This window comes from Hydra vulgaris, chromosome 01 (genome assembly GCF_038396675.1).
Source record: "Hydra vulgaris chromosome 01, alternate assembly HydraT2T_AEP".
Classification (NCBI taxonomy): Eukaryota; Metazoa; Cnidaria; class Hydrozoa; order Anthoathecata; family Hydridae; genus Hydra; species Hydra vulgaris.
In genome coordinates, this window is record NC_088920.1 from 17,415,486 (window position 1) to 17,559,664 (window position 144,179).

At 27.6% G+C, this 144,179-nt stretch overlaps 3 protein-coding genes across 3 annotated transcripts; 1 reads left to right on the plus strand and 2 right to left on the minus strand.

Annotated features, from left to right (window-relative positions):
• Positions 1-7,946: 7,946 nt before the first annotated feature.
• Positions 7,947-8,687, minus strand: LOC136074167 (uncharacterized). The gene has a single exon (XM_065786472.1). It carries the CDS (start codon positions 8,685-8,687, stop codon positions 7,947-7,949), a length of 741 nt encoding a protein of 246 aa, XP_065642544.1.
• Positions 8,688-21,561: 12,874 nt separating this feature from the next.
• LOC136075149 (uncharacterized) lies at positions 21,562-87,249 on the plus strand. The gene is made up of 10 exons (XM_065787500.1): positions 21,562-21,592; positions 32,385-32,479; positions 33,337-33,621; positions 33,776-33,803; positions 40,002-40,276; positions 51,102-53,616; positions 55,804-55,847; positions 61,447-61,471; positions 61,857-61,912; positions 86,658-87,249. Coding segments are annotated over exons 2-10 (3,510 nt in total). The 5' UTR covers positions 21,562-21,592; positions 32,385-32,478; the 3' UTR covers positions 86,939-87,249.
• Positions 87,250-125,824: 38,575 nt separating this feature from the next.
• LOC136074168 (histone-lysine N-methyltransferase SETMAR-like) lies at positions 125,825-126,853 on the minus strand. Its single transcript, XM_065786473.1, has one exon. It carries the CDS (start codon positions 126,851-126,853, stop codon positions 125,825-125,827), a length of 1,029 nt encoding a protein of 342 aa, XP_065642545.1.
• Between the last annotated feature and the right edge of the window lie 17,326 nt (positions 126,854-144,179).

A 144,179-nucleotide genomic window follows, 5' to 3' on the forward strand; every position in this document is an offset into this window, starting at 1 on the left:
ATAAACTGTTTATAATTAAAAAAAATTAAAAAAATTTGGTTTTAGAGGTTTTGGCTTGAAAATGTCACTTTTGACCCACTGTGCACAATATAAAACAATTTGTTCATTTTGACCAATCATCACGATCTCAATTATTAGATATAACTTGCGGAGTTCGTCAAGGATCCAATTTGATGACAATTATGTATGCTGATGACACAAATTTTTTTTTATCTCAGCGACATAACGACACTATTTTCTTGTATGGACAATGAATTAATGAAAGTTTCTCAATGGTTTAAATCAAACAAACTTTCTCTGAATATTGAAAAAAAAACTTTTTCATTCTAACTCTAAAAAACGTCTCCTTCCAATCGAACTTCCTCCTCTTCTTATTGATGGCGTTCTAATTGAGAGAGCAACATGTACAAACTTTTTAGGAGTTTCAATTGATGAAAATCTCACATGGAAAAAATAAACATATTTTAACTCAACTATACCACTCATTCATTCATTGTCACATAAACTATGTGAATGCGGCTAGAGGTAGTGTTAATAAAAGTAAATTAGAACCTCTTCATTGCCAACAGAAACATGCTGCACGTCTTATTAATTTTACAGACCGTTTTTCAAATGCTAACGCTCTTTTTATTGAAATGAATATTTTAAACATATTTCAACTAAATATTTTTAATGTACTGTGTTTTATGTTTAGGTGTAAAACTCGTACAGCTCCGGTTTCTTTTCACAATTTGTAGTCCTTAAAAGAAAAAAATAAATATAATATAAGAAATTTCCTTCTTCAACCAGTTCTCAAAACCAATTTAGGCAAGTTTTGTATTTCTTTTCGAGCTCACCAAAAAAACAAAAGGTAGGAATTTCTATCTTTGAAGGTATTTCACATATCCTACCCTTTTAGGTAGAAAAATATACCCTATCTAATAAGGTATTTTAGTCTAATTTGTTTAAGGTAGAAAAAAACACCTCAAGGTATAACTAACTACCTTAAGCAAGGTAGACAATTTTACCCTTAAAAGGTATATTTATCTACCATTTCGCTTACCTTCAAAGGTATATCATCTATCCTACCCTTTAAGGTAGAATATTACTAAGATATTATATTAAAGCTCTATATATGAAGGATTTTTTTCCACCCTTAAAGGCAGGCTTAGTTTTTTTTATATTTTTGCTTTTTTCATATTTTTTTTTGCTTTTGTTAAGATTTAAAAGTTTGCAACGACAGCGAAAGCACCACATTTAAAAGAAAAACTATTTTGATTATTATGATAAGTTTACAACAATTTGTTCAGCAATCGCTGAACCGGTGGACTGACACGGAACTCACTAAGTCCTCAAATATAGTTGGCTAGAAGTGTCAATGTTTTTTGCAGTCGCGGATCGAAGGCTATTTCAAAAATCCAATAAGATGCTATCAAGACTTTTAATGCTTTATCGATGGATTGAACGTTACAAATAACTAAACCATCAAGGTAAATTGCTATATGCACATCTTCAAAATGCAGAATATTGGCTTGATTTGAACAAATGATTCTTATTGTTGCTGTGCTTAGAGTTGATTCCTAAAAAAATCAGAATTGTGACTTTAAATATTACATTTATATTGACAAAAGTAGAAAAAAAAACCTTAAAAATCGAAAAATCATAAGCCTTCCTTAGAATGGTAGCTTCAAAACACTATTGAGATCTTATTTATCACAACCCATCTTTCAATTTTTTCACCAAGCTAAGCGGGAAAGCACAACATCAATGCTCTTATCTGTTGTGCTATAAATATCGATAACTTTTTTACATAAATAAATGCAAAATAAATTAAAGATAAACAGATATATTATAAAGCTTCAATATTGACATTCGACTCAGATTCTTTGGCAACCACAATGTCACTAAGTCATTATTTTTGGCATTTTTTTTCCATGACTTGGCCATCTCCAGTATTTTTGAAGATGTTTCAGCTGTGAAGAACTGATTTATTTTACTGGTTCCTTCATTTCCAGTTATGAGAAATTTGCCTCTTCTAACAGCTACAAAATACAATTAAACATATTAAAATTTATCAACTATGAGTTATTCTTACTCCATTGATTTATAAATTCAAGTTAAACACACCTCTGTAGCAATCTTTATTGCTGGATACTTTTCTAGTATTTGTGTTGTACTGGAATTAAGTGTTATGAAAAATTAATTTCATAATAGTTAGTTAAATTTATATTTTTTCGGATTAATTCTAAACAACAATACTTAAATTAATAATGTACTTTTAATGTAATTGTATTATAAAATTTCTTACCCTTCACTGTCAGCAAATCAAAATCTTTAGCAATAACTGCTTTTTTTACTAAGCGATCACCAGGCCATATCTTGAAAAGAGGCATTTTAAATTTGATCACTTTGTTGAATTATGAAAAACTTTAACTATTAAATAATAAAACATTTATAATATTTTTTTTTCCACAAGATCTTCGTAAAACTAGATTAAACTAGTAAATTATAAATAGTACAGTAAATTAAAAAACAGAAAATACTAAAAGAGCTATATTATCAAACTAATTAAATACAAGTTTAAGTTCAAAACTGCAAATAAGTTTACAAGGGTGTCTGCCAATATTTTAAGGTAAATTACCCTGATTTTTTTTAATTCTTCAATTTCCCAGATTGCTGCATGATTTTTTTTTTTATTGCAGAAATCTGAATTACCAGACTTTTCACTATCTGGCAGACACCCACCCAAGTAACATATATAAAACTAAAAGTACATATATTTGTGAAAACTAAATTTTTATAAGTTATAAATGTTTTAATTTTCTTATTCATCCTTTATGCAAAAACGATGACAAAATTAAATGCCTTCCTGATTATTAACAAAATAGGAACCCATAAACGGATGATTGGCATGTTCACCAGGTATCACCACAACCCAATTGTTGGACTGCTCTATATTGTAAAAATCCGCAAATTCTAAATATTGTTTTACTATTTGCAACACACAGCCAATAATCCAAGTTCCTTGAAACAATAATATATATTCAACTTTTCCGAATAAAGGCATGTCATCGCAACCTTTTATTTGACAAATAGTATTTGTACTTGTATAAAAGATCTGTCCATTAATTCTAAATTTTGCGATAGATATAAACTGGTCATGTTGATTTACTTGATGGGTATTAATAAATTTTTTTTTTATGGCATCAATAAGTTTAAATGGAAGTGAATCTATAGATAATATTTTTTGACAACTTAAAATTTCTAGACCCTTATAGTATGGGCTTCGTGCAAAATTCATAACGCACTTGAGCATTTAATGTCGTTGTGCCAAAGTAAATGTTATATTTTTAAAATTTTTTACACGACGTGCATTTTGTTTAAAATATTGATGTTTAGCTTTAAATCTCATTACCCAGAGGTGTCGCAAAGGTCCAAAATGCAATAGTAATCTAGGATAATGTACTAAAAAATGTATTTTAGGCTTAAATGATACTGGGCTAATTTGCTCAAGTAGAGAATGATGTCTTTGAATCAGATGCCTTTTCTGCAAAACCCAACTTGACAATAATACTCCTTCCGAAATGTGAAATCTTTAACTGCGGCAATGCCGCATGTATCATTAAAACCGGATGCAGCTATAAATCTGGTAATAATATATATAATTTGATTTTTTTTTTTATTGCCCAAGTTGTTTAATTCTAAGTTTCTTTTTCGTTAATATAAAAACCAACTAAATAGTCTTAAAATACTTTTATTTCTTCTCAGCTTTGTCTATTTTTAAGGTAACAGCCTTTCATAATAATAAAGAAACAGGTTCAATCCCCTTCATTAATCGACCTACTAGAGTAACAAAAATCACACCGAATCTAATTGATAACATTATTTAAACAGATATTTTTAATAATGATTTGCAAAAAGGTATTTTAAAAACTGATATAACAGACCATTTCCTCATTTTCGTTACAATTAACACCTATACAGAAAAAAAATTGAAAAAAAGAAAGTAATAAAGAAACGAATTTTTAATCAGAATAACTTTAACTCAGTTAAAGACCAGCTATCTTTACTAAATTGGAGTAATATAAACATTAATGATAATGCAAATGACATATATAAAACTTTTTTCAAAACCTTTTATTTGGTATATGACACTAACTTTCCATTGTCGAAATAATTGCAAAGCCTAAGAGTTCGAACTCTCCTTGAATTACCAAGGGATTAAAAAAATCATCGAAAATCAAACAAAAGATGTATATAACTTTTCTTAAAACAAAAATAACTGCAAGCGAAAAAATTTACAAAAATTATAAATATTTGTTTGAGAAAATTCGTAAAAACTTAAAAAAAAATTATTATTAAGAATTAATTAACAAATTTAAAAATAGCACGAAGCGCATTTGGGAAATAATGAAGGAAATTACTAGAAAAAAAAATCATGCTTAGGTTTTCTACCACAAATGATTAAAATTGATAACACTGTACCAAACGCAATATCACATGAATTTAATAAATTTTTTACTGAAATAGGTCCTATACTATCAAATAAGATCCCTAATACCAAAGCCTTATTTAGTGACTTCTTATTTTTTTTTTTTTTTTTTTTTTTTTTTAAAACAATAATTATTATATATTTCAAAAACAAATAATATTTACATGTCTCCAGTTTATATAAATGTCCACCACAAATATTTACAATATCTAAAGAGCGTTAACAATACTGTTTAACGCATGCGCGTTTGACATTTTAACTCATGCGAATTAAAATAATAAATTCGTGGTTTATAATATAATCTGCTGGCTATTAACCTATGCATTTAAAAAATATACGCAAGTCCGTCGCACCACAGGGCTACTAGGGACTTGCTTGTCGTTGTCGTTGAAAATATATTTTATTTGTTGAAAATATATATCAACATATATTAGTAGTACTATGTAGTTGTAAGGAAACTCGCAGAAGACTAAGAAAAGTCTTTTCATCGAGAACCTTTAAAATACAAAATAAACTAAAAATTTTAAGAGTAAAGACACACATTAATTTTTTGAGGTCTACTGTTCAGAAAAAATTTAAATATGTATAGTTGCTAACATTTTTTATTTTTTTATTTTTTTATATTTTATGTTTTATTTCTTTTTTATTTATTTTTATAGCTTAAATTGTTCTTTTTACATTTTATTATATTAATTGTTCTTTTATATTTAATACATATCGATAAAATTGGTTTTGTTAATTATGAGATCTTTTAGTTTTTTCTTCAGGGCAATAAGATTATCCAATTTAGTAAGTTCTATATTTTGAGGTATTGTTTTGTTGTATAAATAGGGGCCACGGTATACAATTGAAAATCTCGAAAATTTTGTTTTTTTTATGGGCAATGTAAAGTTTCCAGTTCCTCGTGTGGTATATCTGTTGGCGTTGGTTTGAAAAAAGTTATTAGTAAAATGAGTTGGGACAAGTCCGAGCTTATATTTGAGCATAAATAAAACGTTTTGGTAGATGTTAATTTGATAGATATTTAAAGCATTCAAGTTTTTAAGTAAAGGATCGGCATGAGTGAATTTATTTTTATTATAAATCAATCTTGATGCGTGTTTTTGGTGTGTATATAGAGAACTTAATTTAGATTTATTTGTACTTCCCCAGGCAATATTAGCATATGTTAGATAGCTTTGTATATAAGAAAAGTAGAGAACTTTCAGATTCTCCTGGGAAAGTAGAGTTTTGACTTTGTAAAGTATGCCGATACTTTTTGATATTTTTGTATTTAATGTTTTTTATGGGGTTTCCAAGAAATCGTTTCGTCAATAATTATCCCAAGAAATTTAATAGTTTCAGTTCTTTCGATATTTATGTTATCAATTTTTAGTAATGGTAGCATGCTTGGTATTTTGTTTTTTTGTTGGTTGGAATGAAACAAGATGTATTTTGTTTTTTCTTGATTTAAAGATAATTTATTTACTTTAAACCAAATGTTTAGACTCTCAAGGTCATCATTTGCAGATTCAAAGAGATTTTCAATTGATGCTGATGAATAAATTTGTGTCATCAGCAAACATTATTGCATCAAGTTTTTTTAGTGATTGTGGAAGATCGTTAATATAAATTAAAAATAAAAGAGGACTAAGAATGGAACCTTGGGGAACTCCGCATTTTATTTTTAGTAAATTAGAATACTTATTATCGTTCGAAATAACACATTGTTGTCTGTTGCACAGATAACTTTTAAACCAATCTAGGCTAGTATTTTTTATTCCGTATTTTTCCATTTTTTTTAGTAAGATATCATGATTAATTGTGTCAAATGCTTTGGATAGGTCTATAAAAGTTCCTAATACAAATTGCTTTTTATTAAAAGAATCACTTATGCTATTAACTAAATCTAAAATTGCATGTTCTGTTGAGTGCTGTGCTTGAAAGACGAATTGTTTTTTATTTAAGAACTTGTTTTGAATTAGGTATTCATATAATCTATTATAGATTATTCTTTCAAGTATTTTAGAAAAGGTTGGAAGTATTGAGATTGGTCTGTAATTGTTTATTAGAAATGTTTCACCGGTTTTAAAAATAGGTACAATTTTAGCTACTTTTAATTTATCTGGTACAGTTCCTGTTATAATTGATGATTTAAATATTTCGAAAATAGGTTTGCGTATCTCCGAAAAGACATTGACGACGGTATTACTGCAAATGTCATCTATACCTGGGGACTTGTTTGTTTTAAGAGAGTTTATTGCATTTTCGAGTTCATCAATTTTTAGTTCTTTAAATATTAACTAAATATTTGTTTTTTTTTTGAGGATTTTTTAATACCTTTGGTGATCCATGGACATTTTAAATGTTTTTCTTTTATTAATTTTACTTTAATTGGGAAGTGCATATTATAGCTTTTTAGGAAAATTTTTTCGAAGTTATTATAAGCAGAGTTAGTGTGCCCAAGATTGCATTCATGGTATACCTTATCCCACTCTTCTGCCGACAGTGAGTCTTTAAATTGTTGAATAGCAAATTTGTTGATTTTTCTTTTATAAGTTTTAATTTTACAACTATTATTAGATTTTATATCTTGCGTCTAGGAGAAGAAAATAGGAAAATGATCAGATATATCTGCCTTTATTATTCCTGCCTTTAGAGAAGTATCAAACAATGAATTAGTTAATATATTGTCTATTGCAGTGATTGAAGTTGGAGTTACTCGAGTTGGCTTGTTAATAATTGGGAAGATGTAATGTTGAAGCATTTCGTCAAAAAAAAGTTTAGTATTGGCATGTTTATCATATTGTAAACAATCTATGTTTATGTCTCCAATACAGAATATTTTTTTTTGCTCATTGTTGTTTTTTATAAAAATTTGTTTTAAATGATTGGAAAATTTAAATAAATCACCTTCAGGTGGCCGGTAACATGTGGAGACCAGTATGTTTTTTGATTTGTTGCTAGTTATTTCAATTGTAAAAACCTCACTATCGGCATCTGAGATCGAAAGGTCATCTCTAATTTTGGTATCTTGATCATTCCTAATATAAGTTATAATTCCACCTCCCCTTTTGTTAGTTTTTCTTTCAGATGATAATAATTTGTAGTTAGGAATTTCTAAACTTGAATTTATTCTGCATGATTCGTCAGAACACCACGTTTCTGTTAGGCATATCATACTGAATAGATAATCGCATTCGATAAGAAAATGTTTTAGCTTATCCATGTTGCTATTTATACTTCTTATGTTAATGTGTATTCCAGTAAAATTACTCTTTAACGTTTTTAGTTAACTTTTAAAAGTTTTTATTTCAAAAAAGGACGAACTAAAATTGTTTTCGTTGAAAAAATGCAAATCAGCGTCAGAAATATCATTAAGTAAAACATTTGCTGAATTGAAAACATTAAAGTGTAATTTTTCAAAATCTATTGTTAAGTTAGTCATTAATTAAAATCGTTAAAATAGCGCTTCGCTTAATAAAACTTCGCGCGTTTACTTTCTAAAATCTCTACAATAAATTTTATCAAATTTAATAACTGCAAATTTACCTTCGTTTCGTAATCGTTTAACTTCTTCCCAAAGCTTCTTTCTTTCTAACATCGTTTCTTTTGGATAATCTTCTTTAATATAAATACCGGTTCCTTTAAGTTTATTTACTGAGCTTAATATTTTATTTTTATCATGATAATTCAAAAGCTTTAAAACGATTGATCTTGGTGTTTTATTATCTTTAACTGCACCGACTCGGTGCGCTCGTTCCACAACTACTTCACTTAATATATTTAGCTTTGTTTTAAAGATGTCTTTTACAGCCTTCTCACAATCACTCCAGTTTTCTTCAGGGTTTTCTTTTATGCCATCGATACGTAAGTTATTACGTCTCGAGCGATTCTCTAAGTCAATAGATTTTTTTTTTAACATCAAAATTTCATTATCATATTTTGTTTTTATATGAATAAGTTCATCCTTAGCTTTTTCTTCTTGGAAATTTAAGCTGACTTTTATTTCTTCAACTTCATTTTCAACTCTTCTGATATTTAACTTGTTATTGTTTATTTCAGCGTCCATTTTGTCTAACCTTGCTGTTATTATTTTGAAATTCGAACTTATTATTGTAGTGAAGTTTTTTTCATGATCTTTGAGTAATCTCTCCGTTTCTGCTAGTATACTTCTTTTTTGTTCTTCTAGTTTGCTTGTGATAATTTTTTCTATATTTTTAATATTTATTTCCATTTTTATTGTAAATAAAGTTATGCTCAAAAAAAGAATACGTCTTACTCGTCTTGTGCCGCAAACGCAAACGCAAACGCAAACGCAAACGCAAACGCAAAAAAAAAAAAAAAAAAAAATTTTCTGAAGTTTAAGGTTTTTGATAAAAAATCTCACTTTAAATAAATGCGCTATTTTAAATAAAAAATATACTTAAAGATAATAAGCTGATAATTAAATTTTAGAGAGCTGTTTTAACCACCTATAACGCACGGCGTTAATTTTTGTTCAAAAATCTCCCGATATTACCATTGGATAAGTGCGTATGCTCTGATGAGTTGTTCTCTGATTTAACAACTGAAGAACTTGAAAGGGATTTCAAATCTATTAAAAAGAATAAATCATGTGGATCAGATGAAATAAACGGAAACATGATTAGAGATTGTTTCGAGCAATTAAAAGATGTTCTCTTTAAGAGAACATCTTTTAATTGAGCAATTAAAAGATGTTCTCTTTTTAAGAGCAATTAAAAATTGCTAAAGTGACTCATATTTATAAAGAGGGCGATCAATCTAAAATAACAAACTATCGCCTCATCTCTGTGCTTTCTATATTTTCGAAAGTTTTAGAAAGAATTATGTGTAACAGAGTATACAAACATATCAACAAAAATAACTTACTATACGCTAATCAGTTTGGTTTTAAAAAGGATAACTCAACGGAGCATGCCATCATCCAATTTGTAAATGAAATCTCAAAATCTTTTGAACAATCAACATATACTTTAGGTATTTTTATTGACCTATCGAAAGCCTTAAATACGGTCAACCATCACATTTTACTTGAAAAGCTGAAATACTATGGAATAAATAAACAAGTGTTAAGGTGGTTCAAAAGTTACCTATCGAATAGAAAACAATTTGTTATAGGTAATGACAGCTATCAAAACAATTGTCTAGATATAACATGCGGGGTTCCACAAGGTTCAATCCTCGGACCACTCCTTTTTTTAATCTATATAAACGATCTAAATAAAGCAACTAATCTGATAAGCATCATGTTCGCAGATGATACTAATTTATTTGTCTCTAAGAGTGATATTTACGAACTTTTTGCTACACCAAATAAAGAACTTGAACATTTATCCCACTGGTTCAAATCTAATAAACTAACACTAAACACCGAAAAAACTAAATTGACACTTTTTCATTCGCTTAAGAAAAAAAATTCCTTACCCTCAAACTTGCCTCAAATCTTTATTGACAATATCAAAATTAAAAGAGATCCCATCACCAAATTTCTAGGTGTTTATCTCGATGAGAACATTACTTGAAATCAACACATTAATTAAATATGCTCTAAAGTCACATTAATTATATATGCTCATTAAAGTTTTATACAAAGCTCGAAATTATCTCAAGATAAATTTAAGACAATTCTATTTCTCATTTATTCATTGTTACTTAAACTATGCAAATATTGCCTGGGGAAGTACTGAAAAAAGTAAACTACAACGTCTTTATCGCTGTCAGAAACGGGCAATTCGCATAATTAACTTTGCTGATCGTTTTTCTTATTGTACACCTTACTTTATTGAAATGAGTATTTTAAAAATATATGAACTCAACGTCTTCAAAACTTTATGTTTTGTTTATATGTGGAAAAACAATCTCCTCCAGTCTTTAAAGATCTCTTCAATTTAAAAACAACCAAGAAATACGAACTTAGAAATATAAATTTTTTAAAAAAACCTTTTTGTCAAACAAATTTTAATCAATTCTTTTTAAAAACAAAGCAAAAAATTTTATTCTTTCTCAAGATAACATTTTACAATATTACTAATCACTTGAAAAAATTTAATTTCTTGTTATTTTAACTTAACTTGTGAACTTTTTTTTAATTTTTTCTCACGTTTTGTATTTTATATTGTTTACAATATTTTTCTAGTTTATATTATTTATAGTTTAACTCGTGTAAAAGATTAATTTATATGTGTTCTTCATAATACCTTGCACTTCACAATTATTGTAAATAAAAAAATATTAAAAAAGATGTAAAAAACTATACATTTTATTATATTTTATAAGGTCCCGATGACCAGATCCTTGTGATATTCTTTCGGAAACCTAGTTTATATTGTTAGTCTGCTATATTTATACATTTGTAAAAGTATTTTAATAGTTTATTTTATTGTATAACGACTGACTTTGTAAACTGAAATTAAAAAAAAAAAAAAATGTATTTACGACCTTGAAGTGTATTTAGATGACAGTTTTAAATATAAAACGTAATTTAATAATAAACTAATAATAAATCATTACGAATTTTATCTTTAAAAAAAATAGCGAAATATGTATAAACCTCAGAGTTATCAATATTACTTTACCTTTCTAAATCTGATTTCGTTAATAGAGAAAGGTCGATACAATTTGCATCGGCAGAGTTTTTTCGTTTTTCCGGATAGCGATGAGGAGCAGCACATAGTCTTCTTATTTTATCTTTATACCATGCATCCAAAGCAGGAGTTGGGTCAAATTTCTCGATGCTGCATCCTTCTTTGCCTGTTCGTAAAAGAGATTCAAGAGGATCACGTGATAGTTTGTTTCTTCAATCCGATTTACTCTGGTAATACTGGAAATCATACGTTATACTTGAGCATTTGTAAATGGACAAAGTAAAAGCAACTCAAATACGTCAAATAACACATTTCTACATTCAGCAATAACTATGTCTGATGTAAATATTTTTTTCCACGTTTTCAATTAGTCTTGACCTAACGAATTTTTTAACATTGGAAATATATAACTTTTTAAAACAATCCACTCAATAAAAATTTCATCAGTTTTACACCCCCTCCCCCCGTTCTTTAAAAGGTCTATAAATGTAAAACCACATCTGCTATTTATTTATCACCAAATGTAATTACAGTGTTCATTGGCCAAAAAGAAATGTCAAAAAGAAAAATTAAGTAACAGAATAAACGAGATACCTTAATATCTTTGAAACGTAAATCCATACTAGTTGTTAAACTACTCATTATATCAGTATAAATGCTTTGCACCGATGCATTAGTTTTATTAAAATTTTCTCAAGGAAAGTTTTGGTAAATAAAATTGCCACCTTTTTAGACAATACTTTCAATTAATTTTTTGTAGTTTGTTAAAATAGTTTGCTCTGTTGAAGTAATGCCTAACGAATTATTAATAAGATCTTTAAGTTTTTCCATTGTCCAATTAAATTGCTGCACCCTGCGGACAGTTTTTACAGGATCATGTATATCTTGCTGGAAGTCAACACTCAAGCGCTTCAACGGTGCAAGAACATCTAGATAAACAGATAAATGTACTACAAGAGATGAATTTTTAAAAATCCCTTTAGTTCGGCTTTTTTCGACGGCTGAGAATCTGTTTAGCTAAGAGACTTTATATAAGAAATATATGCACAATAATTATGTAAAGCTATTTTCATTGCATTCCACTTATGATCCTGCCAACTAGTACCGTATGATTTTGCTGGTTTAGAAATTTTTCCTAAGCTTCTGATAAAATTTTCTATTCTCGTAAACGTTTTGGCGATTGTTCATAAAGACAATGTAACTTTAGTAAGAAGTTTTCAAAATTTGTAAATACAGTACATATTTCAAAAGCGTCTTTTAATGCAAGCTAGAGACGATGATTAAAACAATGTTTTACTTGAAGCCATGGAAATTTTTTAGCTCCTTTTACGTTTAACCCAAAGATTTATTTAGATATATCATTTATTTCAATTCTAGCATATGCTTGCTTTAGACAGATTTGTAAACCACAGGCATTACCATTGTCATTGCTTTCAACCGACAAAAGTTTAACGCATGGAGATCCCTCAAACAAATACAAAACATATATACTATTTCCTGTTCGAGTGTAACAATAGCACACCTGCCATCACTAAATATTTAATAATATCTTGACTTTAAAAAATCCTCTATGAAAGAATCTTTAGCAACTTTACCGATGTAATCTGTAAAAACACCAGCAGCTCGATTAGTTGATTAACTATTACCAAGATCAACGCCGTTTTTTTTAATTAGCTCTAGCAAATCAGGGAAATCAGAAAATGGACGTTCTTTGTTTGCCAAGTAGTAAACTGCATTGAATTTCTTCTTAAGTGAGTCACAATCTTTTTTACCCATTTCTTGTAGCCCTTTTTTAATTTCAGTATTTTTATTCATATATTCTTTAAAACCTTCCGAAGCCGATTTACTCAGATAATCGGTGAGATGCGCATCCTTATGTTGTTTAATTCTTTTTGTCATTTCAAAACAGTCTCTAATTTAAAATGGTTATCTTTAGTTTTTGGTAAGATGATGCCGTAGTTTTAAATATTTAGTTCACTTGATCTACTACGCTTTCAAATTAATACATTTTAGATCTTTAATTTTCAAAGTTTTTAAACTTTTTTGATTTGCTCAAAATGATTGTAAATGAGAACGTCATTTTGCAAATTAAACCCAATAAAGTCTAAAAGCCATAGTTATGAAATAATGATTTACTTTTATTCTTCAACCCTCTACTACCATCATAAAATTTTTGCAGATTTATAATAACTAACCACCACTGACAATAACAAATAATACCACGCTGGAATATTCTGGCAGTGTTTTGTATTACAAGCGTTATAAAATATTATACATATATTTTTTTAATATATCTTTTTTGGTGTCGATTTTTTCATTCCAATAAATTTTTATTATTAATATTTTTTATTATATGGTACTTATTGGTGTAAGTATACAACATGGACGTAGAGAGTGGGGGGAGGGGGTCGTCAGGGGTATATTGTCCCGAGACCCTGCTATGTTTTAGGGCCCGTGAAAAAAAAGAGGTAGAAAAAAAAATTTGAGCCGATTCAGCATTACATGGCGCGTATTTTCAGCCAAGGTAGAGTTCGCAAAAAAATGCCCATGCCCCTTTTTTGAGCCATTATGGCCCCCCGTCACCCATGTGTAACATTCGTAGAATAACCATTTGGAAACTAAAGTGAGTTGTTGCTGAAAGAGTTGGATTCTAAAAGTGAGAAAAACGAGTGACGCATTTAAAAATAATTACCTGAAGACGTTATTTAGTCTATAACATTTATAAAAATAATTACCTGAAAAAGTTGGAATGTTTTAATTGAAGAAATTTTTTAGATACAGCTACCCTAACGGCTCTCTTAATCCGGTAAGGGGAGGTCCTTTTTCTATATTTCTGTTCCATTACTTATGGATATAAGTCCATAAAAAACCAAAATATAAAATCTTGGAATAACCTTTCCTATGACCTAAAAGCTCCCCATTTAATCTATGTTTTTAAGAGTAACTTATTTGATTCCTTCCTAATCAAATTCAGTTTATAAATCCAAAGAATATGTGTATCTATGTATAAGTGTTTGTGATAAGCACATGCGAATAAGTGTGAATGTATATGTATACATAGATGTGTATGTGTGTATCTGTATGTTTGTATATATTTATATGTGTATATACATTTGTGGGTGTGTATGTAACTTAATATATATATATATATATATTTATATATATATATATATATATATATATACATATATATATATATATATATATATATATATATATATATATATATATATATATATATATATGTATATATATATATATATATATATATATATATATATATATATATATATATATATATATATATATATATATGTATATATATATATATACATACATATATATATATATATATATGTGTGTGTATGTGTATGTGTTTATATATGTGTCTATATATGTGTGTATGTAACATAATGTGTGTATGAACATAATTTTATATTCTGATATTTTCATAATTACTGTCGTGTAAAGTTTTTAGATTACCAACGTTATTAATATATTTGATTATCTATTTGAGTTTATAAATCACAGTATAGTATAAATCATATTAATAAAATATGATAATAAAATAAATCACATTAATAAAGGTGTATGTGGGAGACTAATACTAAAATACTATTATTCTTTTTATGATTATAGAAATTATTTTTATCGTTGTCATTTTATTTTTATTATTTTCATTATACTCGTATCATTGTATTGTTACTTTTGTTACTACTACCACTCTTATAATTATCATTATTAGTATTTTACTCCTTTAACTTTTAATATTCGCTTTGTTACAGCTGTTGACGATTATTACTATTAGCATTAACAATATATTTAGAAGCTTTTATTTACAAGGTTTTTACTTAAGATTAGTACATGTATTATTTGCAAACTTCCGTGAATGTAACAACAATTTCAGAATATATGAATTGATTGATTGATTGCTTTACGCTGTAAAAGAATAATAAAGAATGGTTAAAGAAATGATAATGAAACTTTGCAAAACTATTCTAAATGTGTAAACTGTGATATGAATGAAGTCGATTTTTTAATAAGTTTTTTTTTTTTTTAAAAATTATACTACACTCATATCATTACTTAAGTAATGATATGATATGATGATTCATACCATTACTTAGGTAATTATATGATATACAAAACGTATTCTTTTACATATATTTATACATATACAAAAAGTATACTTTTTTTTTTTTCAAAATTGTTTGAACGCGTAATTTATAATTGTTAAATATTTCACTAACAAATTATTGTACCCAAAACACAGGGGCGCCCAAAGCTTTTTTTCTCTTTGAGAAGCTAACTTCCAGACATGGAGCAAACTCCAAACATTTATATGTTTATACTTATGTCAAAACAGGATGCTTTGCAAAAAATTGCGATGATTTGGAGTTTGGGAATAAAAAAGCCCTAAAAATTTAGCCCCACCTGTTCCAAACGTGAGAGTAACAAGTTGAAGAAATATTTTTTGTACTATTCTCAACTAGACTTATATTCATAAATAAATTTTATGATTCATAATATTATCTTTCAGAGTTCAAATATTATGACAATATAAAATTTGCACCCCCCTCAAATATAGGGGGGTTTAAACTTTATATGGTCATAGTTTTTGAACGCTAAAATATTTTAGTTAAACAGATAAATGTACTACAAGAGAGGAATTTTTCCAAATTTTTAAAAATCCCTTTAGTTCGGCTTTTTTCGACGACTGAGATTTTGTTTGGCTAAGAGACTTTATATGAGAAATTTATACACCATAATTTGTTAAGCTATTTTCATTGCATTTCACTTGTGGTTTAGCCAACGAGTATCTATGATTTTGCTGGTTTAGGAACGAATTTTTCCCAAGCTTCTGATATAAGTTTCAATTCTCGTAAACGTTTTTGCGATTGTTCATAAAGACAATGTAACTTTAGTAAGAAGTTTTCACAACTTGTAAACACAGTACATTTTTCAAAAGCATCTTTTAATTCAAGCTCAAGACGATGAATAAAACAATGTATTACTTGTAGCCATGTAGATTTTTTAGCTTCTATTGCATTTAACCGTAAGCGTTTTTTTGCCCTGCCATTTATTCCAAATCTTGCAAATGCTTGTTCTAGACAGATTTGTAAACCACAGGCATTACCATTGTCAGGACATTCAATCGACAAAAGTTTAACGCCTTGTCTGCCCTAAAACAAATACAACACATATAATAATTCCTATTCAAGTGTAGCAATAGCACAACTGCCATCACATCAACTGCCATCAAATTGAATAATATCTTAACTTTATAAAATCGTCTCTGAATCAATATTTAGCAATTTTACCGATGTAATTTGTAAAAATACCAACAGCTTGATTAGTTAAGAAACTATTGCCAAAATCAACGCCGTTTTTTTATTTAGCTCTTGCAAATCAGGGAAATCGGAAAGAGGACGTTCTTTTTTTTGCCAAGTAGTAAACTGGATTGAATTTCTTTTTGAGTGAGTCACAATGTTTTTCACCCATTTCTTGTAGCCATTTTTCAATATCAGTATTTTTATTTATATATTCTTTAAAACCTTCCGCATCCGATATACTCCGATAATCGGTGAAATGTGCTTCCTTATGTTGTTTACTGTTGTAATGGGTTCTTTTTTAATTGACGGAGTTCAAGGGCGAGTCCACGAAATAGAAAATTTTTTAATGTTTTTAATACGAGATTAATATTGCTTGCAAAGCAAGCAACATAATCTTACAACTTCATTTCTCTCGATATCATTCTAAAACTTTAAAATAAATTCTTTTTGCCATTTTAAAACAGTGTCTAATTTACAATGGTTATCTTTAGTTTTTGGTAAGATGATGCCGTAGTTTTAAATATTTAGTTCGCTTGATCTACTACGTTTTCAAACAAATATATTTTAAATCTTTAATTTTCAAAGTTTTTAAACCTTTTCAATTGTCTCAAAATAATTGTAAAATAAAACGTCATTTTGCAAATTAAACCCATTAAATTCTCAAAGCCATAGTTATGAAATAGTGAGATTCTTTTATTCCTTAACCCTTTACTGCCATCATAAAATTTTTGCAGACTTATAATAACTAATCGCCCCTGACAATAAGAATTAATACCACGCTGGAATATTCTGACAGTGTTATGCATTATAAGCGTTATAAACAATATTATATATATATTTTTTAATATATCTTGTTTTTTGGTTTCGAATTTTTAATTCCAATTATTTTTTTTTTTAATATATATATTTTTAATTAAAATTATTAATATTTTTAATTATATTACTAATATTATTAATTACCATTTTTAATTATTATTCTTACTGGTATAAGTATACAACATGGCCCCGATGCCCATGGCCGTAGAGAGAAGGAGGGGGGCAGGCTACATTGTCCCAGAACCCGGCTATGTTAATAGACCCATGAAAAAAAGGAGGGAGAAATAAAAAAATTGAGGCGGTTCGGCATTGCACGGTGCGTTTTATCAGCCAAGGTAGGGCCCGCAAAAAAATACCCATGTCCCTTCACTTTTTGAGCCTCCATGGCCCTCCGTCGCCTATGTGTAATATTCTTCGTAGAATAATCATTTAGTAGAACTATTTGTAGAATAACTACTTCTTTTTTAGGGTATTTGTTCTTTATTCTTAGCTGATTATGGAAGCTAAAGCTTAATGTTGCTAAATGAGTCGGACTCTAATAGTTGGAAAAACAAGTGACGCATTTAAAAATAATTACCTGAAGACGTTATTAAGTCTATATTATTTATAAAAATATTTACCTGAAGACGTCTGAATGTTTTAAATAAAGAAATTTCTAAAATACAGAGCCATTACCAGGCTGCCCGCACGGCTCGATTAATCCGGTTGTTAATCTACCTAGATTAACGGCTGTTTTATAAAAGTATTATTTTAAACATGTAAGTTATGAGAATCTTAATGAAATTAGTTGTAGTTACTTTTTTAAGATCCATAAAAACTGAGTTCACGGTATTTTAAGAAACAAAAAATTTAAAGACCAGAATTTTTTACGGAATTTTCGATTAGTGATAACTTAATTCGCTCCTTGAACAGTCTTGATAAAATCATTGTATTGTTATTTTTACCATCGTCATCATCATCTTTTTATTTCAACACTTTCTTTTTTATCGCCATTACCTGTTTTTAAATAAAAGCCACTTACTATGTTTCTATCTAACTACCAGACCAGAAGTGTTTTAATACCTCATTAAAATGAATTGAGGTATTGAGGAATTGAGGCTTGATGTATTAAAAAATTGACAAAGTAGTTTAATTAGTTAAAGATTTTCACTTTTTTATTTTATTTCAATAATAAAATAAAAAACTTTGTTTTATTTCAATAATATTTTTTTAAAAGCTTTTTTATATTTGAACTTTTTTTTATTTGAAAAACATTATTTTTTAGACTATTTTTAAAAATTTATTTTTTTAAATAGATAAATTGGTTTCAATTCTATTTTCAAAATACATTACCAAAGGTTTTTGTTTTAAAAATTTTCTTATTTTTTTACTTCTTCATTTTTGAATTAGAATCTTTTTTTGCATTGTTAGCAGAAAATATTAATAAAACTGTTAAAGCTGAGTTTGTGTTTCCAAGATCTCGGTAAACATTGTCCTAATTCAATATCAAGTCCTTTTTTTATAAAATAAAGACTTAATTATAATTACAAATTAAGAATTTTGGAGCAGTTTTAGACAAAGAAAAAAATAAAAATGGTCTGAAATATCTGATTTAACTCTTTCTGACTTTAAAGCAGCATTAAGTTGCTTGTTAAGCATTAACTGTACCTTGTGAGCCTCTTCTGCGTATACTTGGTATATTAAATATATATAAAATCAACTTACACCAAGTTTCAATGATTATATATAAAACAAGTATAGGATTATCTCCTAAAATATTTCAATCCTACTTTGACAAAATAGTTCATAAACTTCCAACAAAATTTTTAAAGGACAACTTTGTTGTCCCAAAATGTAATTCAAAACTAACTTCATATTCAGTTCTTTATCGAGGACCTTACTTGTGGAATTGTTTCCCAAGTCTGTAAATACACATAACTCTAGTATAGAGCAGTTTAAAAATGAATCAAAAGAGGCATTTTTATTTATGGATTTTAATATATCCAAGTTTTTTAATTAAAACTCAAATACAAAAAAACAATTAATACAAAAATTATGTCACTGAATGTATTAACATTTTTTTTCATTACCTTAATTATGGTATTATCTCTCTGGCGTTTGCTAATTTATTTACGTTATTTCTATGAAGTATACTAATTTATTTTTGTTATTTTTTTGGTGTATATTAATATATTTACTTTTTTATTTTTAAATCTTAGTTTAATTTTTTAAGTTTTAAGCAAATGATAATATCTTATTTATTTTTTCTTAATTACTAGATTTTACTCTTTCCTTAAACTTTGATTCTTTAAATTTTTCTTTAAATGAATGCGAATTGTTTTCAATTTTACTTTTATATTTTTTTTAATAAATAGTTTTTGTACATTTCTGTAAGTTTGTAAGTTTTTGTAAACTCAATAAAAAAATTTGTTAACTATAGATATTTAAATATTACGGTTTTTGTAAATACGTGAGAATGGGACTCGGTAATAAGGCTAAATAAGTCTTCTTGCCCCGCCGATATTTATTTTTATTTATATACTTAAAATAAAAAACTAAACAGCTCAATGAAGGTGAAGATTACTATACGTCATTGCAATCATTTCATAGATACCCCATTTATATTTTCCATAGAATATAGATATTATATTAATAATTATAATAGGCATAAAACTGCTGCACTGATCAGTAAATTAAATAAAGATAAAAAATTGAAAAAAACTTTTATATAATAACATGTTTTATGTTATTTGGAAGTTAAACAATATTATGCTTTATAGCATGCGAAAACTAAAAAGTTTTATTATCATCATTTATTTCCATAGCGAGCATCTTCCATCAGAGTTAAATAGATTATTTTTAAACTAAAAGTTAAAACAAAATTAAACAATATTTTGCTTTTTTGCATGCGAAAACAAAAAAGTTTTTTATCATCATTTATTTCTCTAGCAAGCATTATACATCAGAGTTTAATGGATCATTTTTGAACTTAATCTTGGTTTCCATTTTTCTGCGTGATTCTTTTTTTCATCCTTTTTACAATTAGAACTGAGACTTGAAACAATACTATTACGATAGTCGTGAAGAAAAATTATAACAGAAATATTTTATCACTTTTAAAGCTAAATGTTTAAATAATTTTACTAATATATCTTTGATTTTTGTCAATGTTTCAATAGTTTGAAAAATATGCAACGGTTTCCTAAACCTATACTCTAAATAGAAAAGACTGCAATTTCTCGTTGAAAGTAGGGGAAAGGCGCCTATGATGTCATACTTAACTTTGAAGCTTTATTATTCAGTATCCTGAGTCCAATAATAAAAGTTTTAAACGGGTTTTTTTTAAAAGTTATTCTTTTTTTTAAAAAAAAGCACAAGTATGCCGTCATAGGTAACCACTTCTCCTATGATGACATAGGGTAGGATGGGGCTAGTTAGGATCAAGAGAAACTTGATGATTTCATTTAACCTTAGAGTCTTCCCTCAGAAAAGCCAGAATTTACTCAAAACCATCCAAATTTACCATTACACGCAACATTTTAATGTTTTGCACAGCAACATTGTAAAGTTATGCGCATGCGCATAGTATATATTGCGTTTTATGTATATTTTGGACCAAAAAAAAAAAAAAAACTAAAAGCATTAACGGAAAACTAAAAAAAGGCTTTCTTTAAAATACTGTTGAAAAATTCAATATGTGCACTAATACAATCAGTAACCTTTGACGTTGTGGATAAAGAATCTTACCACATACCGACATCAGACAAAGGCAAGAATGTTATGCACACACCGAAGCCAAAGACTTCGTTATGTGCATATATTCTTGCTGCATATGCTGCTTTAAAAAAACCCGTACTAATAAATAAAGTACCGAAAATAACGTAATTTGCAAAAAAAAAAAAAAAAAAGATCAATTTGCAAAAATTAAGAGGAGACGCATGACCCCCTCGGTACTTCCGTCTTTTCTGCCCTTGATTAACAATTTCAAATAACTTTTTATTTTCCAAAAAAGTCATTTTATTAAAGATATTTGATATTTTTCTGATCAAAATTAGCAATAAAATCAAATCGGAATAGGATTTTGGAACAAAAAAAACGTAAAATAGGAACAGTATTTTGGATCTGAGGGAGTATTTATTCGACGATCGTAAATTTGCGAATGGACAATCGTAAATAAGAATAATATTCGTATTTAAATTTTTTATTCGTACGAATACTATTTATAAATACGAATTTCGTAAACTGCTCTTAACAATCAAAAAATTTAAATCAACGCCGATCGCACTCAAAATGTCAACATTGCAAAATGAAAAGTAAACATTTGTTAATGCCATCTCAAATTTTGACATTTAGACTCTTGGCTCTAAGAATATATGAGTTTTTTGTTCTAGCAACTGAGCACAGTGGTTAGTATTGTTCTTTAAAGTCAATTAACATTTAAAAAATAACTAATGTTAAAGTCTAAATGGAATAGAGTATTCGGTTCCAAAAATGAAAAAAGTATATTATTTCTTTAAAGTTCCGATTGTTTTAGGTTCTTTTTATAATTTTTTTGTTTAAATCTTCATCACGTGTTTGTATTTATCTTTCAAACTTAATAAAATTAATGGAAAGGTTTTGCAAAATTTACTTTTCCAAAATAAAAATAATGATTTATATTGGCAATATATACAATATTATTGCAGGTGAGCTTGAGTATCAAGCCACTAGCACTGTATATCATTACTTTTTTCGTGTATTCATACTATATTTATACTGTAATCATACTGTATTTTCATACTATTATTTTGATACTGTACTGTGTATATTATTGATATGTACTGTGTATATTCCTACTGTTAATTCATGCATTCATGTATTTGCATTTAAAGAAAAGTTACATTTTTAAAATATATATATATATATATATATATATATATATATAAAATACATGGTAAAAACAAGTTTGATCTTATCACCAAGCCCACTTGCTATCATTGTTGTTTTCAATACTGAGTATGAATATATTCATATAATATTGTATCTTATTTATTTTTTGATTTAGATTTGTTATAATAAAATATTAAATTTGACACAGCTAAAAAATAAAGGGCAGTGTAATATGATATAAATGTGAATGTGTGCTTGTTTTTTTTTTTTTAATTTTTAAGAATTATATTTCCTTGAAACTGTTCAAACAGTTGACTAAGGCAGATTTAAAATAACTCAAACAGCTTTAGAAAAGGACTTCATTTTTTTTTTTTTTTGGTTTATCTAATCTAACTTGATAGCAGTACTTAATTTGTATAAAATACGACATAGTTCTTTTGCTTCAGTGTTTATGTGTGTAACATTATAATTTTTAAGTTTCAGACATATTAAAAAAAGGTACTGTAGTTATCCAATTTGTTAATTTAAAAATAGATTTGGTTATAGTGTTTTATATTCAAAAAGTTGTTTATGAGTAATCAGATTAAAGTAAAAAATACATAAATCACTAATGTTTGGATTTTTAGAAATTTTTGTAACCTAAATTTATTTAAAAACATCAATTAAACATTATTGTATGATCAATCTTTAAAGGCTGGTAAATTCGCGAGTTATACAACAAATAGTCTGATTTTTAAATAGCATTTATTCTTTTTAAAGACAAAAGTATAAAATTTGAGATATCAAGTTTTGAAGTAAAAAATTTAAGTCAACAAGTTTTGAAATGTGAAATTTGAGTTATCAAGTTCTAAAGAATGAAAATTGAGTTAAAAAATACTGAAATATGAAATTTGACTTATTCAGTTCTAAAGTATGAATTTATTGTTCATAGTTTTTAAATATGAAATTTGAGTCATCAAGTTCTGAAGAATAAAAATTAAAGTTGTTTGAAACTACTTTTGACTTTTAAATGAGAAATAAAAGAGTTTTTAAATTCACTTAAAAAAAAACGCAGATTTTTTAGGCTATGAATATTAAATCAGAACAGAATAATTTATGAAATATCTAGTATACAAATATATAAACAAATAAATATATAAACATAGTCTAGAAAAGTACTAAATAATAGTACTAATCAAGTAATACTAATCAAGATAAATGCTACAAATAAAATATTAAAGAAACGTAATTTAATAAATTACTACAGGTAGAATTATAAATTCTAATACCATTAATTTTATTTGTCAGGTCTGAGCAAAAGTTTTTAAAAAATAAAGTTTGTTGTCTTGTGAAAATAAAATGTAAAAGTAGTGAGTAATTTCAAGTCGTAAAATAAATATTTAAGTAAAAATATCAAATTAAATTCAAATTAACATAATTATAAAAAATAACAAATATAAATTTGTTTAAAGAAGTTTCAAGTTGAAATACGAAAAGTTTTTAATAGTACTTTCATTATTTTATCTTCTATTTTTTTAATTTTCATAAAATCTGTATTTTATAATTTTATATGTATTATATATGTATTTAATAATTTAAATGGTAGTATCCGCTGTAGAACGATACGATCAAAATCCATAGTGATGATCCGAAAGTAAGTTATTAGTTTCAAGAGGAGAGCTTAACTGTTTGTTAATTAAAGACACAAAAACCTTGTTTATAATTTGACCATTAGATATTTCTGCCTTCTTCAAAAATGTCAATTACATGTTACAAATTAAAATTTTTTTATTTGATAGGTGAAATCACCAGATAATATAGGTAGTTTTTTATCCAAATTGGAAACTGGGAGATTCTCTTCATTAAATTGCGTTTTATTAAGAAAATTTTTAGAACCATTTCCTAAAGGGTTGTATACAATAGAAGTTGGGGTAACAGAGCATGAAAAGTCATCATTAGCAATTTTCAAAATTAAATCAGAAGGTACAAAAGCAGTAATTTGATTGGGAACAGTTTCACTATTGTGGATAGAAGTAGGGGTAGAGCAAGCATCAGAAGGTAACCAACAAGATCAGAGAAAGCATCATTAAAAGAGAAAATAGAGCTTAAATAACCTTTTTTTTTACATCTTTATTTTAACAAGGCAACCAATGCAGGCAACCAATTTTAAAGTTGGAAGTTACTGGAAGAGCCAAGATGAAGTTTATATAGCATAACAATTAACAGACTGTTAATAAATAACAATTAACAGACGACTTAAAATATTGCAAAAAGATGGGTAAGTCCATCATGCCAGACATTATTGAAAGCCTTTGATATCCAGAGCAGTAGAATTTGTCTAACCACCTCTATCTAATGCTATGAAGTACTGTTCTGTAACAACAGTTAGCAATTCAGTTCTAAAACAAGATGATTGAAATCCATATGTTTCTTATGTCATCTGCAAGTAGAGCCACCTCTAAGCTTTTCAGGATGATCATTAGTTTGGGTTAAAAGTTAACCCCTTACTTACTGACACTAGTGTGAATTAGGAGCGTTTAGTGCCACAGGGTCTGTGTGTTTTGTATAATTATAATAAAACCCCAAATTATTGTGTAATTATAATATAACCCAAATTTTATTTTCTAAAACTTAGTAAATAAGTGAAAACCCTCAGTTTGTAAAAAAGATATTTCTGGTAAATCTCGTCAGTTGAACAAAAAAATTTTGGGTTATTTTATTTTCTAATATTTGTTGGATCACTATGGAAAATTTAAAGTCAAATGTAATAATACTTCAAAAGTTATTCTAAAGTCAATGGCACCAAAACCAAGTAAATAAGTTAAAACCTACAGTCTGTAAAATAGACGAATCTGGACAATCCCGACTGAATTAAATAAAAATATTTTGGTGTTTTTTTCTCTTATAGTTGGTGAATCGATATAAAAAATGTAAATCTGACGAGATATACCAGATATATCTAAAATAGATATATCTGGTATATCTCGTCAGTTGAACAAAAAAATTGTTGGTTATTTTATTTTCTTATATTTGTTGGATCACTATGGAAAATTTAAAGTCAATAGAAATAACAGTTCAAGAGTTATTCAAGAGTCAATATGACACCAAAACTAAGTAAATAAGCAAAAACCTTCAGTCTGTACAATAGACAATTCTGGGCAATCCTGATAATTAATACTTTTTTTTTTTTGTATTTTATTTTCTTATAGTTGTTGAATCAATATGGAAGATTTCAAGTCAAATGCAATAACGGTTCAAAAGTTATTCAAAAATCAATATGATCCAAAAATACTCTCTTTTTCGGTGCCATAACACTGCAAATTTTCCATAAACCCTATAGCTTTTGTCAAAAAACCGTCAATTATTGCACTACAAAAAATTCAATATCTTTGGATCCGCTTAACTTCAAAGGCCGAATGACACCTCATTTTTTAAGTCAAGTTAAGCTCTATACAATGATATAAATTATATATCCTTTTTTGAATTATAAAAAAAGTTGTCTGGAATGGCTAACTATTATATTCATACCGTTATATTCATACTAGTATATTCTTACTGTAATTCATTTTTTTGCATTTAAAGAAAAGTTACACTTTTAATATATATATAAAAAATACATGGTCAAAATAAGTTTGATCTCATCACCAAGCCCACTTGCTATCATAATTTTTTTCAATATTGAGTATGAATATATTCATATAATATAGTTTATATATTTATTTTTTAATTTATTTTTATTATTTTAAAATATTAAATTTGACACAGCTAAAAAATAAACGGCATTTATTCATATTCATATCATGTTACAGTGTAATATGATATAAATGTGAATGTGTGACTGTTTTTTTTTTTTTTAATTTTTAAGAATTATATTTGCTTGAAACAGTTCTACGATTTGACTAAGGCAGATTTAAATTAACTGAAACAGCGTTAGAAAAAGACTTTATATTTCTTTTTTTTTGGTTTATCTAATCTAACTTGATAGCAGTACTTAGTTTGTATAAAATATGACACAGTTCGTTTGCTTGAGTGTTTATATGAGTAACATTTTAATTGCTAAGATTCTGACATATTAAAGAAAGGTAATGTAGTTATCCAATTTATTAATTTAAAAATAGATTTGGTTATAGTATGTTATTTTCCATAAGTTGTTTATGAGTAATCAGATTAAAGTAAAAAATACGTAAATCACTAATGCTTGGATTTTCGGAGATTTTTGAAACCTAAATACATTAAAGAACATTAATTGACCATCATTGTATAATCAATCTTTATAGGCTGGTAAGTTAGAGTGTTTTATAACATATAGTCTGATTTTTAAATAGCATTTTTTCTTCTTAAATACAATTTGAGTTATTAAGTTTTGAAGTATAAAATTTAAGTCAACAAGTTCTGAAATGTGAAATTTGAATTATCAAGTTCTAAAGAATGAAATTTGAGGTAATAAATACTGAAATATGAATTTTGACTTATTCAGTTTTAAAGTATGAACTTAAGGTTTATAGTTTGAAATATGAAATTTGAGTCATCAAATTCTGAAGTATAAAATTTAAGCTGTTAGAAGCTACTTTTAAGTTAGCAAAAAAAAAAAAAACAGAATTTTTAGACGATGACTATTAAATCAGAACAGAAGAATTTATAAAATATCTAATATATAAATAAATAAACAAATTAACATTTTCTAGAAAAATACTAAATAATAATACTAATCAAATAATACTAATTAAGATAAATACTACAAATAAAATACTAGAAAAATGTAATTTAAAAAATTACAATAGGTAAAATTATAAATTCTAATACCATTACATTTGTTTGTCGGGTCTGAGCAAAAATTTAAAAAATTAAAGTGCAAAAAAATAATAAATGCAAAATAAAGGCTACAAGCAACCACTATTAGCGTTGGAAGTTACTGAAAGAGAAAAGAATATTTATGGTTTTAGAATTAAATGTTTTAAAGAAAGAAATATAACAAGATTTTAAGAATTCCTCAAGATGTGTACTGGTTTTTTAGCAAATCCAATGCACAATCAAAATGAAAAATAAATTTTCAGCATGATGTTTTGTTTGAAAAAGATCCTTTGTTTTAAAATCAGCTGGTAAAAAAGACAGTGATAAAAAGTCAGCCAAGTCAAAATATGCCAAGTTTAATTGAATTTGTCAAATATGGGCCTAAACAATTGTTTTCAAAATTGTCAATTGGATCAAAATATTTGGTTTTTGGAGCTAAATCTTATTGAATCCAGATACTTTGTCTAAATTTTTAGACCACCCCACAGTAAAAAATTTAGTTGAAAGAATGAATACATCTTTTTAAACAATTAATTGCATAAATCTGACTTAACTAAGTATGGATGATCCAAATATGAACTGGTCTCTTCTTAATCTTCTTGAAAAGCAGCGTGATCAACAAGAGCTACCTAAACTTCTTAACACTGGGAGTTGTAACCTTCATGTAATACATAGGGCTTGCAAATCAGATTTTCAATCTGCTAAATGGATTATAGGGAAGTTAATGAAAGCATCATACAACCTTTTTCTTGATTCTCCTGCTAGAAGAGCTATTTATGTAACTGTTACTGAATGTGAAAGTTTTCCTTATGCATTTTGATTAACACCCTGGTTTGAAGACAAAAAAGTTGCAGATAGACTTTGTTTAATTTAGGAGAATTTTAAAAAAATAATCAAGTATTGGGAGACTCTTCCTAAAAGTAAACAACTAAAATACTAGAGCTATGACACAGTGTTAGAGGGAACAAATGATGAGTTAACTTTGACTAAATTAAAGATTTTTGAATACATTGCTAATTTGTTGCAGAAAATCTTTAGAACTGAATAAGTCAAAATTCATATTTCAGTATTTATTACCTCAAACTTCATTCTTTAAAACTTGATAACTCAAATTTCACATTTCAGAACTTGTTGACTTAAATTTTATACATCACAACTTGATAACTCAAATTTTATACTTTTGTATTTAAGAAGATTAAATGCTATTTAAAAATCAGACTATATGTTATATAACACTCTAACATACCAGCCTATAAAGCCTTTACAATGATGATCAATTGATGTTCTTTAATGTATTTAGGTTACAAAAATTTCCAAAAATCCAAGCATTAGTGATTTACGTATTTTTTACTTTAATCTGATTACTCATAAACAACTCATGGAATATAAAAAACTATAACCAAATCAATTTTTAAATTAATAAATTGGATAATTTCATTACCTTTCTTTAATATGTCAGAAACTTAGCAATTAAAATGTTACACACATAAACACTCAAGCAAAAGAACTATGTCATATTTTATACAAACTAAGTACTGCTATCAAGTTAAATTAGATAAACCAAAAAAAAAAGAAATATAAAGTCTTTTTCTAAAGCTGTTTCAGTTAATTTAAATCTGCCTTAATCAAATCGTAGAACTGTTTCAAGCAAATATAATTCTTAAAAATTGAAAAAAAAAAAAACAGGAACACATTCACATTTATATCATATTACATTGTAACATGATATGAATATAAATAAATGCCGTTTATTTTTTAGCTTTGTCAAATTTAATATTTTAATATAATAAAAATAAATTAAAAAATAAATATATAAACTATATTATATGAATATATTCATACTCAGTATTGAAAAAAATAATGATAGCAAGTCGGCTTGGTGATGAGATCAAACTTATTTTGACCATGTATTTTTTATATATATTAAAAGCGTAATTTTTCTTTAAATGGAAATACAGTATGAATATACATATAAATTAATTACAGTATGAATATACTAGTATGAATTTAAGAGTTTGAATATAATAGTATGAATTAACAGTATGAATATACACAGTACATATCAATAACATACACAGTACAGTATCAATATAACAGTACGAAAATACAGTATGATTACAGTATAAATATAGTATAAATACACGAAAAAAGTAACGATATATAGTGCTAGCGGCTTTATATATCTGAATAATTTACTACAGCTCACCTGCAATAATATTGTATATATTGACATTATATATAATTATTTTTATTTTGGAAAAGTTAATTTTGCAAAACCTTGCCATTAAATTTATCAAATTTGATTATAAATACAAACACGTGATGAAGCTTATAACAAAAAAAAATATAAAAAGAACCTAAAACATTCGAAACGTTAAACAAACAATATATCAAACCTTGTTTTATAATTAAACCCATTAAACTTTTAACAGTTGCGAACAAATGTTTGTTCTCAACTGTTAAAAGTTTAATTGGTTTAATTATAAAACAAGATGTCCTAAGCAGCATCATTAATGGGAACTTCAAAAATTTGATTTCACTAAAAGAAAAACTTTCTGCCATTAAAATTTATGACAATTGGATTTGCTGCAGAACGTGACATATTAAGTTAAGGAGAAAGGAATCCTTTTCTCAGGATATCATCAACAAATTCATGAAAGATTGCCGTCTCATTATCATTGAAATTCTCGAAAAAATGTTTGAGAGTAGTTTGAATTGATTTTATTTATTTGAAGCAACTAGCTGAACAATAACTCTAATAGCATCAGCTTGCTGGGTATTGAGCTTCTATTAATAAGATATTAACAATAAATGTCATAAAAAGATTATTAAGTAAAAAGCAAAAAAAAAAATTTTCATTAAAAAAAAATTATACATGTTAATCTAGCCAAAACTTTAATGAAAGATTACATACTAACAAAAATTTTATTTAATCATTTGAAAATTTTCACATTATCGTTTTTAAAACATGGAAAATAGTATGTTATAAAAAATGTAGATAAAATGTCATAGTTACAGACCAGTCAAATATCTCATAAACAGTCCAGTGTCAATTTTTTCTAAACAAAAAGCTAATCTTCATCAGATGAAATTTGTACAACATCTAATTCTTTCTTGCTCACATGTTAATTCAAATAGTAATCACGCTTTCATACAATTTTCAAAGTTGTAACAGGAAAGTTCATTTACTTATTTACCCGCATTTAAAAATTGTGTAGACAAGTTTTATTTTAAAACAAATAAAGTTTTATGTAAATTAAAAGGGGTTGTTCTTAAATAACGGTGGCAACCCTGATTTATACACATACAAATACAGTATTGGACAAAACATTTGCAACCAACATCGAACAATGCTAAAAAGTATTCCTAATTTTACATGTCTTAAAAACGAAACGAACTATAATACCACAGCAAACAGTCCAGGAGTCTAGAGTCATAGCATGCCATGACATGAGCAATCAGCTGACAGGTGACAGCACACAGGCAGAATTTCGTTGACAAGTGCCATGTTGCAGCGGACAAAACAATTGCAGCTTTTTTGGTTTGTTTCATTTTCTTAAGTCTGGTCCGTGTCAACGTCACGACAGTTTTTTAATAATTAAAGGAAGTATCCAGAATTTCCAGAAGTTTCCAGAAGCATGCAGGAGCTTCCAGAAGTTTCCAGAAGAAGCATCTTGAAGCATCCAGTAGCATCCAGAAGTATTCAGAAACATTTAGAAGAATCCAGACGCATCCAGAAGTTTCCAGAAGCATCGAAAAGAAGCATCTAGAATCTTCCAGAACAAGTTCAAACAGGTTCATTTTACTATAAAAGAGACATGTAAATCGACATGTAATTCAATCAGTATATGGAAGTCAATCAGTCAGTATTATCAAGACAGTTTATCGAAGTGAGTTTTATCAAAGTGTTTTATCGAAAAACATCAATACAAAAAGTGAAATACAACAAGTGTTTCATTACATCAATACAGTCCATATCCTACCATGACGTTGTGTTCCACAGAGCATTATTGTATCATCACAAGGTAAATGTAACACGGTAAGCCTTGAGAAGCGTGATTATTTATTTTTATTATTTTTAAGACTTCAAGTGCAAAAATGGCTTCGGACAGTCTTGGATTGGAACTAAGAAAGAAAATTATTGGCAATTACGTAAGTGGAATGTCACAAAAAAAGTATTTGTGATAAATATCACGTGAAAAAAAGGACTGTATAAAGACTATGTTCCAAATATCGTTTTACGGGCAAGTTGGCAGCGTATAACAAAGGTGGAAGACCGCGTTCCACCACATCTAGAGAGGATTCTATGATCGTCAGATCCGTCAAGAAGGATCCCTGGATATCATCAGTCGAGATGCAAAAGCAATTAGAGCTGCCTGTATCGGACCGATCAATCAGATGACGTGCTGTTGAAGCCGGATTGGTTTCTCGACGCACTGCAAAGAAACCGCTAATTTCACTAAAAAACCAGAAGAAAAGACTCCTGTTTCCTACATCTCATACTGACTGGAATGTGCAGAAATGGCGAACTGTCCTGTTCAGTGATGAATCGAAGTTCAACATCATTGGGAGCGATGGCATTTGATGTGTACGTTGACCGGCCGCAAAACGCCTCAATTTACGTTACCGCCATAAGACCGTGAAGCATGGTGGAGGCAATGTAATGGTCTGAGGGTGTTTTTCTGCTAATGGTCTAGGTTCAATACATCGAAACGATAGAATAATGGACCGTTTCATGTATAAAAATATCCTGAAAGATGTTATGTTACCTCATGCTAAATGGAATATGCCAATAATATGGGTTTTTCAGCAAAACAACTATCCGAAACACACTGCAAAAGTAGTCAAGCAGTGGTTTCAAGACAAATACCGATCGGTGATGGATTGGCCGCCTCAATCTCCGGATCTCAACCCTATCGAGAATCTGTGGGAGATCGTCAACCGCAGACTTAATTGTGAAGGTGTTCGTAATAAGGATCAACTGTTTGAACAAATCCAAAAGGCCTGGGCAGCGATTCCACAAAGTTTCATTGATCACCTGATCGAATCTATACCTCGAAGATGCAAGGCTGTGATCGACAACAAAAGATTTGTCACGAAATATTGATAGCGAAATACAGCTTGGTCAACATTTTGTCGAGTTGCACTTGTTTTGTCCAGAAGAAAATCAACTTTTTTAAATACTTTTGATTAATTTATTAATTTTCGTGTACAAATAATGAACTTTGTGATGAATAAAACTTGAAGAACTTTTTCTCTAAACAGTTGCATAGTTATTTCTCTAAATTGAAAAAAATTCAGCACTTTTATATAAAGAAACTAAACTAGCATTATTTGATCGCACTCGTTTTGTCCGATACTGTATATACTTTAACATAGCTACTTAAAGAGATTTTGTATTGTACATAGCTACTTTTAACAGTTTGTATTGCATGTATTATAAAATTTTTATTTTTTATTTATTTACATGTGCATAAAACTTTAATTATTTTTATAATTTATTAGACGAATAATTTCACTATACGGTTTATAAATTTTTACTATATTTTTATTTTTTAGTTTTTTTAAAAAGTGTACAATCTGCAAAATATTTAAATAAGTGTTATTAAAGAGGATTTCGAAGCTCAAAAGTTTACATATAACTAAAAAAAGAAGTAAGTAATAATTGTAAAAAGGAAGTATAAACTTTTCATGATTATATCATAATTATTTGTGGTGTGTTGTGAACTTCAGCATTTATTTATGTTGTGATCGAGAGTTTGTTTTTAACTATTATAACAGTAATATAAAATTTTGTGTTTGTTTTTTTGTTTCTTTATCTTTTTCCATTTTTAGTAAAAGTTTTTAACCCTGTTTTCACTTACTAGAAATTTAAATAAAAAGTTTTGAGCCTGTTTTTACTTACTGAAAAAAAATTAATTTTTGACTTTTTTTTAGCCATAAAATTGTATTTTTTAAAATCCGGATGAAAGTTTTCGAAAGTCACATCGTTTTTATTAGTATAGGTACTTCTCATTATGAAAGTTACATATTTTTACAGGGCCATCCTATGATTTTGTTTTCATCTTGTGGTTAATTAGTTTAAGCAATAGTATCAACAGGCCAAAATTATAAGTCTTTAATATTTTGGCCTATTTATGACAGTTTGTTATAGTTGATGATGATTGATGACATTTGATAACTTGTTGACAATGCTTGATGGTTTGTTTCGAAATAACAACATACAGTTGATCTTTTTTTTATAAAAGTTATGTACTCTATATACTTTTTGCAATACATATACTTATTAGCCTTTCATTTAACTAATTGGAAAAGTAGATATTATTTTCAAAATTTTTAACACTTAGATTCTACAATAATTTTTATCAATTATGGCAAATATGTAAATATGTGATACTCTTAATTTATTTAAGTTTTCATCTTGTTTTTTATAGTTAATTTTTTTATCTATTTTAATTCGTTTAATTTGAATAATTTTTTTTTTCCTGAAAGTAAAATATCTTATATTTAGTGTCAAGAAGTAATTTGACTTCTGATGAACTGTTTTCAAAAATTTGTGGTAAAACAAGCTATAAAATTGGAAGTGATTGGTTGCGATGGGGAAGACATCTTGGTTTAAGTGATTCAGATCTTGATAACATTGGCACTGATAATACTAAATGTTATGAGAAAGCTGACAATGTTTTAAAAAAGTGGAAGGAAAAAAACGACATTTTTTCATGGGAGCAATTAAAAAAACAGTTAAATGCTTTTGAGCGTAATGATATAATAGTTAAAATTGAGAGAGAATTTGGAGGTAAAATTAACTAAACAGTAATAACATTATTTATTTTTAACTTTTTTCCGAGAGGATGTTTTTCTAATTAAATCAAACCAAAAATTGTATTTTTCTTTTGCTTCAGGTTTATAAATTTCTTTTGAATAAAAAATATTAGTTTTTTAAATTTTAGATGAGTTATATAGTCAAGAAAAAAAAAGGTAATTAAATATCTTTATTTATTTATATAATAATATATTTTATTTACTAAATGATAATAATTTTATATATATATATATATATATATATATATATATATATATATATATATATATATATAAAAATTTTTGAATAAGAAATATTTTTAGTGGTCCCAACTGACCCTTGAATATTTAATGGGCCCCTAATATTATCTTACAAAAATTGTTTCAAACGTATGTTAACCTGGTACTCAAATAAAGCGAAATTTTATAAAATTTTTAAAAATGGTTGTTACTTTTTATAAAATTTTAATTTAAAAAAAATTTATAAAAAAAACCTTGAAAAACTTTCCTTTTTTCAAAACTGTTATAAAACAACCATTTTTATGCTATAAAATCTAAAATAGTTATATTTATGAAAAATTACAACCATTTTTGAAAATTTTATAAAATTTCGCTTTTTTTAAGTACCAGGTTGACATACTTTTGAAACTATTTTTGTTAGATAATATTAGGGGCCCATTAAATATTTAAGGGTCAGTTGGGACCACTAAAAATATTTCTTATTCAAAAATTTTTATACTATCTTAGTCAGGAAATGGAGAAGCACCTTTTTTAGTATGTTTGATTTGTGCAGCTAAAATTTTATACTTTTTGACCCACCCTAATATATATATATATATATATATATATATATTATATATATATATATATATATATATATATATATATATATATATATATATATGATTATCTATCTATATATATATATATATATATATATATATATATATATATATATATATATATATATATATATATATATATATATATATATATATATATATATATATATATATATATATATATATATATATATATATATATGTATATTTATATATATATATATATATATATATATATATATATATATATTTAGTAAGGTTTTTCTACAATGTTTTATTATACGGATTGTGTCATCAGGAATAACTGTGTGGCTTATTGCAAATTCAATAGTCTTATCTAAAATATCTGCGGTTATTGAGGGGTAAAAATCATTAATGTCAAATTGAATAAATGTACAGTCATTTTTATTTTCGATAATGGAGAACCAATTTGTATCATCATTGGTATTTTTTCACTGTTGCAAATTTAATTTGTTTTTAAGAATATTATTAGTTTTGTCGAATTTAATTTTGCTGACACGTCCAATCTCACTTTTTGAGGGAACCAATAACCTACAAGGAAGTTTGATTTGAAAATTTAGTTTATGGTCTTTTAGTGTTACAAAGGCTTGGGCAGGGGCAGTTGATTTAATTCTATTATCAGGGTTTATTTTTTTAGCAATACTTTGCGCTTCTAAATTAATTGCGTTTTCCAAATTTCTAGAGGCTTTTTCATAAGAACTAGTATTAATGTCGCGTAAAATTTTTTCATAGTTTTCTGTTGTGAGTTAGTTAATATTATTCGTTTTATCAGCAAAAACCAAAATATTAGGGTTTGTATTTTATATATATATATATATATATATATATATATATATATATATATATATATATATATATATATATATTATATATATATATATATATATATATATATATATATATATATATATATATATATATATATATATATATATATATATGCAACCCTCGGAAATAAGAAAATGAGGTCGGCATTAATTTGCCAACCTCAATCATTTTGAGGTCGGCAAAAATTATTTTATACAAAAGTCTGACCATAAAACATAGAAATGAGGTCGGCATTTTTTTGCCGACATAATAATAAAATGTTCCTTTTGCCTTATAACAAAATGTTCCTTTTGCTTCGTTTGCTTCATAAAAGTGCCTCCTAGAGGCACTTTTATGAAGTAAACGAAGCAAAAAGAGCATTTTTATGTTTCTTTTACTTCGCAAATACACGACAAAAATTTGGAGACAATATTTAGACAATATTGGACAATATTTAGAATTATCTCATCAACTTCAAACTTACAGCATGTTTAGTAATTTTTAAGAATATTCCAAAAATTTAAAATTTTTTTATGTACATAAAAAATATGCATCAAATTTTATATCTTTACAGTAAACTAAAAGAAAGTTTTATTTTAACACTTTTCCATTATAACTGGTGAGTTTTCACGGTTTGTTCCATGTTTTTAGTTAACTGTTTAGTGACAACCAACATCTGAAAGTAACGTTGATTTCTTTGGATTGGGAAATCTTTACCGGTGATTTTTACCCCTTTAAAATAAATATTGTTTTTGCTCTTCTTGTTTTGTTATTGTGGAGTTAAATGCAGTAGCTAGAGTAAATCCTCTTTCTGCACTATTATTGACAACTTTTAGTGTTTCAACCATTTTCTTTACCGCATAAAAAGTTGGAATCACTGACCACTTCTTAACATTTTCCTTTAGTAAGGACATGTCTAACTGTAAGGCATCAAAATAGAAACGTGAGGCTGGTCCAATGAAATACTCCAGAGGTTTTGCACTCAGCTCTTCAGTTCCAGTGTGTCAGATTGATCAACATTCGAGTTCTTGATTGTCTGCAATCAGATCTTGCAATTTTGCTACCATAAGTTTTTTCGTCACAAAAGGCATCAGATCAGAAAACAGACCAAGCTGTGCTTGTTGTTCTCCAAGATACCATAAATGGCAATCCACTGCTTTCAACGTCATTGTTGAGACAACTTTTAAAGTTGAACTGTACTTTGTTAATGCTTTTATGAGATTTAAATCATTGAATGGAACATTGCATATGTATGAGCAAGTTATCTGTGCTTTCACATAGATAAAAGCAACAAAAAAACCAAACTCCAAGCACCCTGAACATTCACATTTGGTAAGCTTTAATTGAGTTTAAAATAAAAAAATCTTTAAAACAAATTATTTTAGACATCCACATCGCGTGATGAAAAGCACCAGGAACTTGAAACCATATGCCTCGAAGTGGAATACCTTCGAAAAAGATCAAAGTAAGTTCAACAAGTTCGTGATTATTTCCTGCCTTTTCAATAAATACTCTAAAAATAATATCAGCTACCTCTCTCTTTAATTCTTTATGTTCTTCATTGAAACGATGATCATTGCAAGCTGTATATGTTTTTTGGTCTATGTTTGGCCAGTATTTCTGAAATCGACGAAACAACAACATATTTGGACCAGAGGATAGACTGAAAACTGCCTTGAAGACATCGCCACACAGAGCTTTATGCACATCATGGCGACATGCCACCAGAGCAGACTTTTTTCAGTTGACCTGTTTTTGATGCCATAGTGTCAAAAGAAATTGCAACTGTTTGATTTTGCATTTTTCAATAAGAAATAGCAACCAGTGTTGCATTTCCTATAAGTTCATCAGTCCATAGTGTCACTTAAGGAATTGTCAAAAGTTTTTCTGTTTCTAATTCTGAAACTAAAATTGCCTGACAATCAACTTTTTCCGGACCACCTAAAATTGCTGGCAAAAGTTTTCCGTCAATATTGTCTACTTTGCTTGAACTATCTGATGATGAAAATAATTATTTTTTTATTTCCAGATATTCTTTGGATTTTTGCTTTCTCTTGTCTTCTTTAATACCACATTAAACTTCCTTTTGCATTCTTGATTCTTCTTTTTTTGCCAAAATACTGATCATTTTTTTTAAAAAAATAAAAATAAAAACATTGTTTATATTGTTAAAAACATTCAGAATAGTTTTAAAAAAATTCTGGTCAATTAAATTTGCATTTTTGCAGTTTTTTTAAAAAACAATTAATTTATAATTAAATTAATGGTTTAAACTTTCTGACAACACGCAAATGTAGGACAAAAGTCAAAAGTAATTAAAAGTGACGTAATTGTTGCGTAAGAATCATTTTTTTTCTTCCGAGCTTCCCAAACGTAACAATCTATAGAACTATATATATATATATATATATATATATATATATATATATACATATATATATATATATATATATATATATATATATATATACAGTATCAGACAAAACGAGTAAAACCAAATAATTATAATTTTTTCAATTTAGAGAAATAACTATGTAACTGTATAAAGACAAAGTTCTTCAAGTTTTACTCATCACAAAGTTCATTATTTGTACACGAAATTTAATAAATTAATCAAAAGTATTAAAAAAATTTGATTTGCTTCTGGACAAAACAAGTGCAACTCAACAAAATGTTGACCAAGCTGTATTTTGCCATCAATATTTCGTGGCGAATCCTATGTTGTCGATCACAGCCTTGCATCTTAGATGCATAGATTCGATCAGGTGATCAATGAAACTTTGTGAAATTGCTGCCCAGGCCTTTTGGATTTGTTCAAACAGTTGATCCTTAATACGAACAACTTCACGATTAACTCTGCGGTTGACGATTTACCACAGGTTTTCGACAGGGTTGAGATCCAGAGATTGAAACGGCCAATCCATCACCGACAGGTGGTTGTCTTGAAACCACTGCTTGACTACTTTTGCAGTGTGTTTCGGATCGTTGTCTTGCTGAAAAACCCATTTTATTGGCATATTCCATTCAGCACGAGGTACCATAACATCTTTCAGGATACTTTTATACATAAAATGGTCCATTATTCCATCGTTTCGATGAATTGGATCTAGACCGTTAGCAGAAAAACACCCTCAAACCATTACATTGCCTCCACCATGCTTCTCGGTCTTATGGCAGTAACGTAAATCGAGGCGTTTTCCTGCCGGTCGACGTACACGGCAAATGTCATCGCTCCCAAACTTCGATATACTGTCTTGATAATACTGACTGATTGACTTCCATATACTGACTGAATTCCATGTCGATTTACATGTTTCTTATGTAGTAAAATGACCCTGTGTGAACCTGTTCTAAAAGATTTCAGGCGCTTCTTTTCGATGCTTCTGGAAGTCTCTGGATGCGTCTGGATGCTTCTGAATGTTTCTGGATACTTCTGGATGCTACTGCATGCTTCCAGATGCTGGTTCTGGAAATTCTGGAAGCTTCTGCATGCTTCTGGAAACTTCTAGAAACTTTTGGATACTTCCTTTTATTATTAAAAAACTATATATATATATATATATATATATATATATATATATATATATATATATATATATATATATATATATATATATATATATATATATATATATATATATATATATATATATATATATGTATATATATATATATATATATATATATATATATATATATGTATATATATATATAAATATATTATATATATATATATATGTATATATATATATATATATATATATATATGTATTTATATATATATATATATATATATATATATTATATATATATATATATATATATATATATATATATATATATATATATATATATATATATATATATATATATATATGTATACCCATATAGTTCTATAGATTGTTGCATTTAGGAGTACAGAAGGAAAAAATGACTCTTATGCCAACAAATACGTCACTTTTAATTACTTTAGACTTTCGTCCAGTATTTTTGTCTTGTCAGAAAGTTAAAACCAATAATTTAATTACAAATTATTCGTTTTTTAAAAAAGCCGCAAAAACGCAAACTTAATTGACCATAATGCTTTTAAAAACATTCTGAATGTTTTTAATAATATAAACAATGTTTTTATTTTTATTTTTTTAATAAAATGTTTTTATTTTTGTTTTTATTAATAAAACATTTTTTTTTTTTTTTTTTTTTTACTGTATATTATGCATGGAGTGTTGCTACATTGACTATCTTATAGCTTGACTCGCAACAGAGTGCTGCTACATCGACTGACAAATAGCCTGACTCGCAACGAGTGCTGCTACATCAACTATCTTATAGCCTAACTTGCAAGGGAGTCCTGCTACATCGAGTTAGGGTTTGGTTGGGGCAGGCAGTCTATCAAGTAATGAACTCCGGTCCTGCTTTTTAATTTTTACTTTTTGTCAACAAAATACGGATAAACTTTCCGATAACCTGTTAGGTATTAAATATATATATATATATATATATATATATATATATATATATATATATATATATATAATATATATATATATATATATATATTATATATATATATATATATATATATATATATATATATCTATATATATATATCTATATATATATATATATATATATAAATTTATGTGTATGTGTTTTATATGTTTCTAATCTAATAAACTAAATCTTAAATTATACATATTTTCAGCTCACAGCCATATATTATCCTTGAACGTGGTTTTATTTTCAAATTTACACAAATAGATATGGAATGTATTAATGTGCTTTTCAGATTCAAGGGATCTAAAAATTGGACAGCTGTTGATAAAAGTTGCTTTTATGTGTCGAAACGGATTGAAAATGAAATATTTGTCAAAGTAGAAAATGTTCCCTTCAGTATCGTTCATGATTTTGAATTTAAGATATTGTTTGAAGATTCAAATAAAAAAATATTAGAGGAATTTTGTAGTGGTACTCTTAAAGGTATTTAGTGAACAGTTATTATTTTATAAAATTAAATATCAACAAGTGGTTTTAAAAAAAAATAGGTTAATATGTTATTATTTTGCTGCTTAAATAAAATTGTGCCTAACATTTTAAGGTTAATTACAAATAAAATAAACTATACTATACCTATTAAAAAGAAGAGTTGGACAAGATGAGGTTCTTACGACAAGATTACGACAAGACAAGATTAGCTGTTTTATCGATATACAGTATCAATAAAACAGCTGTTTTTATTTTTTTTTATTTTAAATTCAATTAAAAAAATATTAGAGGAATTTTGTAGTGCTACTGTTTAAGGTATTTTGTAAATAGTTGATGTTTTATAAAATTAAATATCAACAAGTGGTTTTAAAAAGAACTAGCTTATTAAAAAGAAAAGTTGAACAAGATGAGGTCATTCAAGTTTTGCATAAACATTATCAATAACAGTATCAATAAAACATCTGTTTTTATTATTTTTATATATTTTTTTAACAATTATATTAATTCTATTTAGTTTTTACAAAAAAGCGAATAATGGATAATTATACTTTTTTTGGTTTTTAAAATCATTAATTAAAGAATAATAATGTTTTTGATATTTTGTTATTGCCATTTAATAAAGGGCTCTTTTGCAAATAATTGTAATAATTGCAAACAAATGTATAACCATACCGACTAATCCCTGGGTCATTCAAGCTCAAATAAATTTTTTTCTTTTTTTCAAACATCTTCGCTTTAAACAAGGCTGAAAGCAACTACTAATTCGAGTTAGAAGTTACTGGAATAGAAAAGATAAAGATTTTAGAGCAAGATAATGATTGACAGACGACTTAAAGGATCGCAAATTATATGAATCATGAAAGCAAGATAAAGGAAATGAATTCCAAAGAACTGGAGTTGAAGGATAAAAACTATACCAATAAGCGTTTTTATAGCATTTAGAAACAGTTACAAAAAAAGAATAAAACTTAATTGAATGACGAGTTACACAAGAATGAATTTTAGTAGATGGCGCAAGAGACGCTAGCTCTTTAAAGCAGTGCCCATTAAAGTATTTGTGGAAAAAAAGAAAGAAAATCAACAATACCGCAATGTGACAATGGTTAGAGGTTGGCTGCAAGAGCAGGTCCAACTATGTTTACAATGCGTTACAATGCATCTTGTCTAAAAGAGAAGGGGCATCATTAAAATATCGACTCCAGATATGGCAACAGTTTTCCATACAAAGCCGGACTTGAGATTTATAAAGATAGAAAATAGAATCTGGAGTAAGAAAGTGTTGAGCTCGATTAAGAGATGCAACCTTTATAGATGCTAATTTTTGAACGGACTTGTTATATGGTTTTAAAGAAAAATCAGAAGTTAAAGTTAATCCTAGTAAATGAAGAGTAGGGACTCATCGAGTACATTACTGTTCATAAATATAGAGAGATCTAAATTACTGCAATAATGATTGACTGAAAAAAATTTAGTTTTATCTGAACTAGAGTTCACTCGCCACAGTGAGCCCCATGCTGCAGCAGAAGTGATATCCTTTTTAAAACTCAAATGCCCCCTCCAAGCAATCAGAGAGTGTTGGCTTCTTATCATGACAAGTATAAATGGTAGTATCATCAGCAAACAATGCAACCTTTGAAGTGAGATATCTGGAAAATCGTTAGTATAAATTAAAAAAAGTATTGGGGCAAGGATAGAATCTTGAGAAACACATGATGTTACAGAATAAGAAAAAGAGTGCTGACCTATCAAGGACAACTTTTATGTTACGATTAGAACAGAAGGATTTAATAATCTTAAAGAGATTACCAGATACACCGTAAAAAGAAAGCTTATGGAGAAGACCAGCTTGCCAAACTTTTTCTAAAGCTTTAGAAATGTCAAGAGCGATAGCCTTAACCTCTCAACCTGTAACTAATGCATGATAAAACCTATTGGTTATTACTGTTAGTAAATCACTTTCCAGCAGGATGGAAAAAAAGACTCTGTTAAGCACTTGTTGAATAGTTTTAAAAGTATTGATGATAGCTCTGGAGAACACTTCTGCAAGACTACAACAGATATAATGTCCGGGCTACAAGCTGTAGAAGAGTCTAACCAGAAAATCAGTTTATATAAAGAAGCTGAAGTGATACGAATGTCAAGCAATGGATCAACCTAATTGATGACTAAATCAATCAGAAAGCAACTGATGGAATCAAGAGAATTATCCAAGAGAGGGGGAACTACAGATTTGCTCATATTATTGATACTATAAAAGATTCTCCAGAAGTCACAAGAGCCTAATTTTTTTGACTAAATACAAGATTTCATGACATAAGAATAGCAGGTTTCGGCGTTAGACAAAACTTTTTTGCAATGGTTTCTAGCGGTTATAAACAGACGTCTATTTTCTGGAGAATTGTTTTGCTGATAGATACGGAAGAATGGTCTCGATTTGTAATTGCAGCAGCACAATATGAGGAAAACAATGGGGAATAGGAAGATTCGACCTGGAATTATCGAGGGGGATTAAAAAATTTCTGAATCTGCCAGTCTGAGTCCATGAAGTTCTGTAAGAAGCGCATTTGTCAACAGGAAGACAAAAGATTTCTACCCAAGGGCCATCAAAAAGAAAGTCACAGAAAGAGTCATAGTCAGCTTTAAGGTAGTTGTAAGAAGCACAATGATAGAGGGATTCATATGATGAAGAAGAGTGAGATAATAGTTTTAGAAAGATCATACTGTTATCAGAAGCACCTAAGGTTGAATGAGGAGAAACTTAGCACTGACTAGGATCAGAATCAAGATATTTGTAGACTAGAGAATGTAAATGATTCGGGTTGTCGGGAAAGCGAGTTGGAAAGTTGACTTTTTGAGTTAGGGATTGAGAAAGGCAAAAGATGTTGGCTTTAATGCCTGCAGAGTCACTGACACTAGACCTAAGCCCTTCAGTGTTGTGTGAGCATAAAAGTCAACAAAAACAGCATTATTAGCAGATTAATAAAGAGAGAGGCCTTGGTCAATATGATCAAAAACAACATTAAAAAGAGTGCAGTCTTGAGATGAAGGAGAAATATTTAGAACAAAGTGACAGAGTGAGGTAGTGCTAAATTAAAGCACATAAAAGAATAGTTTCTGGTTTCAAACCTAGTTTCCCGACAAATGGGTGAGTTCTTACGAATGTAAATGCCCCAACCAAACATGTGACTATTGGAGTCTTTACGAATTTTAGGAACATAACCATTAACACTAAGATCGCAAGACGATACAGCTGAACTTTATGCTTGGCACCATTACGATGGCAGATGGTTAAAAGTTAAGATTCTGAAAATTTTCTCCTTATTACAAAAAAATTTTTTAAAAAAATGTTACAAAAGATTTTCTTTTTTGAATCTGATTTATTTGCTTTAAAAGTTTTATAAAAAAATCAGAAAAAGTTGTTATTTAACAATAAAAAAAAAACTACATACATTTTTTTTTGCATTTTTTTCAAAAGATTTTAGAATCTCAAGTACAGTTCTAATTTACAAATTTGTTTGTATTTCACAATAAAGATCTTCACTTAATATAACCTTTATGTTAAATAAAAGATTTTCTACTTATGAATCTTCAAATAATTATTTTAAAATTGTTTCTTACAGAACTAAAAAATAATCTAAAAATGTTAATGATAATGAAAAATGATCAATTGGATTAATATATAAATAAAATTGTCACAAACATCTAATGATATCAAAAATGATATGAAAATTAAAAATGAAGTGAAATATATCAAGAAAACTTCAAGTTTCAATGATGCAGAAAAAGACTTGAAAAGTCTGGCATTGAAAGTAATAAAAATGCAATGATTTGCTTCCATGAATATGTTTACTTAAAACAATACTCCATAATCCACATATCTTGCTGTGATCCATTTAATTCATACAATGGAAAAAGAAGAAAAAGTATTATTACTTAACTATAAAGCTTTTTTTTAATCTTTATTGTAATTAAATAAATTAGATTTTTTGTGGGAAAATACTCACTGAAGTAGTAATTATGACTCTTGTTTTTAGGAGAATGTAAAGAAATTGAACAACTTGCTGGGAAATTGGAAAACATTGGTGCTAATGTTATTCCTGTGGAAAAAATATATCCATAGCAATCCTTGTAATGAGGAAAAATGAGGTTTGTGATAATTTGATGACCTCAATCTTTTAGAGGTCAATTTCAGGTCGGCAAAAATTATTGATACAAAGGTCTTGCCATAAAACATAAAAACGAGGTTGACAACTTTTTTCTGACCTCAATCACATTCAGCTTGGCCATTAGGTCGGAATTGCTGAATGCCGATCCTAACTACGAGGGTTGCCATATTTTATAATTAAATCGATGTCATTTAAAAATGATGGAAAACCAGGAGAACCGATTTGCAGCTTGATTTATGAAGATGAAGATAATCAACTTTTTGAGTCTCAATTTTTTTTCGACAACGTAAATCCTCTCAAAACACTTTGAATGGTCACTCAAGAGTTTCTCTCGGTAAAAAAATCATTACATATTCAAAAAACAATAAAGTTAGCTATTTTTATTTAGGGACTTTAAATACAGATTCTGATCAGAAAAGCCAAAAAGATTCCTTCAATAAATTATCTAAGGAAGTTAAATGTAAAGCAAATGATATGGATACACTTATAGGAATCAAAAAATTCAATTACTACTGGTTCCAATTAGCAACCAGACAATCTCTAATGGACTTATTATAAAAGGACAAAAATAGACTTCGACAAACCACTAATTGCAACAATTTTAATTACAACTATCAAAAATGAATTGTCTATAAAAAATATTTGTCTTTCTAGACAATCATTTTAAAAACGGACACTAAATGAACAATCTCGATTTTTTAATGAGGTATAGAAGATCTATTTAATATATAATTTGGACTTATAACGAGTAATTAAATTTTCACTGCAGCGTCGTTTTAAAAACTGAAAACGAGCACAAAATTAAAAATACAATTTTTCTAACAGAAGTTCATTTTTTAATTTTTTGTCCAGCGTGTGCTGTTGATTAAAAAGTTAATGTCTATTTAAAAACCTCAAAATGGACTATTTTGTGCTCAATTGAAGTTCATTAATTACTCAGTTCAGTTGTTTTTCAATTATCAGTGAATGTGCGTGAAAATTTATTTTTAAAATGCCCTCTCCAGTTTGGGATTACTTCAAAAAAGTTGAAGGTAAGTTTATCATTTAAAAAATTTTCCTTAGTCACTAAAATCTTTATCACCTTCAATAAAATTATTTAAAAAATATGTGATCAAGGAGTTGTCCTTTATAAAATGTGGATTAGTAGGTAGAAGATTCCAATAGGTGTTAAAATTTATTTAGGTTTGTGAATAAAACAATAGTGAAAAAGAAAAATGTTTTTTACTTTCATTTTATTGATGAATATGTACGCAAGTTTTAAACAATAATTAATCATGGGCAATGATCGTCATTTGGAGTTTTGATGTCATTTCAATATTTTTTTAATATTATAAATTTACTACATAACAATCTTCAAATAATACGGTAATGAAAGATTTCTGGTTTTATGAAATCAAGTAAATTTAGACAAAATCATAGACACCAAATAGACAAAAAATTATGCTTTGTAGACTTATGAAGTGAAAATTATTTTTTAACTGAGCAATCTTAGGACACCATCAAAATTTTGAAAGACACAACAAGGACAAAAAATTAAACATTTGTTGTGTCCATTACAACATACAGAATTGTGTATGTCTGTGTTGTAAGTCTATCCATAGACTAGTCTGGTTACTAGTTCCAATACCTTGGTGTAACATATGCATAAAAAAAATTGTTGTTATATATTTTTTGTTTTTTTTTGTTTTTTTTTGTTTTTTTTTAGGTGTCAAGAAGACCTAACGGTCTTGTCACAGAGCACCGTGGAAGTACATTTAACCAGGAAATTCACGCCTCCCTCCATACCATGACACGAAAGTATGTCTAGAGCTCATTTCGAACCTGGATCTCCTGCTCATAAAGCAAGCGCTCTAACCACTCCGCCATGGCTGCATAATATATGGTTTATATTTAATTATAAAATTAAGTGATACTTATTATATCAAGCAGGTATCACGGAAACTGCTGCTAAAAATTTTATTTATCTATTTTATCTTTCCCTAAAAAAAAAAAAAAAAAAAAGGAAATATCTTATTTGTAGGTAATTGTATTTACTGTATGTTAAGTTTGTAACCAATTATCCTGATATAAAGACTTGTTTTTCTCACTTTTGCTCAAATCGTCTAAAATGGTGCAATACAGCATGAGCATCTGGCACGCATACAGTATGTGTATAATTACACACATATTGTTTGTGCATCTACCTTCAAAATGTTAAGTTAATGATTAGTGTTGTTGAATTATCAAAGGATATTAACTTATTAATACGCTTGTTTGTAGTAGGGCTAACAAGAATTGCATAAAACATCGTTGCCCTTTGTGTCCAGAAGATTCTATTAAAGATATTATTTTGAAAATGAGTTCTACTCTCAGAAAGAGAGTATTGATGAAGATAATGGTTATTGCATGAACTACAAACAATGGAAGACAAAAGATCAATCTGAGCTACTAAGTCTAACAGAAATCACAAGTAGCTTAATTAATACTCTAATAAATAACTTACAAAAACTTACTGTTCATTCTCACATTGCAAAACATTCAAACATTGCTGAGTTTAGAATTATAAAACTTCAAATGCAAATAAATCTGACTATAAAAAGATAACCCTTGCAGTTTTTTTGTTTTATGGCATTTGTTACTTCAAGAACATTAGGAAAAAATTTCATAATCATAACTTTTAGGCATCTCAAGATAAACATTTTTTGCATGGGGCATCAAAAAGTATTTAAAATATTATAATACAAAAAGTATTATACTAATTTGAGTCTAAATTTTTTTAACTTTATTTTTTCAGTGTTTTACCCAACATTTTTAGTTTATTTTCCAAAAATAATATCGTAAATAGAAAATCCTTCTTTTAACATGAAGGTTGTATAATGTGAAGATCTTTAATGTGAAATGCAAACAAGTTTATATATTAGAACTATACCTGAGATTCTAAAATCTTTTTATAGAAATGCAAAAATAAAATATGTATAATTTTTTTTTTTTCATTATTAAATAACAATTTTTCCTTATTTTTTTAAAAAACTTTCAATCCAAATAAATCGGTTTAAAAAGAGAAAATCCTTTTGAGTTTTTTTATTATTATTAGGAGTTCGTTATACAAAAAACCCAAGGAAAAATTTTCAGAATCATATCTTTTTGTATGGGGCACAAAAAATCTTCTATAAAGTGTTACATTATTTTGAAAATGAATTTTTATAGAAAAGTTTTAATTTTTTAGTGTTTTAGGTATGATTTTTGAATTACTCTCCCTAAAAAATATTTTGGTACAAATATTCAACACTATTGAGCAAGTATTTCATAAGTTAAATTTACTTATGTAATTAGCTTAAAAATTAAATGGCGCTAAAAAAAATAATCTAAAAAGTAATTGAAACTGAGTATCGATATCCTTGAAACCATAAGGAGTCAGACATTTAAATTTGGAGTGAAGTTTTCTTTGATGACGCTCTGTTTGTAATGCAAAAGTGCGCTGAAAATTTCTTATTATTTATTAATTTAATCTAATTAAACTAATCTTTAAACTTTTATTTATTAAAGATATGTGTGTTATTTACACCTTTTTTGTACTTTCCAATAATAATAGTACTCAAACTAGGTGTTCAACTGTAAATTTTATTTTAGAGAGTATATTAAAAAATAATGTGTAGAAATTGAATTTTTTTTTTTCCTAAAAAAAACTAGTTTGTTTTAATTGCAATTTTTTATGGTTGTTTTTGCTTTTTTTTTAAAAAAAAAGTGCAACTCTATATGTTTCTGTTATAGCAAACCTAAATTTATCTTAGATTAAGGAAGATTCTTTAGCTATAGATATTGTTACTATTACTTTCAGCCTAAATTTCTGAGTCAGTTATAAAAAAAACAACATAAAAGAGTAAATAAATTTTATTGTTTTCATAAAAAAGTAAACAAAGGCATATTAAATGACTATAAAATTTATGCTTTTTTCTTTTTTGATTTATAGATTTATACTGTTATTATTATTTTATTTTTGTTTTATAGACTTATTATTTAGGCATTAGTGGAGCAGAGACTATAAACAAACTAAATCTTATTTAGCAGAGACTAATCAAAACTAAATCTTATTTAAACAAAATTTTTTTGAAAGATAAACTTCATTAGGTTATTTCCGAAAAAAAATTATTTTTTCTTAAAAGCATTTATAATTATTCATAAAGGTAATTCAACTATTCATAAAGGTAATTCAACTAAATTTAAACGGAGAAAAAAAAAAAAATCTTTCTATAAATACCAACATTGATATTGGGAAAACATGCGACAGAGTGTTTATACACAACCTTTTAAAAAAATAAAGTTTAAAAAAAGTTTGCAAGTAAAAGATTATTAATTATTTCTTTTGTTTGTTTTGTGAGCATTTTGTCGGGATTTTTACTACTTGTGTGTGTGTTTGCGTGTGTGTGAATGGTGATGCCTATCTGCATATTTCTCAACTGCTAAATACTGACACATTTGTTAACATTTGTAATACTGCCATAATATTTTAAAAACACATCATCCTCAATAAAATAAAAAAACTAGCAGATTAAATACTTTTTCTATCATCTATTATTTACAATTCACAGTAGCAATATTATAATAATATAATAAAAATTTATTATAATAAATAGCTTTGATAAATTATTTTTATTGTATTTTGGGGTGAGACCTGATAATATATGATAAGTTCAAATAATTATGGAATAAATAATAACATTTGCTTTTTGTACAAAGTAAATTGGTGCATTGTAAAAACTGAAGCAATTTTTAAGCTTATATTTTGGTTATCAATAGAGCAATATATCAAAATATTATATATGATAGCTTGTTTTGTTTTATCAAGAATAAAACAATTGACTTATTTCTTCAGCCAAACACATTAAAGCTATTTTTTTCTGGCTAAATTTATCATTAAGAAACATAATTTATTAATCAAATTATTACTATAATGATGTTCTAAATTTAGTAATGAATAAACCAGTTGCACTAAACAGTTGAGTAGCTTCCACAGATGAAGGTGGCAAAGAGAAAAGGGCTGAGTTTAACTTTTCCAAACCTTTTAATTGTTTATTAGACGCTTCAAGCATTATTAATTCTTTTTTAAAAAGTAACAACGTGTTTATAGTTGAAAAAGCCATAACAATCTTGGATTATTGTTTACTACTAATCTTTTATAAAAACTATATATATACAATCAATTGCTAAATTAGCATTAGCTAAGGTTGACTTTTTTTTTTTATCGTTTTTCCATATTCTAACTTCTGATTCTATTCTCTACCTATTACAAATCTATTAATGGAATACTGTTGTCATATTTGTGCTGGTTCTTTCAATGATGCTCTTTCATTCTTAGACAAGGTCTAAAAATGCATTGTAAACGTAGTTGGACCTGCTTTATCTGCTAAACCTGAGCCTCTATCCCATTGTCATAAAGTTGCATTACTTTCTCTTTTTTACAAATACTACTATAATCGCTGCTCCAAGGAGTTATCATCTCTAGTTCAATCATCTAAAACTTTTTCTTGCTTGAATTGTCATTCAGCAAAGCCTCATTCTTATACTGTATCTGTCCTTGCATGCTCTAAAAACTTTTATTACTCTAGTTTTTTTCCCCATACTTTAACCCTTTTGAAGTCTCTCCCATCTTCATATTTTCCTGTCTCAAATAACCTTCAACTTTTCAAGTCTTCTGTCAATCATCTCCTTACCCTATAACTTTATTCATTTTTTCTAGTAACTGACTCTGATAAAAAAAAAGTAGTTTAAATAAATATTCATAAAGTTCATCAATTTTACTCCTCTTTAGATTCTGGAGCACTCTTGTCTTTTGAATTAATTGGTGGGCTATTTTCAATTAAGATTAAATCTTTCAAAATGTCTTTTGTATAGATTTTTGGTATCATTAGAAAATCCTATTATTTTGGATAATAAAGAATAGAGTTTTCAGTAAATTTAAGTACATTATTATTCAGTAAAGTACACTAATATCAGGGTTTTTTTTCATTTAGTTTCTCCAAACACTCTTTCTAACACAACATTATAAAAATCTTTATCAACATCACTTTTCTTTCATTTAGTTTTGAACGAAAAATAATCAAAAACCTTTTCACTTGTCATGATGTCAACATCACTTTTAAAAGGAGCAGTAGCTCCAACCTGAATTATTTCTAAGCACTCAGCTGATTGCCTTTTAAGATCAACTTCTGAATTAGTGAGTATTAACTCAGGGGCAGACAGATCATTAAGAATGGGATCTAAAATGTTTTACATCTTTAGATATCTTGAAAGCATTTTGATCAAAAAGTTTCGCCTTGTCTTTTTGTCAAGAATCATTTGATATAGCTATTTCAAAACTCAAAGAAAGAAGAAACAAATATTTAACAAATTTAATGTCTCTTGGAAATAACATCGCTGATTTTTTAGAAGGAAGAAAAAAAACCTTTAATAAAAAATCTATTAAATTACCATAAAGTCAACTTTTCTAATTCAGTTAAATAGTTTTATTAGATATTGCACTAAGGTTTTTTTATAATTTCTGAATAAACGTTTTATTTAATAACTTCTTTTAACTGATTTTTTAACAAAATTTCACTTTTTTAATTTTTCTTTTGAAGTTTGGTAAAAGTTTTAAAATTCTTTAAAGATATTAATTTAAAATGAATTTTTTTTAGTTGAATGGAATAATAAGATCAAATTCAATAGTATGACTGTGTCATTGCCTAAAGGAATTACAGATGACAAGAATGAATTTTTAAAGTATATAGATAAAAAAAGTATTCTTTCTTTCTCATGGAAAGATTGTAAAGGGCGCACTGGACTAGAATACTACAACATAAACATTTCTGATGATGTAAATTATGTTCCTCTTTTCAAAAATTTTGAAGAAAACTATGTTATTTTAAAGTTTCACAGTTATTTTTCCTCAAAACAAAACAAAAACAAGGAACAACAAAAAATAGAAAAAATTGAAAAGTATCGAAAACAAGGAACAACAAAATACAGAAAAATTTGCTCTCTGCTACCAGAATATAATTTATATGCTCATGCATCTCTGTTAAAAATTGATGTTAAAAAATTTAAAAAAATACAAACATACAAAAATAGCTTTGTATTATTTCTCTCCGATCATAGTCATGTTATCATTGCTCGTATTGTTTACAAGGAGTGTGATAAATCTTTATTAGACTGCATTAAAATTGAATCTGAGAATTGTTTAACAGATATTATATTATTTATTAACATCTACAAAGATCTTATATATAATAAACAATTATTTATATCAGGAGTTTTGGTTTTACCTACAATTAAGCAAGAATCATTACCAGAAAAACTACGTTTTCTATTTTCTGACCAATTTAAATTCGAATCTAATTTTAATTTTTTATGTGAAGATGAACTTGAAGATGTAGAAAAATTCAAACTTTGGTTAAAAAAGATCACAAAATCTGAAGGTTTTATAGTTGATGATAATCAAATAACCATAGAAAAAAATGAACTTTTCAAAAAAATGACTGGCTTAGCAATGATGTTCATTTTACATATAAATTTTCCCTATTATAAAGGTAATATTCAAGAACAAGTTACGTCATTGGTTCTCAATATTGAACAAATTAATGCAATAATAGATGAGGGAAAAAATAAAAAAAAAATTATTACTGGAGGATTCGGTTCCGGAAAATCTGTGGTAGGAAAAGTGATTGTTAGAAATATTATTAAAAATGTTAGCGATAGATCTGTAACTTTGTATTACATATGCTGCAATCATTTTTCTTTGTATGAGTATGAAATGCATCAGTTTATTAAAGGTATAAAAGATAAACCTACTAACTTTACTGTCATTTGTAATAACTTATTTGGTTTATGGAATAAAGTACCTCAAGTCAAAGATGAAATTTCCATTCCAGATATACTTGAGCATTATGCAACTATAACAGATGATGATGTGTGTTTTGTTTTAGAAGAACTTTCTGATGAATACTTCAAAGAAGAAGATGTAAAAAAAATAAATGAAAAATTTTTAGAGCCTTCAAATAAGTTAAATAAATGTTTAGTGGTTTTTATTCCTGAAAGTGTTAAAAAGAATAGTGAATTAGTAAATGAAAACACAACTGATAAAATTAACATACAAAAAGGTTGTTTCACTGAAGAATATTTAGGAAAATCTATGAAGATTGTAACTCTAAAAAAATCAATGAGAGTAACACAAGGTATTAAATTGTTAATAGATAGTTTTCAAAAGGCTATTGAGGAAAAACAAACTGTTATTAGATTTTCAAGCGATAACCCAATAAATAGGCCTGGACAAAACTCAACAGTAGTACCATTTAATGATATTGGATTAACAGAAGAGCCTCGTAACAATATTAGAAGTGAATATAAATTAGATATGAAACCTAATGAAGCAACTGTTGCAGATGGTTTAAATCCAATTATAAATGAAACAACAAGAACATATTATGATTATGATTCAGATTCTTTGCATAAATATATTAAAAGTGATCCTAAAGGTTCAAATTGCATAGAAATAAGCTGTGTGTTTGATAAAACTAACTTTGGACATTCCATTAAAGGAATAAAGCCAAAGTTAATACATTTTCCTTTTTCAAACATTGCAGATTTAAATTCTGTCCATCTATTATCAGATATACTAAGAAAACATTGTATTTTTGAAAATGGGCCGAAAACAGTTGTTATTTGCAACAATATGGATGAAGTTATTTCAGTTTCATATGCAATAAAAAAAGCTAATTCAAGAAAAAAATTGTTCAAAGCAATAACATATACTCCATATTTGTGCAAGTATACACCATCAATTGAAGAAAAAGGAAAGGTTATACAAGAAACAAATATTAAATCTCATATACTTGTAACTGATTACAAAGGGTTTTCTGGAGCAGAATCAGAATCTGTTATTATATTTGTAGACCCAAATGACATTTATCTTCGACACGCTGTTATAAATGCTATGGCCAGATCAAATTCTCATTTAACATTTCTTGTTTTGGGAAAAAATGGTATAAAATCAAATCTGTTGAAAAATTCTGTTGGGTGGATAATAACTAAATGGACATCCGAATTGATTAAGAAAATTGAAATTAAAGCAAATAATTATGCTTACAGAACTATGGAATTTGAAGTTTATCGAAAGAAAGAAAAATTTAAAATTGACATGGAACATGATAATATGTATGTCTTGTTTTGTTTTGTAATTTGTGAATACACATTCATGCTTAAGTTGTTTGTTTTTTTCAGAATTATTTCTAATAATTTATTTTAATATCAACACTAAAATATGTGTTTGAAATCACTACTAAATTATTATTAAATTGAATTAATTAAAATAAAAGGTTAATGTATATAAGAAGCCAATTATAGAATTTTTTGTAAAGGGTCTGTTAAAGGAATCGAAGAAAGAAATTTTAAGATCACTTGAAAATACTGGGATAAAAAAACTATTAAAGATAAAGATAAAGAAGACTTTTTTTACTCAAAGATAGCTTTTATATCTCATATTGTTAGAAAAAGTTGTTTAATTTTGAAAACAAAATCTTTATTGATGTCATAAGCAATAACCTCTAACCTCTCTCAATTCTTTTAGTGCACAATAAAATCTATGATTTATATATGCCAAAATCTATATCTATTTCTAATAAAACTCCATGAAAAATATGCAGTTGAACAGGAGGTTTCATTCAGATCAAAATTGATTCTGGTCAAATTTGATTCAAGTTCAAAAACTTATCTTAACATATAAGATAAGAACTTGAATGTTTTTAAAAAGCTTATAACTTAAATGTCTCCTGATAGTGACTATGCAACTCTTCCTGTTATCATCTAATGAGAGTACAGTTCTAAAACTCAGTTTAATAGTTCTGAGGCTGTCTGGTAGTAAGGTTTTCCGAAATCTGTATTAGCTTTCCGAGAGGCTGATTTCATCAACAGTTGCAAAATATCAGCGAATTATAAAGCCATGTTGTGCATAGATGGTGTCCCTCTTAATGTTTATGGTGCACATTGTCGAGTCTGCATAAGGAGCTCTAGGTTACGACGGTAGGGTTAATTAACAGGACTGAAAAAATTGAATAGCTCATTGCTTTGGAGGTTGTGCCTAATCTATGACTCAGTTTCTTATGAAAATTTAAAATTATGTAATGCCAAAAGTAACACTAAACAATAAACATAAAAAAATCAGCCCCACCACTTAAATGTTTTTATATTGCTTTTCCAAATATTTGTGGTCTGCGAAGCAACCTTCTATTAGTTGAATCTTACCTCTTGCAAAATTCAACAGACTTAGTGAGACTAATCTAAATTTCACTATTTTTTCTTCAGATCTCATTGTTAATGGGTACTATCTTTTGATTAACAAATTATCTTTTGATTCACAAAGACTCCATTAGTTATATGCCTAACTTGGGGGTATACATCAATTCAACAATGTTTAAAATCAAGTTTGAATACTTTAACTATTTTTTTATGTTCTTCAATCTATTGCCTTTCTCTCTGTTCTTTATTGTGCTTCCTTTTCCCACAACTGCAATCTTTAAGATGAAATTTTTGATTAAATTAACCATGCCCTCTCTCTTTACCCTTCCGCCAATATTGTTGTTGATGGTGACTTAAATACTCATTTAATCAATGCTAATTGATTCTCTTGCTCTACGGTTTACTTGCTAACTCCTTTGTCCAAAGATTATTTTTTCATTAGATTGAGGCAAAAAGACTTTGGCTGTTGCTCTTGACATATCTAAAGCTTCTGACAAAGTTTGGCATGTTGATCATATCATAAGCTTGATTCATATGATGTATCTGGAAAAGTTTTCAAGATTATCAAATCGTTTCTTTCTAACCTTTTCATTACATAATTTCTGATATCACTGACAAATTGATCGGTCTTCTATATATATATATTATTGATAGAGAGACATTCTTATTACTCCTACTACTGTGTCTAAAGTGACTTTCAAAGTATTTACATCTTGCTGTTTTATAAACACACTCAAAACATTTGTCACAGCTTTACAGAAGTAACTACTCTTTAACAAAAGTGTAACAAATTTTAAATCAAACCACTTATATAAATTTTAAATAATTACGGTACTTAGTCTATTTTTTGTTTTATTATTTAATGTTTAAAGTAATTCATATTTTAGTAATTGATAAATATCTTTTAAACCAGAATAATATTTTTTACCTTTCAATATCTTTAGCTTTTTATATAAACTATGTTGATGAAAAGTCACTATTAAATATACACAAGGTTGATGATAATTTTATTAATACTAACTTATTTAACTGATTTAATTTTTTATTTTGGTTTTATGTATTTTTCACTAAAAATTCATTCTTACATTATTTTTAAACTTGATTTAGGTATGCAAGAAAGGCTTATCAAACTGCAGAACTTGCCAAAAAAGGTTGTTTTTATTTTTGTGTTGTTAATATTGCAACAAGGTTTCCGGATTATTTCTAATTTTATTCTAATTCTAATTAAATTTTTTTTAAAATTTTATATTTTTATACTTGCATTAAAACATTAAATACTGTTTAAGAAATATACTAATTAATATTCTTGCAGATAACTACATACTAAAGTTATAAAAACTATATCAGTAAGAATAGTGGTTCTTAAGGATTTTGAATTTTTGTGGATCTTTTTCTATCAATTTTTCCTTGAAATAAATACAACAAATCCATTGCATTCACAATCCATAAAACTTCATTTTTTATTGCGCTTGCAATTTTCTCATTCTTGATTCCAATATGTTTTATCTCTAATTTGTTTTAGTTTGTAATGTCTTTGTGTTTTAAAATGTTTCTTTGTGTTTTGTCAAATTTTGACTTGATTTGAGTAATAATAATGTCTCAGTGTTGGTTTTCTTATTTTAAACAATCGATTACAAATTACTTTATTTATTATATTGACAGCAGCCTTGTGTGACAACTGTTATATTATTAACTTATTGTTTTAGGTGGGCAAATTAATATTTTTTTGAATCTAGCCAAATAGGCGACTAACTAAAACTTGCAATACTAATTTATGATCCTTTATTATAAGAATTAAGGTCACTTTTTGAGGATTTTGAGATATGAGACAGGAATATAAATATTATAAGTTGATTATGAATTAGTATTATGAATTGACAGTTATCATGGATCTTGATAAGAGCACCATCTATGGAACATTTTTCCGAAATTGATCGGTAAGTTAACTAGGTAATTCCAAAATTGTTCGGTAAGTTAACTAGGTGTTAATTATAAACTAAAAAAATGTATCTGTCTTTCTGTACTGACAAGGCAGGACACCACAGCTTTATTTAAAAGATCAATATATACTTGATTTACCAGTAATTCAAGGATAAATAGAAATATTACTAATTTTTAATAGATTTGCAGGTCGTTGCTTTGATTAAATGTAATGCGAAAATATATTTTTTATAGTATTTATTATGCTAACTTCTGAAAAAAGTCTACTTGATATTTTGATAAAATCATTCAAACAACTTCTTCCTCTAAATTTAACAGACTGTTAAAAAAATAATTATAGCTTTGCACATTACTTTGTACTTTTTTAATTTATTATAAATTGATGACTTTGTGCTTTTAGTTTTCATATTATAGCCCATTTTTTAGAAAGTTTTGATATTTTAGAAGATCCTGAAATATAATCATTTTACTTTTAACAGATGTTGGCTAGACCCTTCTTGTCCTCTCAGAATTGAAACGTTTATTTAGAGGCTTCAAGTTACATAACTTTTAAATTAATTCCTTTTTAAACTTAAAAATTTGTAACTTGCTATTTTTAGGGGTGGCAATTCCAATGAAGTTATCAAAAATGTAAAAAATTGTTTTTTAAGTACCTGTATTTATCAATTTAAATAAATTTTGCCTTGGTGTGTCTTGATATGATAAATAAAGTGGACTTGATGATATAAAAAATATTTTACACATCATTCTATATTCATTGATCTTCCAGAAAATATAAGGATTTTGATCTCCTAGTATATGAATTTCCATATATGGATAACGTCCCACTATTTAGAATACATTATTTACTGTTTTCCAGATAAACAAGAGCTTTGAAAACTTCAGTATTAGTGTAGTCCTGATGAGTATATGTTAAAATTGTTTTCAGGGCAGATGACCAGAGGGTTCATAGGGCCAGGACACTGAGGGCCATGCCTTACTTTTTTCAAAATTTTTTTTTGGCGTTTTCAATGAAGTGAATTTTTTAAGACAATATTTTTAAAGATAACTTTATAAATATTGTTTTCAAAAATCTTTTTTGATTTATATTTGTTTCATTAGGCTTTTAATTATTCTGTGTTCAATGATCGTTCTTAAAATGTTTTAAGAAAGTACATATGTTTATAAGATTTTTAATTTGCAAGTATATGGATTACAAATAGTCACCCACTTAAAGTAATGATTTTAACAGAATTTTACATGTATAATTTAAAACTTTTTAAAATAAAAAGAAAACAGACAGAACATCATTAATCTGTCAAGCAGCAACAGTAAAAAATGCAAATTAATGTTATCACAAACATAAACAAGTTAGTTGCTTATCACTGCATTGCATTTGTCGAACAAAATACCATAGGCAAAAAAAGTGTCAAAAGGTATCAATTTTTCATTAAATTTTACTAAAATTTAAAATGCATTTTTTTTAACTTGCATAATCAAAATGCTATTGCCGTTTTAATTAATTCAAATTTTTTTAAATTTCTTTAATTATTATACTTAGAATTTAAATAAATAGTTTGTTTTGCTGTTTTTTTGTTTTTTTTTTATTTATTTGTTTATTTATATTTTAAAAAAGTTTGTTTTTCCGCTTTTTTTTTTTAATGTTTTATTTCGAGTATAAATAAAACATTGCCATTTTTATTTCAATTATTTTGTTTAGAATTTATTTTAACATTAGTTTTGCTGTATATATTTTGATAATTTGATTTAGAATATAAATAAATTATTTTACTTAAAATTATTTTATTTAAAAATGAAACTTTGTCTTTTTTTAAAATGTTCGTTTAAAATAAAAAATAAATTAGTTTTTGTTTTTGCTGTTTTTATTTTAATTATTTTATTTAGAAAAGAAATAAAATGTTTATTTTGCCAATTTTTTTTTATTTACAATTAAAACAAAACTTGCCGTTTTTTTTTAAATTATTTTATTTAGAACTTAAATAAGTTGTTTGTTATTAAATTAAGATGAATTAAATTTAAAATAACGGGTGATAACTAAAAAATTTTCATGTCGGGCTGTAATAAAAACAAATGTTTAAAAAATGAAATTTATAATTATTTTAATTGAAGGTAGATCACTTTAAGAAAAAATTAATGAACATTTAAATATGGTCCATTATCAGCAGTTCAATGTAGTTTTGTCATGATGTTGGAACAGGAGCATTGTATAGCATTTATATCGATTGGACGAATGCATCTTTTGGTTTTGGGAATCAATTGTTTGCAATTCTTAGCTCTCCAGTCGTTTTTGTATACTAGCGAACTCAAATATCGATAGGAATCTTCAATTGGGCGACACTGAGGTAAGTTTATCGGATTGCGGTTTTTTGGTACAAGGGATGTTTTAGCTTTCCAAGGAGACTTGTGTTTTTTTGCCGTTATGCGATGATGCTTTGTCCGGCCAAATCAAGTAATTGACATCTGAATGATATTTTTGAAGAAATGGAATCAATATTTTGTTCTCTAACATTGATTTTGGTATACTTCTTGCCAAACCACTTGGCTTGAAAAATGGCTCCGAAATTCCCCTCTCAGATAATGTACGGCATCACTGTCTGTTCAAACTTGTGTTTATATTTGTATTTTACTTTTGTAGGTGCTGTAGAACTTTTATCTGCATAACATCATTTCCTGGAACTTTTTTCATCTAAAACAAAATATTTTCCAGAATAATTTCGGGTCATCCAGCAGCATTGAGATTTCACGGTCGATATTTGTTGCTTAGTGTATTCAGGTGCTATTCTTTTTTTCGGCAGTCTATTCCTTGTTTTTTCAATTATTTGCAGATATAATGCTGCGTACGCTTGAACTTTTCTGCAGCATCTCATTAACTTATTAAAAGCACCTTCACGGTGCTTTCAATATTTTTGACTTTTGCGGTTTGATTTCAGAGGCTTAGAATTATTCTCATTTTTTAGTTATCACTCATTATAATTTATTTTAGTTTTATTGTTAATTTAATTTTCTAACTTTCTGTATTTGTCTATTTATTAAACACAAATGACCAGCTTAAAGAAAAGTTGTTTTGTTTCTTGTCAAAAGTTAGTGAGCATGACACTGGTTTTGTGGATTAGGTTCAGAAAAAAATAGTTTATTATTTAAAAAAAACTTATCCCAATGTTTCAAAGATTCTTTATTATTCAGATCGTGGGGCACAGTATAAAAACCACAAAAAGCTTTACAATATCTGCGCACAAAATTAAAAAAAAAACAAAAAACAAATACGACATAGCCCCAGTGTCTTGGGTCATAAAACATTTAGTTGTCCGCCCTGGAAACAACTTTAACACGCGTTCATCAGGATTATACATATGCTAAAATTTTCAGAGCTCAAGTTTGTGTGGAAGATAGTAAAAAATCTATCACAAGATTCCTCTACAAAAGGTGGGGCACTTGCCCAGTCTACCATTATGTCTTGGGGCCCTAAAAATAATTTTAAAATGCACATTTATCAGCATTACATAAATGCCAAAAGTTTTAGAGCTCCACCAATTCTGAAGGGTAGTGAAAAATCAATCGCAGTATTCCACTACAAAAAAGTGGGGACCGTTCCCTGTTATTCATACATGGTGATCCACATACTTGCAGAATAAATGTTTATATTTTCTGAAAGATCAATGAATATAGAATGATGTGAATGATTTTTATCATTAAAGCGACATGAGTTTCTTGAGAATTAAAAAAAGGTGTATAAAAACTTGCCTAAATTTATTTAAATTGATAATTACAAGTAAAAAATCATAATTTGTTACACTTTTGATCATTTGATTGGATTTTTCACCCCAAAAAATTGCAAGTTATAAATTTTTAAGTAAAAAGATTAAATATTTTCAAAGTTATGTACCTTGAAACCTCTAAATGAATGTTGCAGTTCTGAAGGGACAAGATTTGCTAAAAGTAAGTCAGTCATATTTTAGGATCTTCTTGGAGCCAGAGGCTAAAATTTTCAAGGAATTCTGATTTTAATAAGTACTCTTAAATTTATAAAAATCTGCAAAATTTTATATGTACGTCAACGTGACCTGGGTCATTTGACATGGAATTACCCAGTTGTATAAGCCAGGAAACCAGTTGTATAAGCCAGGAAACCAGTTGTATAAGCCAGGTATCCAGTTGTATAAGCCAGGATGGGAGAAAGTCGAAAGGGGTAAAGTGTTAGGAAATAAACCAGATGAAAAAGAGTTTTAGATCATGCAGGTACAGATACAATAACTGAACAGGGGCTGTTTTAGAAAATAATTTGGGCAAAGTCCAAATGTCTCCCAAATTTGTTCAAGACTGTCTCAAAACGCAAAAAGGATCTAGAATAGCTGAATGAGACTTTGCTGAATGATGAGTCCAGCAAGAATAAGTTAATGGTACTAGAGATGATAGCTAACATGATTTGCAGAAAAGAGAAAGAGTCCTGTATTGTGTAATTATATTTTGTCTCTGTATAGTTTACTCTGTATATTTTACCCTGTATAGTTCTATTTTGTCTCCCTGGATAATTATTGTTAGTGACACACATAACAGTGTGACTTGTGAGTGACGCTAATGACAAGTAACACATGAATGTTTAAAGTGCAACAGTGGATTAAAAAACTTATTTTTTAATCCACTGTTGCATTTTTACTTATATATTTCTTACTCAGTTTTATAATTAGAAACAATTAAAAATAAAAGATATAAATTTGAAAATATTCATCTTGATAAGTCAAACTTAGATGACTGAAATAATTGATTTTTTTTTTTACTTAGTTATAATATAAAAATTTTAATAATTTTTAGGGAAATCTGATACAAAGAAAATAGAGTAAGTACTTTGTAAATATTTGTTTGTAATAATATTAGCAATAGCTTCACATTATTTATTTACATTTGTTGTTTTGTTAAGTGTGTTTTTAAGAAATTATTTAAAAAAACTTCTTTTTTTGCATAAATTTTGAGTCTATGAACTTGATACTTTGACATTTTTATGTATTTTTTAATGCTAGGAGAATAGTTTACTTTTATTTATTATAGGAGAAAAGTATTTTTTATTTATCAGAAAGAGTTTTTACGATGATTATTATTATTTTTCTCTATTATTATTATTATTATTGTTATTATTATTATTATTATTATTATTATTATTATTATTATTATTATATAGAGTCTATTGTTATGCCATTGCGCCAAAGTTTGTTTTAATTCTTTAGCTATAAAAGTACAGCTTTTGAGTTGACCAAATCAGAAAAAGCAGAACTTGAGAAAGGTAAGTTTTTTTAAAAGATAACTTTAGTATTAATAATATTTATATACTCTATCAACAATAATTGATTGTTCTTGATAAAGTCTCCTACGCAAAAACTTAGGGGGTGATTAGAATAATTGCGTTGATTAGCTTTGCACCCTTTTTTCATCTATTACGCTAGCAAAGATGTAAAGCTAATTTACATTGTTTCCTGTCTAGGATAATGAATGCTGGATCTTCTTGACTCAACTATAGATGTTTGCTTCTGTCTTCTTCATAATGGTCATGCACTTCTTCCTGTTATCTCCTAGTGAGGATAAGAGCTGGCTGTAAAATATCTGAAAAATACAGGGCCATGTTGCATATGCATGATGTCCCTGTTAGAGTTTTTGGTTTGCTTTATCAGGGCCATATGAGGAGTCCTAAATAATGACATTTGGTTATTTAGCAAGACTGAATCAACTGTCTAGCTCATTGCTTGAAATGCCATGCTCTATCTATAAATAAGTCAAGTTTTCTTTAACCTAAACCATACCTAAAGTAATCAAAAATATTAAAAAACCATCACAACCATCTAGCTGTTTCGAATTATTTTTCACAAATATTCATGTTCTTTGAAGTAAATTTCCATTAGTTGAATCTTTCCTTATGCTAAATTTACCAGACTTGGCTATCCGGTATGAGATTTTAATACTTATGGCTACTATCCTTTGCTTTGCAAAGACTCAAAAAAAATATATATTAGGGCATATATTTACACATCAAATTCATTCACCTATTTGTTAGGAAATCATGCTTGATACCTCAGGTCATTATTTTGTATGCTATCGCTTCACACCTCTTCTCTTTATTTTGTTCTTTCTTTTTTTATTTGTTTGCACCTTCTTCTTAAGTCTGCTCTTTTTTAGTTCTCATTTCGGAAAAAAAAGTTCTCCCTATTTCTGGCCCTATCTTTTACACCTCTGCAAATATTGTTAGTGACTTTAATTCCCATCATACAAATTAAATAAAGTCAAGTCAACTTTTTCAACAAGTCAACAATTCTATCATGGATCAGGTCTAATTAACTCACCCATATATAAAGCAGAACAACTTTCCAAATTTGTATCTCTAAATTTCTAAAATATTATCTTAAATTTAACAACTTCTTCTAATCTTCTCATTCTAGAGCTGACTTGCTAATTGCTGTGACTGAAAAATACTATTATGCTATAAAAGTTGAACTTTAATTTGACTCTTTTTTAAATACTCTATCATGCGTCTGGTCTGATTAACTCTTCCATGGATAATCACAACTATTTGCAGAGAACTTTTCTTATAATTCAACTATTAAATTTAATGGCGATACTCGTCTTGCCATTTTAGTTAAGCAGGTTAACCAGTTGTTAGACATGCAAATCACTAAGGCTTTCATTGCTAAAGTTATTATTGCTAAAATTATTTCTCAAATAAACTCTTTTACTACTTGAATCAATGTATACAAAAACGTTCTAAGTCATTTTTTTTTAATATTTGACTTTTTGATGGAAATTTGTTCTTTGAAGACAGTTCCAACATTGTATTGGAAAACATTCTGTCAGACCTCTCCGTACACGTTGAATAGAGAGCTGAAATATTGTATGTAAACTAAAAGGTTCTAGGTCAGTGACTTAGAAGGTTTTTGTTGGCAGCACTGAGGAAACCAGCTGTGTTCTGCTGGTAACTTTCAGATGTTTTTAATTCAATTTTTGTTTTGTTTTGGTTACGAGTTTGAGGTTATTTGGGCTTATTTTATTATTCATGTAGTTTTCTCGCAGTGAACACAATGTTTCAATTTCAGATCTTTTTTATTCATTAAAAAAACTGCCTCTACAAAAGTTCCTCGTTCAACTTATACTTTAAAAAACAACTCAAATATGCTCATGAAAAACCGTTTAGGCTTTATTTATATTTCCACAAGGAAACTACGTCAGTTAAATCCGCCGTACAGGGTTTCTCCCACGCAATTTAATAATTAAAATGCGTTATGAATTGTAATTATTACAATTCATCTCGTTGTTTTAATGAAAAAGACTTATAATGGATGAAGAACCTAGTACTAGCAGTGGAAGAATAGGAAAAGGAATGTTGTTAAAGAAATTAGAGTGAAAGGTAAAGAGTACATTGACTACAAAGGAAGAACTGTACCTGCTACTACTGTTGGAACTGATTGCAGGTGAGATTTGTATTTCAATTTCGATACCCAATTGGCGTTTTAAAAATTTGTTTGTTACATACCATGCAACATGTTTTCATAAAAACGACTTAGATAAAGCTAATCCAACACTTTCCATATCGTTCCATTTAGGCTAGTGAATTGACCTTAAACAGTAGCCAAATGTATGTAAAATTATAGCCGAATTACTGAAACATCATTTTTTAGAGTATGGCTATGGTATTTAGGCCTACCTCGAACATTTATATCAGCATAATCTAATGAGATATTTTGCTTTCAGATGCTCGAAGAAATGTACGGAACGTCTCAAAAACCAGAGCAACGAGATCTTTGCACGCATGAGATCGTTAGAGACAAAGAACGAGCAAGATATGTTTCTACAATTGTTGATTACAAGCATGAAGGTGAAAACTCACCGACCCAGAAATGAACGTGCAGAAGGAAGAGTAGCTCATGACTTTTCATTTACTTACGAGGTTTTGGTGGAGGATGCCAAAGAAAAGGTATGTGTGGATGCCTTTAAAAGCCTTTATGGTATTAAAATTAGTCGTATTCGACGATTGCGCTCCCTGTTGGTATTAGGAAAATCACCAAAGGACCTTAGAGGGAAAAAATTAGGAACGAATGCAATCAGGGGCATTGTAAGACTTCTCATAAGAGAACATATCGAAAGTTATCCGGTGAAACAGAGCAAATATGCTGGTAAAACTATCAATTATCTAGATGCTAGACTAAATGTCAAAATTTTGTACTCTATCTTTAAAGGAAAACATCTTGAAGCAAAATGTAGCTACAAATTTTTTTTAGACTACTTTAAGGACAACTTTACATTAAGATTTGGCCGTCCCCAGATAGACTCTTGTTGCACGTGTGAGGAGCTTAATTTAAAATTACAAAGCCCTCATCTCGGTGATGCAGCAAAGAGAAATGCTGCTGCTGAACTGATGCTGCACAAATGTCGATCAAAAAATTTTTACAACAAACTCCAAACTGAAAGCAACCCAGAAACAAAACAAAATGAACCGCCCAGAAAAAGCCCTGATGAGGTGTGCCCTTTTGTGTGTACAATTACCTAATGTCTGCTCCTCCACAGTTTACTGAAGTCCATGTCTACTCAGATAACTGTGGAGGCCAAAATAAAAACCATGCACTAAACAGAGTCTTTTTGGCTCTCACAGATACTGGCCGATTTGATCGAGATGAGCAGTACTACCCGATAAGAGGTCACTCGTACCTACCTTGTGACCGGGACTTCGCTGTAATAAAGAGAAAACTGAAAAAGTATGACAGGGTGTACACTATTCTCCAAATAACTGAACTTATCATTACTTCTAGTATTACTGGTAAGTTTACTGTTGAAGAAGTCGCAACAGAAGATATTATCGATTTTCAAAAGTGGTGGCCAACATTCTACAAAAAAACTTGCATTTCGGAAGAAACACGGGAAAAGAAAGTTCTTGCTAAGGATAAGATAAGTTTTGGAATAAGTTCTCTAATGCACTTCACTTACGGGACTTCTCCAGGTGCAATTGTCTGTATGCCACTCATTGATGGGCTGATGGTTCAAACTTACAAGATGTCTCAAGTCGTCGATCGCATCGTCGAGTTTCCGCAAAATGTATGCTACCCATTGGGTAATGTTCAGATAAAAAGAGTGAAACTGCAGGATATTAGGAAGCAAATGCAATATGTTCCGGATGAGTTCAGTGGTTTTTATGATGAACTCATGAGCTGGCCAACAACCGACGAGACGAATGGCGGGGAAGAGGAACACGATATCCAGTGAGGTGTCTAACAAAGGCTTTGTAATCGGTCCTTTTATACATTGTGTGATTTAACATGTGTAATAGTTTGAACTTTGATTTTTACTGGTTTTTTGTACTAAAAATGAATAAATATATAAAAGACAAGTTTTTTGTTATTATCCTTAACAAATGTAAACAAAAAGGTTCTAAGTCAGACAACTTTAACTATGTATAACACACACACATATATATATACATATATATATATATATATATATCTATATATATATATATTTATATATATATATATATATATATATATATATATATATATATATATATATATTATATATATATATATATATATATATATATATATATATATATATCACACATTTTGATATGTATTTTTACAAATGTAATATTTAAAGATATTAAAAAGCACCCAGATTTTTTTTGAATTTATTAAAGTAATAATTTTGGGTTTAATAAGTTTTTTCTCTTTCCCCGAAAAAATAGTTTTTATGACTTAGAACGTTTTTGAATACATCAATTCACTTATAGTCCAGACAAGATTCCTGTCATAGTCTTACAAAAGTGTTATCTAGAACTCTCTTCAATTCTCTTTTAACTATCTCGTTTTCCTTCCTGCTGGAAAACGCCATCTGTGGTTCTAATTTTTTAGATCTAAGTTAGATTGGGATCATACTGCTCACTTGGGAGAGCTGTATGATCCCAATCTATTTATTTTCTAATCATTCTCTCTATTATCACCAAATTAACTAAATTTTTGTATCAAAGACTCTTTGAGTCTTTTATAAAATACTTGTTAATGTGTTATTTTAAATCTAATAACAAACTCTCTGACAGTCAATATAATTCTCAATCTTCTCATTCTTAAAAAAACCAATGCATTCATGGTTAAAAATGCATACTCCACCTACCCTATTAATTGGTCTCTTTTCTCTGTACTAGGAATAACTCTGAATATTTGCTCTTGGTTATTCATACTGCCATGTTTTACATATCATTACAATACATGGTTGCTTAACATCAGTTTTAATTAATAATTAAACTCAATTTAATTTAAATTATATTCAATATTAATTAATAATCAAACTCGTTGTTTAGCAACAATGCATTAGTACCAGCAAGACAAATAACTGTAATTTCTCAGCTTTTTCTTACTCTTTTTACTTAACTTTTACTTAATGTAGATTTCTTAGTTTTGTTTTTAGCTCAGTTTTCACTTTTTTTGGTTAAATGGTTTGGCACATGCTATAATCTCACACTTCTTACTATATCTTAAAGATTGACTATGATTCTTTTATGATTTTTCTTCTTAATTGTCTTTGGACTTTTGTCTCCCACTGATAATTGTGCCTCTTACTTAATCTCCTTAAATCAAGCAAGCAATGTTAGTTTTATTTCTTCTTGTCAGTGTCAACTTTAACTCAGCTTTGATATTTACTTCGTTAAAAGTTAAATTGCTTCATTTTGTATTTTAAATTACTGCTTTTTAATTAAATTTAATTTTTAACCGCATTAAAAATCATTTAAACAAATATAACAAAAATTACTGATGGCATCTAAATATCTTGGTATTTGAAAAAAGACAACTAGAAAGCGGCATCTGTTGTTCCTATTTTCAAAAATTCTAGAGAGCAATCTGATTTGTCTAACTACCGTCCCATAAGTCTTTTTCCTACCATAAGCAAGGTTTTTGAATCTTTTATTAACAAACACTTAATATCTCATCTTGAATCTAATAACTTACTTTCTGATTATCAATATGGATTTTGATCCTATCATTCTACAGCTGATTTGGTAACAGTAACAACCGATAGGTTTTATTGTGCATTAGATAAAGGTGGAGAGGTTAAGGCCAATTGTTATGACATTTCTAAAGCTTTTAATGAAGTTCAGCATGCTGTCTAAGTAAAAAAAAAAATTAAATCCACTTTTGAAATGAATTCTCTTAAACAAAAACACTTCTTTCTTTCTAAAAGAAAGAAATTTTTTTGTTTAAGGGAATTCTTACATTTGATGTTTTACAAAAAAATTATATTCCTTACTATTTTTAAATGACTACTTTTAGTTTATTAAAAACAAATTTAAAATTTAAAATTTTTAAAACACATATTTATTTTATAGCCTTTTATTTAAAAAAAACTATTTTAATCAGTTTTCTTAACAAAAATATTCACAGTTGTGGTTAAATTAAACAGATTTTATCTGTTAACTAGCCTCGCACTCCTTCTTCATCTATTAGGCGGGCGCGGATGCATTTATAATATATTTTTTCCAGCTTAGAATGTTGAATGCTAAATCTTCTTGAATCAGTGCATGGTTTTTGCTTGTGTCTCAGAAGCGGCCTCAGAATCATAAAACTCAGTTTTAAGATTCTGAGACTAGTTTACCACCTTCTAATGCTAGTATATTTATACAATTATAAATAGTTTAAATATTTAGAAAGATTTATAAAAATTTATATTAGCATTTGAAAAAATGGCTGTTAAGAGTATAAACATACTTTGTTGTAGATTGCTAAGAATTTGTTAGATAAAGCTTTTAAAGCAATTGAATTTTATTAATCATTACAACTTGGTGATGGTGTTTTTGAAAAGATTACTACTCCTATTAGATTAATTCAAGTTTTAGAACAGCGTATGCTGTTAGGGATTGATAACTATGATAATTTTGTTGAGGTACTTTCAAAAATTGGAAGAAATGATTTGGTCAAATATTTTATTTGTGAGTTCAATGGTATTATTTTATTTATTCTTTAAATGCATTATTTTGCTATTAACATCTATTCTCTTAAAATGCTTCTCTTAAAATGTCACTTGATGCGTCATACTAAAACAGCTTATATATGCGTTTGTATATATTTAATTTTGTAGATTTAGGTGCTGTTCTTTTTGAAAATTTAATTTATCTTTGAAATTAATATTTATAATTTTTATTATTTATTTTTATCTTATTTTGCAAGTTATTTAGATTTTTCTGCGCGCTTATTATAGCTAAAATAATAAGTTTTTAAAATCTAGTTTTTCTCCATTTTGTTATCATTGTAAACTGTTTATTTATTATTATAATAATATAAGTTCTTTTTAATGTTTATCTTTTTTATAATTATAATTTTTATCTTTTTTATAACTATAAAATATAAAAAAAATTATTGCAAAGTCTTATTGGAAATTAGTCTTTCTTTTCCTATAATTCTCCACAAACAAAAGATAAAGTATAATTATGAAGATGTTTTGGTGTGTGCTGACTATAAGAAATTAGAAATAAAAGAATGAAGGGATAGGGGGCAGCGGTTATGATGAATTTTATTTTAGCCAGTTATATAATCAGAAAGATTTATTCTTTGTTGTTGTGGTTGTTTTTGTTATTTTTTTTTTGTCTTTTTTTTGTTTTTTGTTTTAGTTATTGTGATACAATTAAAATTTCCAAAATTGTTAAAACACTTAGTAAATTTTATTCTTGGCTAATGCCCGGAAACGGTGTATATACATAGGTTTTGGCCCAATTTATGTGAGGTTTACACATAAATTGCGCCAAAATGGGTGACAAATTGCTCAGGTTGAAGGCTGCTCATTGAAGCAAAATAAAAAACAAACAACAGCAGCCTTATATAATAAGATTATTTTTTTTTGATGTTGATTTTATTTTCATTTTTTTGTTTTAATTGTTGTAATAGTAATATAAAAAAAGTCTCTGTGGTCTCTGGTTCAGACAACATTTCTGTCATAGTCTTACAAAAGCCTTCTCCCCAAATCTTTTTAATTCTCCCTAAATAATAGATTTAACTGAAACACAGTATAGTCATTAGAATCATATTTTGGATAAACCTCTTATTAGAGTGTAATAAAAGGTATGTTTTCTGCTAATAATTTATCAAGTAAATATTATTTATAAAAGTTATTAAGATCAAATCTAATAATAATAATCAGAGGTAGAATTTGACTCTCCTTTGTTAATGAAAATGTTGAAGGTTATTTTAAAGTCTCTAGGACTTATGATATTAAAAGATCTGAGATTTGATCTTAAAACTTAAAGTTTTATTAATGTAGTTCTTTAATTGATTTATGTTTGTTGACTCAATTATGTTAGTACATTGCAGTTCTTGTGTTAGTACATTGCAGTCATTTTCAACTCTATTAGTAAAAAAATATTTTGTGATTGTGTTAAACTTGTAGTTTTTTTGTGTTTTAATTGACTCTTTTTGCATTTTTAATTTATGACCTGTTGCTTGACCATTAGTATTAAAATATTAAACTCGATTATGCAAGTTTACTTTTCAAAGCCAATTTGTTTTACTAATTTGAACATTTGGATTAAATCACCCCGCCTTCTTCTGTTTTTTAATGAAGGCAACTATAGTTTTAAATTTCTTTCTTCATGACCATAACTAACTATTCTCGTTGTTTTGGTCACTCTATTTTGAAAGTTTCTCCTTTCCAATGGGGGGTTCCAAATAACTGCTCTAGACTCGAGATGGGACTCGAGAACTAATGATTTTTATAATAAGCTAATAATACTTTTATCTATATATTCAAACGCATGTGTAATTCTTCATGTTTGTTTATTTATATATATAAAGACTCCGATTGAAATCATTTAAGATAAAAATACCAAGATCTTTTTTATCTTTTAGTTCCTCTAGTACAGCTTTATCAATTTTATTTTTATATTAAAGGTTAGTATATCCGAAATGCATTACTTTACATTTTTGTGTATTAAGTTTTACTTGCCAGTCCCTAGTCCATTCTTTTAAAACATTAAGATTGTTTTGTAAACTGATGTTTTCTGATTCCAATTTAATGACTGCTTATAGTTTAGTATAATCAGCAAATATTTTGTCTTCATTTTTTACTTTAATTAATAAATCGTTAATAAATTCGATCCCTACCACGACCCTGGTAGTACCGCGCTCAACTTGTTTCTCCGTGCAACAGCCTTGTTCGTCAAGAATCGTGTTTCGGAGCTATATAGTTGAGAGAGGGTTATAACCAATAATAAGTAGCCTCCTCATCTGTAGTGGCCTTCTCAACCTTGAGGAGGTGAATAACAAAAGAAAAAAAAAATACCATAAAGAATAGTGGCCTTGAGGGACTCTACTATCTATTTTCTCCCATTCTGACACATTCTGAAATTCTCCAACTATTACTCTTTGCAACCTTTGGCTTAAAAAACTATTAAACCACAATAATAAATTCTTTCTAATCTCAAGCCAATCAAGCTTTACTAATTACCTTAACAATAAAACAGAGTCAAATGCTATTGCAAAATCTTATAATAATTCATCAACATTGTATCCATCTGCAAGGGCTTTTTTGATCAAATCAATTGGTTCAAGCAAAATGGTTGTGCAAATATTTTTATTAACAAAGCAATGTAGTTGCTTTATTATAAAATTGTGCACAACTAAGTGTTTCATCAACTCATCACTATAATATGCTCCATTAATTTGCATACAACCGAAGTTTGTGAAATTGGACAATTTAAATTGTTCAAGTTTGTTTCCCTTTTTAATCAACTGTATAGTTTTTTGCTTTTTTCCAAAGGTCCGGAACAACACTTAATTCGTAAGACTTGTGAAATATTATTGATAATGATAATGGCTTGCAAAGTGGTTTAGAACACATTTTGAGAACTTTCGGGTTAACGTTGGAAGATGAATGACTAAAAATACTCTGTTTTCACATTCGATTATTATGAGTTTTAACACTTTACTAGTTAAACCAAATTTTACTTGGTATGTTTGATAAGTAACATTTTGGAACAAAAAACAATCACTTAGACAATCTATGAACTCTTTTGCTTGAATATTCTGATAATACTGAAGTAAATTGTAACTTTCATACCAACTTATTGACAGATATTTAAAATCTCCACATGGCAGGATACCAAAGCATTTATTCTTTTGATACCGATTGCTAATTTGTTTAGTTGTGCGGATTATAGCAAAGTTTTCCATTTTACTACATGAACCTCGACGATTGATACAGCCACAAATAATCTTTTCTGATCCGACTTCGTAAGACACTAAGTTTGCTCAATTATTTTAGAGTTAAGTATATCATCTTTTATAATGTAGGATTTGATGTTGTTTTTAATATAAATACGTACTTCTCCTCTACTATATTTATCTTTTCTAAATAAATTAAAACCAATAATATTTGTAGATGATGTATCTGATCACCAAGTTTTACTTATAAATACAACCAAAGAATCATGTTGGATAATTTCAATTGTTAGCTAGTTTAACTTTTTGTTTAGAGACATTACATTTGTATATATGCATTTTATATAAGTTTGTTTTCTCAAGTCGGCAGAATGGTCTTTTTTTAAACATCTGTCTGATTTGTCATGATTACTAATTTAGTTGATTTTAGATTTTTTGTATTGTGTTGCTCGTAATACCATATCGAAAGGAAGATTCTTCTGATAGATTGGCATTTAGTTTGTTTTTTTTCTTACGCAAATCATAATTTAATTTTAGTTGTGCTTGTGTCATATCCGGAATAATGAATACATTAGAAAAAACATTATTTCTTTATAATTTTTTTGCTGCAAATAGTACCGGAATTCTTAGTTCTGGTGATGATAACTCAACAAGTATCGCCTCTTTAGTATTTTAATTGGTTCAAGTCTTTTTATGTGTATAATTCTTTATTTGTATCCGTAAAAATATGCTTAACATTTACTAAGTCGGCTTTTTTTTGCTTTTTCAGTTTCGGTTGTTTCAAAAACACCAGAAATAATAATATTCTTTTCCTTTTTTTGAGTTATTCTTTAACAGAAATCTCATTTATGATACCTAATTGCTGAGGCATTAACTTCCTTCTTACGCCAGCAGTTACAATGTTACTCCATGTTTTATAATTATAGTTTTTTTCATTTTTTAAATTATTAATTTCTTCACTTTGTTTTCTTACAATCTCTTTCAAAGTTGCAACTTGGATTTGTAATTCTAACAAAACTTTTTCTCATATTGCTGTTGTTAACTTTCCATTCATTTCAGGAAGTTTAGTGTGAAAATGTATATTTAGAGCAATAATTCGATTATATATAAAATGCAAGGTTTAGTAAACTAGAATGATTTAGCTCAGTATCAGACAGTACCTTTTAAGGTTGGTTTCTTGCAATAAAAAAATTTTGTACTCTATAGAGTTTGTGAAAAAGATTGATTAGATGTAGTAGTTGCAAAAGAAACCATAAAGTAGAAAGAAAAACTTGACTTAAACCGATAAGAAGGAATAAAATCTTTTATACCTGCCTAAATCCATAAGGTTATATTAGAGACACAATTATCAGCAGAGAGACAAATGACATCGGTCCAAGGACTGTCACAAAAAAAAATAACAAAAAATTTTTTGTCAGCTTTAGATTAGTAGTAAGTAGTGTGACAATATCCATAAAAAAGATACAAGATAAATGATTTAAAGAAAGGATTGCATGGTTGGAACCACTTAAAAGAGAACAAGGAAATTCTTAATACAAGGAGTGAAGGTAAGTAATGAAGATGTCAGGAAAATAGGTTTCAAGGTTAATTATATATGTTAGAGATTAAGATATAAGGAAGTTATGAGATTTAATACCAGCAGAGTTAGTGATGTTCGATCCAAGCTATTCAGCGTTATAAGCATTAAAGTCATCAATAACAGCAGTATTGGCTGAGGGATTGGCTTGTTTTTATATATTCATGTTTATAAGCTGAGATCAGAAGTTCCATCTAAAAGTGTGCAGTCTTGAGAAGAATGATAATGATAAAGCACAAAGAGAGAGGTGATTGATTATAGAGGTACTAAGTGAAAGCACATAAAAGTTTAAATGTAAGCACATAAAAGTATACTCTTAAGGCACAAGCTAAAATCTCTGTGTTCTTTTTGGAAAACTATTAAGTATAACTTTTATTGAAAAATGTTTTAAACTTGTTAAACATATCTAGTATGGCTTAAACTTTGTTTCTGATTTTTGCATTAAATATGTCCAATAATTATAATTTTAAGTTTCTCCAGCCAACCTTTGTGCTTTGTTAATAATATTTGGTGCCTAGATTTAGTTTGATAATTAACCCAAACATCCTTATTCTTTTTTGCCTTTCAAAAGTGTTCTTATCAACAAACCATTAATTAAGTGAAACTAACTTAAAGGTTCCGGTTAGAGTGGTATTACTTAGACTATTAGAAAATGATTAATTACATGTAATATATAATTGCAGATATATATAGTATACATCTGCCAACAAAAGCAAAGTAAAACCAGAAGCTGAGAGGAAGTAAAAAATAGTGTTTGGAATAATAAATTTCATGCATAATTTCAACTTGTTTTTCAAGGTTTCATTTCTCTACTGTGTTTACTTAAGGTAGTTGTTTTTATTTTATGTTATTGTGTTTTTTACTTCAAATTAGGTTAGTTCGATGCAAATATTGAAAAATACTAAATTATTCAAAAAAGCTTCTTGAAGAAAAGCTTTTTTGTGATGTCCCTCTACTATATGAAGTATTAGTTGAGGCTGCGTGGCGTCTTTGATTTTAGTTTTTAAGTCTTGTATATGTTTTATATCTCTCTCGGCGCAGTCACAACTTGACAGGACTTAACAACATTTTTTACATAGTTGTAATCTCTCATCTTCATCCAGTGCTTGACAGGCTATTGCATTCAATCTACCTGGTTTGCAGTCATCTTGATTAAATTAAATAGTAGCTAGAAACAAGGACCAATTAAAGAGACAAAGGAAGAAATATTGTCACCATCGACTTTTGAAAAGACGGTTTTCAAGGCTTCATTTCTTCACTTCTTTGGGTGTCATACAACTTCAATGCCATAGCAGATCTGTCAATAGGCAAAATATCCTTATCAAACAACACGAAGATAAGTCACTCTTCAGTTAAATAATAAAAGTGCAAGTCACCTATAAGATAATACACTGTCAGTTCAATCATTCTTGATAATTTGTCCTTAATAAAAGGCACCGACTAGCCTAATTCAAAACGGGTGTTGCCTGGCAATAAATAGGATGGTTCTCCTCTGGCCTTTCAAATTTCGTTATAACTGTAGGCTTGGAAAAAATACAATCACAAGTGACTTGAAGTATTTTAAAAATTTACTCGATAGATCTGTTATAACTTCCATTAACTGCATCTTAGACATGAAAAACATGCAGCTCGTAAACACGATGGCGACAAGCTGTACACAATAGTGCATAAACTATTTTTTTCTCAACAAGTGCTGCACCTGCGGTTTTCCATCTAGTGTTACTAGAAGTGGTGTCCAAAAACTAGGGCAATCAAGTTACCTAACAGTTTCCCGAAAGATAAACACTTAATGAAGGCATCTTTCTTGGCGTGATCAGTAGTGTTGATAATTATAGGGATTTCAGAAATTACAGAGTAGCGACATGCTCCTCTTTCTTTCCTACATACAAAAAATGTTTGTTTTTAAATATTTTAGTATTTTTCAATATTTGCATCGAACTAACCTAATTTAAAGTAAACAATACAATACCATAAAATAAAAACTATTACCTTAAGTAAACACAGTACAGCAACATGGTTGGAATAATGCATAAAACTACCTGTGGTACTTCTATTGATTCAGTAAAAACTCCTAGTCCACGTTCCAGGTTGAAAGTTATGATACGCGTAATATGTAATTGTGTCAGTGGCTGATATGTCACAGAAGTTATTCATTGATTCCATAAACTGGGTTTGTTTGTTCACTTCTTTACTTTCTTGAACACACTTTGCCATTCATTAAAAACTGATGAAATTCTCGATGCACTTGTTATATGGCTCAACTGGTGTGCGTGCTCTTTTCCAAATTTCTTGTAATTCAATCAAAATATCTTTGAAAATATTTAAAAATGTTATATTACCACTTCTCTTGATGATTTCTCTATAGTAGAGGTATCTTACGGGCAACGCAAATGTAAGGGGAAGTTTTACATCGACTTTTAAACTTCTCTCTAGTCCAAATCCAATAAAGTAATCTTGATGATGATTTTGTGTGGATCTTTTTCCACTAAATGATTTTTCTTTTTATTCAGCAAGAACTTATATCCCTTTTTGTGGTTACCACAGAAAAACACGGTATAAGCAGCAGCAGAAAAACGTTACTGGAGATACTTACTAATTGAGTAACCTTTTAACAAAATCTGGCGCGAATTACTTTACTAAAAGTAAAAAATGCAATTTGTGTATGCCTAGCAATTACAAAAACCTTCAATGCTTATGTTAAATTATTTATAACTCTTAGTCTAATCTCTTTAGAACTCTATTTAAAAAAAAATTTACTAACCTTAATTCGTATATTAAACTTACTGTAAACACAAAAAGCCTAAAGCAAATAAAATGTGTAAAACACTAATTTATTAAAACCACTATTTAAACAAATTATATTTTTGATTTTGATGTCCAAATATTATTATAATTATTAATACTATTATTAAAACTAAATAATAACAATGTTAATATTAAACTGTTAAAAATTGAAACTTACAAAATTAAGTATTGACCACGCTGCTAAAGAACAGCATGAAACTGAATTTTCCTTATACTGAGAATCCAGTTTAGATGCGACCATCGTTTTAGAATAATTAATTGGTTAAAATAAGACAATTAAACTTTTTTATTTCGACGCGTACATTTCTATTATAAATAATGTTTTAAGAATACAATATATTTGTTAACATTTTAATCAAAAATACTTCAATAAAAGGGTAAAAAAGGATTTCCTTTTTGAGCGAGTGGGTGGAGCCTTAAGTTTTTATATTTCTCAAAAATACTTGGTAAATATTGTTATTTTTCTTAGTTTAAACCTCAATTTAAAAGTTTGTGTTGTAATTCGAAAATTTTGCAGGAATGATATACCATAAACTAATTTTTGCATATAATTGTACATAAATAATGTCAATAAAACAAGGTTGATAAGAAGTGTAAACAAGATTATATCTTTAAAACAAAAACATTTTAGATTTTAAATCATAAGTTTATATTGGCTTTTCAAGGTTTTCGAGGAAAAACAGACTAAAATATAAGAAATCAGATATTTATCATAAGAATCATTTTTCCTACTATTTTTGACCTCATTAATAATGTTTTTAACTCGAGGTTGTGTCAATCAGCGACCTAAGAAAGTCATAGTTAATCTGGTTTTCAAAGTTAAAGTGTTTGCAAAGTTCATAATAAAATTATGTAAGGTATTTGTTTTTTCTGACTGCAGTGGACCATTAATTTAAAATCAAAAGTCAATAATACAATGACCTTTTGTTTTTGAGTTTTAAAACAAAATATATTAGTATGTTTAAAAATGCCAAAAGGTGTACATCGGTTCTGGCGAGAATGCTTAAAGGCGTACCTTGGAACAAGAATGTTAACTTTCACAAATACATTCTGTTTTGTATTTAGTTAAACAAATAAGAAATACCAGCTAAAAATATTTTTTTCAACAATACTTTTCATTGCTTCAATTATTTATTTTTATTTTCGTCTTCATTAAGGAATCAAACTTCCTCTTCCTTTATTTGCCAACAGGTGTCAATTCATGATTTTTTTGAGTAAGTGCATCAAAATATTTTATAATTGTTCAAGTTTATACCTAAGTAATAATATATCTAAAAAGACTTTTACTATAAACTTTTTATTATAAATTTTTATTATAAACTTTTATTATATTCTTTTTGTTATAAATTTTTTATAAACTTTTATAAAGTTTTTTATTTTAACTTTTATTATACTTTTTAATAATCAACTTTTTATTTTTTTTGTTTAATGATTGACAGCAATATTTTTTGACTGATATTAAAAATATTTTGTGATTAATTTTAGAATATGTAACTCACTTTTTTATTTTTATTTTTTTTTTTTTTTTTAATAACCATTTTTTTTTTTTTATTGATACTAATTTTTTTTTTGTTATTGGTAGTTAGTTTTACTTTATTAAGAGAGTAACATGCTACTTAACAAAAAGTTTCTTAATGTTTGCTGTTTTGTCAATAAGTTCATATTGTCAGTCTTGCCATATATTAGGCGTTCAATGCAAAACTGAGTTTTAGATTCAAAACAGTCCAATACCAGATTGGTACCATTCATACTGATGCGATTGTTTGTTAAAAAATTACTCAACAATAATATTTATATTAGCAAAGTGTAATTATTTATTATTATTAAATATATTATCTTAATAAACTTTTATATATTATTTAGAACATAAATATTTACTGCAAAGTGCTTTCAGACTTTCTGCTGAAAAATGTAATTAAGTTTAGTTTGTTTAAAAATACTTAAGTATTACTCTATTCCAGACTAATAAGTAACAAACGGCAAAAACTAAAATGTTGAAAATGGTGAGAGATATGATTGATATTGAAAATGGCGAGATTTTAGTTGTTTCAATGACTATACAGTGTGATAAACATTTACTTTCCTGGTTCTAAGTGTTTCTTCCTAATTTAATACTATAAGAAAACACAACAATTTAATTAGAGGTTTAAGTTTTTGATCAAGATTAATGTTTCCAAAAATTAATATTTTTGAAAAATAACACTTTAAGTTCTTTATCACTATTTTTTTCTCTCAAGACTGCACTCTTTTTGATCTAATTTATGATCAAATTGTGCATGCCCTTTTTCTTTACCCCTCTGCCAATATTTTTGTTAATAGAGGCTTTAATGCTCATAACATTGAATGGCTTTGCTTTAAAACTACTAACCCTGCTGGCACTAAAGCCCAAAACTATTGCATTTCTCAATCTTCTTTTTTTTTTTTTTTTTTTTTTGTAATTCACCTCCCCAAGGCCGAGAAGGCAACTACAGATGAGGAGTCTACTTGTGTTTATAACCCTCTCTCAACTCTATAAATCCGAAACACGAACCTTGACAAACAAGGCCGCTTCGAACTCGGAACCTCTCGCTTATGAAGCGAGCGCTCTACCACTACACCACTACCGCATCTTACTCAAATAGTTAACTTTGTAACTCAATTTTTAGACAACCCTAATTATTCCTTCACTTGCGTGTTGTCTCTAGCTTGTGTTCAGTTTCTTCTTTTTCTCTTTTAGGTGACCAGAAACAGATTTGAATAAGCAGATGCATTAAAGAAATATTTGTATAAAATACTATAGCAACATTTTAAGCATTTTTACAAAACCCTACACAACATTCTAAGTTCTGAAAGTCTCAGTCAATCTAATTTTCAATAGCTTTCTTTGAATTAACTTATAATCTCATGCTCAACTGAATCTCGTAGTTATAAGTTAGAGCCTCAAGTCGGTTGTCTTCAGGGTCCATTACTATGGCACTTAAGCCGTAGTAAAGACAACTTGCAATGGAAATGGAGATACTGATAAAAAAATTTCCAACATTGTTTTGAGAAGTTTAAATCACAAAAATTTAATAAATCTAACCTATATCAAACAGAAAACAAACTAAAATTAATAATGATTTAGGTTAAAATGTAAAGTGTATACCCTTTAGGTAGCCTAATATTGCTATGTAAAAAGTATAATTTTTTTTAAACTATTAAAAAAGTAGTGTTAATCCATAAAATTACATTGGGGTAAGATCTGTTTAATGAGGATGGATCAACATTAGTAAAATCAGAAATAATCAACTTTTTTTGCTAAGATTTAACTACTCCCAACTACAGCAAGTCAAATGTCACACCTACCCTCAAAAAAGAAAATAAAGTTGAGACAACTACAAGCTGGTATCTCTCATCTATACTGTGCAAGGTGACGGTGAGAATTATCTCAGATTGGATTATGAAATAATGTGCACAATCTAATAACAAAGTCTCAAAATGAACTTGTACATCACAAAGATTGCTTAAAATACGAACTAAATCCTGTAACATTTTAACAAAAGCATTTTAAATGACTTTGCCAAAGCATAATCTATATCTTTTATTTATATTTTAAATTTAATTTTTACTTATTTTTCAGAATCACTCGATCATTGCACTACTTACTATTACCATAAAATTATATATTTTTGTTTTGTGATTTTGATTGTGACAATCCTTGGGCTGTTTTATTTGTTTCTTTTAAAAAGATTCAAGACTAAAATGTAAGTTTTAAAAATTTATTCCTTGTAAGTATTAAGTTAAGCTTCAGTCTATCCCATGATTTTCACTTTCTTGTGCAGCTTTTATCTTTTATCAGCTTACATAGCTATTATCACAGTTTTTTTCATCTTTTCTACAAAATCTCTTGAAACCAAATGTCTTTTCATTATTGCTAGAAATAATTTAAAAGGTGCTGTCTGGTGCTAAGCACCATTTTCAAAGTCAAAAGAGTTCCTAAGAATAGAAGATGATATCGAAGATCGTAATAATTTAGATTGTTTTTTTGTGTGCAGAGTTCTATGAGTTCTCAGAGTTATACTTTTGTGTGCAATGTTCTTCTGCAGCTATTAGTATGCAGCTATTAGTATGCAGCTGAGTATTTTGAATTTATGGTAAAAAAGTTTAATGTGTAAGAAGCAATCCACGTTTTCAATAACTTTTTCAGTATATTTTTGTTTAATTAGCAGCATATTGTTTTTCGATACATTAGTGCTGCACTGAGCAACATTAGCATAATTTAGATACCAATGAATAAAAGAAAAGTAAATGAATTTCAAAGATGTTTTGTTAAACAATTGTTTGACTTTGTATAGGAGGCCAATATTTTTTGATATTTTATTTTAGGTTAAACTTTATTAAAAGACTAATTTGGACGTATGTGGTCCTTCCATAAAATATATTTATCCAAAACTACACCAAGAAATGACAAAGAATGGATTCTCTTGACTTAGTTTTATGGGAATGTCCACTCTTTCATAAAGAAGATGAAAGAAACTTTATTTTGTTTTCCTAATATCTACCGACAACTTTTTCGATACAAACCATGATGATTGAACATCATTATCAAACATATGTTTTCTGTAGTCAATAAAAACAGAGCTACAAACACTAGTTAGAATATTAATAATTAACTTTCTCTTTAAATTTTTTTGAAACAAACTCTTCTCTTCCTTAAAATTCTTAAATCGCTTTCTGCAACTTACATATGTGAGTAACATCTTTGGAGGGTTGACCAAACATAATGTCTCTTTATATTTTTTTAAATTAATTTTGAAATTAGGATTTATGATAGAATCAAGATTAAGCAAATGTCACAATCTAAAGCTGTTTTAATTTTTTTTACAACAATGTTTTATCAGCAATATTTTCAACAAAACCACTCATAAATAAGGATAAACTTCTAAACAACTTCTTAACAACTAAAACTATATAAAGCATACTCTATAACTAAGCATACTATATATACTATATAAAGCATACATATTATTTTTATATTAAAATTTTTAATAACTAATGATCAATTGTTTTAATTTAAATATTTTTTGAAAAACAAGTACAGACCTCGAAGATATTCTATTGTGCTTGCAACTTTTTGGATGAATTTCTGTGCAGCTAGCTTGGTTTTCATTATTTTTTGTAACCAATACATGTCTCTTTTTAATTTTAAAAATGCTAAAGAATGACCCTTCTATTATTGATTAGTTACTTTTTTCCAATAAATTCCCATTTTATTGGTTCATTATTACATTCAAAAATTAGTTTGTGCAAAACTTATGAATTTTTTATCAGTTTTAACATGTGCGGAGGATCCATGAAAAAAAATATTGTTTTCTTTGTAACTGGATGTGGAAAGTTTGTACAAGTAGCTAACTAATAAATCAGCTCTAAGATGATTAGCTATACTAATATTTGACGAAGCATATATTGGAGTGGGACACGGTAACGGGAATTGCGGTAATACCGTGGTTATCGCGGTAATTGCGGCGGGGTTGGAAAAAGAGTTACGGTAATACCGCGGTAACGGTAATAATAGGCTCGGTTTTACCGCGGTAGCGGTAACAGATCTGAATTTTTTTCCGCGGTAACGGTTATTCATTTGTCATCTGGATACATAAAATGGATAAATCAAATTTAAGCAAACTTATTTCAAAAAACGATGATAGTATAAGTTATGTCGACGTTGGTTTGTTTTTCTTAAAGGTGAATGTTGACAATGTTTTTAGTGAGCACGTTCTTTGTTTGAAGTGTAAAGCTCTACTAAAATGGAAATCTTGAGATGGTACAAGTGGTTTGAAGTCTCACATAAAATTGTGTGTGGGGAAAACAGAGTCGCCGAAAATAACCAGGTTTGCTGTGTCAACCTCTGAAACTGTTAAAAAAATATCGACTACAGAAAAGACTGTGCTGGTTAATGTAAATTTGAACATGTGTGCTACTGACATTCGGCCATTTTCAATTGTAGAAGGTGTTGGTTTTAAAAAAATTGTAGAGAAATTAATTTCAATTGGAGCTAAACATGGAAATGTTTCTGTTGATGATATTCTTCCTTCTGCTCGAACTGTTTCTCGTCATGTTTATACTAAAGCAGAAAAGATACGAGCTGAGCATAGAAAAGTGTTTCAGAAGCAGAAACGTTTTGCTCTAACGACTGATTTATGGACACATGTACAGACAACAATGTCATACATCACAATTACAGTACTCTATATCAATGACCAATGGAAATTGTGCTCATACATCATTGCAACAAGATCAATGGAAGAAAAACATACAAGTGAGATCATTATAATTTTTATTGATTTAAATACTCTATGGTTTCTAAAATATTTATTTATTTAAACAAAATGGTTTTAAAAATATTTATTTAATAATATTAAACCAAATGATTTGATTATTATTTCTTTTTTAAAACCACATGGTTAAAAATATGTCTTTTTTAAAACCAAATGGTTTCATAAATATTTCTTCACTTAAGTTAAACCACATGATTTCATAAATATTTATTTGGCTTGACGATTCTCATTTTCTGTCATTTTAAAAAGTAGTTTATTGTAATAAGTTTTCACAAAGCTTTCATCAGTTAAAATCTTATTTCAATGTTACTGGTAATATCAATCTTGTATTTTTTATTTTAATTAACGTTTCATAAATATTTTATTATTATTACATTTAGCTGAGAATATTAAATCCGTTACCAAAGAAATTCTAGAAGAAATGGGAGCATGGCGATGTAACAATTATTATGTAACTGACAATGGGTCAAATGTTAAAGCTGCTTTTAAAGATCAAATTTGGATTCCGTGCTGTGGACAAAACCTTAATTTGGCTTTGGTTCATGGTCTAGAAGTTAAAGATGCCCCTGGTTCGGTTTTGGAAATCATTAGTCTTACTGGCACATGCAAGGAAATAGTGACACATAAAACGTTCAAAAATTCAACATGAACTACAAACATCGGGTAAGGAATCTGTTTCAACAAGGTGGAATTCTCAACTCACTATGTTGCAATCAGTGTTGACAGATATTGAAGATATAACAACTTTGTCAGCAAGAAAACAAGATAAAAAACTTCAAAGAAAATTATTCGATTTGAACGAGACTTTATTGAAAGATGTCATCACAGTGTTAACACCATTTGATACTGCTATTAAACGTCTTTCATCAGACAAAGAGTGTTCTTTGCACATGGTTGTTGCAACTAAATATCAAATAACAAAACATTTGCAATTATTGCCTACAGATAGAAATATAATTAAAGACTTTAAGACACATTTAAATGACATGATAAAGCGCTATTTTCCAATAAATAAATTGCATAGAATTGCAACTCTTTTGGACCAATTTAAATGAATTGCAACTAAAATAATGACAGAAGAAGAAGTTAAAGAAGCACTAAACAGTTTAAACAACATGGTAGATGAATTGCCTCTAATCAGACCAGCCTCCTTTGACTCGAATCAAAATACTTCTCTTGACCACCTGAAAAAAAGAGGAAAATACATAATGAAAATTTAAGTGAACTTTTTGTGAACTTATTTGAAAGCGAACATACTGGCATCAATGAAGTTGACAGCTACTGGAACAGCACAGATTCTGAGGATGATATTTCTTCGTATTAGAAAAGAGAAACAGGACTCTATCCAAATTTGTCATAGGAAGCACAGTCAGTGTTGTCAATTCGAACTTTTATTTTCAAACAAATACGAACGTTTATTTTCAATTGCTGGAAGAACACTTGACGATAAAAGAACACAACTTCATCCGGGTTGTGTCGATGGACTGTTATTTCTGCATGGTTTAAACAAAGAATAGGTATAGTAGTTATGCATAATAATATATCTGAATCAAAAACAGTATTAATAAAAGTATTAATAAAAACAGTTAAAATACAAGATTTTGATGTTTGAATTAATATATTGGATGCAATGGCTGGATGGGGAGAGAAGCGATAATGATAGGGATGAGATGGAGATTGGGAAAAACTTGAAGGAGATAGGGTGGGGATGGGGACAAACATGATGGGGTCAAACGCTAACTCAATATATCGTCTGAATAAAAAATGTAAATAAAACTTGATTTATTAGTAAATTATGTTTTATTCATTCCAGCAACAAGTACATCATACGAACGTTTATTTTCAATTGCTGGAAGAACACTTGACGATAAAAGAACACAACTTCATCCGGGTTGTGTCGATGGACTGTTATTTCTGCATGGTTTAAACAAAGAATAGGTATAGTAGTTATGCATAATAATATATCTGAATCAAAAACAGTATTAATAAAAGTATTAATAAAAACAGTTAAAATACAAGATTTTGATGTTTGAATTAATATATTGGATGCAGTGGCTGGATGGGGAGAGAAGCGATAATGATAGGGATGAGATGGAGATAGGGAAAAACTTGAAGGAGATAGGGTGGGGATGGGGACAAACCTGATGCGGATAGGACAAGGATGAAAAAAAAAGGAAATTTTGATGGGGTGGGGATGGGGAGACTTTCTGTCCCCGTGTCACTCTCTAGCACATATATATATATATATATATGTATATATATATATATATATATATATATATATATATATATATATATATATATATATATATATATATATATACATATATATATATATATATATATATATATATATATATATATATATATATTTATGTATATTATATATATATATATATATATATATATATATATATATATATATATATATATATATATATATATATATATATATATATATATATATATATATATATATATGTATATAGATATACATATATATTATATATATATATACATATTTATTATATATATGTATATATATATATATATATATGTATATATATATGTATATAGATATACATATATATTATATATATATACATATATATTATATATATATATACATATATATATATATATATATATATATATATATATAAATATATATATATATTACATATTGTATATATATTAATAGATATATTAAATATATTATATGAATATATGTATATGGATATAAATATATATATATATATATATATATAAATATATATGTGTATATATATATATATATATATATATATATATATATATATATATATATATATATATACTTACATATATATACAACTTGTTTTTCCGCGCAGCGACCTTGTTTGTCAAGGTTCGTGTTTCGGAGTTACAGAGTTAAGAGAGGGTTATAACCACTATTAAGTAGCTTCCTCATCAATAGTGGCCTCCTTGGCCTTGAGGAGGTGAATAACAAAAAAGTATGTATATATTATAAAAATAAATATAAAATCTCAAATAAATACAATGTCAAACGCTAACTCAATATATCGTCTGAATAAAAAATGTAAATAAAACTTGATTTATTAGTAAATTATGTTTTATTCATTTACAATGCTATAAAATCTTTTTCTCATGAATTGAATTTTTTAAAGTTCATATTGTTTAGTGTTTCATTTATATACTATAAAAAACGTAAAACTAAATAATATGAACTCTAAAAAGTTCAATACATAAGAAAATGTTTTTATACTATATAAGTCATATATAATATCGAAAACGACTTTTCAAAATTGTTATGATTAGATACAGGTAATTATTAAAGAAGTATCTTTAATAAATATCTGTATTTAATTATTTAGCATCCTTAATCTAAATTGAAGAGAATTTATTGTGAATGCACTTCTTTAAAAACATGTATCGCTTTAATTCCAGTGAAACAAATACAAATATATTGAAATCTCCACTTTGAAGTTATATACGTGTGTAATTTCTGCTTGTGAAAAAGATATATGCCGCTCTGTAAAGTAGAGGCTATGCTAAAGTATACTAAAATATAAAGTCCGTAAAATAAATTCACGGAACTTCTCCTAATCATAAATGCGGTTAAAATCATATAAAATGATGCGATTATTTCAAGTACTAAAAGTATAGGTGAAAGACCGTAATTTATTAAAAACAGATATTTTTTTAAACATAACAACAGACATATCAGTGGATATATATGTGTTTTTTGAAAAGTTTTTTGTGAACGAATTGTTGTTTTTCTTCATCCAACATTTTTTTTCTTAAGGGTAAAAGTTAATCATGCGACTTGCGCATTTATTATCATTGGTTTGGTTATAAATAAATTGGACAACTGTGTTTTTTACCCAGTAAACATTGGACAAGATAGTGGTTGTTTTAAAGTTGCTAGTTTTTTAAAATCACCATAGAACCTTAAAACATAGCTTTCTTGTTGTTAGTTTTTGCATTAATATAGCTTATTATTAAAATATCATAAAAATATATAAAACTTGAAATTTTTAAAATGAGGACATCTGTGATTTTGCCTGTATGTCTTCAGTTATAAAAGTTTGTTTGTTTATGATATTTTTTTTTCAATCTTACCTTTAATTAATATCATTATATTTAATATATATTTAACAAATATTTTTTGCACATTAGGTAATGATAATCAATATCCAGTGACTCAAAAAATTATTGGCAGAATTGGTCATTTCATAGGAGGAAATTTTAGGAAATTTGGACGCCAACTTTTGGACGGTTTACCTCAGTATGATCTTGGCGACATTACAACTGATGCAGAAGGAGCTGCTTCCATAAATAGGCGGATTGAACTTAATGGGATCTCAAAACGGGAACAGTTAAAGAAAGAGTTAATATCATTTACACCTAAAAATACTGTTGAAGAAATTGAGAAAGAGTTTCTTATAAATAGTGAGTAATGCAACAATTAATATAACTTGTATGGACGTCATCTTGGTTTATCTCAGTATGATATTAGCAACATTGCAGCTGATAGACAAGCAGCGCAAGCAAAAGCATCGCTGTCATAGATATGTATATTGAACGTAATGGTATCTTAAAATGGAAACAGTTAAAGGAAGAGTTGTTATCAGTTAAACATAAGAATACTGTTGAAAAAATTGAGAAAGAGTTTTTTAAATATATTGAGTAATGCAACTATTTATTTTTAATTATTAAAACAGGCTAAAAAAAACATTCATGTAACAATCAATAAAAATAATTTTTGTTTTAATATAGCATTTTTTTTAATTTAAAATATACCCTATAGTCATAATATACTATAAATATACTATAAAGAGTATATAAATAAATATGCTATATTTAATATACCTTAAAAATACGATAGAGTCATTAGTTTAAAATTAATAAAGTTATAAGAAGATGATTTGTTATTTAGCCTGTTTTTTAAACTCAGATCTACAAAAAAAAATAACAAAGTAAATTTGCAACAATAATTTAAGTCTTTAATTCGATATTTTTTTTAAATTTAAATATGTTTCTTTAAAACTATTAAATAATTTCATATGTTTTTATAGAACAGCATAACTGTTCTACAAAACAAATAATTGTTGTTTGCATTTTCAATTTCAATATTATTTTCTATATATTGTTCTTTTTTGTCTAAATTGTCTTTATTTAAATTGAAATCTGTAACGACATTAGACAAATAAATGTTTTTTGACCCAATCGAACTATCAGCCAACCTTGATTAGTTACATTGGTTATCTCTCTGTATGCATGTTTTGAACTCTTCCTTATTGCTGCCACAAAACTTTTATTTCGTTGAAAAAGTGAAATTTACAAAGGTGAACAGAAAAAGTAGACAGAGTCCAGTTAATTTATCTTTCTATGTATACTTCTTAGTAAAGGTTTCAAAACAAAAGGCATTAACATATTTTTGTTTTAAAGCAAACAAATTAGTCCTCTAGTCACTGTATAGGTTCTTTTTTTTTTTTTAGTTTATTAGGCATTTTAAGAAAAGATACATTTGATCTGTAGGTTGTGTTGTATTTGATAAAAATTTTTTCTAAATCATTTAATATATACATTTTATTTAAGGTTTTTAAAAACATCATCTCTAAAAAGTTTTTGTGTGTACATTTGTCTCAGTTTTACTTATATGTTTTCTTTTTAAACAACTGATTAATAAAATGACTTAGTATTATGGTGTTAAAAAGAAAAGTTAAATTTTCATAATTATTTTGCAATCATTAAGCTAATTTATGTATAGTTTATGCAAAAACCATTCAGCTTAAAGAAATATTTGTAGATGAGGTATTTAAGAATTTCAAATCAGTACTGAGTCTACTGGTGAAGTTTTGATTGCAATGCAAAATGTTTACTTTAAATACTTTAGCTACTAAGTAGAGATTTTGTAGCTATTAAGTAGAGGCTTTGTACAATTTCATTGTGTTTTCCAACTTTCAAAGTTTATTTATTAAGCCTTAGCATCAGTTATTTTTTCGCATCATAAGTTAAAATGATCTATGACAAAAATGTTTTATTTTAATTTTGTCAATGGACTTACAAATAAAAATTGCATTCGTTAGGATTAAGCAAACAAAATTAATCATAGTGAAAATAAGGAGTTCAACGTTTTTTTTTTTTTTTTTTTTTTTATGCAATGTTTACTTAATCTATTGCGGTTTTTGGTTTGTATTAGTGTAAATATGGAAAAAAGGTAAACTTTGCCAGAAAAAGATATATAAACATATTCGTTAGAATTATTGACATGGAAACTATAAACTCGATAGCTTGATAGGTTAATCGTAAAATGGCAGATATTAAAGAAACTATTGTGGGTATTAAATCATTCCGCAGAAAATTAAGCAGCGATTTAAATGAAAATAAAAGAAAAACAGTCGATTTTGAGGATCGATACCGACGTAACAATCTAAGAATCGTCGGAATCAAAGAAGCAAATATCGAAACTTTTAATGATGTTTTAAAAAAAGTAAGCCTACTATTCAAGGAAGACCTTAAAATTGTGGATCCAGTTGTTATAGAAAGAGCACATCGTGTCGGTAAATTTAATTATTTTATTAAATACTAAATTAAGGTTTTTATTAAGGATGAATATATCTAAAACAATGCATAACAATGAAGCTAATTTGACAAAATTAATATCGCCTATTTTTGAAATTTTGAAATATAACAAAAATGATTATAATTTTTTGACTGAAATAGATATTAACTGCTTAAATGATAAATATTATAAACCAGAAGAATTTAAGAGAAAAAAACGTAACAAAGATTTAAGTATTAATATACGGTCAATGAACAAAAATTTTGAATCATTTAAACATTTTTATTATTCTTTAAATTGTAATATGTATATCAGAAACTTGGGAAGATGCAAATTCGCCCATGCCCAAAAATTCCCTTTACAATTTAGATTCATATAAAATGATAAGTCAACCACATGTAATTAGCAAGGGAGGTGGCGTTGCAGTATATATATTCTTGATAAATTTGAATTTAAAAAAAAAAAAAAACATTTTCAAAAACAAATAAACATATTGAAACTTATGTGCATTGAAGTGTTAAATACTTCAGGTAAATCGTTTTTAATCTCCTTATTGTATCGACCGCCATGTGGTAAACAAGTTAAGTAAACAAGTTCTTCCTTAATATCTTAAGAAATTTTATGTCTCAAATGAGTAAACAAAACAAGGACGTTTTCTTTGCGGCAGACACAAATATGGACGCATTATGTTATGAAAAGTTTGCAAACATAAAAAACTTTTTCAATTTACTATTTGAATTTAATGTAATACTCACCATTTTTAAACCCACACGCATTACTAACCAATCATCTCCTGTGATTGACAATATTTTAACAAACAGTTCCTTAAATACTAAATTTGAATCAGGCCTCTTTATTGCAGACTTTTGTGATCATTTTCCGGTTTTCCATATAGCACGCTAAGTACTATCTAATATTGACAATAAAAAAATCTTTGTGACTTACAGAAATCTTTCTATAAAAACCCAGAATATTTTAAAAAAAACTCCAAATAGAACGATGGGACAACGTTTATTTATCAACAGATCCTAATATTGTGTTTGACAATTTCTCAAGCACATTTCAAAATATCTTTGATAATATATGCCCTAAAATAACTACAGAAATAAAAAACAAAGGATATAAGAATCCATGGATGACAATAACTTTAAATAAAGCATTAAAAAGAAAACAAAAACTTTACGTAAAATTTTTTAAATCAAAAAATAAAGATGACGAAAAAATACAAAAAAATGTAGGCCCCTCTCATGCTTCTAATATTGCGCAACCAAATAAAACATTTAATAATTTTTTGGACACAAAACTAGTATAAGTAATGAAAAGATAACTAAACTTGAATTTAATAAAGCAATTACACTGTACAACAATTTTTAACTTTTTGAAAAAAACAAGAACCAAATTAGATTTTTTTTTTTTTTTTTTTTTTTTTTTTTTTTGCCATATAAATCTATTAAAGTCGTAAAGCATAATATAAATACAAATAGCAGGGGCAAGAAGAAGACATAAGTGGTCTTATCACCAAGCCCCTTAGTCTATACCGTAAATATAAGACAACAAAAATTAAAAAACGCAACACTATATAATATAAAACGTTTTTCTAAAGACTTAATAGAATAAAAATCATCGGTCCTAAAGTCCTACTTTAACTTTTTGTTTTTGTGTTGGTTAAGAAAAATTTAAAAAAAAGAAAAAAAAGGAATTTGTAAAAAGAAACTATATTACTAAAAAGCAAGCAAGTAAATACGCATAATCCTGAAGCTTTCCTTTTACACCAGCATAATTCTTTAAATATGTGAATAATTCTCATAAACCATAATTTTATATATATATATATATATATATATATATATATTATATATATATATATATATTATATATATATATATATATATATATATATATATATATATATATATATATATATATATATATATATATATATATATATTAGTAGTAGAAAATCACTCAACAAAAATTTTTTCCATTTAACACTGTGTTTCATCAACAAAGATTTATCAGAAAAATGAAAATTCATCAGCATTTTTCTGATGAATCTTTGTTGATGAAACACAGTGTTAAATGGAAAAAATTTTTGTTAAGTGATTTTCTACTACTAATATAATTGCTCTGTTCTTTTAAGAACATTGAGCACTCTATTGTGTAGAATACTTTTTAAAGTTGTTTAAATGTATATATATATATATATATATATATATATATATATATTTTTCAAACTTCATTAAAACTTCAGAAAAAGCTGAGCGCTACGTCGATCATTTGTAGTTTTTGCTTTAATTTATTCTTAAACTCATTCAGCATAGAAATTGTTTTAAGTTCATTAGTTAATATTTTATTCCATAATTTCGGCCCTCTAGTAGAAATTGAAAATTCGGTCGCCGCAAAATAACTTTTGGGTTGAACATAACTGTTATTTGAAAATCTGGTGAGATATCTATTCTGATTTATTTTGAATAATGGGTAAAATATTTTAGGAGATATATTTTTATTAATTTTGAACATAAATATAAGAACTTGATAGACATTTAACTGATAAACATTCATTATATTTAAATTAACAAATAATGCTTGGGAGTGTGTATAACGGCCCATATTGGAAATGATTCTGATTGCATGCTTTTGTTTATTAAATAGTTTTTTTATTTTATTTTTATTTGTACTGAACCAAGCAATATTTGCATAATTAAGATGGCAATGAATGAACTAGAAATATAAAAGTTTTAAGCAAGTTGGATTTAAAAAAGGCTTAGCTCTGCATAGCAGGCCTATGTTCCTTGAGATTGTATTTTCGAGATATTGTATGTGATCTCTCCACGTCACATTGTCATCAAGAAGAACGCCGAGAAATTTTAAAGTGGTTTCTCTTTTTATGTCCTGATTGGCAATACAAAGTTTAGGAAGTTTCAAGGGAATTTTATCTCGTTCATAAAAACGATGGAAAAAAGTATATTTCGTTTTGGTTACATTTAGAGATAATTTGTTTGCATTAAACTATTCAGTAAGATTTAATAGCTCTTTGTTTACTGACTTAAACAGAATATTTATATCATTGTGTGCATAAAATTGGTTTGTGTCATCTGCAAATAAAATTGTATCTAGTTCAGTACTTTGCTTAAATCATTAATAAAAATGAGAAATAGGAGTGGTCCTAATATAGATCCCTGAGGAACCCTACATGTTATGTTCATATTGGTTGTTTTCCTTCATTATAAGAAATGTATTGTTTTCTATTTGACAAATACCTTTTAAACCACGCAATATTTATATGTTTAATACCATAGTTTTCTAATTTTGTTAATAAAATGTAATGATCGACAGTGTCAAAAGCCTTACTGAGATCAATAAATACACCTAATGTATATTTATTTTCATCAAATGATTTAAAAATATCATGAACAAGATGAACAATAGCCTGATCAGTAGAGTGGCTCTTTTTAAACCCAAATTGCTTACTATAGAGAATATTGTTTACATCTAAAAAGTAATACAATCTTTTATACATAATGTGTTCTAATAACTTTAAAAAGCATGATAGTATGGAGATAGGCCTGTAATTGGAGACACTAGTCTCATCTCCTGATTTTAGTATAGGTATTTACCTATACTAAAATCAGGAGATTTTAGTATAGGTAAATACCTATACTAAAATACCTGATTTTAGTATAGGTATTTACCTATACTAAAATATTACCCTTGCAATGTTAGGTTTATCGGGAAAGATTCCTTGGTTTAAAGAGAGCGTAAATATATGCAAAAGCGGAACTTTTAAATAAGACATTGATTTAGTTACTACATTACTGCTTACATAATCAACTCCATTACCTTTATTTGGTTTAAGTAAGTACATGGCATCAAACAATTCTGTTTCTGTTAGCATATTATTGTCCATTGTATTATTATTAGAGTTTAGGTATGATTTGAAGCAAGTTTTACTTTTATTTATTTTTGATGATAAACTTGGACCTGTGCTAACAAATGCATGGTTAAACGAATTAGCAATTACTGTGTCGTTAATAATCTCACAGTCATTTATAATTAGTTTTTTTGGTAAACGACTATTACTCATATCTTTTTTAACTATAACCTCTTTTATTATGTTCCATGTTTTTTGTATATCATTTTTGTATTTTAGCAATTGGCTACTATAGTAAAATTTTTTTGAGCGCTTTACAATCGTCACAAAAAGGCGATTATAGCTTTTATAGTTTGTTTCATTTTTTAAAGTTCTTTTTTTAATGAACTTCTCATACAATCGTTGCTTTTTTTTCGAAGATTTTATGATTCCGGGTGTTATCCAGGGATTTTGTAGAGTTTTTGTTTTAATAAATTTAGTTGTTATTGGGAATGCTTTATTGTAGTGACATTCAAATATATGATAAAATTTATCATAAGCTTCATTAACAATTTTTGTTTTCAAAACGGATTCCCATTTTGTTGTCGATAAAAGGCTAATAAATGTCACAAGAGAAGCGTCCTTAATTACTCGTTTTTTAGTTTTTACTTTTTTAGAAGGTTGATTTAACGATTTTTGAGCTGTTATAACAACCGGAAAATGATCAGATATGTCTGTAATAAATATTCCAGTTTTAATTTTCATGTTTTTGAAATTATTAATTATAATTTGATCAATTGAAGTAGCAGTATTTTTTGTAATTCGAGTAGGTTTATTTATAGTTGGAATAAATCCATTTTGAAACATAATATTGAAAAAAGTTCTGACGTCTTTGTTTTTGTTGTATTCAAGTAAATCTAAATTCAGATCGCCTACGAAGTAAACGCATTTGCCACATAATTTTTCGCTTATAATTAAGCTTTTAATTTGTTTGTTAAATGCTTTATTACCAGAAGGCGGTCTGTATATGACGTGTACAACTGCGTTCTTGCAACTTTTGTTTACAACTTCTATTGATAACAATTCAAAATCATGCGTAATAGCAAAATAATTTTTGCGTAGTTTGAAATCTAAGGAGTTGTGGATAAAAATGCATAATCCTCAACCTGTTTTTTCAGAGTCTCTGATTTGATGCAAAACTTTATAATTATTAAGTTGAAAATTAGAACTGTTTTCAATTTCCTTCTCGCGGCACCATGTTTCGGTTAGACATATAATTTGAAAGTTAATTTTGACACTAAATAAAAATTGCTTAAACTTTTCAAAATTTTTTTGGAGACTCCTTATATTAAGGTGTAGGATAGATAATGCAGTTGAATTTATGTCAGCAGTAATACGAATACAAGTCCTTATTACTATAGCAATATTACTATAGTAATAAGGACTTATATTTAGTAATCCCTCCTCATCATTATAAAATTTAATATCTATATCTGATTGATTTTTTAACGGTATATATTTGTTTATTAGGAAAGGTTCAAGATTATTTATGTCAATATTATTCAAAACGCTATTATCAAAATTATTCCTAAATAATCGATTAGTTTCCATTTTAAAAATATAAATTTAAGATAACAAATATAAATAAAAATAAAAAAATAATAATTACTATTCCTTTCGAATCCACTCTCGAACGATTAGTTTATCGTAAGATATTACTGCAAACTTGCCAAGCTCTCGTTCCTTTTTCGTTCGCTCTTTTAGATCTTTTGTTATTAATATTGTTTCTGCGCAGTAATCTTCATTAACGTAATTTTTTTTCCTTTTAATTTTTGGATGTTTTTTAAAATAGCAACTTTATCTTTATAATTTAGAAGTTTACTAACAACTGTTCTAATCTTTTTCAAGTCTCTAATCCCAGTCCTATGGGCCCGTTCAATTTTTATATTTTTCAATCCAAGTAAATCTTCGAAGAAATTTTGCACTTTTAATTCAGTCTCATTTCAATTTTCGTTTTCACTTTCTTTTAATCAGTCAATTCTCAAGTTATTTCCTCGTTAGCGGTCTTCTATTTCTCTAAGTTTACTCTTTATTTTTGTGATCTCACTATTATCTTTTATCTTGTTATTAGTTTCTTTTGTTTTTTTCTTCAGTAGTTCTAATTTACCTGAGATAATATCATCGTTTGCTTGAATAAATTTCTGCATTTCACTGAATTCAGTTACTAACAACGTCACGGATTTATTTGTTAATTCAAGGTCGTTTGTAATGGCGATTATTTTATTTGAGTTATCAATATTATCTTTATCATTCTTATCAAGTCGTTCAGTAATAATTTTCATATTTGCAGCTGTTATGGAAGCAAATATTTTTTCGTGCTCTTTTAATAATTTTCTAGTTTCGTTAAGGATGTCGATTATTTGCTTTTCAAGCATTTCAGAGAATAATTTTTCGATACAATTTATATCCATAACAAGAATTTGAATGAAACCAAGAAAATAGAAGAAAAAAGTTTTTAATAATAGTAAAAATAACATCAAAAATAAAAAAAAGTTTCAGCTAAAAATTTTCTAAGCTTTAAACGCGTCTGCTTTCAATTAAAGACCTTGTATTGATTATCTTTGTATGGTGTATGATGTATAGTGTATGGTGTATTTTGTATGGTGTATGATGTATAGGTTATCTTTATTAATTCAGACGTGCTGATTCCAAATATGTAATCAGTTATGCTGTAGCACGTCACAATTTTTTGTAATAGCGATTTAAAGATGTAACGTAAGATGCATTTTTCTATACATATGAATAAGTGTATGAACATATTTATTATCACTTTTAACACAAATTGTTTACTTGTATATAATTGTATTTAGCCTGGCGTTTGAATGCTGCATCGGGTTCATCGCGCTGCAAATTCCAGCAGTAATCTGCAAGCATGGTGGGGCTCCACTTTCCCTTGTATCTGCTTTCCATTGTGGCAATACTCTGATGAAAGCGCTCGCCATTTTCATCATATACATCTCCATTGACAGAGAAGAAGGAAAGATGGGAATGAAGAAAGTGGAGCTTCAGCGACATGTTACAACACAGTTGTTGATAGGATGCAATTAATCTGTCTACCAAATCAGCGTAATTTGGTGCAATATGTTTTCCAAGAAATCCCTGGCACACCCGTTTGAATGCATCCCATGCTGCAAGTTTATATTGATCCATTGTTCCCGAAAACGTTTCATCCAGCATCAGTTCTCGTATTTGGGGCCCCACGAAATTTTGGCGTCACTGATTTTAGAAAATTTGGTCTGCAAATACTGAAATGCTGGTTTGTCGTGATCTAACGCCTTTACAAGCTGCTTCATGATTCCAAGCTTGATGTGAAGATTGGGCCAGACAATCTTCTCTTTATCCACAAGAGGTTCATAAATGACGTTATGGGAACCAACCTCAAATGTTTCTCGTTGCGGCCAACATTTCCTCATATAATGTTCTGATTTCATCCTGCTATCCCATTTGCAGAGGAAACACATGTACTTAGTAAAACCAGCCTGCAATCCATTTAGTATAGCAACAACTTTCAAATCTGCACATATGGACCATCTTTGATCTTTGTATTTAATTCTGTCCAGAATAAGTAATATATTCACATAGCTTTCCCTCAGGGTTACCGAATGTGCTATGGGAATGGAAGGCAGAACATTTCCAGTATGCTGTAATACTGCCTTAATACTATAAAGTGATGCGTCAATAAACAAATTCCACTTAGATGAATCGTATTGTATTCCTAGATCATCAAACAATCCACTGATGTCATTACAGAAGCAAAGTTCTTTATCCATAGCGAAGTATTGCTGCAGTTCCCGTGATCGCTTTCTAAATGACGACACTCTTGCATCACCAGCCAACAGATGCCACTTTGTTAAATACAAAGTGTCTGTTGCTTTGTTAAATACAAATCTCAAACGAGATCTTTCAGGTCAGATCCTGTTATGAAGTGGGGTTTACGCTCTGTATCTTCTGGCAACTCGTAACTATCATCGTCATCAGTATCCTCGTCTGAATCAGATCTGTCCGTGTTTGGGATTTCCGATGGAGGTTCAGGAACAGGGAGTTCAGCCGAATGAGGAACAGGACGAATAGCTTAAGGTAGATTTGGGTACATTATAGCTTTCTTACCCTTAGAATTGCGACCTGATATGTTAATAGAACAGAAATAGCAATCTGAGCAATGATTTTGGGGTTCACGCCACACCATTGGCACCCTAAATGTTGGTCCTCCACCAGTCTTGTTCGCCCACGACGATAGTGAACTAGCGCACCTCACACAGCATACATTAGGCGCCCAGTTCTTATCCTGGTTGCCGACTTTGCAACCAAAGTATTGTTCATACAGTTTTTTCACATGTGGTGTCAATCTTCATCTGCATCTCTTTAAAGTCAATTCGCCACAAATGTAGCAAAAGTTGTCGGCTTGATTTTTACAAGTTCTGGGCATTTCTTGTTTCAATATACACTGTATTATATCTATATATTACTTGGCTAACTGTAGTTTATCTAAAAATAAAACAGACTTACATTTAGTCTAATACAAGGTTAAACAAATGCAAATAGGTATATGATAAAGAAATGCTAATAAATAGATCATAAACAACTGCTAATAAATATATTAAAAATCACATAGACAACTTTCATAGTGAAAATCGAAAATTTGAAAATGTTAGTTTAACCAAAATTGGTGGGTCACGCAACAAAACGGACATCATTTTCGTAATCTCCAAATCAAAATACATAAGGTAGTGTCAATGGCATTTCCGTTTCTTTTCCGTTGTTGTACAGTGTTACTGAACTTAAATGCAACAAATCATGTGGGTATGATAGTATTTCCAGTAATGTAGTTATTTATGTTATGGACAGCATTTGTAAACCATTATTTTATTTAATATAATCTTCATTTGAAAATAGTATATTCCCTGAAAAACTTAAATTAGCCAAAATTAATCCCATTCTCAAAAAAGGTGATTGCAATATTATTTCTAACTACCGACCTATTTTTCTACTCCCAGTTTTTTTAAAAGTATATGAGAGAGTAACTTATAATAGAGTTAAAAAGTACTTTACATTAAACAATTTATTATACAAAAAGCAGTTTGGATTTCAAAGCAGTTGCTCTACTGAACATGCTATTATTAAACTTGCTGACAAAATCTATAAGTCGTTTGATAGTGATGAACGGGTATTCGGAGTTTTTATTGATCTTTCCAAGGCCTTTGATACAGTTGATCACAGTATTTTACTTTCCAAGCTAAAATATTATGGCATAATAAGCTCAACATTTAAGTGAATTCAAAGCTACTTGTCTAACAGAAAGCAGTTTGTTCTATTAGAAAAGTCAGGAGCCCATGATATTACGCGTGGAGTTCCTCAGGGTTCAATCTTTTTGTCCATTATTGTTTTTAATATATATTAATGATATGCATAAAGCTCCCAAAAAACATCTACAATTATGTATGTTAACAATACAAATTTATTTTTTAATCATCCTAATGGAAAGACTTTGTTTGAAACTATGAATGTTGAACTCAACAAAAAAAACTCTGGTTTATAGCAAATAAATTACCCCTTAATTGTAAAAAAATTAGCTTTACTCTATTTCTTAAAAAAAAACAATCAAATAATCTACCGTTAAAGCTGCCTAAACTGTTTATTAATAAAAATCAAATTAAACGTGAAAAATACACAAAAGTTTTGGGAGTACTTTTTGATGAAAATTTGTCATGGAGTAACCATATTGGTCTTCTTGAAACAAAGGTGTCCTCTGTAAAAGATGTTTTGTATAAGTCAAGAACTTTTCTCGATAGCTAATCACTTAATATGCTTTACTTTAGTCTTGTATATAGTCAGCTCTTGTACGCAAATACTATATGGGCCAGCACTCATAAAACCAAATTGCTAAAATTGCAAAGTCTGCAAAACCATGCATGCAATTAATTATTTAAATAGGTTAGTAAACCCGGCCCCAGTGATAAAAAGCATGATGGCTCTAGATATTGAGAAACTTAACACATTACAGATAATAATTTTTAAGTATAAGTATAAAAACAATCTTCTACCAAGCGTTTTTTCAGATTCCTGATATCATTTTCTGAAAAATAAAATTTGCGTTCAAATGCCGGAAACGACTATCAACTCGAACAAATTAAATTAAAGCAGTCAAGTTTTCTAATTACAAACCGTGGTCCATCAATATGGAATCGTTTTCAAAATTAAATTATTAAAGACCTAAAAAGCATTTCATCGTTTAAACAGCAAACTAAAATGCATTTCCTTAATTCCTGACATATTTATTATAGTTTACAGTATTTGTTTTCAGATTTTTTTGTATTTTTTCTTTTTATTTATTTTTTCTTTTTTTCTTCTTCGTATGTGTTTTAATACGTTTTTTTTTTGTTTGTTTTTTTCTGTTTGCAATTTTTTACACAAATTAAAAAAAAAAAAAAAAAAAAAATAGTTTTGCTTTATTAAATTTTTATCTTACTTTAAAAAATAAAGAATTTTTTTATTTTTATTTTTAATGAGTTACAAAAGGAGCTCTATGAAAAGGTTGTGATGATAAACGCATCATCCTTACCTTCTTTGATCGCTAACTGATTATAACAGTATATAATTATTATAAATTAAAAAGATTAAAAACGTTTTTATAAAAGTTTTTTATGTTTACGATGTTATTTATTTTGTATGAAAAATTGTAATATTGTTTCATCAGCGAAATAAAAGTTTAATGAAAAAATTAAAAAAATCTCCGTCTGCATATTGCTTGTCTGGTGAACATTAAAAAATATGGTTTTGGTACATTTTCTTTAAAATTTAGATTTATTTTCAAGTTTTATACATAAAAAATAACAAAAAAAGTTGCAAATGCATACCAAATAAATCAAAACGCTTTAATAAATAATATTTCTGTTTAATAAATTTAGAAACACAAAACAAACTAAAACTAAAAAACAAAAATAAGTTAAAAAATACAAAACAAACTAAATCTAAAATAAAATACAGCGATACATTGTGTCTACATTTGTCAATAAACTTATTAATTTTTGTAAAAAATGCTGACATGGGAGTTGTTTACTTTGAAACAATAAATTGTTCTTAACGACTTAGATATATTAAATTTTTGAAATCTAACATCAAAGTCATAGTTAAGTAAACGTCGCTTTGATTCGGAATTAAAATTCTCCAAAGTGCAGTTTGATACATGTAGTTTTCTTCTCTTAAAATTATGAAATTTTTTTTTTCTAAATATATAACTAATAACTTCTAAATAAAATAGGTAAGTAGTTATTGGTTGTAACTAAGTTACAACAAGCTGGTAAATTAAAATATTCAAAGCTTATGAAAATATTCACAAGTTTTGAATATTTCAGTTTACCAGTTGTTTAGAGCATTTATGATAATGTATTTAGAAAATTTGTTTATTATTTCAATGCCTTGCGATTTACAATATGTATGTTTTATGTTAAAATCGTTACGTAGAATGAAGCTAATAGAATTGTAAATAAATGTGCTTACACTATCACCTCCATAAATAATGCACATTTAATGAACTCATACATGTTTACTAAAGACAACATTTTTTTTACTTTTTGCCAAGTTACAGGTTTTTCAGCATGAATTATAAGAAATCGAAGGCGAGAGGTCAGTTATAACACATGGAATTGATGGTCTATTGTTTTTTTTCAGACGATCAAAATTTTAATAGTTTAAATTTAAATCTAAAAATTACTTCTTCATGATTGAAACTAAACACACAATAAATAACTTAATGCCTAAAAATTAACGAACTCGTATTCTTTTTAAATTAATTATTTAAAATCAATGTATTTTTTAAATTTAAAGTTGCTGTTAATTTCTTTTACTTCGCCTCCATAAAGATTAGTTGATGTTTAATGATTATGTTACAATTCAAAACTAAAAGAAAAATTGTGAACGCACAATTGATAACTATAAATTTATTAAAAAATTAACTCGTTTATTGAATGACTTCTCGTCAGCGCGAAAAAGCTTCGAAAAAAATAAACGAAAAGATTAAATAAAAAAATGTTATGTCCAGTTAACTAAAATAAAATAACATATTGCGTATTAAATTATATTACATTTAAGTAAAATAATATTTTGAAAAAAATATAAAAGCTCCAAGGAAAAAACGATGAGATTCCAAATTTGCCTGAAAAAATTGTGCTAGTGCCATCTAGTAGCATTTTTTGTCGCCATTCAGAATATCGTATTGCCAATGGAAAAAAAAGATGTCAATCCTACGAAAAATGGAATATTATACGCACTTAATATACGCACAAATTTTTATCAGTTGTAAAAGTTTCTTTTGCTCTTATCTTTAAATGAGATTTTTGGTCATCTCATCGTTATCCCCGGGACCTTTCATATATATGTTTATACATATATATATATGTTTATACATATATATATATGTTTATACATATATATATATATATGTTTATACATATATATATATATATATATATATATATATATATATATATATATATATATATATATATATATATAAATATATATATATATACGGTAGTGTATATTATACATATAGATATGTATATATACCGAGATATATATAAATATAATATATTATGAGTTGTTATTCTTATTATATAGTCTTCCACAGTTCGTAGAGGGTAGGAAGAGTATTTGAGTTTTATTATAGTTTGAGTGTTTCTTGTTCTCCATCTCCCTTAAAACTAGATTTCGTTATTTTATTTAGTTAAACATTTTTACGCGAGTAAACAATCAATATAATGTTAAGTAAGATAGAAATGTTGAAATAAATAAACGCTTTTATTTTGATTTATTTAAAAAATAAGCGTTGAGAAAGGCTTATTTTTTATATAAATCAAAGTAAAGTTTGTTTTTTGAAAAAGGGATTTTTTCAAAAAAAAAACTGTACCAACACAGAGCGTTGAGGGTTTCAAAATCATACAATTGCGTATAAAGGAGGAAAGGGGTCTTAAATCTAAGATTTTTCTTACTTAAAAACGACTAAATGAAAGCTTGAAAGGAAAAGATGCAAAACATGTCATTTCTTATTTTTACACAAGAAAAAAGTCATCGTGCCTCATTAACTTCTCTTAGCAACTTCTATATTTATATCCTCAACCATTAAAAATACATCATTTGATAGCCTTTCACTATCATCACTACTGGTTTTGTATTAGATAATACATTATACTAGTGGGTTGGCAGTACTTTTATCACTTGCCAATCATGTCACTACTGCTAAATATTCATCTTCTTTTGGATCTGCATTCACTTTTTCTTTGGCAATCATGAGTTTGTTATAAACTTTTATGAAAGGTCTCATACAATATGAGATTATGTTGGAGATTTTACCTAAAATTTACCGGTAAATCGGTAAAAGTGTTTAACCAAAGTTCGGTAAAAGTGTTTTACTTGAAAAATTAATTGATAAATTTCGGTAAATAATAACTTCTTTTATATTATACTATAAATCAAACAATTCATTTAAAATCCCCATTTTAAGGAATTCTTTTTTTTTTTATCGTTGTGAATAATGTTTTGTTGAAAAAGAAGCCATGGTTTTTAGCCACACATAATAGTTTATTTTTTATTTTGTTTAAAATTTTTTATCACTTTCAGAAATGCACATATCATTCCTATTTTGAGCATATTGTTTTTATTTACGCAAATCAAAACTATTCCAATTTATTTATTTGTATTTCTTTCTATTAAAAAGCTAAAAAACAAAGAAATATATATATCTATGCTCAAAATTACTTTAAAATATTTGACAATATTTGAAATTGCATAATCAAAAAACTAAAAAAATTAAAAATAACTTTTCTATCGACTACGCTGTTTATTGTTTTGTTTGGGAACTGATTCAATTGGTTAAGTTTTGTCTGAATATTTCAAGAAAGGCACTAACACTATTATGTATTAAATTTGTTGTGACAATTATCAATTTAGTTTACTTTTGGTGGACATATTCGACAATTTAAAACACCACAACTTAATAAAAGGAAAAACATTGAATTGCATAATATGAGAAATTATTTGTAATGATCAAGTTCCACTACTGGAATAGTTAAAAAGATAACAATAAAAGTTTTCTTTATGCTGCCATGGATAAAAACATTCTATTTCCAAAAGTTAAATTGCACATTGAATCTGTCATTCGCATTTCAGAAAAATTATAAAGTTATTTCAAAAATCTCTTGTCAAAAATTAAATTTTCCAAGAAGAAGTCAAGAACAGCACGGAAAAGAGTTTTGCATTTATTTTTTAACTCTGATGAATTAAACATTTTAGGCAACATTTTTACTGCTATTGAACCAGTCAATTTGGCGTCAGGGAATTTTCAAGTTTCTTATGAACAGACCGAACGAAATTCTCATATTATTATTTATTTAAACGAAACTCACATCTGTACTTTGCAATAAAGAGTACAATTCAAAAAATATTTAAAAAAAGAAGGCAGATCAATCTTGTAAGCTTATACAGATATTTCTGCATACATTTTGCGAAATATTTATCTCACATTAAAGAATATAAAATTTTTAAAATGCCTGCATTTCAAAAGACTCACAATATTCTCGCTTAGGTTTTTCTAACGAACGGAAAAACAGTTAATCTTGACTTTTGTTCAATTCAATGGCGACTTTTCCTCCAACAAGTATTTAGTCTGAGCGAGCTTTTTCTGCTAAAGAACCGTTTGTGACAACTATTCGATCAATAATATTTTCTTTTTTTGTGGATAAAATTCAAAGTCTATAGAAACTAAACGGTATATAAAACATACGTACGTGAAGCGGAAAGTTACACATAATGCGAAACGGTAAACAAAGTTTGTTTATCGTTTTTATATTTTATTTAATTTTTACATCACGCATGCACGCATTTGAAATTATTGTTGTTAATTATACTTGCATAAATTAGAGATGTAACAGTGGCAAGGTGAAATTTGGTCTCTTCTTAAAACGAAAGAAAAATTGGTCAAATTTACTTAAATTTGTTACTTATATAACAAGAAATATGAAAAATAAAACGAATAAAAGAGGGAGTACTCCTAAGTGCATAATACACAAAGGTTGATGTTTAATAACTTTTGGAAATATTCCCACCCATACGGAGCTATTTAAGGGCCCTTTCCCCCATTTATTAAATTTTACTTGTTATGAACAAAGAAACTGTATATTAAATCTCAAATTTAATCTCAAAATTAATTCTCAAAATTAGAAGCTAAAAACTCTCTTATTGAAAAAAAAAATTACCACTCACCTTTCTGTTAAGACAACCTTTTCCTGCCCCCTCCTTCCTTTCCTACCTCCTCTCATTTATTAAATCTGGATAAAAATTCCCATCCATCACACGTTGTATTAAGGACCTGAGTGTAACTTGACAATAATGAAACCTATGACCATATAAAGTCTTTCTTTTACTGACTCGCTTTTTATGTTTCCTTAGTAGTTTTAAAATAACCGACCTTAAATATTTATGTAGATGCAGCGGCATTTTTTTAGTTATCTTGAATAATTTAGTTAGAGTTACCTTACACTAAAAAAAAAGGTATAATAGAGGTATGTTATTCTATCCGAAGGTAGAAACTAATATTTTTAGGGTAGAATAATTGTTTATTAAGTTTAAGCTGTTAAAATGGTAGAAAGTTTTTCCCCTGAAAAGATTTCTACCCTTGCATTAAAAATTATATCTATATTCATTCCAGATTTATAGCTGCATCTGGTTTTAATGATACATGCAGCATTGCAGCAGTTAAAGATTTCAAAGTTTGGTATGGAGCATTATTGTCAAGTTGAGTTTTCCGAAAAATGGTTTTATAATGCACAAGGGTTAATCAATTACATGGTGTTGCAGCATGGTAATGAAAAAATCTGAATTTTTCGTGTAGTTTAGATGGTTATGTTTATTGCTATAACACTGTTAATACATATAGATGTCATGTTTTAAAATTTCATCAGTCTCATCTTGTTTCTATAACTTCCGATAAACTAAATTTATATAAAGATAGAGAAAAAAACGTTGAAAATATTATGAAAGTGGAAGCAGAAAACATAGCAATTATTGAAAGTGTGTATAAAAATGCTAAAAAATTAATGACAGAATTTTCTGATTTTTTAGAATCTTTAGAAACAATTTATGTATAACACAGCTGCAGTTGCGCAAAAAACACATGCTGTCACTTTCAACAGCTTCTTCAATATGTAATAAAATTAAATATTTGCTTAATTTGTTCCAGAACAGTAATGTATCATTCACAAAAAAAGGCTTAAAACGCTAAATATTAAATCAGATGACGACTCTGTGTTAAATCAATTGTTATTATTTTCCTCTTTATGACATTTTCCTTATTTATGACAGTGTCTCTCAACTGTTTGCAACTGATTTAGTTTGTTTTCCCAATAGAACTTGATGTGCAGACTCATAAACTTCATCAAGTAACTGAAAGTCTTGGTGGTTCTAACAATAATAAACAATAAAATATTGTCTTTGCCTGTTGTAGTAGCCAACACAGATAATTATATTTATACAATAGAAAATTAAAAAAACTTTAAAAAAAAATAAAAAAGTTCGTTATTATGTTCCAATTCTTCAAACTTTGAAAACCTATCTTCAAAAAGGTAATATATGGGCTAGTTGTAAACAGGAACCGTTTAAAAGCAGTTAAAAATGTTGGGATTATGCGAGATTATTGCGATGGTACACATTTCAAATCCTTAATTGGTAAAAGCAACAATTTTATTTGCTTACATTTGTAAAATGATGAGTTAGAAATCTGTAATGCACTTGGAAGCAGAAGGAGTACTCAGAAGGTTTCAATTTTTTATTTTAAAGTTGGAAATATTGAAACTTATTTGTGGACAAACCTTGATCACATTCACTTGGTATTATTTGCATAATAAAGTACTGTCAAAATGTATGGATACGATAAAATTTTATATAAACTAAGGAACGATATTAAATTGTTTGAGATAGATTAGCTTGATTTAAATATTCTTGGCAAAATTGAACATATCAATGGTACTATCGTTACATTCTCTGGAGATTTTTACTTAGAACTTATAATCTCATTTTTTTAGTGGTTTTTCTACTTGCTTCTACTCTGGTAGAGTTTGTCGTTACTGCATGATTTCGTTAAAGTTTCTTGAAAAAGTTTATTTAGAATCTTTATGCCAGTTAAAAACATTAGATTTACATAATTATCATATTCAAGAAGTAAAGACCAACAAATTACTCAGTGGTGTGTACGGTGTTTATAGCCATTGCTCTTTATCTAGTTTGCTGTATTTCAATGCAAATAAATGTTTCCCTGCTAATTTTATGCATGATGGACTAGAAGGGCTTTTGAGTGTGAGTTTTTCAATTGTTGTGAGAAATCTTATCAAAGAAAAATTATTCACTATTATTCAGTTGAAAGAAGAAATAGCAAACTTTAAGTATGCCATTCCAGATATTTGTAATAAACCTGCTATATAATGTGTTCCAAAAAATTTGTTAATATCCTATAAAACAATCCATGGAAAAGCAGAAGAGCGATGATCACTATTTCATTTTTTGCCCATATTTGTCTGTCGTCTTGTAAAAAATCAAGATATACCAAAAAATGTTTTTTAGGTATAAATGTTACTGGGCTAATTTGCTCAAACAGAGAATGATGTCTTTGAATCAGATGCTCAAGAATAGGGACCCAATTTATATCAATTTCTGGTGCCAAAATGATTTGCACAATCTGTCGACAAAGCAAATGAAGCTGCCAAAAGTCATTGTTTAGGAGTAAATCAAATGAAGGAGTAAAGCAAATGAAGCTGCCAAAAGTCATTGTTTACTCCTAAACAATGACTTTTGACAGCTTCATTTGCTTTGTCGACAAATTGTGCAAATCGTTTTGGCACCAGAAATTGATATAAATTGGATCCCAATTCTTGAGCATCTGATTCAAAGACATCATTCTCCACTTGACAGAATTAGCCCAGTATCATTTATACCTAAAATACATTTTTTATTACATTATCCTAGATTACTATTGCATTTTGGACCTTTGTGTCACCTCTGGGTAATGAGATTTGAAGATAAACATCAATATTTTAAACAAATTGCACATCTTGTAAAGAATTTTAAAAATATAACATTTACTTTGGCACAATGGCATGAAATGCACAGGTGCGTTATGAATGACGAAGCCCATACTATTAGGGTCCAGAAAATTTAAGTTGTCAAAAAATGTTATCTATAGATTCACTTCCATTTGAACTTATTAATGCAATAAAAAAAAATGTGTTAATACCCATCAAGTAAATCAACATCAGAAGTTTATATCTACCGCGAAACTTAGTAATAATGGACAGATCTTTTATACAAGTGCTAATATTATTTGTCAAATAAAAGGTTGCGATGACATGCCTTTATTCGGAAAAGTTGTATATATATTATTGTTTCAAGAAACTTGGATTATTAGCTATGTGTTGCAAATAGTAAAACAGTATATAGAGTTTGCAGATTTTTACAATATAGAGCAGTCCAACAATTGGGTTGTGGTACCTGGATAATAATCAGGTATCACCACAACCCGAAATAAAATGCTTTCCTGTTAATAATCAGGAAGGCATTTTATTTCGTCATCGTGTTTACATAAAGGATGAATAAGAAAATTAAAATATTTATAACTTATTAAAATTTAGTTTCCACAAATGTTCATAATTTTAGTTTTATATATGTTACTTGGGTGGGTGTCTGCCAGATAACTTGGGTGGGTATCTGCCAGATAAGGAAAAGTCTGGCAATACAGATTTCTGCAAAAAAAAAATTATGCAGCAATCTGGGAAATTAGGTAATTAATAAAATCAGGGTAGTTTACCTTAAAATATTGGCAGACACCCTTATAAACTTATTTGCAGTTTTGATTTTACATAAACTTGTATTTAATTAGTTTGATGATATTGCTCTTTTGGTATTTTATGTTTTTTAATTTACTTTACTATATATAATTTATTAGTTTAATCACGTTTTACGAAGATCTTGCGGAAAAAAAATTATTATAACTGTTTTATTATTTAATAGAGTATTAAAGTTTTTCATAATTCAACAAAGTGATCAAATTTAATATGCCTCTTTTCAAGATATGGTCTGGTGATTTGCTTAGTAAAAAAAGAAGTTATTGCTGAAGATTTTGATATGCTGATAGTAAAGGGTAAGAAATTTTATAATACAATTACATTATAAATACATTATTAATTTAAGCATTCTTGTTAAGAGTTAATCCGAAAAAATATAAATTTAACTAACTCATATTAAATTAATTTTTTAATTTTAATTCCAGTGTTTGAGAAGTTCCAATTTTTACTTGCTAAAAATGTTGTAAATAGTGATGGAACAGAAGTAGATAAAAGTGATGATTTACTCAGTCTTTCGGGTAAAGTATTGCTAGCTCTTCGTGATGGTGAAGAATGGCAAGTTTATAGTGAGTTTTTATTGTTAATGGTATAAGTACATTTAATTATTAAAATGAAGTGTATTTAAAACAGACTATGTGTTGATTGTATTTTTTTATTTTTATTTATTTTTTATTTTTGTAGGCTTCGAAATTGTTAAAAAACAAAAATTTTTGTTTTTAAGAAGAGTTCATCATAATCCTTTGGATTATAATGGACTTTTTGCTTCTTTTTTTTCTTGGCCTCTAGTGAAAAAAGTTAGCACCATTTTAAAATGGTTTTGATTTTGTGATTGCATTTTTTTGCTTGTTTTTGATGCAAAAATGAAATTCTATCTTGTAAAGCCTTATTCTATCATTTACGCTTTAAGTTACGTTATAAATAGGTAATAAAGTTATAAGTATTATGTTATTTATTGTTAAATTGATTATGTTTGTATTGCATAGATTCTGTAACTGTCACAACGTCTCCTGAAAAATTGCCATTTGAATTCAGTCATTGTTTTCTTCACCACTTTTGTTGTTACAGGAAGGTGAATCTAGTAGCATTGAGCATATGCTTAATACGTCTGGATTAAAATCATTCTCAAAAGTATACTGTCTACTAATGCTTTTAAAGCACTTAACAGAGAAAGCCTGATCTAAAGCACAAGAGAAAGCCTGCTCTAAAGCAGATCTAGATGTGTCGAGTGAACGACAGTTAATTAGAGTTGTTTATGATGATCTGCTTCAATATTCTTTGTAAGTAGTAATTTTTTTTAACAATTTATCATTTTTTTTTTTTTTTTTTTTTTTTAAATTTTAATTAAAAAGTTTTGGGGAACAATAACTATAAAAATTGCCAATATCTCAAAAACGCAGAAAAAAAATTTCCTGCCTAATGTCCTGATATAGGGGACAGCGTGCACCCTTGATTAAAATATCAAATGTTAAAAACATTCTCCTAAATTAATAACAATTGTAAAAATAATATTTACTATAAAAATATATATATATATATATATATATATATATATATATATATATATATATATATATATATATATATATATATATATATATATATATATATATATATATATATATCTAATATATATATATATATATATGTATATATATATACTTTCTTATTATTTCATAAAATGATTGTCATGATTTTATTAAATATTAGTTCAGCATCTGACGACGACCCAGTGAAAAATAAAACCGCGTCCCGCATGGGTTCCACGTGGGTTCCGTGTGGGTTTGATGGGATTTACGTGGGACGGATTTTCCCATATGGTTTCCTATATGGTATCCTATATTTTCTATATGGTATCCGTATGGAAATTTGTCACTTAAAACTTATGTGGGTAATCCCACATGGGTTACATGTGGGAACCATATGGTATTTACTCACATGGAAAATCCCACGTGGGTTTCTTGTGGGATTTACATGGGAATCTATTTGAACTCTGGAAACTAAAAAAACCTTAAAATTTAAAATCGACATTGCATTGCGACGAGGCTTCATTTATACTGTGTAAATATATATTATATTATTTTAGAGAATGGTAAGCAAGTATGTAAGTACCACGAATAATGTTTTATTTCTTTATGGAAATAAGATTAAGATTTGTGCAAATAGACATATTAGGATAATATAATAGAATTGCAGGTTTGAAAGTCAAAGAATTCTCAATTTTCTTTATTAAAAAATCAAAAATAAAAGGGAGATGGGTTTCTGTAACTTTTTTTGTGCTCCAAAACTTTTAACTTAAGACATAATAAGTTTCTTAAGAATTAAGAGACTTACAAACTACATTGAGGAACAAAAACATGATATTTACAGAAACTTTTTAATTTTTAATCTAGAGTACCACAGTGTTATTGGGAATAAAGCCTCTTGGTCCAGTTTTCAAAATAATATGATCAAAAGTAATATAGAAATAAAATAATATGCTTTAAAATGCATTTAGTTATGCATATAACTCCTAATAGTTAACTATATGTTTCACTCGTTACACATAAAATTTATTATATAAACTTATTTTTTAAGGCTATGCTTGAACAAATTAGTACCAATTTGTTCAAATTCAAGACTTAGTTAAAGTTCAAGTTAAATTTCTTATTTGTTCATTGTTTTTTACCTACTTTATATTTATTTGTTCAAATTTGTCAACTAGTACTAATTCTTTCTTCAATAAGAATGTTTATCATTGTTGAACGTGATTTTATTAGTAAATTTTATTTTCAACATATTTTGGCAACACCCTTTACATTTTAAATGACGACAGCTTTACTTTCCTATTGATCATAAATTTCTTACGTTTCAATAACTCAGATTGAACCTTAACTGAGTTATTGTAAGCTTTGTAAGGTTTTGTTGTATATCGAAAGGTGTCGTAAATAAAGTAAAAATAATATATATATATATATATATATATATATATATATATATATATATATATATATATATATATATACATATATATATATATATATATATATATATATGTATATATATATATATGTATATATATATATATATATATGTATATATATATATATATATATATATATATATATATGTATATATATATATATACATATATATATATATATATATATATACATATATATATATATATATACATATATATATATATATATATATATATATATATATATTATATATATATATATATATATATATATAGAGAGAGAGAGAGAGAGAGAGAGAGAGAAAGATCATTAAAACAATAAAATAGTTACAAAGTCTCACTTTAAACGAATACCATTAACATTGTGATGATAGTAGCATTAGGAAACTAATATTTATGTATTATTATTATAATAAATAAATATAGTTTATAAATACATAGTTTTTTAATTCGTATTGTAAAACAGAGTCTTACAACTGATAATTAATGAAAATAAATACAAATTATAAAAATGATGCAAGGTTCATTTAACATTTCTAAATACTATATTAATGTTAGTCAACAAAGTTAAAATCAACTTAGAGCATTTTATTAGTTCTTTTGCAATTGGCACATCCACCTCTGTCTCTCGAATTTATAAATAGGTAGTCAAAGCTTGCTCAATAGATAGGTTTTCAGCATTACAATGCTTTTTTCTTACACTTTCTAAAGAGAAGTATGGCAAATTGATTTCTTGTTTTACCTAAATCATATTTGTCATCTATGCATAATGATGTCAGATGATGACCCGGTTTAATGAACGTCATCCCCCTTTATCAAACTTTGTTAATTTTTTGCCATCTCCTATTGATAATGATGTCAGTATTTGTTATCATATTATTATGGTAGATCAGAATTGTTAATATAATATAAAAAATGCATATACCATTAATTTTTTTCTGGTTTAATTATACATTTATTCTCAATAGTACTCAATTAAATTTAAAAAAATATATAAAGTGTTCTTTCAGATAAGCAAGCTTAATTCTAAACTTAAATTGTTTTTCCGATGATCCTGTAGATTTTTAAGCAACAAAAGCAAGAAGTTTGTGTAAATACCACATTGTTAGTGTAAATACCTCTAAAACCTGCTCATAGATACCATAAATAGTTTTACTTTTTTTTAAAATAAAATGTTTTACTTTTTTCTTAATATACTTTTTTAATTGACATTGTTTTGGTCTCAACATCCCCTCCCAATGTCAATTATTGTTAAACTTTTCAGCTCACACTGCCCTTCTATCTACTGGCATCATTTATGGATGACCCGATAGCCTAAATATTAAATATATATATATATATATATATATGCATATATATAACTATATGTATATATATATATATATATATATACATATATATATGTTAAGATTCAATCTGAGTTAAGCTGTCGTCATTTAAAATGTAAAGGGTGTTGTCAAAATATGATGCAAATAAAATTAAGTTACTTATAAAATCACGTTCAACAATGATAAACATTCTTACTGTAGTAAGAATTACTTCAGTAAGAATGTAGTAATTCTTACTTCAGTAAGAGCTACTAGATTCTACTAGTTAACAAATTTGAACAAGTTAATATAAAATAGTGAAAAAACAATGAACAAATAAGAACTTTAACTTTAGTTGGTACTAATTTGTTCAAGCATAGCCTTAAAAAATAAGTTTATATAATAAATTTTATGTATAACTAGTATACTTATAGTTAACTATCAGGAGTTATATGTATAACTAAATGCATTTTAAAGCATATTATTTTATTTATATATTACTTTAAATCTTATTACTTTGAAAATTGGACCCAGAAGCTTTATTCCCAATAACACTGTAGTACTTCAGATTGAAAATTGAAAGGTTTCTGTAAATATCCTGTTTTTGTTCATATGATATTTGAACATCACAAATTTAATAATAGTGTTGTAATATGTTATATAAATAATACTATAATAGATTATGATTTGAAAATAAGATAGGTTAGGAAGACAATGATCAAAGAATAAATTTACTAATAGAAATTTAGATATTTGTTTATTTGTTTCAGAATATTATATTATGTGTGATGAAAAAGTAAAGATACTGTTGCACCCAATGTCTATTGCACCCAATGTCTATTGCACCCAATGTCATCATTGTAAAGTCGGTTTAACATTTTTGTTTTTGTTTTTTTGTTTAACAACTTATCCTAATTTATCACTTTTGTTCAATTCAACCTGGATAATAATTAAAATTGCTCGAAAAATAAGGTTCCTTATTAAAATTGCTCTCCCTCACAACTCTATAACTCCGAAACACGAAACTTGACGAACAAAGCCACTGCTCGGAGAATCAAGTTAAGCACGGTACTACCAGAGACGTGGTGGGGATTTAACTATATAAAGATATAGAGAGAGAGCAATTTTAATAAAGTTCCTTATTAAAATTGCTTTCTCTTTCTCTCTCTCTCTCTCTCTCTCTCTATATATATATATATATATATATATATATATATATATATATATATATATATATATATATATATATATATGTATATATCTATACATCTATACATATATACATATATATATATATATATATATATATATATATATATATATATATATATATATATATATATATATATATATATATATATATATATATATATATATATATATATATATTGTATTTATATATATATATATATATATTTTAGAAAATGTTTGAAGAAAGTTAGAAAATACTAAAAACCTTGGTATTATGCAAGCCGAAGCGATTTACTTAATTCAATCGACGAAAGACGGCGTGTAAATCGCAAAAGAAAAAATAATATTTTTAATATTTATTTTGAATGTATTTATTATTAGCATTTAATTTAAAATAAATTTAGTTTGTTACAAATTTTTTAATTTTATAAAATTTCGTTATAAGAGTTTATGGTAAATCCCACATAGGTTATAAGTGGAAAACATCACATGTAAAAGGTCAAAAATGCTACACGTTTTGAATACCAAATGGGATAAAGTAGCAAATCCCAGATAAAGTTAAGCCTCTTTGAAAGCTTCGATGATTAATTTTAAATTACTATTTAAGTAATTTTTAAATTAAAAGAATTTTAAAAATTATCATAGAAGCATTCGGACTTTCAGTTGTCTAGTATTGACTACTTTTATACCATTTGGATTAAAATATGTGGCATTAAAGATCTATAACATGTAGTATTTTCCACCTATATCTCATGTATGATTTACCACATATAACCCATGTGGGATTTATTATATGAAACCCACATGGAACAAAATAATAATCCCCATATGGGTTACATATGGTAAAAACCCACGCGTATCCCTTATGGGATTTACCATATGGATTCCATGTGGGATTTACCATATGAAAACCACATGGGATAAAATAATAATCCCTACATAGGTTACATATGGAAAAAATTCACGCGTATCCCATGTGCGTTTTTTCACTGGGGAGGCGCATTAACATTATTATCAACTAAATAACATTAGCAGTTTATAAAATGATTTTAAATGAAAATGATTGAAAGATATAAAAAATGATACAAATGAGATATAAAAGGTGCAATCATGTTTTGTTTTCAACGTCGGTAACGTTTGAAGTTCTTATTTAACTATTATTTAAAATCAATGTATGTAACTAAGAACATTTTCTCCTTTTTTTTCATTTATTTTTCTCGAAACTTTTTCCCGCAATTTCTGAAGTCATAGCAAATGAATTTTTAAATAAATTTCAAATTAACAATTGTGAATTTGAACATTTTTTATTTTATTAAATTGTAAGCGAGTCGTCAAACATCAAAACTTCAAAATGATGGCGACTAAAAAGAGACAAACAACACTTTCATTTTTAACACAAGCAGGATCGGAATTAAAACTGTTGAAGAGAAGAAAAACGCAATAGTAGAAAATTACAGCTAACAACAGCTCAAAAATGGGTAAACACTACTCTTGCAAAATATAATGCAAATGAATGACAAGAGATGTTATATTATGGAAATTATGTTACATCATTAAAATGCACTGTTTGTCGTCAGTATACTAAACAAATTGATATTTATAAAGGATATACGGCAGAATGGGGAGGCGATGAAGGTAGTTGTAAGATTAGCACAGTGCCGCAGTTGATCGCAGTTGATTTTTACTTCAGAAATATATATATATATATATATATATATATATATATATATATATATATATATATATATATATATATATATATATATATATATATATATATATATATATATATATATTTCTGAAGTAAAAAATCCCCAAAAAAGTTACGTTCGGAAAGCTTGTTGCTACCCTTGAAGAGGGTAATTCATTTGGCATTGCAGGTATTCGCCCCAAAAATGCATCAGTTATATTGGATTTTTTTTTCAATTTTATCTATAAAAATTACTTTATAAAATAATATACTTTATTACATACTGATTTTTTATAAAACAGTGTTTTGAGCAATAAAAACTTTTTATAAAATAAAATACTTGTGCAATAATAAATAGGAACACAATGGATTGCACATAAAATTCAAGCACTTGAGATGATCTTAGGCAAATATGGAGTATATATAAAACATCTCGAAAACATGACTGCAGATTTTAGTTTTACTCAAGCAGAAAGAGCAAAGTTTAAAGGATATCATCAGTGGAATCATGGACGAATACTTCTTTGTATAGCGTTATTCATAAAAGTTTTATCGCCAGCAAAGTTGTTATCTTTATTTTTTCAAAGCAAAGAAGTTGATTCGGTAACATCATCTGGATTTATTGAACAAACTAAAAAACAGTTAAGTCGTTTGAAGAAAAAAGAATTTAATGATTTACCAATAGTCAAACATTTTCTTGCAAAAGTAACAAACAACAGTGGAAATTCCAGGATGTTGAGCTTCATGATTTTACAAACGCACTAACTTTAGTTAAGAATTTAATCATTGTAGCGTTTCATGATTCAATGATTGTAGCATTAATTGCCGAATCCATAGAAGAGCGTTTGGAAACACAAAATACAGTTCCTGATATGTATGGAATGTTAATCCTAAACACTGGTGGCTGGTTTCAAAATAACACCAATAATTTATTTGCTGACGATAACATCGAAAAATAGTATGACTTTTATAATTTGCTGTTACGTTATGCTGGCTTCACTGGGAGTGTAAATAATACGTTAGATGCTTGGCATAACTTAGTTGATTATACTGTCAAATATTTGGCACATGATAAAACTGAGTACCGTAAAGGATGCATGAAGTCGAAAAATTTATTCAAAAGAAAAGCAAAAAACAACTATAAATACATTAATTGATTTAGAATCATTATCAGACGAGTCTTTATATTTAAAATCGTCTTTTGATGAAACTTTGAATAATGAATCAGATAAAACATATCTTTAAAAAAACATTTTTAAGTTACATAAAACTTTGTTTATTGTAACTTAGGCAATTATTATAGTAGTATTACATAAAACGATACTTGATTAAGTATTCAGTTTAAATTATAACATAAAATGTTTATTTTTTATTTATTTTTTTTAAACAAAATACAAATAAAAAAGGAATACGAGTTCGTTCATTTTAAAGAACCAAGTTACTGCTTTATTTACAAAGTTTCGTCATGCAGAATAATTGCTACGATAAAAATTTAAACCAAAAAAAAAAAAAAATTTTGACCGCCCAAATAAACAACTGACTGTTATTTTTATGTATTAGCTGGTAAATTTGTCAGCTCGCCTTTGAATTCTTATTTTCCACGCTGAGTAAGTTCATCAGGAAGAGGAACGACTGATGGTAAAACATGCTGTTGAAGGCAACTAAAAATTAGATAAGTGTTTTGTTACTAATTTATAAATATATATATATATATGTATATATATATAAATTAATTAGTAAAAAACACTTATCTAACTTTTATCTTCGACTTGAAGTTTCACCATTGCTGGATCATCAGGAAGAGTAACTCTTCAGGAAGAGGAACTCTTCCTGATGATCCAGCAATGGTGAAACTTCAAGTCGAAGATAAAAGTTAGATAAGTGTTTTTTACTAAATAATTATTGCTCTGTTCTTTAAGAACATTGAGCACTCTATTTGTAAAATACACTAACATAATTTACATATATATATATATATTTATATATATATATATATATATGTATATATATATATATATATATATATATATATATATATATATATATATATATATATATATATATATATATATTTGTAAATCAGCTTAAAGCGGACATATATGTATAAAATATCCATCCGTAAACGGACCGTTTCGTAAAGCGGACTATTTGCTGTCCGCTTTGCGTTTTGCGATTAAATTTTAGCTAAGTTACTTGGTTTAAGTTATTAAAAATTAAATTAAAAGTTTTAAAATTCTTTATAAAGTAAATAGACTTAAAAAAAAAGTGATTGGTTGGTGGATTCTTAAAACTTTTCACTTTTTTTTTTATCAGTGTATATCTCCTAATAGTAAGAACGTGTTCTAAAACAGACATTTATAAAAATCTTGTTTTTCATAGTTTATTTGAAATTCTTCTTTTATACTTAAGGTACAATTGTTAATAATTACTATTTATTTGATATATATGTTTAGTTGTACCTTATATAAAAAAATAATCCAATATTTTGTAAAGTGTATATCTTATACAACATATACAATCAATTTTGAACTAAGAAAACAGTTTTTACTATTTCTCTAAAACATTTTTGACATAAAAACTTTTAAGTTAGCAAATTAATTATTAATATTGTTATTATTATCGTTATTATTAGTGTTAGCCTTTAAGTTATTAAGAGCCTTAAGTTTCGTTAATTAGCATTTTTATTCATAATTTCATTTTTTCATTCCGCATTTATGTACTTATTACTTTTAAAGTAAAGAACTCTTATTGTTTGCAATTATATAGCAAATTTATTATAAGAAAGCAATACGAAATATAGTGCTTTGTTTTTGTTATTTAACTTTATTATAATAAACTTTTTAAAATTTAGAGAAAAGATAAGATCGTTTTTTATTTTTTTTTGTTGTGGCTTTCCATTAAAGACTGTTTTACATTTGTTTTTAACGCACTTAATTTTTATATATACTTATATATAGTTTTCAATAAACCGAAAATTATTTTTACTTGAAAAAAAAGTCTGCGTATTCATTTAGTTAATTAATTTTAGTTTATTTATGTGTGTAAATATTTTTTGAATATTTTTATAAAAAGAAAAAAAGAAATAACATAAGTTATATTTTATATAAATATATGTCCGTTTTACGTTGAATTTTAACATAAAACTGATTAATTGAACATAATGAACATTGAATATACTGAATGACTTATATAGCTTTATTTTTTTAAATTATAACCTTTTATGAAATAAAAAGTAAAATCATTCATTGATTATTTATATATTTTTAGCATTTCTTCCGAAGACCGCTTTACGTTTGTTTTTAACGCACTTGCATGATTTTCAAATATACTTTTATATACCTATTCAATAAACAAAAATTTACTTCATATTAAAAAAATCTGCATATATTAAGGTATGTAATTTATTTTAGTTATGTGTGTAAATACTTGTAAAAAATTTATATAAAACAGAAAAGAATTAAAGTTATATTTTACATATGTATATGTCCGTTTTAGGTTGAATTTTATCATAAAACTGATCGAATATGAATAATGAATGACATTTATAGATTTTATTTTTCATTTATTCCAATTACAAAGCTTTTGTTTTTCGAATATTTTTGAACTTTTTTTTTTAACCTTTTATAAAGCTGAAAGCAGCCGCTATTAAAGTTAGAGGTTAGTCGGAGAAACGTAAAGAAGTTTAAAGAACGACGTTAGAGCAGCTCCAGTGACGGATCCATAAAGTGAAGGGGAATGATAAGTTAGGGGATGATGCATCCTCCCCTCCTCAATACCAGAATCTGAAAGTCCTAAAATATGTTTGAAATAGAGGACTTTTTTTTTTGACGCAAATGGGATACAAAATATAAAAATATTTCAACACCCCTCTCTCTTCCCCAACAAAATTTTTGTATCCGTCACTGAGCAGCTCAAACATACTGTCGATTAAACAAATATATTAATAAACAGCCTAGTACTTCTGATACCTCAAATTGTATTTTAATTTGGAAATCATCGACGTTGTCGCTTTTTCGACAACGATGAGGAAAATTCATTACCAAGTTTGAAAAGATAGAGCTGTAAAGAGGACATATTGAGTTGAAGATATTCAAATAATATATTTAAAATTAATTCAGTAAGGTTCGGAAGACGGTCATTTTTTATTTGAACCTCAATTGTTTTCTAAAATTGGTAGTTTATGTTTTTTCATTTTTCTATAGAAAGACATAATCTACAGTTTATGTTTTTTCAATATTTTCAAAAATTAATCAAATTATTTTTCATAAATTTATTTAAGTTTTGCGTTAGGTAAAACTATTTTTTTACTCGTGAGAGAGTCCATGGCGCAAAACTTCAATGTTGAAATATTTTTTTAACGGGTAGTATAGAGTGACGGATACAGAATTATTTTTAGGAAGGATGCTAATACAAAAATATTTTTTTATAAAAATTAGGTTCTCGATTTCTTTGATATTGAAGGATTTAAATATTCTGCTCGGGGGTTATGCAACTTCCCTAGTGCCGTCACTCAACGTATACAAAATTATTTTTGAGATAATATTTTTTAGATTTTATTTTCTTCGTGTATTATATTATATTATATTTATGTTTCAATTGTTATATGTTAAGTAAGATCTGATCTTGAGTCCAAATTTATATTAAACGACATGTAAACTGAAAAAATATATATGTATGTTTTTTAATAAAGAAAAATTTCAGACTTTTTATTATTTTGAAAAAGTAAATTTTTTTTTCGCTATATTTAAACTATTTTTACAGTCAGAAGAATGCAGCGTAAAAAATGCATATTATACAAGAGAGATTAAACAAGGTATATTATACAAGGAAAATTTATTTTCTAAATAGTTATCGAAAGCTTCCGACTGCCTACACGAGTTCAACAAATTGTTAAAAGACTGACGCATATAAACAATTAGTTTTTTTTTTTTTTAACAAAAAGTTTGCATCAATAAACAAAGTAGATGTTCATAAACAATGTAGATGTTCATAAACAAAAGCTGGTTTATGCTTTTAAGCTATAGAGAATGAAAATTAAAAATAATGGAGTTATTCATTGCCGAAAATAATATATCCTAATATATCAAATAATATTCTAAACCGATAGAGCGCAGCAATAAAATATGAAATAAGACAGTCAAGAAACAACTGTGGAGCTACTCAATTCCAAAATAAATTTTTATAACAGTATTTTATATTATAGTATTTAAAATATCTTATATTATAATATTTATAATATGACAGTTATTTTTTAACAGCAGACGCACAAAAATCACTTTAATAAAATTAATTGTATTCAAAAAAGTTCTGGTTTAAAAAATACTAGATGCATTTTTAAAACCAGACTCTAAAAGAGGATAAAAAAATATAATGTTGAAGAAACTTTCACTTTTTATTTGTAAAACAAATTACCATTTTTACAAGATACTATTTGCCTCTGTATCGCATAAGAAAATACAAAAATTTAGTTTTTCGCGAATTCGCTAATGCATTTACTTCAAAGGCATTTTGGTATTTAAAAAAAGTTTGTAATAATTTTTTTCTTACTTTCATAATGAAAAAAAAAAGTTTAAAATTTTTCATCCAAAAAATTTTAAACTTTTTTAAACAAATTGTAAAAAAAAAAAATTATTAGCTGAGATATAAAGCTTCAGGTATAACTGTGCCGCTCTGCCCCACTATCTGAAAATATCGTGCTCTACCCTACACTCCACTAGTAAAGTTAAGATGACGTCGCTTAGTAAAGTTAACATGACGTCACGCTTTTTTCAAATAAACCAGTTTATACTAAAAGAGTTCAAATTACACTAAACTTGATGCTATAACTAGCTCATTGCAAGCTCACTGGTAGGCTAGCACATAGTTTAATATAATGTTTTTTATATGAAATATAAAACAAAAGAAAAACTTTTAAAACTCATAAAAATAAAATAAAATCTTTTCTTAAATAAGATTTTAATATTTTTATTTTATTTTTATTTTTTTAATTTTGGTGATGAACTTTAGTCATTTTTTGTTACCCCTAACCCCTCTTAATTTAAATTTAAATGCGTCTTTTCCATCGAATTTATTCTGGTTAATTAAAGAATTATTACTTACAGAACTGAATTGACGTAGATAAAAATGGCATTGTTCTTTCAAATTTTGAAGAAATAAGGAAGGTTGTTAAATTGTGTTTCCGATATCGTGAAATTTTTACTTAAAATTATCTAAAATAATTTAAAAACCATAGGTAGCATAAATGTTTTTTTGTTTGTTTTAAGAAGTCCTTCCGGGATTTGCTGTCACCTATATCAACTTAGAGTACCGCAATTGAGCATTTAATAAGAAGTACACGCCACTTTTCCTTTTGTTTTTTATTTTATTTGTTTATTTTGTGTTCCTCAAGAATTCCTTGCGGACTTATCACACAGCACCGCGAAAGAGCATCTGGATGAAAGTTCACGCCTCCCTCCTTTACCGATGTTATAAAACTTGCCCAGAGGTGGGGTTCAAATAAGGGATCTTTGTTTCTGAGTCAAGTGCGCTACTACAACACCACAGCTTTCCTTTAAATAAATAGAAACTCAGTAGGTAAGTGCTCATTAAATAAAAACTTTAAAAAAAAAGTTGTTGTATATTATGTTATATAAAAGTTATTGCTATATTAAAAGTCTAAAAAACTGTTATTGATTCTACTTCTCTACTGTTGCAATTTTAATTGAATCGAGTTGAATCGAGATTTTAATTGAATGCTAAAAGGGGATAATTCACAAAAAATGATAATCAAGATAACAATGACTTTGGGGTTTCACTGTTTATGCTTGGTTATCACAGTAATTGCGATCAAAAAATTTTTTTGTTGAATAAAATGAAAAAAGTTGATAAAAATTTCCTTAGTTTTTTAAAACTATGTGTTAGTAAATTTTTTTTTTTGCTTTGTTATAAAACTCTTTTACTTTTAAATCGCTGTTAATCTTTAACGTATAGGGAAAAGACGCCTATGATGGCATGGCGCCTGTAACGGTATACTGGTCATATTTCCATAAAAATTAGTTTTTGTGAAAAAGTTATCAGACCTACATGACTGTACTGACTTTACATTAGTTTTAGTGAAAATACGTCCCTTGTGCACAAATTTTGTTTTTGTAATCAACAAAAATCGATTTTGGAATAAGCTGTTGTAGTTTTGTTCCCTTCGTATATTTAAGATTGTGGTTTTATTGTTAACTGTGCAGAGAGGGAATTTTCATGCATTTTATATTTATATTTTGTGCATTTAGTGGAATATTTACTTTAATTTTTCTTTTAAACAAGACATACACAGCTTGTTTTAATGAAATTGATGACTTCTTCCTATGATGGCATACTGACGAGTTGGGTGTGTTGCAAAATTGATGAGTTGATAAAACCTTTTTTTTTTTAAGAAAAACTTATTTTTAATTAAAGTACAAAGAAATTAATGCTCCAAAATTTTTTTTTTTGTCCAAAACATACATACAACGCAATATATCCAATGCGCATGCGCAAAATTTTAAAATTCTGGTGTGTGGCATGAAATGCTTTATTAAGATAGTTGCGAGTAATTTCTGGCTTTTCTGAGGGAAAACTCTAAGGTTATATGAAATCATCAAGTTACTCTTGATCCTAACCAGCCCCATCCTCCCCTATGCCATCATAGGAATATTGGTTGCCTATGATGGCATACTTTTTTTTTTTCTTAAATAGGAATAACTTATATAAAAAAAAAACTGATAAAAATTCCGAGGATTATTATTGTTCTAGATGTAACAAGGCATATATCCATATCAAAACTTTTATTATTGGTCTTCAAGATACTGAACAATGAAGTTTCAAAGTTAAGAACGCCATCATAGGCGCCTTTCCTCTAGCGTTATATTTCAACATGTACAATTAGACGTGTTTTATATTTGTATTAAAAAAAATATTACTTTTGTTACCGTCTACAAACTGACAATTTTACAATGTAAACGAGACTTCGTTAAAAAGACACCCTACATCTTCTACTGTTCTAGTTCTTTTAGATATATTCCTTTATATATGCTCCAGTTCCTTTATATAATCGCTGGGGCAATTTTACAAAAGCCCCATTCTTTCAAAGAAAGATAATTTTCAACCTTTAGTTGATTTTTTGTTGAATATGGTCGGCTAGTTGGTAGGTAAATGTTTTGGGGACCTATTTTTTTGGGGAAGTCAGACAGTACTTTTTAAGAATTTCTCCCCTTCCTCCTCCTCCCCATTATTTATAGCAACCATAATATTACTCATTTTTAGTGATATTATTGTTGTTATTTTAGGTTTGTCCCTTTAATTTATAAAATTTTTACCTGAGCATTCTCTGACTAAAGAATGTTTTCCTAAGCTTTTTAAATTTATGTTTTCCATGACTTTTATACATTTTTCAATTTTATCAACGAGTTCACCATTTTCTTTGTTTAAACACACTTTTTATATTTGACAAACTAAATCTTTTACAACGACACCTACATCTCGCAAACTTATTAATATATGCAAAATAATTGTACAAAATTAAAAGAAAAAATTTTTAATTGAACTTTATAAAAGTGTAAAAAAATCGCTAAGTTTTTCTGGATTTTTCTAGGATTCATGTTATTTCAAGCGTCGACTTTTGATCATCACATCCAACTTTAAAAAAGGAAATACTAGGGAGTAAACAAAAACAATTTGTTGTTGGTAATAACAACCATCTCAATAATTGTTTAAATATAACCTGTGTAGTTCCACAAGGTTCAATCCTCGGATCCCTCCTTTTTTTAATCTATATAAACGTTCTAAGTAAAGCTCCTAATCTGATAAGCATCATGTTTGGTGATGATACTGATATATTTATCTCTAAGAGTGATATTAGCGAACTTTTTCCCACCGTAAATAAAGACGTTAGTCTTTTATCCCACTGGTTCAAATCCAATAAATTAACACTAAATACTGACAAAACTAAATGGACCCTCTATCAATCGCAAAAAAACGTTTTCCCTCAAACTTGCCTCAAATCTTGATTATTATATAATCAGTTAATCTTCATTAACCTTATTGCTTGAATATGCTTGGAAAAAAAATTTCATCCGTAACATTTTGTCTGTATGTTTTATCTCTATTGTGTCATATATTTCTAAACTATTTTGTATCCTTTAAACTATTTCAAACAAATCAAACAAATGCAAACCAATAAAAAACATTTTTTAACAAACCTATTTGTCAAACAAATTACAATCAATTTTGTCTTGTCTATCGTGCACCGCACATATATAATAAACTTGTTTTAGACCATGTTGCTGGATCCCTGTGTTGAAAATTTTCTTCCAAGGCCACTACAGTTTCTGAGATTTCTGAATGAAGTTCATCCTCGTCCATTTCAGCTGGGCCTGAAAGCTGGGCATTTCCGTCTTCCCTTGTTGGTTCTGAATCAGTTGCGCAAAATTCTTCTTGACTTTGGCTGATGAAAATCTTCTCTTCAATTAATTCCAAATGATGATCTGAACTTAAGTCAATTATAGGATCTGTTGAATTGTCATTAACTTTGAATCTGTTGAATTGTCATTAACTTCAATACAAATATCCTCTGAAATAATTTGTTTTTCCCCTGAGTTTGTTACCAACCACTTTTTGAAACATTTTTGAAGTTTCTCGTCACTTTTTTGGCGCTGTTTTCTTTTCTTCTTAAATTCAGCACCAGATAATTTTTTGGTTCGATTCATAACAGAATCATAATGTTCAAAAGTTATTAAAATTATGTTAGTGTTAAAGGGCGCTCTTTTGTTAAGTAAATGAGCTTTAATATTTAGGAGTTTGTGTTAAGAGGCGGATTTTTAATTAATTTTCTTATCAACAGCAGCGACGCCGTGAAAATTTGTTTCATAAACTGATTATTGTTTTTTTAATTTATTAAAATTTGCGCCCTCCCAAGATTGGCGCCTCAGGCCGCGGCCCGGCCGGCCCTGCCCTTTGTACGGCCCTGTTTGTTATACTCAATCATTTAGTTGCTGATGAATCTCATGTAAATGAAATTTGTTTATAGAGTGTCTCTTACGTACCACAGAATCGAAATAGTTTTATGACAATTGCTTTAAAATTTTCTTCCAAAATCATCCACAAATTAAAACAATCATTCAGAACATTTGTGAGCCAGGACATAATTTTATTCCTATTATAAATAGGAATAAGATTATGTCCTTAAGGATAATAGATTAATTTATCTTAATTTATAAAAAAATTTTAATATGTATTGATACATCTTATGAAAAATGCATTTAAAAAATGCATACTTCATGAGTTTGAATTGATTTTTACAGTGCTAGGACTTTTTACCTAAGACTTTCTTCGCGAAGCCAATTCTTTTTTTCAAAGAGAGTTTGTATCATTCTGTTAGAAACAAAATAAGTTAGCTGCCCTCACCTGCCCCATTTTCACATAATGTGGTTTTAAAAGGGTGATTTTATAAAAAAATTAATACGACGATTAGTAATAAAGCTAATACGACGTAAATTAACTTCAAATTTTATGTTCTGAGAGTTTTTTCTGACGTGTTTAAGCAATATATATATATATTATATATATATATATATATATATATATATATATATATATATATATATATATATATATATATATATATATATATATAAATATATATATATATATAATCGTACGCTATCTTTTTTGGTTTAATTCCCTTCAAAACTGCATTAAAATATTTAAAAAATAATATACCATGAAGAGCTAACAACTAGGAAAAGCAATTTATCAGGTAACCAAAAAAGTTCGTGCGGTTTTTTCCGTATATAATAAAAACACACAAAACGACAAAAGTAAGTACATTTATTCATCAAAATAGTCACCATTAGCATCTAAAACCTTTTCCCAACGTAAAACAAGCTTATTTATTCCACTTCTAAAAAATTCTCGGTCCTTTGAGTCTATAAAAGCTTTCAACTCCATTTCAACCGCGTCCTGGTCTCGGAACTGCTGTCCTTTTAAATGATTTCCCAGGGAAAGGAAAAAATGGAAATTAGTAGGGGAGAGGTCTGGCGAGTATGGTGGATGAGGCAAACTCTCCCAACCAAGGCTTTGGAGCTTGTCCTGAGTCACGCGAGCGGTGTGCGGTCTCGCGTTGTCGTGGAGAAGCAGAACTCCTCTCCTGTGCACCAGTGCAGGCTGCTTTACAAGCAACAGGTCGTGAACTCGTTGCAGCTGTGCTGAGTAGACCAGTCCAGTAATGGTTTGACCTGTTGGGAGCAGCTCGTAATGCACCACACCAGCTGTAGTCCACCAAATGCAGAGCAAAACCATCCGCTCGTGGAGATTGGGCTTGGGTGTCTTTGGGATGGGGTCATCGGGGGACAACCAATGGTAGCAACGCTTGGTATTGTTGTACACAATCCATTTTTCGTCGCATGTCAATACACGATCAAGAAAAGGCTCAACATTGTGGCGTGATAAGAGTGATGTGCAGATCGTAAGCCGTTGCTTCTTGTTGTCGATCGACAATTTGTGCGGAACCCACCGACTCAGCTTCCACGCTTTCCCAATCGCATGCAGATGCAGGCGGATGGTTTCAACACTCACAGCAAACCTCACTGCAAGTTCTTTGCAAGTTTGGCCGGAGTCAGACTCGACAGCGTCCTTCAGTTCATCCTCATCAACCAACAATGGGCGTCCAGAACGCGGCAGGTCTTCGATGGACTCATCTCCCGAAGAGAATCGCTGAAACCACTTCTGTGCTGTGCGTTCACTTACTGTACCTTCTCCAAATGCTGTGCAGATGTTTTTGGCCGCTTGTGTTGCATTCCTTCCAAGTTTGAACTCGTAAAGTAAGCGATATCGAATAATCGTTGGTTGGGTTGCCATCCTTTCTTTACACAAAACCTTTCCTGTAAGCTCGTTACAAGCCTACACTATATATGCAGCAACTGCGCGTGAAACACGCGTTCTATTACGCAACAAAGCTACTTGCCTTGTGCGATGTGGGTGTTGTAAAAAATGCTAAAAACAATTCAATTACCAAAAACCGCACGAACTTTTTTGGTTACCTAATACTTATGTTTTGCCAAGAAACTATTTATTTCAAAACTTTAAAGCAATACAATCAAAGTTTCTAACATTTGTGTAAAGTTTTCAAATCAGGTTTTGTGTAAAGTTCTATCTTATGCCATCAGGTTTTATTTTTTTTACCACTTATAAGAATAAAAACTTTTATTGTAATTAGACTTTTAAAATCAGCAACTTTTATGAACCTCATAAATTTCGATTTGTCAAATTTAGGTTTATCTTTGTTTCTCACCATAGTACAAAACGTATTTAAGCATATTAAATCCTATTGAATTATAATTTAATAGTTTTAAAATGCACATTTGAAGGCAAGCCAGTTTAGAATTAAATTGTTTATTCTTTTTATGCTAAAAAATTCCCATTCACCAATTAATAAGGACCCTCCTCCCTCCTGTTTACTAGAACTGGCAGGTTGCATGTTCACAACTAGGTTTAGTTTGCGACATTTTCAGAATGAAACAAATTTTCTTATTTCCAATAAAATCAAGACTTAACTAAAAATTAGACCTAGAAATATAAATAGTTTTAAAAAGAATCAACTGTTAGTATTTGTGCCCTAAAATTTAAAAATCAATTTACTCCGAATCACAAAAAGTGGAGATATGGCCCTTGGTTTAAAAAAGATTTGAAATTCCGAAAAGGATCCAAAAACTTGTAATTAATTGTAGATCATGAAACAAATAATATTAAAATGCTTATTTGAAAAACAAAATTAGTAAAGTCTTAAATAAGTAAACGTGGTCCAGAATTTTATTCACTAACATTACTGCAAACAATTTTCAGTTAGCACAACTAAATTTGGATTTAGTTTGCATTTTTATTGGCCTCTTGTAAAAAACTTTTTAAAAATGTTTAAAATATTAAGATAACAATTTTTAAACATACTTTATTCATAGTTACGTTTTCTTTTAGTGATACTAGATCAGTATAAATCTTGTCACTCAAACCAACCTGAGTTATCTCCATCAAGTATGCTATATTTTTTAGGTTAAACTTGCTTGTTCAAGCTTTATCATCAGGCTTTGAACTATTTTTTATTGTATTACTTTTTTTTAGAGCTGTAAGGAAAATTATCTTTCTCCATATCATATACCATCTTTGATGAACCAACGTAGTCCCACACTTCCTTAAATATTAAACTTAAAATAAACAAAAATCTAAAACAACAATAATCTTAAAACAACATTTAAATATACGACTTCTTTTAAAGAAAATATAAGCAGTAAGAAATAAAGCTGAGGAAATGCAATTTATATATATATATATATATATATATATATACATATATATATATATATATATATATATATATATATATATATATATATATATATATATATATACGTATATATGTATATATATATATATATATATATATATATGTATATATATATATATATATATATATATATATATATATATATATATATATATATATATATATATATATATATATATGTATATATTTATATATATATATATATATATATATATATATATATATATATATATATATATGTATATATTTATATATATATATATATATATATATATATATATATATATATATATATATATATATATATCTTATATATATATATATATATATATAGATATATATATATATATATATATATATGTTGGAGAAAAAATTGGGCGGCAGCACCCCCTCCCCCTCTCCTGGCTCGGAGAAATTTAGCGTAAAAATCAATGTTTTTTTGCGAAAAAAAGAATACTTGCCATATAAAACGTAAAAAAAAAAGTCCTATATTTTTAATTTGGGCAGATATATAAAATATATACAGTAGCGTGCAAAAGTAACCAGACAAGAGCATAACTTGAGATAACTTTTATATGAAAAGTCCATTTTTTTTTAAATTTTCACTGAAATGTCATAAAATTGATTAAAAATCTGAACATAAATAAATTTTTACTAAATCTAAGCAATATAATCTTAAAAGTTCATTTAATTAAAATTTCCGCGTGCAAAAGTATCCGAACAAAAAAAAAACTTGAATTAGATTTTTTTTTAAAACATTTTTTAAATTAAAGTTACTTTATTTTAAAGTAAATTGCTATAGTACTTTGTCGGGAAGCCCTTAGCATTAATAACTGCTTGACAGTGACGAGGAATTGAGCCCATCAGCTTTATAATCGCAATAATTTTGATTTTTCGCTCGTCTTGCCACAGAATATTTAATAAATCAAATTTACTCGCTGATTTTCAACCTTAAGTTCGTCAAAATATGTGTTTCCATAGATATTCAATAGAATTAAGGTCAGGACTTTGCTATGTCAATTCCATTAATTAAATTTTTTTGTTTTTGAAAAAGTCTTTTATAAGGGTTGAAGTGTCTTTTGAGTCATTATCCTACTGAAATCCATCCTCAAGCCCTGAAAAATGTTCCACGCAAAATACTGTCTTGGTAAATGCTGAAAATAAAGAACTTTTTATTGAAAAACGTTGTGTTGACACAATTAAACGCCTTTTGAGGTCTACAAATCTACTTGGAAGACTTACAAAGAAACTTTTTATTTATACTACGAATCGGAAAGCACTTTTAAGATTTGTTAATGAACATTTGATTTGGGCAAGAAAACAGTGATTGAAAGTACTTTTTAGTGATGAGTTTAAGTTTATATTATTTGGATCTGATAATAATAGATAAGTCCTTCGACCAAAAGGCCATAAAAACGATCCTAAATACCAGCTACCAACAGTAAAGCACAGAAGTCGAAACGTTATGAACAGGGCTAACTTGAATAGAGATTGTATCGGTCATATCCATTTGATTAATAGCATAATGGACAAAAATATGTACAAATATTTAGTTAAGAATGTTATGCTACCACATGCTAAAGACAAGTTGCCTCGAGGAAGGATGTTTTAGAAGGACAATGACCCAAAGTACACTTCAACCCTCGTGAAAAATCTTTTCAAAACCAATGAAATTTGATTAATCGAATAGCCTTAGCAAAGCCCTGACCTTAATTCTATTGAATGTCTATATAAGCTCATTGATTACAAACTAATTATATTGTAAATGTTGTTTAAACCTCAAAAGTTCCTTAAGTTTACGTGTTTCTGAAAGTGGAAACATATTTGTAAAACATATTTGTAAAATAAATGACTTTTTATCTGATAAAAGATGGAAATAAAATCATACGAATCTTCAAAAAGCGACCTTTTTGAATTTAAACTCACTAATTTGATTCCTGACTAAGTTACTTATGTTGGTCGGTAAATCCATCATGTCGCATGCTGAGGAAATTATAAATTCTTATCCGAATTATGTCACATCATTATTTGCAAATGAATACTGTAAAATCCCGTGCTTGGACTCCGGAGATTCGAACTTTTACTAAGTTGGACGGATTTTTAATTCATCTTGAACTTTCTCTATCAACTTAGTATAAAACCATCCGCTTAAGTCATACCTTAGTTAAGTCGGACCCTTTGCAAACTCGTACTGTTTTTTTAGGTCCCTTTGGCTAAAAACTTCGCTTTACTAGGACTTTTATTTTGAACTGCATATAAGTGCACATAATAAAATAATAAATTTTAAGCAAGTCAAAAACATTAATCAAAATTCAAAGCTTAGAACGTATGAGAATTAAATAAGTATTGCATTAATCATAATTCATCTAACTAAAGAATTTTATGGACTTTTCTGAATATTGGTAAGTCTTTTATTTCGTTAAGGTGGCTGCCCACTATTTAAATAAAATCTTTAAATGAACCCTTTTATCCCCCCATATTTAAACATTTAAATTGCATTGGAATCAAATAAGACTAAAAAATACAAAAAGTTTATAATTTTAATATTACGTCATTAATTATGCGCATAATTAACTCAAAAATAGCATATTTTCTAAGAAGGATAACTAGTTGCAGAGTTTTCCAAATTAAGTGAAACTTTTCAAAAACCTTGCTTCTTATATGAACTGTGCTGAGTCAAAAATTAAATTGATATTTTTATTTAATTCTCTGAAATATACAATTTAGTATAAATCCCTAAAAAATGACCCAAATTTGACCAATCCCCATTGACCCAAATTTGAATGGGGTACCATAGTATATATAATATACTATATAATAATATAGTATATGAAAATAAAATTTTATACGAAAACCAATTTGGTTTCAAAAAAAAATAATTCAACCGAGCATGCCATTCTTCAACTTACGCGCAATATAACTAACTCTTTTAAAGACTCTTGTTTTACACTCGGAGTGTTTATTGATTTGTCTAAAGCATTTGATACCGTCAATCATCAAATTCTGTTAAAAAAACTAATATCATATGGTATTAAAGATAAAACCCTATTATGGTTTGAAAGTTATCTTACTAACAGTTTGTTTACAATAAAGATTATATATATATATATATATATATACATATATATATATATATATATATATATATATATATATATATATATATATATATATATATATATATATATATATATATATATATATATATATATATATATATCATCTGTTAACGAATATAACATGTGGAGTTCCACAAGGATCCATACTTTGTCCACTTATTTTTTTAATATACAAAAATGATCTTCATAAATCATCAAACTTAACAACAATAAATTTTGCAGATGACAAAAACAAGTTTTTGTCTCATAAAGATATTAATATGCTTTTTACTAATATGACAATTGAATTAAAAAAAGTATCTGTTTGGTTTAAATAAAATAGATTGTCTCTAAATATAGAAAAAACTAAATGGAGACTTTTTTATCCACCTTCAAAAAAGTAGAAACTGCTTCATATCATGCCAGACCTTTTAATTGATAATATAATAATAAAAAGAGAAAAAGTTACTAAGTTTCTTGGAGTATATATTGATGAAAATCTTGGAGAAATCATATTGATAATACCTCCAATAAAATTGCTAAATGCATCGGAATTCTCTATAAAGCAAGAAATATATTATGTAAACACCAGTTAACACAATTATAATATTCATCTATACATTGTCATATAAACTGCGCGAATATTATATGGGGAAGAACTCATAGAACAAAGCAAAAATCTCTTTACCTTCATCAGAAACACGGAGTCCGCGCAATAAATTTTAAAAATTGGTTTTTTCATACGAAACAACTTTTTCAAGAAATGATTATTTTAAATGTATATCAACAAAATGTCTTTAATATTTTATGTTTCATGTTTAAATGTAGAGAAAATTTGTTGCCAAACGTATTACAAAATCTTTATTGTATGAAACCTATAAACAAATATAATCTTCGAATTGATAACAATCTTATTGTCCCTTTTTGCCGTAAAAGCAAAGACCAGTTTTTTATTTCTTATCGAGGTCCTTATCTCTGGAACAAAATAGTCTTACTAAATTTTGATTTTTCTACCCAACTGACTTTTGCTTCATTCAAACAAAAGCTTAAAAAAATTATATTTTTAATTGAAAATATCTTGATTTATTTTTAATTGTCTTTTTTTTGTTTTTGTTTTTGCTTTTTGTTGTTGTTCTATTTTGTATATATATTTTTTTTAACATTTTATCTTGGCTTTTTAACATTTTATTTTGATTTTTAAATATTTTTGCATAAAGGGGTATTATTTTCTTACTAAAAACATTGTATTTTTATAAAAAATTAACCATATATTGTAGAGGGCTTCATGACAAGATCCTCATGATCTTCTAGAAGTCCTGTCGTTACTGATGTAAAAATTGTAAAATATAATTAGTTATTGTAATATTTTTAAACGGCAAAATATTTAAAAAATATATATATATATATATTTTTGACTCAGCACATTCATTTAACTAAGTTCTCTCTGTAAAAAATTTCAAAGAAAAATATTGAACAAAACCAAAGATATCTTTGTTAGAAGGATATCTTTGTTAGAATTCAAAGATATTTTTGTTAGAATTCAAAAATGAAAAGCTACAAATTCAAATATGGTCTTATTTTAGTACTTTTGACCAATGTCATTTAGCTAAGGAATAACTTAACAGTGTAGATAAGAACTTGATTAAGGTACAGTAAAAATATGGAGAAAAAGTGCATATTAGTTCTGGAGAAAAAAAGTTTCAACTGTCACTTAGGCCGTTGCTAAGAAACTTTTTGATGTTTACCCCTTTTTAAGGAACAAAATTAGGGCAAACTTATAAATTTTTCTTCCATTGTTATATATTTTATTGTTTTTAAAGGTTAAAACTTCCACAAAAAAAAAAGAAAATTTTTTTTTTAGACTTTTAATAGTGGATAACCACCTTAATAATATTGCTGATACCATGTTGATACTTTTCAAGTTGCTTATCAGGATAATTCGAACATTTTCTAAAAATCCGACATACCGAGAGCTTTATTTAACTGGGATATTCTTTACGTCGGACTATATATCTATTACCCTTGAGAGTCCAACTCAAAGGGATTCTACTACACTTTTTTTTTTGCATTTTTGTTTAGCTGCTATCTTTTTTCTGAAATTTGAATTTACAGCTTTTCTATTTTAGATTTTGTAAAATTTTACCATATGAAGACAGTAAAATACAGATACATTTTGTGCGCCAATGAAAATAATGTTCAATATTATAAACTTTTACTCTAGATTTTTATAAGAGTATAATTATAACAATAGCTTTGCTACCAGCAATGGGTTTGTTAAGCAAAAATATCAAGATGCAAAGACTAGCGTCACTTTTTACCCTGCGGCTATAATGAATTAAAAATGAACTTTTTTGTATCAGAATCTTGGGTAAACAATATAAAAATTGTAAAAAGTGAATTACCTAGATTCTTAGTGCATCAAAGGCAATTCTGTATGCACGAAATCTAAAAAATCTTAAATTGCCACTTCTTTCTACATAGTCTGGATGCGCCCTTGAAGTGGATTCCATTTAAAAGAAAATGTTTTTCGTTCTTTTGGTTTCTTTATTTTTAAGGTGAAATAAAGTTTCGCATTTCTATGAACAAGTTATTACAATGTATTTTGTCTTTGGTAATACATGTGATGGCATTTTAGTAGGGAAGGACTATCAAAACATATCAAAAACTACTAAAAAAAATTAATACTTAAAGCTACTCTACTTAAACGAAGAAAGGTATCAAAAAATTTAGGGGGGGCATGGCCCCTTAGCACCACGTTGCCATGATCCATTTGCTCAAATCTTTATAAAAAAAAAGGCTTGAAGAAAAAATATTATTATTTGGAAAATTCATGGACGATAAGTTGGCCTTGGAAATTCTAAAAGTTAATTCAACTTAAAAAATGTCATCATTTGTAGCTATGCCTCATATAGAATTTAAATTTGTATTTTTCTAAAAAGCCAGAAACCCCTATAATTTTAATTACCTGTTATCTTCTCAATAAATAAATAATTGCTTTTTAAATTAATTGTATAAACATAATATTTATCTATTTAGTAAAATAATAGAAAATAATAATTTGTTGTTTTTGAAAAACTGTTTCAAAAACAACAAATGTTTTACAATGAAATAGTTTTAAACTATAGAATCTATTTTTCGCAAACTCTCTCCGACTACAATTCCGTTTTTACTATTTGCGACACTATTCTGTTTTTAATATTTGCGACGCTATTCTTTATACTATTTGCGATACTATTTAGTTTTAACTATTTGCGTCACTGTTCCCTTTTTATGTTTTTGACACTATTCTGATTTTACTATTTGCGACACTATTCCTTTTACTATTTGCGTCATTTCGACACTATTCATTAAATTCTTTTGCGACACTATTCCTTTTTTTTGTTTTCGACACTATTCATTAAATTCTTTTGCGACACTATTCCCTTTTTTTATGCGACATTAGGCCTTTTTAATATATTCGACACTATTCCGAAATTCATTTTTCAACATTTTTCCTGTCACCCCAAAAAGTGTAATGGCTTAGTTAAAACAGAAAAGAGTTGATATATTGCTTTGGACAGGCAATTCACCTGATATTAATCCTATAGAAAACATTTAGGAAATAGTTAAGCCAGAGATTGGAAAAAAAATTCTTACTTACAAGCAAAGTCTTATGGAAGAATTAGGATTTGGCACAATAACCCAGAGTTGATAAAATTTATAAAAAAATCAACTGCAAGCATTGAAGCAGTGATTGGAAATAAATACTTTATATATATTTTATATAATTTGTTGTAATAACCATTCAAAATATTTGATTGTATTTGTTTACTTCTTATCAAGTATAACTTAATAAACAAGCATTAAATTGCAACATTATTTTTGCCTAAAAATTCATTTTTACAGGATATTTACAAAAAGTTACAGCTGGTCCTAATGTGATGGCCAACAACTGTATATATATATATATATATATATATATATATATATATATATATATATATATATATATATATATATATATATATATATATATATATATATATATATAAGATTTCCATAAGGCAAGTCCCCTGTGCATTTGTGCAAACTAGGTGGACTAAAAAAATTTAAATAAAATTATAAAAATTTTTTTAATATATTTCTTTATACAGTTATTATATTTAAGGTCAAAAAACAATTATATAAAAACACAGACATGTATACAATTCTTACTATACTAGGATTCAATTTTTAATACTGTTGTAAATTCATGTGTGTGTACATTTCAATTCCAGCAACCTGTTGTTGATTATTTAAAGATAAAAAAACCTTAAAATACAACAAAGAAATTATTGAATGTAAACGATATATCATAATACAAAATGGAAATAAATTTTAACTATCAACGCTGTAAGAAGCATTTGTTGCTAGTTCTTTATTTCTAAATTGCTTATAAAAATTATTTTATTTTATTAGTTCTGCGTTTCAATGTATTAAACAAAAATTAAAATGCGCTATAAAAGATTACCTTACCTGCTTAGTGAAAGGTTCTAAAATTTCATCAATAGTTGTAAAATTTTAACACGCATCAAGCATAAATGAAAAAAAGTCTCTCACCTTTTTATTTAATAATAATAAACACGTTAAAAGTATTAATATTAGAACTTGAACTTGATACTTCATGCCTGAATGCCACATGTCTAAAGTAGCAAGTTCTATTCAATAATATACAAGCAATATATAAACATAGTTGTAACTAACATAAAAAAATTACAAGTAAAAAATAAAAAAAATAGTTTTACAACTAATTTGAAGATACAGTGTGATATAGTATGACACGTGTCTAAAATAGCAAATTATAAAACTTAAATATACAAATTATAACAACCCATTTATAAGCTTTGCTGTAACTAGCCTAAATAAGCACTATATAAGCATAAAAAAAAAGACAAGGTTGCTAGTTACGCAACAGAGTTAACTCGGTAAAAGAAAGACAAAGTAATTACCTTGTCTTTCTTTTATCGAGTTAACTTTGTAATATATTAATATTGGTCATGGCCTACTTTAAATATACGGCCGGGTTTGTTGGTTTTTACGGAAAAAATTAGGAGGCCAGTTTTTTTTTTTTTTTTGTAATTATTGAGTTTTCATAGAAAATGCTGGAATAATAAAAATATAAATTATTAAAACAAATAAACAACTGCTTAAAATTCTTTTTTATTTAAAGTAGTATAAACATTCATAAAATCACAATAAATTTTAAAATACTATGAAATTAACAACAAGAAATAGATTAATCATTATGCTTTCATTTTGTTCTCTTTGATTTAAAGCAACAATCTCGTCTTTTCTTTTTTCACCATTGATAATTATTTGCTTGTTGTTGAAGTATATGTTTATAATTATATTATTAATAAATATTATAGCATTATTAAAATGCTGACGACACATGAAGATCCCTCCTCTTCCAAGATTCAGGAGCTTTCTTGCAGCATATCTGATATTATCAGCATTTAAAAATAAATTTTCTTGAGCTAAATCTAGTTTAGCAAAGCAATGGGATATATATGATGCAAGATGTTTCCCAGGTAATTGAAGCCCCCCTCTAGAGAGCAAATTTGTATACTCAACACAAATGGTGACCTTCTCATGATTTAATAACGCTTCACATTCAGAACAAACAATTTTTTAGAGATTTTTTTCATAATAAATCCTGCAATGTAGGTTGCCACCTCCTTGCTGTCACCGTCTAAATCAATCTCTTCAAAATCATTTTCAAAATCGATTTCACTTGAAAGATCTGGACTTGTCTCTGGTTTAATATTTAAATCCCAGTAATTTATATCTTCTTTCATTAGAGATTTAATTTGAAGTATTTTCTCAGAAGATTTAACTTCACGTAAACCAACAAAAAAACGTTCCACTCATTTGTCTATATTTTGAAAATCGACGTTCTAGAGGGTCACTTTGGAAACGACTTGTCAAAATGTAAGTATAGCCTTCATTGAGTAAATCATCACACAAATTAGCAGAACTTTTTAATGCTTTTATCATAGCATTTGCTGTTTGCTTGCTAAGAGTAAACTTTCCACACTTCTTAAACTGTTTTATTTGCCATTCATTAATCCACTTTGAAAAACAACGTAAGAATTCAGGTTTTTTATCTTCCCTCACAACTGCATAACCAATATAGTTATTTGAATATTTTGACTTTGAATTCGATATTAACCACCAACTATTAATAAGGCGTAAAAATTCAGCTGCAGATAAATCTTGTGGAAAATAACTTTTAATGGCAGCTGACGTTGTTTCATGAAAAACATTCAAAGCAAGAGGAACACTTTGCTTATCATTTCCTTGATGTAAAGTTTGAAATGTGAGTTTATGTGCCTTAGGTAAATTAGCACTAAGTTTTTCATCTTTTTCGTAAGTTTTATGGAGAAGATGCCAAGATATTTCACCAGCAGTAACTGAAATAGGATCATTAAGTCCATCGAAATGGAAAATAGGGAATATAAATCGCTTAGAATTAAGTAGATTATTTTGAATATTTTTTAAGAGATGAACACTTATCATACATAAGGTAAATTTTTTTTTCTTCGTACACAATAAAATGATCTTCTTCAGATTTACCAGTTCCGATGCATTTAATCAACTGTCCATATCCTGATAAATTTGTCAAATGATTGTCTGCAACTATTGAACATACATTAAATCCCACGTATTTCAAAACAGACAAACTTTCTTTAATTTCAAGGAAAACTGTATCTCCATTTATTTTTGTTTGTGGACAAGACTTTATGACATAAGGGATAGATTTTTTTAAACTCACAACCATAAAAACAAGGCTACTTTTGAAAAAGTTACCATTTTCATCCAAATCAACATTTTTACCGCAACTATACTCACTACATTTCTGTAAATACATTTCATCCAACATTAAAATACAGTCTGGGTCTACTTTTCCTTCCTCCAAAAGTAACTTAATAGCTTTTAAGGGTTCAATTCCTCCAGCTGCTAATTTTTTTAAAACTGACAATGACGGTAAAGGTATTTTTTCTTGTAATTGAATGTATGCTTGCTTAGAAGTATAGCGTTGTAATAATGAAAACCAAAGAACTTCAGATGAGTATGGTTTCCTGCCTTTCGGTTTATAATATTGGATACTATGAATATCATCTAAAATAGTATTTTTTTTTTCTGCAACAAAAATACGCATATATGATGCAAGGTTTTCTAATATGCCAATATTTTTAAGTAAATATTGGTTTTGCTTAAACCACTTTGGAAGAAGAATTTGACATCCATTGTGATGCAACTTTACATGCAAAGTAGAATTGACTTGTATTGATTCAATACAGGGAGCATTATCAATAGATGCCACATTAAAAATACGATAATATAAAACATGGGAGTCATATTTTTGAAAAATAAAGCCAACAGGACTTGAAGATGAATTTAACATTTCTAGGTCTTTGATAGAATATTTTTCCATAAAAATATCTGATTCATCTTGAATGCTTGTGACACATCTAGTTGGAGATTTTCTTGATGGACCTGGAATAGATAATAACAGAGAAGGTGGAATTTTTTTTATTGCATCATTTGAATAAATAGTTGGTATCGGATGAAGATCATAAATAAGAGTCATTCTAACACCGTGCTTTAGAAATTTTGGATCAAAGTGTGCACTACAAACACCTGAATGTTCTGTAGGAAACCAATTTTTTCTATTAACAAACTTAATCCATTTTTTTCTTAACTCAGGTCTTTTAAGAGCATCAGGAAACGCAAAAACACTATTTTCTTTGTTATAAACTGTTGTTTCTAAAGTCAATTTTAGAGTATTCACATTTGTATTTGATGATTTACTTTTGTATCCACTGCAACAGTATATCACTGCACACTTGTTTGGCATTGTATTAAGAATTCTAGGTTTGAAAATAAAAGTAATTTTTATATTTTTGAAGCACAATAAAAATAATCATATCTCAAATGCGACAAGCTGTTATAAATGTGTCTAATTTAAATATTGTATTTATATTTTTACTTAATTAAAATCTTATTTAAAACATAAAAATTAATAAGTTCCTCATAACTAAACTCATAATAAAATTCATATATAATCAAAAAATATTATATATAACAAGAAAAACAAAGCCTACTGTTTAAAGATATCGTTTATTACAGCAAATAAAACTGGCCTCCTAATTTTTTCCGTAAAACCAACAAACCCGGCCGTGTATTTATAGTAGGCCATGTCAAATGTGAATTTAAATAATTTTTTTCTTTAAATTATAGTTTTAATAATTTCAAGTTCAAATTCTTTTTTAATTTTACAGTTAGGTAAGAACCATTCAAAAACTTAAACCTGATTAAAGTGAGGTGTCTATTCATCTATATACTCTAGGCAGACACTTTTAGTAACTGGTTTTTCAAATGATGTTGACTTTCTTTGCTAATCTTACCATAAAAAGTAAAATATATATATATATATATATATATATATATATATATATATATATATATATATATATATATATATATATATATATATATATATATATATATATATATACTTTAATTTTATTGGGTTTTTCAAATTCTTTAACATCACAATAAATTCAGTAGCAGAAATGTCACATAATTAAGTTCTGTGTAATAAAAAACATACTGTGTACTGTGTAATAAAAAACATTAGCTTGACTGAGAACAAAAAAAATACAATTTCATCAACTTTGTTATTTAAAAAGTTTAATACCACTTTGGAAAAAATTATCGGCATAAAAAGAATGATCATTGTTGCTTATATAACTTAAGGACTCTTATGATTGCTTGAAGTATGGCTGTCTATTGCGTATGAAAAAATTCATAAGTTTCAGGGTTTAGCTAGACAATAACCTTTTTATTATTTAACGTTTTTATACAAATTTCCAAAAATTGTATTGGTTTTGTCAACAGAAATAGCCAGAAATTTTGTTAGCGCTAATGTATTAAAAAATCACTTCTGATAAAATATCTGATATTTATCTATTTACTCAATCCATGATTATCAGCTGAATTATCGCAAGACTTTATGTTTTTATAAAGTCGCACAACTGTCTTAAGTCTATTTAAATATTCGCGACTACTATATGGAATAGTATATGGAAACCAACCAATTTTTTCATTTTTATTTTAGGCACTCTAAGAAGTCTCTACGGTTTCATCACAGAGCACCGCGGAAGAGACTTTGAAAGTAAATTCAAGCCTCCTTCCATTTTGAAGGTTATAAAACTTGCCCAGAGGTGGCGTGAAACCACAGATCTCTAGATTCTAAAACATGCGCGCTAACCACTGCGCTACGACTGCTCAAATTACCATTACTAAATTTTGCCTTTAAATAAAATAAATTAAAATTTTAAATTCTTACATCCCCGGATAACTAGTCAAACAACTATTCTTTTTTTTTTTAAATAAGTTTTAATATTTAGTTCTTTGGTATAAAGATAAATGAATCAAAAAAAAGTAAATTTAACTCTTTGAGAATATTATTTATTTATAATTAAGTTATAAATGCAAAATTATTTTTATAAACTCATTGCGGGATGATTACAAAACAGTTTACAAGACATCACTTTGACTCAGCTGGATTCACCCTTCAGCAGGACTGAAGGTTGAATCCACCGAAGAATTTGGCAATTTCAACAATTGTTTTTGGCAGAGAGTCGTTTTCGGACTATTGGGGCACGAACGTTTGCCGCCTAACCATCCGGAACCATCCGGGTCTGAATCTAATACACAATTTAATCTGGTTCACCCTAGAGGGAAAAATCTTGAGAACGCGATTCGTTACTGATGATGCGCTCAAAAGAACTTGGATGCGTTTCTGGGTAAAGATAACGGTGAACCGTGTTCAAGCATGTTCGGAAACGGCTTTGTAAATGTATTGAAGCCAAACGAGACAATTTTTAACAAATTTTTGTAACTTTTTGTATTTTAATGCATTGTTATTGATCTAATAAACATTATTTTTTATTTAGGTGGATTCTATATTAATTGTAAAGTGGCAACTTCAAACCGATAAAATCTTTAGTTAAATTATTAGAGCTTTTATAACACTCTATATTTGATATAATGTTCACTTTTACAACTTTTTGTTCGATGACTTGAGAATATAGTCAATTCAACAAAGTAGTTTTACAAGCAAGCTGTTGTATGTAAAAGTATTTTTTTAAAAGTCCATTAACAACTGTCAACGGTAGAGTCCAAATAAACCTATCAAAACTTTCAAAATTTTTAAAATCTCTTCATAAATCATAATTCATAACTTCATAAATTTTTTTTCGAGAACAAATTAATTAAAGTAATAAACTGTTTTAGTTGTAAGCATATGCTAATAACTAACTTTTAGTTGTTAGTATATGCTAATAACAAAAACTATTAATTACTTAAACTCATTTTTTCTCGAAAATATTTTTTAATTAATAGAATAATATATGTTATATAATGTAATATTATATAACATATATAATATGTTATATAATATTACATTATATAACTTATAATATATTATATGTTATATAATGTAATATAAAAAACGAAAATCTTTCTATAAGCTTTCTCTCACATATGAAACGAAAATCTTTCTATAAGCTTTCTCTCACATAAGAAACAAAAATCTTTCTATAAGCTTTCTCTCACATAAGAAACGAAAAGCATTGTGAATTATACCAACATTTACGAATAGATAATTTCAACTTCCAATTTTTATAGGAAGATTTTTAGGAATAAAAAACTTTCTTGTTTATAAATTAAAAATAATTTGTTATAAATATAAAAATTGATTTACAAGACAACCAAATTAAAAAATTTGATCAAAAAATATCACTAATTGAAAAAGATATAAACCATTGTTAAAAACAAATTAAACATATCCCCACATAAAGGAGAAATCTTAGTTGACCTTAAACAAGCAGCAAAACGCGGAAAAAATATTCTAACATTTGGTGTTCCTGAACCAGCCACCCCAGCTTGTGATACCAATCCTACACACTCAGTACTATTATGTGTCTTTGGCGAATTCTAATAAACAAAAATCTTAACAGGGATGATCAATGGATAAAAGTTCATAATACTATTAAGTCAGTATCCTACTTATTAAAGCGCCTTAAAAAAACTGATCACACTTAATTAAACCTACTTCAAATTTATAGATCTCACATTCTGTACAGCGCCCCTACGCCCTATTTTTGCAGTATTGCAGCAAAACAAGAGCCACAACTACTCCACAAACAATCACTTAAAGTTAATGAGATCGATGTCATAAACTCACACTAATTCGATATTTGTCACAATATCAAAGAGCTTATTTATAAAACAAATATAAAACAAATTAAGAAAATACTATTTAATCCAACACATGCAATAACTTAAAAACTCAAACCACTGGCAGAAACCCTGACAGATTATTATATAAAACCAATACTGCTAACAATACTTTGCATCAAAAAACGTTTGTTCAGAAATAATTATGTATACTTCGATATGGTATAAAAAACCTATAGCTTCGTAAATAATTCACTACCGATACATCTCCCAGTTATCATTTTTAACCTAAGAGAATAATACTCCAAATACATTATGAAGAAAAAATAATTTTTTTACTTGTAGACTAATGTTTGTTTTTCATGTATTAAAAAGAACATTAAACAATATACAAGTGGATAAAGAAAAAATGATACTGCAATAAACAATTTTTTAATCGAATAGATTTAAAGTAAGAGTAAAAATATAGAGTGTAAAAAATATAACGCTAACTTAACGTTTACATAACAGTTCGTGGAAAATTTAACATGATGTTGACATTAAGTAAAGGTAAAAATTTAGAGTGTGGAAACAATTGTAGATCATTTTTCTTATTTTTAATACCTCAGAAAGGGCTAAAAGCAATCTTGAGTTAAGATACATACCAAAATTACATAGATAACTAAAACTTTTTAATTTATAAATAATAATTTTTTAATTTATTAATAATAAATTTATGTCGCATACCTATATCTATAGGTATGCGACATAAATTTTTTAAACTACTTAATTACCAGAATGTTATTTTTTTTGAAAAGGTTTTCATTACAGTTTACAATGGTTTAAATGTATCAAAAATGAATAATTTTATAACAATTATGAGAATTTTATTAACAAGTGGACAGCACAGTTTACTTTTTCAGGAATCATTGAAATATTAAAAAGGTATATTTAAATTTTTTTCCTTTCAAATTGTGTACTGTATGTTGCGTACTATAATACAATCAAATTTCTTTTTATTTAAAACGCTACACAACTGACATATTTCAGAAATTGTCAGATTTCCTAAAATTTAGGCGAATCTCAATGGATGTTTGACTTGGGGGAGGGGAGTAGGGCAGAGAATCTCAATACATGTTAGACTTGCAAGGTGGGGTAAGATGATTTAATATACAAATTACTAATTAGCTTATATATAGATTGGGTAGATTAGGGTAATATGGGCAACTTGGTAATATGAGCATACTTAAAGATAGTGAGCAGTGAAGTTAAAGTTTCTTTAAATTTTTTAAATCGACTTTATGTGGTGATAACAGGAATCAGTACAATTAACTTAAATTGAAATGCAATAGTTATCATCTAACTAAAACAATATTTAATTTTTTACATTGTTAAAATAATATCATCACGCATGAATAAATCTGTTCTGCAATACTTTGGTGCTAAAATAATGAAATAAATTTTTTCATAAAGAAAAATATGTTAGCTAAAAATCCAATCC

Coding starts and splice junctions, on each gene's coding strand:
- LOC136074168 (XM_065786473.1), bottom strand. CDS start 126,853: ATGGCAACCCAACCAACGATTATTCGATATCGCTTACTTTACGAGTTC.
- LOC136074167 (XM_065786472.1), bottom strand. CDS start 8,687: ATGGAAATAAATATTAAAAATATAGAAAAAATTATCACAAGCAAACTA.
- LOC136075149 (XM_065787500.1), top strand. Junction 55,848..61,446: donor TGCAGAACTTGCCAAAAAAG/GTTGTTTTTATT, acceptor AATAATTTTTAG/GGAAATCTGATACAAAGAAA. Junction 61,472..61,856: donor TCTGATACAAAGAAAATAGA/GTAAGTACTTTG, acceptor TTAATTCTTTAG/CTATAAAAGTACAGCTTTTG.